At 41.4% G+C, this 144,179-nt stretch overlaps 2 protein-coding genes across 6 annotated transcripts; both read left to right on the top strand.

The window, feature by feature from the left end:
- The first annotated feature begins 83,268 nt into the window (after nucleotides 1-83,268).
- On the top strand, nucleotides 83,269-131,336 carry TUT7 (terminal uridylyl transferase 7). Of its 5 annotated transcripts, none has more exons than XM_062017970.1 (29): nucleotides 83,269-83,356; nucleotides 87,249-87,775; nucleotides 103,127-103,302; nucleotides 103,862-103,978; nucleotides 104,929-105,106; nucleotides 105,614-105,702; nucleotides 107,271-107,322; nucleotides 109,044-109,113; nucleotides 109,960-110,086; nucleotides 111,221-111,340; nucleotides 112,289-112,420; nucleotides 112,623-112,803; nucleotides 113,162-114,300; nucleotides 114,427-114,577; nucleotides 115,253-115,339; nucleotides 116,140-116,240; nucleotides 116,809-116,866; nucleotides 117,503-117,606; nucleotides 118,584-118,673; nucleotides 118,751-118,864; nucleotides 118,977-119,054; nucleotides 119,702-119,879; nucleotides 120,501-120,548; nucleotides 120,663-120,754; nucleotides 121,140-121,255; nucleotides 124,422-124,744; nucleotides 128,457-128,533; nucleotides 128,701-128,764; nucleotides 131,287-131,336. In XM_062017970.1, the coding sequence occupies exons 2-29, from the start codon at nucleotides 87,280-87,282 to the stop codon at nucleotides 131,292-131,294; spliced, it is 4,566 nt and encodes a 1,521-aa protein (XP_061873954.1). In that variant the 5' UTR covers nucleotides 83,269-83,356; nucleotides 87,249-87,279; the 3' UTR covers nucleotides 131,295-131,336. The 5 variants fall into 5 exon arrangements, with proteins under 5 accessions (XP_061873954.1, XP_061873951.1, XP_061873953.1 ...); XM_062017967.1 differs by lacking the exon at nucleotides 131,287-131,336 and adding an exon at nucleotides 129,797-130,786; XM_062017969.1 differs by lacking the exon at nucleotides 131,287-131,336 and adding an exon at nucleotides 129,749-129,814.
- Nucleotides 131,337-136,172: 4,836 nt separating this feature from the next.
- On the top strand, nucleotides 136,173-142,719 carry ISCA1 (iron-sulfur cluster assembly 1). The gene is made up of 4 exons (XM_062018934.1): nucleotides 136,173-136,332; nucleotides 137,779-137,832; nucleotides 139,438-139,543; nucleotides 142,290-142,719. Exons 1-4 carry the CDS (start codon nucleotides 136,252-136,254, stop codon nucleotides 142,436-142,438), a joined length of 390 nt encoding a protein of 129 aa, XP_061874918.1. The 5' UTR covers nucleotides 136,173-136,251; the 3' UTR covers nucleotides 142,439-142,719.
- Nucleotides 142,720-144,179: the final 1,460 nt, after the last annotated feature.

Here is a 144,179-nt window from a genome sequence, read left to right as displayed (position 1 = left end):
CTGTAAAAATCAACATTTATTAGAATAAGGAGACTGTTAAAGTGGATTTATCTGTGATTGTGATAATCTATGATTATCTTCTCCTGAGTAGTACAGTAGGCAAATACTAGGTAATAAAGATTTACTTGTGCAGTTTCAGTGAAGGATTGATATTTCTTTAAGACACTTGAATCCAAAAATCACGAGATTGGCTTAAAGAATATAAGGTTTAAAAAAGGCAATACCTTTTGGTGCGCTTTCACATTTTGGGTTTTTTTTTGAGAAGTGCTCAGGTAACATTTTTAATCTTTTCTCTGAAACTGTAAAGACTAGAAAGCTACACTCAAAAGAGTGAAATATGAGCTTCTTGCCTCTTAAAACTTCTCTGGTATTAGGATTTTAAGAAACACAGCAGTAGAGCACAAGACTGAGGACAAAACCATGAGATTTTGCCAGGCTGCATGTACTCAGCCAGCCTGTTTTTTGTAGAAGTCATCTGGCAGAGTAAGCACTGCTGAAAGTGCTAAATCGAATAGTATGAGAACACTGAAGGCATAAGGATGGAAACATGGGAATGTAGGAGGTGGGGTGTTTCTGACTTAAGCACTTGCTAGGAGAGACTAATGGGAAGTAATGAGAAGGAAAGTGGTAGAGTGGAGCAAAAGTTGTGGAATAAGTGAACCGATTCTTGTTAAGTTTATGGCCAATTAATGTTTGCCATACTTGGGAATCAAAAGTTTAGCAAGGGTTTCTCTATATTAAAGGCAGTTCTTTGAACAATAGACCCCTTTTTCTGCAATTCACAGCTGTCAGAGATCATTTCACTCCCTATATAATTCAAAAAAGTGATGCCTTTAATTGGCAGCATAAACACTGTTGGTCTAGTGTGTACTGAGCTTGATTTAGATGCTCGGTGTATGGCACAGTTTGCATCTGTCAGGATTTGTAAGGAAAAGCTGCATAAATCATTCTACACTCACATTTGAAAATGAGAAAAAAGAAAAAAAACAAAACAGGATTACAGCACATCACATACATTGGCTTTAAAATGTCATGAGCCGGGAAAGCAAGAGTTAAAGGTGAAACTCTATCCCAAAGATTTCCCAGGTGAGATGCCCCTATATATAGCAGGGCTAGCATAAGATGGAATGGCACCTTAGCCCCGCATTTCCTACTCTTTTTTAATTTTACCCCTAATATTTTCACACAGTCTAAATTTAATTTACTAATTGGGTTTATGGCTTTTTGTTTTTTCTGATTACACTGCTTCTCATCAAACATCTAGCAGGTAAGAAGCATAGGTCTCTGTGTAATGCCTCTGAGACTATTTTGCATTTGTATTTTTTTCATTGCTACCATAAAACCAGAGGTGCATCTGGATCATTGACTCGGAGAGGACTTCACAGTACAGACAGAAAAAAACAGTAAAAGAGGATGGAGTGGTTGAACATACTCTACCTGCAACTAGCCGTTACCCCAGGTTTGATATCCAAGTACAATCTGTAACTCTCAAAAATACCAAGATTGCCATGAAATCCCAGAGGGAGGAAACTAGAGTTTACACAGACTGAATTCTTTTCATAGAACAAGCTATATTTCAAATAGAAAGAGTTGTTCAAAATTAGCAATGGCATTTAGGGACAAAAGCTTGGGGGTTTTTTCTTCCTTTCTGTTACTATGGGACCATGTTACAAATACTCATCCTTCCTCTGGTACAGATCAATAGGGCAAGGTAAAAGTTCACCAAACAGAGAAAGTTTGCCTCACAGGAAAAAATCATTCATTAACCCAACAAGCCTGTAGCTACTTTTTTAAGCTATGGATACAGTCTATCAAAATTAATTTATTCAACAACATTTCAAGAACTTTTGGTATCACTAAATCCCCCAACTTTGCTCCTGAAATTGAATCTCTCAGCTGGTGGCATTCCCCTCAAACTCTGGCATCCCCATCATCATCACTTCTGCAAGGGATGATTCACTAAAGAATATATGAGAAATTAATTTTTAGCAAAATCTCCCCATTGCGGAGGTGGGAGGAGCAGGGGGAAGGGAATAACAACACATACATAACAGTGAAATTATAACAAAAATGTGGTAAAACAGAAATGTGAAAAATCTGAATCTCCTGACAAGGAATTCTGTCCATAGGAATTTATCAGTATTGAGTTTGTTATCCAAAACAAGCATTTAGAGCTGAAACACTGTATTTCTTTTTGAAACAGTGAGGCAAGGTGCTATACTAGCCTCTTTACTGATGAAAATTCAGTTCCTGCCCAATGAAGCCAGGATTCAGTGATAGACAGAGTTCATCAGTAAGCAGTAAAAGGATAGCCTGTAAAATCAATGAAGTTTTAGACAAGCATCAAAGGGTTTTAAGAGACATCAAAAAAATGAGTTAGTGGGGACTAGGTTTGGGAAGGTTGCATGATGCATGAGAACCATGGAGAAGAAAACATGGAGATTATTGTTAAACAGGTTTGCCTGTGCCACATGAGGGCACAGAATTATAGAACAGAGTACAAGGTGTTATGCGAAAGCATACTATGACAGAAGTTTGGAGGACAGAAAAACTCAAAACCTGCACTTCTCAACAAATAGAATCTTGCTAGTTTGGAAGAGCAGGGGGGAAAGTCAGCCTAATGATGAGGTTATTTTAAGCACTAGAAAGTATAAGATCAACATCTCAGGACAAGTCCTTTGTGTAGAGAACAGAATGGCTCAAAATGCTTGATACTTCTTGTGCTTCATTCTTGTTTCTCTTGTGTTCATTTAACCAGGATCCTACAAAACAGGCACACTGTCTATCACAGCATTGCTGTATACTAGTCTGGATCAGTATATAAACTCTCTCAGCCTAGAAAATCAAATTCTCAACATGTGGAAAAGCCCAAATTACGTCAGGCTAAGAGCTCTTATTGAAGCAGCACAAATAAAGCCAAAAATCCATTTGTTTCATTAAACAAATTGTTTGTGGAAAAAATGTAACTCAGAAATCTCATCCTGGAAAGACTGAATATCAAAAACTTCTAATCGTATTAATACCAAAAAAGAGTAATTTCAGTATTTAATTTTACTTGTCAGATTAAATGACAAGTTGGGATCTGCTACCACAATTTAAAGAACATTATCAACTGAAACAGTAATCTGACTCTAACCTGAAATTAGGAGTTAGAAAACAGAGTTCCTTTCTTTACTTACACTGATTTCACACTTATCTGTACAGGATCACATAAGCCTGTGATTTATATTGGCATGAAAGACCAGTCAGTAAGTGCTGAATCAAGCCTGGTGGTACCAGTTGTGTGAATCTTTCACGATCTTTTAAAACAGAACCTGTACAGCAAGGGCAGTAGAGAGGTATTACTTGTTTACAGGTACATTCTTGACATTAGGACATCAGGCTTTTTTTTACAGGGGGGAGTCATGAATGTTCTCTGTAACAATCCCGTATGATTATAGAATTTCTCTTTAAAGACAAAAACAAAACCAAAAAAACACATTAAAGTGAAATACACTGAAATTTCTGCAGGTTCATATGCAGCTCCAGCAATTTACTAGTTGGATAGAATTTTACTCTTTAAATCAATTGCTGTTTTTAAAGAGCAGATCACCTAAATGAAGTGCACCAAACACTGGAATTTTTGTCCACCCAGAAGTGCAGTGTACAGTTACCTGAACCACAAGCTTATTAACAAGGGTAAGAGATGCATGTCAACTCAGTCTGCCCAAAGTGCTAAACATGTTCTGACAGATGTTAAACAACATTTACACAATTCAAAAGAGGTGTTCAGCAGTTCACAAGAGCAAGCAACAAGAGCCCAGTCTTGATCCTCACAAAGTAAAATGGAAAGTTCCTACTGCTTTGAGTGGGACCAGAAGCTGGTGTAAAAATGAGGAAATACTGGTACTATTCTAAAGTCAGGTAATTTAGACCTAAAAATACGAAGCAAAGCAAAGCCAAGCCAACTGCATCTGCATAGTCCTCATATGAGGGAATTCAGAATAATGCTGTTCTTGCAGTTGATCAGCTTCACCACACCTCTATCCTGGTGTGAAATGTTAGAGAGCTTTATTATGCCTTACAGAGTCTGCTCTCAATTAAGGTGAGATCAGTCCATAATAGTCCATTGTTATCAATGATCTTAGTCCAGATTTGCAAGAGTGAGACTGGGCACAGAGTGGGACTTATGCCTGAGGAAGTTTTATGATCTTATTGTTTTGTACTTTCTAGTGTCAAGAGTGACAAAGGCAGATTCCTGGAATGATTGCACAGGTGGTGTTAAATAGCCATTAGCAGACTATAGGCATGGCTTAAAAGTGATTATTTGTTCAAAGGAGTGGTTTCAAAATAAATAACTGTCAAGGAAGTATTACACCTTGTGTGCAAAAGAGGAATGTGATGGAAAAAAATGCAGTCTTGCTATGTATCTCATCATAGTATCCATAAGGACAACTAGCAATACTGTCACAGCACAATTTTGCAGCTACAAGGGCTCCTGATTTTACCACCCTGATTAGTTATCAGTAATAAGTATAAAATGTTTCTCTACATATTTTTAAACTTTCTATCAAATAGATTCATGAACTTGCTGCCCCCTGTGCTAAAGGATTGCAGAAAAAGTCTAGAAAAGAGGAGACTGAGAGGGGTCTTATTAATATTTAGAAATATCTAAATGGTGGATGTCAGGAGGTTCGGGCATCCTTTTTTTCTGTTGTATCCAATGACAGGACTAGGGGTAATGAGATGAAGCTGAAGTACAATAAGTTCCATTTAAGCACAAGAAAAAACTATTTCAGTGTGAGGGTGATGGAGCCCTGGCACAGGCTGCCCAGGGAGGGTGTGGAGTTTCCTTTCTTGGAGGTCAAGACCCACATGGACATGTTCTTATGCAACCTGATCTAGGTGGACCTGTTTCTGCAGGGGCATTGGTCTACATGATCTCAAAAGTCTTACAGAGGCTTAATCTCACAACCACATCACAATGAAAAAAAGTCTTTTGAAAATGCCTGAGTCCCTGTCATGGTTTGACGTGACAGCCTTTTCTGGGAAGGGGGAAGGGGCTGTAAAGATGGCTCCTGTAAGTAGTTGCTTGCAACTCTCCCCAGCTCTGAGCCAGACCCACTTCTGGGGCTGAGACAATTAGATGTCTCCACGATCACTTTTTAAGAAGAAGCTGGAAGAGGAGGCTTCTTCCTCCTTCTTCCTGTTTCTTCCTTCTTCTGCCCTTCTTCTTCTTCTGGCTAGTGGTGGTGCAGGGAGTAGGAACAGTGAGAGAAACAACCATGTGGACTCCAAGGCCAATGATGAAAGAGAAGAGGAGGTGTGCTGGAGCAGAGACTCCCCTGCATTCTATGGAGAGAACTGTCGAAGCTGAGATTTATTTTCATTTCTTGAAAGACCCCACATCAGCCGTGGAGACTCATTTTGATAATGACCCCATATCAGGAGCAGAGACTCATTTTGCTAAAGCTGACCCCGGACCAGGGGCAGCGAATCACTTCATTAAAGGCCTCGAGCCAGAGACAGTGACTATGGCCAGAGGAGGCCGTGTCCTGTGGGAGGGACCCAACCACTTCACTGCAGACCCCGAGACAGGGGTAGTGATTTTCTTCATTAAAACTATGGCCAGAAGAGGCCATGTCCCAAAAGAGGGACCCTTTATCACTATGGCCGGAGCAGAAAGTGTCCCGAGGAAGGGACCAATATCCACAGTTGTAACTGTAGGGAGGAACCCATGACAAAGCAGCTCATTAAACTTATGCCCAGAAGAGGCCTTGTCCCAAGGGAGGGACACTGCAACTGCAGAAACTGCAACCATGGTGAAGAATCCACACCAGAGATATTCACTAAGGACTGCATTCCGTGTGAGGGACCCTGTATTGGCAGAAGCTGCAGCTGTTGGGAACAACCCACACCAGAGAAGCTCCATAAGGACTGTGTCCCGGAGGAGGAACCCCATATCGGAGCAGGGGAAGAATGCCAGGACTCGTCTTCATCTGCAAAGACAGAAGCGGCAGAGCCCATCTGTGAGAGACTGACCACATCTCCCATTCCCTGCCCCCCTGAGCCATTGAGGCGGGAGGACGTAGAGATATCCGAAGCAGTGAGCTGGGCCCGGGAAGAAAGGAGGGATGGGGGAGGGAGATCTTAAAGTGATGGTTGTAATTTTCTCAGCATCCTACTCCCTTTTTGCTTTTATTCCGTTCTGTTTCTTGTAGAATAAACTTTCCTACTTTCCTGTCTAAGTCGAGTACTGGAGTCTGTTTTGCCCAGAACCATAATTGGCAGTGAGCCCTCCCTGCCCTTGTCTCAATCCACAACAACCTTGCTTATCTTTTTACTCCCATTTTGCTGGGGCCTCTGCCATCCTCATAAGGGTGGGGGTGAATGGGGGCACCGAGTGAGAGACTGTCGTGGTGCTGCTGTTCTAGCAGGGCCAAACCATGTCAGTCCCTAACATTCCACTGTCTCTCATTTGGCAGCTCTTATTCCCACACCCACTGTACTAAACAGACGGAACCATGCTGAAGAACAGCTTTGTTTTGATGGAGCTAAAGAAACCTTTCTCAGGACAATGAAGGATTCCTAAGCAAAGATAAGGAACAAGTAGAAAGGAAATGAAATCTTGTGCTGCCACTCATCATTTTTGCCAGTGGAAAACAAGAGAGTTGGCTCACTTAGCTAAGCTTCTTGCTGCATGTAATTTTCTTAAATCTGATTAGGATCATTTAGGCTTTTCTAATAACAGCAGTCTCAGGAAACCATGCCCACTCCACTACCTGTTTTCCTAGGTTTCTTGTCTCCTGTTTTTCCCACACACAGTACAAATCTAAGTTCTTGTATGTCTACGAAAAGTGGAGACAAATGTTATATTCTTAAGAAATGTCAGTATAAGATTGTGTTGCATAGTTTTCAGACCACATGCTGCTAGTTTTCAGACCAGTCCCCTGAGATGTACCCTCAGAGAAGTCAGGACGCTCATTAATCCTAAGTCTCAGTCTCAGTGAATGTGGCTCCTAATGACAGTGATGCCACCAAAGCTAACCCAGGGTCTTTCGAATCATAGGATGCCTTAGGGTTTGCTCAAGCTTTAAAGAGTTGGGCTTTACATAGTTTTTGCCACTAGGCAAGATGATTCTTTTGACATTACTTTGTTTTTATAATTCATTCCTGAATCAGTAGTTTCCAAATGTAGCTTCATTTCACTTAATATACTCTGATTTGAGGAATATTATTTTTTGCTATTGTCAGGAAATGGACATGATGAAAACATGGAGCTCTCAAAATATTTTTCCTTCTTTAGGCATACAAGTGTTAAACATATATCTGCATCTTGGCTCATAAAGTAGGTGCATAATTCTGGTAGAAAATCACTGAGAAAAAATAAAATCCCATGTAAGACGGAGATACTGTACATCTTTGTTAATAAATCTGGCTTTAGTCAAAGGATGGCTTATCCTGTTAGAAAAAAGGATTGATTCTGTGTCATCCTCTTCTTCTAATACCTGTGTCCACAAGTCTTTTTGAATTTAACACTTAAGCATATATTTTTTAAGTTTAAAAACACAAAAACAAAAATAAAAACAAAACCAAAACTGTGATCTTTTATGGATCAGAAAGAGAATGTGATCTCTCAACCAAAACTGAGCTGATATCCCAGCATGGTATTATTTCCAGGAAATAGAATGTACTTTGGGGAACATTTTTCAAGCAGCAATTGACATCTAGGCTATTCATTACAGTTAAAATGCTATTAAAATAAAACCACAAAGTCCTCCTTTTAAAGTCCATGTTTAACAAAAAACATAAAGAATTATGTTAATTAAATATCAAAAGGCTCGTTTATTATTTTTAGAAACAATATGAAAATAAAAAACATCTGGAATATTAATAGCTGTTCTGCACACAATATGAGGTCCATCAGCCACAGCATGTCTGCCACACTTTATTGGACTGAGGTGACTGACCAAGGATAATCAGCTGTCTGAGGTGACCGACTGATAATGGTAACAATAAACTAGGTGCTGCAGGTGATTTAGTCTTATTACTCACACATCAGGTCACGTGTAGCAACTGGGCACAGTCACCTCTGCTTTTCAAGGTCAGTCATGTGGAAGCGCAAAGTCTCAAGAAATCAAAGGATTGTGATGGTTCTAGTCTGTACTGCTGTTTCAAAGACACTCTGGTGTGAAAAATGCAGAGCAGAGCTCAAGCATTGTAAAAGCTCTACTAGTGTTATCTGAGAACCTCAACAGGACAGGGGGATGACAGAGCTCAAGTGTTTTTGCAACTCACAACTGGGACCAGAGGAGGTAGATTTGGACACTTCAGGACCAGTCATATTATCTCTTCTTGCATGTATCAGGTAAAGATTATTTTGCAGACAGGATAAAAGAGGTTTTCAATTTCCAAATAACTGAAATTTGGTGAGATAATTGATAGATATATTGTCATTTGCTAAAAGTAAATCCGTTCTATTTCCAATGTTACAGTAAGCTCAGCAATATGTCATATCACAGCAGTCTACACGTAGACACACTTCTGAATGCACAAGGAAAGGCTGGAATCCCTACAACTGCTTTTTCATGTGTGGTAAGATAGTAACCAACTATCCCATCTCAACACTGCATGTCACATGGAAGCACAGTACGAGGTTTGTTTTCTCACTAGAAAGTTCAACCTATACTTCTTGCTGCAACGAAGTTTATAACTGTACTGGGTTTGTGTGGCAAGACTTTGATAGTAAGAGGCTACAGGGGTGACTTCTGTGAGAAACTACTGGAAGCTTTGCCTTTGTCCAATGGAGTCAGTGCCAGCCGGCTCCAAGATGGACCAGCTGCTAGTCAAGGCCAGGCTGATTAGTGATGGTGGTAACATCTATGATAACATCTTTTAGAAGAGGAAGAAAGTTACTGTACATGTGCAAACTGCAGCAGACAAGAGGAGTGTGAATGAGACCAACATTTCTGCAGACACCAAGGTCAATGCAGAGGGAGGGTGAGGAGGTGCTGCAGGCACCGAAGCAGAGGTTCCCCTACAGGCTGTGGTTCAGCCCATAGTAAGGCAGGCCCTACCCCTGCAGCCATGGAGGCCATGGGGGAGCAGAGACCAACCTGCAGCCCAGGGAGGGCCCAACTCTAGAGCAGGTTTACTGTCAGGACTTGTGACTGCATGGCAGGGACTCAAGCTGGAGCAACTTGTGAAAAATTAAAGCCCATGCAAAGGACTCACATTGGAGAAGATCATCTGTGATGCACTGACCGAAACTTTCATTCCTCTTCCTCCTGCACCACTGGGGCGAGGAAATAGAGACCCAAGAAGGGAGGTGTTTTAAAATATGGTTTTAGTTTCTCACCACGCTACTCTATTCTGATTGATAACAAATGAAATTAATTCCCCCCTAATTGACTCTGTTTTGTCCATGACGATAACTGCTGAGTCATGTCCTCATCCTGATCTGTGAGCCTTTTGGTACATTTTCTCTCTCCTCTGCCCAGCTGAAGAAGTGGAGTAATAGTGCAGTTTTAGTGGGCACTTGGCACCCAGTCAGGGTTAAACCTCCAGAGTAGCCCAGATTTGCAAGAGGTTTTGTAGCAGAAGTGTCTTCCCGAAGTTCTATCAATCTGGCTGCCTCTGTGTGGTCAAAGGGCTTGCGGCATAACAGCTAATAAATGTTTTTTTTCTTCTCTGCGTTTAGCATTCAGAATTTGCAGAAAAGCGTCTTTCCAGCAATATCAGGTATCTCTCAAGTTATTATTATTATCAGCATGGGTTTTAGCCTAACTTGCTGAGTATCCCTTTTGACATTTAATTGTCAAGATTTATTTAGAGCTCCTTTAGTCCCACCATGACCCTTACTGCAAGTTTTCAATTCCTGAATGTAATTTGCTTAAAAGGTTAAGTTACAGCACTTATTCTGTGATGACTCATTTTACTTTTCATGCTGCTTCCTGAAATTCAGAGGTCAATAAGGACAGGGGAGCTGTAAACACAAGTAACAGCAGTTTGAGAGTGAGTCAGATATTCCCTTTGTTAAAATAATCTAATGATAACAATATGTTCCTTCCTTAACCACAAGGCAGAAGATTCCAACCCTAAAATGAACTCCTTGGTATCTATCTGACCTCTTGCAGTGGATGAGTTCCCTAGCTAAGGAGCAACTATCAGTTGTTTGCAGGAGGGCATGAGAATGTATCCTCAAGGAGAAGAGGCGTCCCAAGATAAGATATCAATCTTTCACCCAGAGAAGAAGGAGAGTCAGAGCATGCCTTTGATGTTTTCAGCTTTGGCTTCATCCCTTCGATCACTCCTGAAGATGATCCAGCTTCCTCTGGATTGTGTTGGACGTAGGTTTTGGACCTAACATTTGCACACCAAACTTGTTATTTAATTTGGAAGATATTAGACACCAGTCTTTATGCAGCACTGGAGGAAAATAGAGTCCAAGAAAAGTTTTCCATATAGTTCTCAGTAACAAGGAATCCACAGAGGGAGGTCTGAGTGGGTTCCAGCACTTGTGTATAAAATTCCAGCTACTTTTCTGTAGTATCTGTCCAAGCTTCACCTTTTCTTAGAAAAACAAATCTACAGTTAGATACACTGACTGTACAATTCACCCTGTTGGTGTGTATTCACCTGAAACTCTCAGCACTCTCACCTTAGGCTATTTTGAATCCTAGACTTTCCTTCCCAAGCAGAGTGACAGATTGCTAACAACATGCCTAATATATCCTGTATTCTGTTAGAGAGCCCTGAACTTGCTGGAAGTCTTTCTAAGATCTGCACATATTTTGCAACCTTGTTGCAAGTGAAGTTTGGATCATGCTGGGACAGTTAAGATTATAACCAGATGAAATATGTTTTCAGTGGAATTTCAGTAAAATTGATAGGAATTTACAGGACCCAAAAGCAGTAAACAAGATCCAAAAAATATTGACAAACTGAACCCTTGTCAGTTTTGGGACTTTTCTAGTTATTTCGTCATAAAGAATTTCAAAATCATCAATTAACACAAATAAAACCCTGATCTGGGAAGAAGGTACAATTTGTGTATGTGGGGCTGGGCTAAATGAAGCACTTTCAGTGTTTTCAGTGGTACTATACTAATGTGCTACAGCTGAAATGTTAACACAGGCTTTGGAAAGTTCACTGATAAAACTGCATATTCAACAAAAATAAGTCCAAGCCACAAAGTTTGATCTCTCCTATTGTTGCAACCTTCTTAAAATAGAAACATGGTTAAACTTAATAACATGATATAACTGTGATCCAGCAGCAAAACTCTGTTTCTGGACCATTCAAAGTTTTAGTTCTAGAATCTGGCTTAATCTTTCAATTTCAATGCTTCTACATGTTCAGGTTGCATGGTATGCAGCATAGAATCATAGAATGATAGAATGGTAGGGGTTGGAAGGGACTTTTAGAGATCATCTAGTCTAACCTCCCTTCAGAAGCAGGTTCACCTAGATCAGGTCGCATAGGAACATGTCCAGGCGGGTCTTGAAGACCTCCAAAGAAGGAGACTCCACAACCCCTCTGGGCAGCCTGTGCCAGGGCTCCCTCACCCTCACAGTGAAATAGTTTTTTCTTATATTTAAGTGGAACTTTTTGTATTCCAGCTTCATCCCATTATCCCTTGTCCTGTTGCCAGTTACAACAAAAAAAAGGGATGCCCCAACCTTCTGACATCCACCATTTAGATATTCATAAATGTTAATAAGATCACCCCTCAGTCTCCTGTTCTCCAGACTAAACAGCCCCAGTTCCTGCAGCCTTTCCTTATAAGAAAGATGTTCCAGTCCCCTGATCATCTTGGTGGCACTGTGCTAGACTCTCTCCAGACGTTCTCTGTCCCTCTTGAGCTGAGGAGCCCAGAACTGGACACAGGACTCCAGATGAGGCCTCACCAGGGCAGAGGAGAGGGGGAGCAGAACCTCCCTTGACCTGCTGGACACACTCTTCTTGATGCCTCCCAGGATGCCATTGGCCTTCTTGGCCACGAGGGCACATTTCTGGCTCATGTTTAGTTTATTATCAATCAGGACTCCCAGGTCTCTCTCTGCACAGCTGCTCTTCAGCAGTTCTGGTGTGTAGGGTTGTTCCCCAGCCTGTACTGGTGTGTAGGGTTGTTCCTTCCCAGATGCAGGACTCTGCACGTGTCCTTGTTGAACCTCATGAGGTTCCTCTCTGCCCAACTCTCAAGCTGGTCCAGATCCCGCTGAATGGCAGCACAGCCTTCTGGGGAATCAGCCAGTCCTCCCAGTTTGGTGTCATCAGACAACTTGCTGAGGGTACACTCTGTCCCCTCATCCAGGTCATTGATGACAACATCAATGTGGGAGACAGTGTCAAAAGGCTTGCTGAAGTCAAGGTAGATGACATCCACTGCTCTCCCCTCAGCTAGCCAGCCAGTTATGCACTCATACAAGGCTGTCAGGTTAGTCAAACAGGATTTCCCCTTGGTGAAGCCATGATGACTCCCCCAATAACCATCTTATCCTTCATATGTTCAGTGATAACATTCACGATGAGTTGTTCCATCACCTTTTCGGGGATGGAGGTGAGACCAACCGGCCTGTAGTTTCTTGGACTGTCCTTCCTGTCCTTTTTGAAGACTGACGTGATATTGGCCTTTCTCCAGGTCTCAGGTATCTGATCTGTCCTCCAAAATTGTTAAAAAATGATGGAGAGAAGCTTAGCAACCACATCAGCCAGCTCCCTCAGCACTCTAGGATGCATCTCATCAGGACCCATTGACTTATGAGCCTTGAGTTTGGCCAACAAGTCTTCTGTTATCCTTGCCAGACTGGGCTTCCCGAGGGTCAGCCTTTGCCATAAAGACTGAAGCAAAGAAGGCATTCAGTACTTCGGCCTTCTCTGCGTCCTCAGACACCAGGGCACCCTCTGTGTTTGTCAGTGGGCCCACATTCCCCCTCATCATCCTTCTGCTGCTGATGTACTTGAAAAATGCCTTATTACTGTCCTTAACATCCCTTGCTAAACTTAATTCTAGAAGGTCTCTAGCCTTTCTAGTTGTGCCCCTGCATGCCCTGGCAATGTTCCTATACTCTTCCCAAGAAGCCAGCCCCTATTTCCACCTCTCATAGATGGCTGTTTTCTGCCTGAGTTGTCCCAGCAGATCCTTGCTCATCCATGGAGGCCTCCTACCTCCTTTTCCTCCTTTCTTGAGCATTGGGACACACTGATCCTGGGCTTGGAGGAAGTGGTGCTTGAAGATTGACCAGCTCTCATTGGCACTTCTGTCTTCTAGAATCATACCCCTGACATCCATCCAAGTAGATCTCTGAAGAGGCCAAAGTTGGCTCGCCTGAAATCCAGGGTCATGGTCCTGCTTTGTGTCCTGCCTCTTCCACACAGGATCTTGAACTCTACCATCTCATGGTCACTGCAGCCAAGGTTGCCTCCAACCTTCACATCCCCAACCAGGCCCTCTCTATTTGTCAGTACCAGGCCCAGCAGCACACCCCTCCTTGTTGGTTCCTCGATCATCTGCGACAGGAAGTTGTCATCAACAATCTGTAGGAACCTCCTGGACTGTGTGTACTTGGCTGTGTGGCTTTCCCAGCAAATATCAGGGTGGTTGAAGTCCCCCATGAGGACCAGGGACTGTGGTCGTGAGGCAGCTCTCAGCTGTTTGTAGAAGGCCTCATCCACATCATCCTCCTGATCAGGCGGCCTGTAGCAAACTCCTACAACAATATCACCTGCCTTGCCCTGCCCATTAATTTTTATCCATATAAAACAATGTGAAAAAGCCTGAGATCTTCAGGAGTAACTCCAATGTATTTAAAAGTAGATTTGGACTGATTTTTCTCTCCCTCATCCCGGTTTTTACACTGATGCTGTTCTCATTCATTGTGTATAGTCCTTTTGGGGCTGCATTAACATAAGTGAGAGGAGAATAAGCTAATTTACTTAGCTATATATCTTCCCAAAGGACGCTTTAAAGTTTTAGCATGTACTCTACTTTGTCTTTTTTTTCCTTTTAATCCTTCCTGAAGCTCAAAATATCCTAGAAGGATGAACAGAGAAATTTTGTGTTGTGAGTGATCTTTCTTTGGATAACTTATCACCAAGACAGTGGGAGTTTTTTATGCCTTCCACCCTGTCACTGGGAATTACCTCCAAAGATACAAGACATTATACAAGCTTTAATGACAAAGAAATACAAGCCAACAAGAATTGAAAGAAAATAAGAGCTTTTATCCACATCACGTTGATGCTGATTTTTCTTATTTCTTCATTTTTACTACAAACAAATCTTTTAAAAGCACATATCAAAGAGTTTGTTAAGTGAAGCCAAGCTGTTGTACAGTCAGTTGCTTTTCAATATTTGCTACTTTATCATTATCTTCTCAAAAATTATCAAAGAACTAGCTGGTTTCTTTGTAGCTGAAGTAAGATATCAGAGACAAGTTGTTGGTGTTTCCCTCTCCACCTGAGGTAATGGCAGAGAATTGCAAGCAGCCCTTTACAGGTCAGCAGAGGCTGCTTGTAAAGATATCTTGAGGTAAAATTGCAAATTATTTCTCAGTTAATCAAGCCATTGCTTTTGTACTCACAAAGTTCTGAGATAGTGTTTCTGAATACCCAGGTAGTGCTTCTGACTAATGCAAAATTTAAATGTACTGGAACACAGCAATTCTCACACCAAAACAATGCATCTTTAAACACAACAGCTCAGAGCAGCTGTCACATTAAACAGTCATTTTACAGAAAGCAGACAGATAGATCCTAGCACTCACCCTGGCAGGCAGTGGCAGTTCTGCATAGCCATAGGTCTTGAGCTCAAAGACCTTCAGAAACATTAACTGAAATTAGGCATCAGAATTCACCTTAGATTTTCAATACTTGCCTTGCTGTTTTATGGTCTTATGGTCTACTGAGCTGTCCCGGGAGAGTGCTGATGACTCCATCAATTCCTGTGTGAAAATTGGGAAATCCTAATGGACCTTGATTTGCACTAGTAAACACAAATGAGTCCATCAACTTAAAAACAGTTGTCCAACCAGGAAACAGAGACATGTTACATGACATGGATATGCATGATGACATGACCTCTTTCAAAAAAATCCCCCCAAAAATGCTGAAGAACACAGATTAGATTTTGAATATCAAAGAATCTCTAGAAGCAGTTTGTAAATCACAAGAAGGCAAAGAATTACTAGTAGCAGTAACTGGGAAAGTAGTACAAAATAATAAATATTTTTGAAGACTCAGAATGCAGATAAATAGTTTAAGTGTTCATTGGCCTGCTCAGTCTTTGTTGATTCCTGCTTACAGCACTCTTCCTGGCAAAAAATTCTTTCCTGATCATCCTCCATCTTAGAAAGGGCATAAAGGCCATATACCTTATATGGTAACATATAGAATCATAGAATAGAATCACAGAATTGTTTCGGGTGGAAGAGACCTTTAAGATCATCGAGTCCAGCCTTTGTCCTAACCCTATTAACTACTAGACCATTTCACTAACTACAACATCCAACTGTGTCTTAAACAGCTCCAGGGACAGTGATTCCACTACCTCCCTGGGCAGCCCCTTCCAATGCCTGGCAACCCTTTCAGGTAAGAAATTCTTCCTTATATCCAGACTTAACCTCCCCTGCTGCAACTTGAGACTATTTCCTCTTGTTCTATTGCTTGTTACTAGTGAGAACAGACTGACCCCGCGCCTCATTGAAACTTCCTTTCAAGTAGTTGCAGAGTTTGATAAGGTCTCCCCTAAGCCTTCTTTTCTTCAGGCTCAACAGCCCCAGATCCCTCAGGCACTCCCCATATGAGGTGTGCTCCAAATCCTTTACTAGCTTTGTAGCCCACCTCTGGATCCTCTCCAGCACCTCAGTGTCCTTCTTGTAGAGAAGTGGAGGATAGTGAGAACAGTGGAGGATAGCTCTGAAACAGCCTTTCTAGACAGAATAGTAGCCTTCCCAATCTCCTTGTGGAGGCAGGCTCTCCACAAAAAAGACCTAGCACCCAGAGTTTTTGCAGCATTTGCATAGATCCAAGACCAGTTCAGTCAAGTCATGATGTAAAATTCCAGACATTTCTGAAAAGGACTCCCTTTCACGTCTGACAAGAGCCAGCATTGCCTGCTTGAGTCATTTTAGAGTTAACTGAGGACTGATAAAACTTTGATTACCTGCCAAAACTTCTTAGAGATGGACAATCTGAGCAACATGTAGTGAAATGGCTTGGTGCTTGTCCCATGTCTTATCAGTCCACATCTGTGCCATTGCACTAATGGTCTTCTGGGGTCATGATCTCCCAGCAGGTCATCCCAAGTGGTGGGAAGGTTACCCATGGAGAGGTAAGGGCCCAAACAGGGTCTGTGGGGAAACTCCAAGGCCATAAGCCCAATCAGGCTAAACAGCCACTCTAGGAACTGTAGAAACCAGCCCTGTGGGTTGACCTGGTCCATGGTTTCCTGAAGGTGCAGCTTTTAGCAACAATGTTGACCCAACAGGGCCTTGCCATGGCTTTTGAAGGACAGGCTCCTACCAAAGCATGACTGAGAGTCTCACTTGTAACTGAGGCCACCATACCTGGCAAAGAACATCAGGATCAACCTTCTGAATCCAGGGAATAGCTACTCTGGACCTGAAAGGCAAAATTTTCTTTACAGATACTGCAGTAGAGAGCTTACTTACTTTCACTTACTTACCTACTTACTGAAACTTACTGCTGTTTTCTGAGTCTTTTATGGGATTAGGAAACAAGCACCAGAAACAAAATTATATAAAATTACATTCTGGAGCATTCAAAACCATAACAGCTTTGCTTACAAAGCCAAGAAATGCCTCTTTGTAATGGTGTGAGAGCATGGGCAGCTACCAGAAGGAAGGAGACCAGCATGGGAGCCTGTCCTCTTGCAGAGACAACCTGGCCCTGTCACTTTCAGGAGCTGACCAGACTCTCTGAGCTCAGCACCAGTAAGCCACAGGCAGAAAAACACCATGGCAGCCTTGAAGAACACAGCATTTCATTTCATGAACATGTTTAAACTTTTTTTCCCTGCTGTTATGGGTGTTCAGCTACCAAAGCAGTTTGGAGGTTAATCATCAGTGAAGGAAAGTACTATAATTGGATGCAAAGGTCTGAACACTCAAGGGATAAAAAACGCTGTTCATTCCAAGAACATTTTAGCAACTGTTGACTGGTAGAAAGTAAACAGATTTCAAAAAGTGTCAGCATGCCATACCACTGTATGTCGTTCCAAGATGAACATTGTTCCTAAATATATTTCCTGTGAGTGGAAGAAGAAAACAAATCTAATTTTAAAGAAATAAAACCAAACCAGATGTGCACAAGAGTATGGTTTTTTTTTTAAAAATAAAGAGTTTTCTTTACTTTAGATGTACCAAGCCAATAAGTGTAATGAGAGAGCTGGCATGGCATTCATTACCACCCTGTTTAGCATCCCTACTATTCTTTGTAGCTGCATGCATTTGCCAGTTTCTCAGGATATGTAACCGAGTGAGGGAACACAGCAAGTACTTAAAATTGATGAAAGTCTTTAAAATTTATCAAAACCACTTGTGCTTTCATGATTGTGCAAGGTGTGACATTGAGCTTTGGCAAACTATGGAAAATAGATGGGAGGACATGTAACTCTTTAGACTATTGCCAAGAAATATGATCTTTGCATTGAAGGCTGTCAGTCTGTTTAGCTCACTGTTAGTCGATGCTTCTGGAGAGTTTTTACCTGCAATTAAAAATCCTGATTGACAGAGATCTCCTGTGTGTAAATGGTCAATGCCATTATACATGCTACTCTATCATATCCAGTACTGGAATATGAGTGATTCTAAGTCAGAAAGTATTATTGCTGGTCTCAGATTGGAAAACAAAGACTTCTTTTAAACAGGAAAAAGCTTCAGGTAAGTGTGAATGTTTGCTCAAATATCTTTTTTTTTTTTTCTTTTCCACAGGTGTGAACAAACATGTCAGTTCTTGCAGGTTGTCTTCTTTCCTCACTACTTGTCTTCTGACTGAGACTTTGAGGGTAGGGAACAGGGATGCTGAGGGTACACGTCTCAGAGCAGATTTTAATTGACTTTCAGATGTTAAAAACTAGTCAAATCAAAAAATGTGACACAAAAAGAGAATTTCCAGATGCTAGCGAGCAAACAGATAAGGTGAGAAATTAAAGGCCAGCAGAGGGAAAAAAAGAAATGCAAAGTAATTCCCTGGCTGACCGCCTCATAACTGTCATGCAATCTTTGTTTGTGATTTTGACTTCCTTCCCACAAGATGGATCATACAATCTCAGTGGAGGTGTGTGCACACACACATACACACATAGAGAATTACTGTTACCATGCCTGTACGCCCCATCTTTGCAACTGCTCATATGAATGACTGTACTAAACAGGCAGCTGTGAAACACAATTTTGCATGCACTCACAGTGATTATGAGCAAATTACAGAAATGCACATTTATGGAGTTTTGACTCTCTGTATGTCTATTCTGTATAACCATTCAGGTTAGAGATCAGGCTGTGAGAGTGGAGTATAGAAGTTCCAACTTAAGATGTTCTTGTCTCTATTGACAGCTGGAGGACCACGATAAGGAAGAAATGTTTCAGATGGTGTTATATTGGCATTCTGGTTCATGTTATACTAGAAAGAAAGATAGGAATACTTTTACCATCATAGCACTGCAGCAAGCTGAGATGGGAATGCCAGAAAAGTAAATTCTGTTAGCACAAGCCTATAATTTCTTTAAAGTGAGAAAAGTACTCCCTAATAAAGCACATGGCAACCATAAAGCTGCTGATACCATAATCATTAACCAAAAGGTCAAGAATCCATTAACAACTGCCACTGCAGAAAGCCATAGGGCCAGTAGCTGCAGGACATAGCAGCCCTAGAGTCCTGCAGATGACACAGAGCATCTGATAAGAATCAAGCTTTGCAACTTCTAATCCTATGCCCCTTGATGAATAACATAACCTTGCTATTGATTAATGCTTCCCAGGGCTTGGCTCATGTCAAGTGGCAATGGATCAATCGCTTCCTAGCTTTTAACACAGCAGCTAAGCTCCTCATCAAGATTTGCACATATGGCCACAAGAAACAAGTTCCTATTTCTATACTGTTGTATTATCCTGTTTGACAGTTATGTTACCAAGTCCTGACCTCCATTGTGTTTTTAATTGCAGATGGCAGGATACAGTTCCTAACTGTTAGACAGGCAGTCCTCACACAAGCTTTTCTCACTAGAGTACAAGCAGTATCTACACTGAGCTAGAAGCTCATTTCTCTTCTCCTATCCCTTTCACTCTCCTCCCTCACCCAATTCAAGATAGTACAATTCAAGATGAGAAAGCAAGATGGCATCCCTTCCTGAACAAACACATAAAACTTAATTCAAGCCCACAACTACTGATGGTGGAAGGCGCTGGATGCTATCACCTGTCCAGCAAATAAACCTGAAAGCAAGTGGAGAAACGATACCTTCCTTAAAAGGAAAATTGTACAAAGTCCTAACAAAGAGTTAAGTAAATTTGCATTACTGTACTCATGTGCAAGCCCACTGTGACTGCAGTCCGCCCCAAGCTGTGCTTGGGTGGTCCTCTACAAATTCGTATGCAGCAATCTATTAGTGGTATCTAGTAGTGATTTATGCAGCTGTCAAGCTGCCTTCATCAGTACAAGTGAATTGTGGGCACCATCAACTAATGCTCCTTCATAGTGTCTAAAGTAAATGAGGGCCAAATTAAAAGAAAAACAGCCCAAGGTACCACCCACTCATCTTCTCAGTTCTTTAACAACAAGTTCCCTCTACAGAAAAAACATACAGCTTCTCATACGAGACCACACTTACAGAGACCTCACTGTCTAATCACAGACAGCCTGTGAAAGTCAGCTTTCAAGGGCTTGGTTGGAGCAAGGAGAACAGGAGAAGTTGGCAGCATTCCATTAAAAACTAAAACAGTATTGATGGCAAATAAAATTGACACAGGACCAAATCAGTTAGTTTTCATAATAAATAGTGATGCATTATTTTGTCAGGGAGTAATATGAACCATCTGATGATGATATAATATACCCTTGTAGTGTGCACTCATGTCTTTGTTTTGAGTTAGAACCAGTGCTGTCATGTACCCTGGTCCAGCTGCATATGCTAGTCCCAGCTGGTGGCTGGTCCAATCCAACAACCTTGGGTTTGCCTCTCTGGGTGCACAAACACACTAGTGCTCTGCAAAGGGTTAGAACAGCATCCCTGAGCCATGTGTGAGCCAAACGCCAGGCTTCACAGTCACTTTTGACTGCTTTTGTGAAAATGGAGTGAGAAATACTTTGCTTGCACAAAACACTACCAATGAACAAATGGATCAAGCATACACACATGTTCACTCTCATGCTCCCTTTGGAAAAGATGCTTATGTTTGCTTAATCATAGAATCATATAATGGTAGGGGTTGGAAGGGACTTTTAGAGATCATCTAGTCCAACCCCCCTGGACAAGTAGGTCAACCTAGAAAAGGTCACTTAAGCATTGGTCCTGGCAAGACCAAAAGCTTGGCTACTCTAAGGCATAATTAATCAACACTGATTTTAACACAACAAAAAATAACACTTTCTGCCTAAAATTACAACCTTTCTTAACAATTATACACGAACTTTCAAGAGCTTTGCACTCTCTTGAGCCAGCAAAACGAAGGGAGCGTATGATAATAGGGACTGACTGTGGTTCAGCTTTATAGAGAACTTTTTTAACATTGCACTTATTAAAAAGGCAGGAGGAAGGAATCTCTTGTGGATACTGTCTGAGAAGAGATCTGTGCACAAGCAAAATTTCTGTTAACAGCATCATTCTAGAGCAAAATGATTGAAATTTACACAACCTGGACAAAGACTAATCTGTGACTGGCCAAAATAAGTTTAACAATCTCTAGTGGCTCCAGTTGTTAACATCTCCCAGGTGACAGCCTCTTAAGAAGATGCAACTCAACTAAGACTCATACAGGTGCTGGCTTGATCTCGTCCTCAATTTTATTAACAATTTGCTCCAAAGCAGAGAGGAGGAGCTGTTCGTGGGGTGATTTGCAACTTTGCTTTGTGGTGTGTTGTGGTGCTCTGTGTCATTCCTCCTGAGGCAGTCAACATGGCAAGCACAGGATGCTGAAATGAGGAAAATTGGTGTTTGAGCCAAAGTCCAGTGCTAGGCAGATGAAGACAGTTGTCTTCACATTCATTTCACCAGCATTGAACTACTTGTGCTGTCAGAGGCAGTAGCAGACAGGAATTAAGAATTTCTGAATTAAAAAATCAAGAACTTCTTAATTGTCTTAATACCTACAACATAATTTTCTGAATTTTGTGACTATCACATTCAGACTCTGAGAACTCTTATGGCCAAGTACAAAGGTCCTTAAAGGTCTGTACCCTGTTCTAATACCCTGCTCTTTGGCATGTTTTCTTTATCTCTGGCACTGAACATGATGTGAACAGCTGCAAGGACTGTAATAGTGATTGTGGCCAGCTTTCTGTTTTGTGATTCCTCTCTCTTTTTTTTTTAATTATTGTTCAGTCCTGAATTACTGAGCTTTGTCCTAGTCTGAAAATTGCAAGTATTTCTCTTCTCTCTCTGACAGGCTTTAGACAGAACAGCACAAAATAAATCTCTAAGCCATCCTAATTTTAGAAGGCGCTCATTTGCTGGACAGTTCCCCAGTGACCTGACATAGAGAGAAAAACGGACCTGGAAAGGGACCTGCTGCTATATTGAAGCAGGCATAAGCACTGAAGGGTCCGGTCTCTTTGCATTTAATGTGTGGCTAGAGGGAGCGGGGAAGTGAGGCATACACAAACACCAACGGCCAAAGTACCCTGGAGTGCATCCCACAATTGCCTCGTCCTCATTACTGAGACTATGGGCAAAGCTGAGAAATTGAACTTAAACATCAAACAATTTCTTCCAGTAGAAGCAGTTCTGATGGACAGCCCCTTTGTTTTAGTGTTGGTTTTGCTGCATCTATTCTCAGATGTGTTCATTATGACTCATGAGCTGAAGATAGAGCTTATTATCCTACCATCATGAGGAAGCTCTCAGGATTGGCCAGATGTGGGTGTTTCCTATGCCAAAATAAAAAAGGGAGTATCTATCAGCTAGGTCTTGCAGAAGATAAGAGCTCTGCCTCCAGACTATAACTAAATACTTAGAAGCATAACCCTCTAAGAGTTATTGGCAGTAGTAGAGACTGTGTCTAGTCCATGGGAATAAGTTCTTGTTAAGACTAGTGTCTCATGTTTCCATCCATAAATCCAGAAAAAAAGAAATGAGACTCTCTGTGTCTATTATAAGCACATTGATAACACTGTTAAATGAAGGACAAAATAAACCAGAAAAATGTCCTTTCCCTTTGGCAAAAATCTGCTAACTTCATTCTTGATGCACCAGTAATACAATTACTTTCTAGCACATCATTTTCCCATTCTCCAATCATAGAATCATAGACTCATTACTGTATTTGTAAATACTTAGTAAATCAAACTTAAAGATGAGTTTGATGAGTTTTTGAGCCAGCAATGTGCCCTCGTGGCCAAGAAGGCTAATGGCATTATGGGATGCATCAAGAAGAGTGTGGCCAGCAGGTCAAGGCAGGTTCTGCTCCCCCTCTCCTCTGCCCTGGTGAGGCCTCATCTGGAGTCCTGTGCCCAGTTCTGGGCTCCTCAGCTCAAGAGAAACAGGGAACTGCTGGAGAGAGTCCAGCGCAGGGCCACCAAGATGATCAGGGGACTGGAACATCTTTCTTATGAGGAAAGGCTGCGGGAACTGGGGCTGTTTAGTCTGGAGAAGAGGAGACTGAGGGGGGATCTTATTAACATTTATAAATATCTAAAGGGTGAGTGTCAGGAGGTTGGGACATCCCTTTTTTCTGTAGTAGATAGTAACAGGACAAGGGCTAATGGGATGAAGCTGGAACACAAAAAGCTCCACTTAAACATAAGAAAAAACTTTTTCACTGTGAGGGTAAGGGAGCAGTGGCACAGGCTGCCCAGAGGGGTTGTGGAGTCTCCTTCCTTGGAGATCTTCAAGACCTGCCTGGACATGTTCCCATGCAACCTGATCTAGGTGACCCTGCTTCTGCAGGGGGGTTGGACTAGATGATCTCTAAAAGTCCCTTCCAACCCCTACCATTCTATAATTCTATGATTCTATGAGGATATCAGTCCTGTGCTCATACCTACCAGATACAGTAGAGATTTAAGAATGTTTACAAGTGTGACCCATGCTACAGAAAATGAAGCCATATACTAACTCCATTTTATACTTCTTGGAGGGCTATATCATTAGTCATGATTGTATTTATTCAGATGTTTGTTCTTCTCCACGAACAGAGAAATGGTTGCCATATGTGAATGCTGCAAGTGCTATAAATTTCAATTTGGTGAGTTTTAAACATCTTACCAGGTCAGGATTCTAAGAAACACGGATTCTTATTTTTATTACAAGGTCAATCTCTTTGTGAATGAAGAAAAGAGCATAGCTGTGCCCATATACAGATATGCTCAGACTACCTGGCAATGCTACAGTTTAAGACTATTTTGCCAGGATGTCCAGTTGACCTTAAGTAATACCATTGCCTGTAACACAGCACAAGGTTCAAGCTTATTTGGAAGAGGTTTGCTGTTCATAACCACAACTCTGCCCTGGCTGCTGTCATGACTTCGGTTAATTAGAGGATATTCACTGTAGTGTGAGTATGTCCTCACCAAGAGTGTCCATATTAGAACACAGAAAGAGGAGGTCAATTGGTAGAGACAGAGTGAAACTATGGCATTTCTTGAAATCTCTTCTGGAGCACTAAATGATACCAATAGTCCAGAGGCAGATATAATCAATGTTAATGTAGTCAAAAAAGCAGATGACCTTAAACAAGTGGATACACTAGAAGGACTTTAAACAGATGGAGATGTCCAAAAGAAAAGGTCTTCTAAGACATGTGTTAATTTTTTTTTTTAAAGAAAAATAATTTAGAGCACAGAAGGAAAAGTCTTACATAAAGAAGAGAAGACTTTGGTGACAAAAGCAGATATAACATCTGAAAGACTAATTCACCATGTTGAAGAAATCAAAATCAGCAGAAGCAAAAAGAAAACAGGAATAAAGAGGGCTGAATTCAGTATGAAGTATATTTTCAGGAGACAGAGAGATGCCTAATGAGAAAAGTAAGGCCAGAAAATTTTGTAAAAGTTTCCACACCAAACAATTTGTTCAGCCAGCAGAGCTGTAAATCAGAGACTATTTTATTTTTGGCACAGATATAAATGAAACCTTCTAGTCAGGAAAACATTTTTCACTGTGTGCTGTGTAACTTCCCATGTGTACAGACATGTCATATTCAGGACTAAAAAATTGTCTAGAATGTTTTGTAAATCAGTCTAACTTTACCCATAATCTCCTAGCAGCTCTACAGATATCTCCTCTTGTGCAGCTTCTCTTCCTTGTGTTTGTTTCCCACAACTCCATATTCAAATGAGACAAGAGTTTCTGGCAGCTTTTCAACAAAGTAGGTCCATTAAAAGATATTTTGCATGACTTCAAACTGGTTTGCAGCTTCCCACTAAAAGCAGGCATACAAATAGGTGATTAAATCCATTAGAAGGGCAAAAATAAGCTTGGACTTGTGAAGTTGTGCCTGAATACAGAACGCTTTCTTCTAATTGTACCTCAAAAGACATATAAAATGAAAAGAGGCTCCTCTGAAACTCTTTTATGAGTGGATTCCAGAGCAGCAGTAGGATGAGAATACCAAAAATAGTCAGAGCTCCAAGTACTTTGTTAAGAAGCATTTTAAGTCTTCAATATGTTTATTATTTGCACCACACCACACTCTCATGAAATAGACAACTCTTAATTTAAAACATTTTTCTTGTTGTAGCAGCTACAGTAGCTTTCATCCATGTAAATATATGTACATACTTTTCTCCAACAGCACTACCCACTAGAGATGCTGTCACATTTTAACAACCAAATTATGTTTAAGTTCAACTCCAAATTCCTTCCCATAGGCACAAAGTTATCTTGTGTCATTCGTGACCTCAACTCACAGGGACATAAGCCTGGACTTTGGGCTGTCACACTAAACACAAGGTAGGTACACTCAGACCATGCTTCACTGTCTCTTGTAACCCATCTCAGGCATTTTCACACAGGTTACAACACAACCCTTCACCTCAGATGTGCCACCCAGCAGAAGCTCAGACCCCTAGCAAGCCATAAAGATAAAGCAGCCAATGCTGCTTCCTCATCCCTTGGCACAGTGTGCCAGATGCAGTGTCACCCTCATTCTTCTATGCGAATCGTCTTATGCATTAGCAAATAGGAAACTTGAGAGGCTGGTGCTTATGGCAGTGAGGTTTCATTTCTGCTTCATCTCCTCACTGCTAATATCAGGACACAATTTCTGGGATGCCCTTCAGCTCTCTCAGGTAGTTGTTGTGGCACAGAACTACTTCATGCCAGAGCAATCTCAGTCACAGCCTAAAGGATTATCTGAAGTTATATTACTATAACTTATGCTATACAGTCACCATTGCAGGAAGGCCTCTCTGTTGCTTCATATTCTCACGACTGCAGCTACTTCTGCAATGCTGGCAAATACCAAAATGCCTGAAAAGATGCTGTAAGTTGGACAAAAAAACCAGTTCAAACATAAATCCAACATGAACACCTTTTCGTCAGCATAGTTTGCTCTTGTGGGAAGCCAGTCTAAGCAGTGAAAGAAAATGTCTGCTAGTACAATCAAATCTTATGCAGACCTGAGGTATTTAAAGTGAACTTTGCCTCAGCAGATGAGGAATGTCTTCTCATGCTGGAGAAGAATTGTCAGGAGGTTTCAGACAGTGGAAAATGACTGAGACCCTTCCCTGGACAAACAAATGTTTTTTGTTTAAATCTGGAGCAGCTCAGAGGAGTAACGCCATATACAAAGAGACACTGCTTTGCTTCCATTTGAGGGGAGTATTTTAGCACTACTGCTGTTTTCGGAATACCTGCTGTGCTTATCTTGCCCAAAAAACACCAAGTCCAACCTCTAAACTGCTAGGTGGTATTACAGTAGAGACAATATTTTCTTTTACATGGATGTGCTTTTTTGCCAGAGCGTGTACTCTCAATCTCAAAACAGAAGTTGAATGCTAAGCCTGAATAGTTGCAGGGATCGATTCACACAGCTACTAGCAGAACTTCCCTGGCCTCTTGTTGTGATTTAAGGACAAATTGTCTTAAAAATTGAACTTTTCAGTTCTTTTTAGCTCTTAGCAATGACAAAGCTTAAAAGAGCCTGGGGAATTGAAAAAAAAAAAAAGAAAATAAGAGAAGGACTGATTGAGTGCAACAATGCATTCAAATCCTGTCTAAAATCTTTATGAATGATCTGGATGATGGGATAGAGTGTACCCTTAGTAAGTTTGCTGATGACACCAAGCTGGGTGGAAGTGTCGACCTACTTGAGGGCAGGGAAGCTTTACAGAAAGACCCAGATAGATTGGATGGCTGGGCCAAGGCCGATGCCATGAGTTTCAATAAAGTCAAGTGCCAGGTCCTGCACTTGGGCCACAAAATCCTCCAGCAGCTTGGGGAGGAATGGCTGGAAAGCTGCCAGGCGGAGAGGGATCAGGCAGTCTTGATTCACAGTGACTGAGCTTGAGCCAGCATTGTGCCCAGGTGGCCAAGAAGGCCAATGACATCCCAGTATGGATCACGATCAGTGTTGTCAGCAGGAAAAGGGAGGAGATAATTCCCCTATACTTGGCTTTGGTGAGGCTGCAGCTTGAATACTGTGTTCAGTTTTGGGCTCCTCTCTACAAAAAGGACATTGAGGTGCTGAAGAGGATACAGAGGTGGGCTACCAAGCTAGGAAAGGGTTTGGAGTACGTCTCATATGAGGGATCTGGGGCTGTTCAGCCTGGAGAAAAGAAAGCTCAGGGGAGACCTGTCTACAACTATCTGAAAGGAAGTTGTAGCAAGGTGGACGTTGGTCTGCTCTCCCTGGAACAAGAAGAAATGGCCTCAAGTTGCAGCAGGGGAGGTTCAGGCTGAGTATGAGGAGAAATTTCTTTACTGAAAGGGTTACCAGACATTGGAACAGGCTGCCCAGGGAGGTGGTAGAGTCACTGTCCCTGGAGATGTTTAAGAGACAGTTGGACGTTGCACCTGGGAAGATGATCTAGTGGTTGATGGGGCTGAGATAAAGGATAGACTTGATGATCTTAAGAGTCTTTTCCAACTGAAACAATTCTATGATTTTATAATGCCTAACAACTCTTGACTGTCTCTTAGGTTAGACAAGGTGGGAAAAAGAATCATATTTACAGTTGCTGGTTCAGAAAGAATTGGTTTTATTATTTTCACCTTACCTCATTTGTCTTTTTAAAATCACTTTCATCACCAAAAGCTTGAGATAGAAACTTTCTACTAAAATTATAGCATAAGTAACTGTAAAAAGCTGAGTGACAGCAATTACAATAGGACTCCAGCTCTACGCTCTGGCAAGGTGATGCTCCTCTTCCCTAACAGGGTCTTGTGTCTGAGGATGAGTGCACACAGGCAGTTCATTCCTGCCAGCTGGACCTCACATCCCTCTGAGTAGGAGGTATAGAACTCTAGCAGGAAGAGGCAAACTTGAAATTCGGTAGATTCAAAGCCTTGTTTCACTATTGTGAGACAGAGGTGGGGATAAGTCCTGATGTTCTGTGAAGCTTGGAGTGAGGTGAGGACCAAAAATGTAAGTTAAAACACATAATCCAGATGATCTACTAAAGGCTTTTCAAATTCTGATGTTGTTTTTTGTCATTTGGAAACGGTGTGGTACTGAATTACCTAAGACTGTTTCTGTGGGATGCTACGGATAAGTTGAAGGTTGTTTCCTGTAAAAAACAAAGCAGTATTTACTGTTTACTACAGTTAATTAAAAACAAGAGTAAAAGTAGGATTTGTCATTGGTCCAGATGAGTATTTTACTTTCAGTTTTAGTTTTAATTTAACCGTCTAAACAAGGCACAGTATGTATCTTAAGCATTTATTGTACAAAGATAGACTGCATTATGAGGAAACAGAACATTGGAAAGACAATAGCACTGCAGTTAAAGCAACTGTATTACCTGGTCAGCCATGATGTATCATTTATTCTATTTCACTCTTATTTTGTCTCACCTCTCCTCCAATCTTTCAGTGCCAAAGATAATCTCCATTTTAATTCCCCTTGGTCTGTGTGACTCCTGACATGCAGTCATAGAGCTGCTTGGCACGTCACTGGAAAATAGAACCATGTCCACTCCACAGCTGAAAAGAATTAGTTGTGAAAGATTTCTTTGATACTGAAGACATTTTTCCAAATAATTTTATTTTGATTTTCTGTCTTGGTGGCAATAAAGAAGATTTAAACATTGCTGTGAGCATACATATCTCACAAATGTCATTAAGCCTTACAAAATCACAGATTCATGGCATGGCTGAGACAAAAAGTAACCTGTGCAGATCAACTAGTCCAGCTGCTGCCCAGAGTAGGATCATTTAGAATGGATTGTTCAGGGAAATGTCATATCAGGTTTTGAGTATCCTCAAGGACAGAGACACGACAACTGGGCAACTTGTGTCAGTGTTCATAGAATCATAGAATGGCAGGGGTTGGAAGGGACTTTTAGAGATCTAGTCCAATCCCCCTGCAGAAGCAGGGTCACCTAGATCAGGTCGCATAGGAACATGTCCAGGCAGGTCTTGAAGACCTCCAAGGAAGGAGACTCCACAACCCCTCTGGGCAGCCTGTTCCACTGCTCCATCACCCTCACAGTGAAATAGTTTTTCTTATGTTTAAGTGGAACTTTTTGTGTTCCAGCTTCATCCCATTACCCCTTGTCCTGTTACTATCTACTATAGAAAAAAGGGATGTCCCAACCTCCTGACATCCACCTTTTAGATATTTATAAATGTTAATAAAATCATCCCTCAATCTCCTCTTCTCCAGACTAAACAGCCCCAGTTCCCACAGACCTGCCTCATATGAAAGATGTTCCATACCCATGATCATCTTGGTGGCCCTGTGCTGGACTCTCTCCAGCAGTTCCCTGTTTCTCTTGAGCTGAGGAGCCCAGAACTGGACACAGGACTCCAGATGAGGCCTCACCAGGGCAGAGTAGAGGGGGAGAAGAACCTGCCTTGACCTGCTGGCCACACTCTTCTTGATGCATCTGTTCTAGTTTAGCAAGGAGCAACTTCTGCTTGGTAACAGGGGGAGCAGATTGCAGTGAAGACCCGGTAAAGAGTTTTTGGAATCTCCCCCGGCTCCTGGGTTCAGACCCACCTCCGGCCTGCCTGGGCCAGACTGATGCCTCTGCAATCATATTTAGGGGACGGAAATTTGAAGTGCTGGCAGGAGGTGTATGAGTGATACAAGATTGAGGTGACCACGCGGACCCTTCAGCCAGAGAAGGAGGAAGGAAGGAAAAGCAACAGACCAGAGACTCTTCTGCAAGCCGAGGCAAGAATGCAGCTGTGCCCCTGCAACCTATGGAGACCCATGGCAGGACCAAGAGTTACCAGCAGCTCTGTGTGAGTGAGCCCGGACGGGCGAGGGACTGTGTGGGGAGACGGCCATGGCCCAGGCCGTGCTGGAGAGCCTGTGTGCCGCAGAGCAGCCCCACACGAGAGGCAGAGAGGAGCTGCAGCCTTTGGAATGAGTGCGGGTCGGAGCAGCCTGTGCAGGGCTGCTGTCTGTGTGTGTGTGTGTGTGTGTGTGTGGCAAGAAGGTGTTCTTAAAAAGTCTGGTCGGACTCTTCATTGTTGTATTACTCTGTATTGTTTTAATTTGGTTATATTTTGGGGTTTTGGGGGTATGTTTTAGTTGATGTTGCATTAAATTATTTTCTGTTTTCTTCCCCAAACCGAGTAGCCTGGTCTGTTTTGTCCTGAACCTTAAGCGGCAACTAAGCTCTCCCTGCCCTTGAGCAATTCTCAGCCTCTTCGGTACTCGAGGCTAATCGTGGTCTTTTGTTCCCTGATGGGCCTAAACAAGGACAGCATCCCAGGATGCCATTAGGCCTTCTTGGCCACGAGGCCACATTGTTGGCTCATGGTTAGTTTATTATCAATCAGGACTCTCAGGTCTCTCTCTGCACAGCTGCTCTTCAGCAGTTCGACCCCCAGCCTGTACTGGTGCATGGGGTTATTCCTTCCCAGATGCAGGACTCTGTACTTGTCCTTGTTGAACCTCATGAGGTTCCTCTCTACCCAACTCTCAAGCCAGTCGAGATCCCGCTGAATGGCAGCACAGCCTTCTGGGGAATCAGTCAGTCCTCCCAGTTTGGTGTCATCAGCCAACTTGCTGAGGGTACACTCTGTCCTCTCATCCAGGTTGTTGATGAAGATGTTGAACAAGACTGGCCTTAGAATCAATCCCTGTGGAACTCCACTGGCCACAGGCCTCCAACTCGATTCTGTGCCATTGATCACCACTCTCTGGGCTCTGTCATTCAGCCAGTTCTCGATCACCTCACTGTCCACTCATCCAAGCCACACTGCCTGAGCTTTCTGATGAGGATGTTATGGGAGACAGTGTCAAAAGGCTTACTGAAGTCGAGGTAGATGACAGTCGCTGTTCTACCCTCATCTAGCCAGCCGGTTATGCACTCATAGAAGGCTATCAGGTTGGTCAAACAGGATTTCCCCTTGCTGAAGCCATGTTGACTCCCCCTGATAACCATCTTATCCTTCATATGTTCAGTGATAACATTCAGGATGAGTTGTTCCATCACTTTCCAGGGATGGAGGTGAGGCTGACCTGCCTGTGGTTTCCTGGGTCATTCTTCTTCAGCCAGACAAAAAGATTTTTCCTACATTTAAGGAGTTTGAATTTGTGCCCATCTCCTATTGTCCTGTGACTCAACACTGCTAAGCCTAGCTTTGTCATCTTTACCCTCTCACATCAAATATTTATGCATATTGATAAGATATGCATATATCTTATCCATGTAGCCTTTCCCAGGTTGAATAATCCCCACTCTCTCAGCCTCTCCTCATGTGAGAGGTACTCCAGTTCCTTAATCATCTTCATGCCCCTTCATTGGACCTTCTCCAGGAGTCTCATGTCTGTCTTGTACTGCATAGCCTAGAGCTGGACCTGGCACTCCAGGTATGTCTCAGCGGTGTTGAGTAGAGGAGAAGGATGACTTTATTCAGCCACCTAGCAACATTCTGCCAAGGAAAATGTTGGCCACCTTTGCTGCCAAGGCACTTTGCTGGCTTATGATCAGTTTGGTGTCTACCCCTAGGCTCTTCTGAGCAGAATTGCTTTCGATCTGGTAGGCTCTTAGTATGTGCTTGGAGTTATTCTTCTGCAGATGAAGGACCTTGCATTTCCCTTTACTGAGCTTCATGACATACTTTTGAGCCCGATTTTGTAGCCTGTCCAGGTCTCTCTGACTGGCAGCACTACCTTCTTGTTTGCCAATCACTCCTCACCAGTGTATATCACCTGCAGACATGGTGAAGGTGCACTCTATCCCAGTGTCTCAGTTATTAGGACAGATTTTAATCAGCACTGGTTTCAGTATTGATTCCTGGCATATACCACTACGGACTGGCCTCAGCTGGACTTCATGCCACTAGCCACAACCCTTTGAACTCATAAGTTCAGCTAGTGAACCTCAGTGTTCACTTATCTAGCCTATATTTTATCAATTTGTTTGTTAGTATGCTATGGAAGAGAGCATCAAAGGCCACTCCTTGCTGTTTATCAAGATAGACAACATCTACTATAATCCCCTTGTCCACTGAGCCAGTTATTTCATCACAGAAGGCTATGCGGTTGGTCAGGAGTGATTTCCTCGTTCTAAGTTTATGCTGACTAATCCCAGTCATCTTGTATGTAAATGGTTAGTAGTCACGTATCAGACTGTTGCGGAAAGTTAACAACAAACTTTACAAATCAACGAAATGTGTCAAAGAACTAAAATTATCTGGAAAGCGAATGCTAAAGTCCTTTGCTAGATTGCTCAGAGAATTCAGATGCTTCCTGTGCTTCATGATTTTTGCTATGTGGTATGTCAAGTCAATATAATATGGCAAGTTTCAATTTAGTTTCTGTAGTTGATTATGCACTTTGTTCTAGCCTCTATCCTCTGAGTTTCTCATGGGCTTTCTGTTCTGGAGCAATACATCTTGGTCTACTTTCTAACTGCTTCAGTTCAGCTAGAAGACCAGAGAGTGTTTCCACAGTATTCCAGACTTCAGTGGGGTAAGAAAAGCAATGTATACTTATTAATGTGCCTTGAAAACTCTCTGGAATAAAATGTACTTACTTCAAAGTTTCCCATCTCTTGCGGGAGTGATCCAAGATGGCTGTTACATAAAAGGCAATGGACACTATCCTCTACTTCCCAATTTAACACTTACATAAAATTACTTTCATATGAAAACATTTCTGCCATTCTTTCAAACTCCATTCTGGGTAGACAGGTCTCTACTGCAAATTCTTAACAAAATTTCTTGTACTTTTGGGAGCCTTAGGAGAGATTTCATAGATTAGGGATGGCCCCTGCTGTTTAGGCTGCAAGCTATTTAGCTCTGTCATATCTGAAGCACCCACAAATATACACCAGTACATGCTGTTATGAACCATGGGCATTACAACAACATCAAGGGCAAAGGATTTTTAGGTATCTGTAAGGCATGCTGTAGCTGCAGGAAGTTTCATGGTCACAGCTTTGGATTTAGTATCTTAGTTCTAAGCTAAGCACCAAAATCTATTTGGATATGGTCTGAGACATTCATGTCACCAGCATGAAAATACACTTGAGTGTCAATAAGAACATGAGCAGGCTGTCATTCTACATTTTATTTAGCACAAGGCTTTTTGCCTCTCACATATGATAACTAAGAAATGCACTGGTAATGCAGGGTCCAAATGACTAAAAAACTACAGTTGCAAAACACAAAGCCTTGTTTCTGAAGTAAAAAATAACGCATACCACTAGAGGTCCTTCCATATGCTTCAAAGGATCTGGCTCTACTGCCAAATACAGCACTAGTCATATCTTTCGTGCAGGAAAGTCATCCTTCTTGTGAGAGAGCAGATAAGGTAGTGATTGGTCTCTGACTGTAACCAGGACAAGTGAATGCTCTTTTTCTTATCAGAGTACTGCTATCTGTTCCTCCTTTCAGGGAGTTCATCCAGCTGGCTTATGGCTTCCACAACTCTGCCAAAAGGGTGGGGAGAAGGGGATCAGCCCAATAGTTTCAGTAAACTATGCACATTAATCAGCCCCTTGACTTCCACACTCAAGTTCTTGCCTTTTATGGCAGACCAAGGGAAAATGATATAATGGTATGCCATAGAGAATGTGTACATAGAGAACTGGGGGTATATTTCATATCCCTTTGCAAGTCTTGTTTTGTAAACTTTTCTAAGGGAATTTTAGAAAAGCAGAGCCACTAAAAAGGATAACTGGATCACTATTAGAAGCTACATGCTCTGTCAGGGCAAAAGAAGGAGAAGAAGGTGTGGGTTTCTGAATGAAGTTCTCATCCATATGCAAGCGTGCAAGTACAGTCCATAAAATTCTGCTCCTGCCATGAATAGTAAAATTCTTATTAAAGGTGGGATTTTACTCTGGGCCTGTGCTAGAACTGTTATTGTTTATGCAGCAAAAAAAAGAGTGATTTTGAATGAAATTATAGTAGAAAGACACTATTGTCTTCATGTGGAGTGGGCTATTGTGAAAGAAACTTGCTAAATTAAATCCTTAGCACTGCTTCCAGAGTTTAATGTGAATTTGGGGAGGGATTTGAAATTTCTTCTGATACATTCCACAAAGCGTTGAGCTTTCTTTTGTATTACAGAGCTCTGATCATCTGGCTTTCTCCACAGGACTTCAGTTGAACATCTCCAGTTTTTGCTAAACGTGGAGCTGGCCAAATAAAGTTGCACAAAACAGCAATGTGAGGATAATTGTGACTAAGTGTGTGGGCATTTGGGATCTCATCCAAATGAATACAAAGAGGAAACTGTATGGACCCGATTCTCACCTCACACTCTTTCTGTCACCAAGTTATACTGCTATAAATCAACAAGGGATGATTTATTTTCTTACAAGATTCTTTTCATAGATACTTGCAAGTGAATGCATCAAACATTGTCATTTTATCCTTCTTCTACCAAGGAAGCCATACCTCTCAGTACCACACCTTCAAAATTATTTTTCAGGAAAAGCAGAAGAAATGCTAGACTTATTCTTTGCTTTTGTTGTGCCCTAATTTGATATGTTAGTTGGCTTTGATCACCTACAGCAGTTCCAGTAAATGAAAAAGGTGTTTGGGTTGCTTGACTGTTAACAGTAAACACAAAAGTGCTAAACTATGTAACATAAGCAGCTTGAGAAGGCGCTAAGGATGTACAACTGGTGAGCTGTACCAACAGTTTTCATCACACCAATAATCCAAATGTAGTATGGGCAACTTAGCTTTCTGAAACTAATTAACAGGAATTTGGGACTGTGGTTCATGAAACTACACTATTCATTATGGGACATAACCTGTGAAAGATGGATCTACACAAATATCCATAGAGCTACCAATTCTGAACCTTGCCTTGAATTCAAAACAGGATTTGAGTGAGAGACAGATGGATTTGTCCAAATCTGTGCATTTCCAGACTTTAAAGACCTGTAAATCCAGGTAAACTGTTTCTGTCACAAAACCAGCAAACGTGTTCTGGATAAAAATAGGAATAGCTCACATAGCTCTATCATACAACCTTGCTTTTTCACTGCAGTAAATAAAATTTTCTTTGTCTCTTCTGTACTTTGCACAGTGACTGAAAACAAACTCATTTTAAGCTATGTTGGTTCAGAATGGTCATCCCTCATTAAAACTGGTTGCATTTTTCTGCTGATATATTTTTAGTCTGAGTTGATATACTTCTAGAAATGCTGGTTGGAAGAGATGTCTGGAGGTCATTGAGTCCAACCTCCACCTCATCCAGGATTATTTCCAGCACAAGACCATGTCAGCCCCCTCTCTACTTTGCTGTTATTTTTTTTTGGAAGTGAGATTATCCCACCATGGTGTCTTACAACCTTAAAATAAAATAGAAGAAAAGAATCATTGGAAGCATCCAAAGGCAGATGGGGAATAGTTTGGTCTGGATTTTATGGGATTTCTTAATGTTTGTCATCAAGACTCTCTGCATTCAGTGGTAAGCAATTAGGGAATGGACAGGTCAAATGTGCTTCATAAGACTCCTGAGAGAACAGCGGTAATCATCCACTGCAGAGAAGAAACATGAAAATAAAAACCAGTTAATATATGTAACAAGATTCAGTTACTGGGTAAGCAGAAAAACAGCCCTCCTCAAAGATTTATATCCTGAATGAATAGTTTACTGCTCTTTTGGAAGAAGTGACCTAACCCAGCACAGGACAGCAAGAATGAACAAGTTATTGCTCACAAACTCTGGCAGAAATACTTGGAATGAAAAATAGTAGAACACACCCTGGATCCCTTTTCCTTCAAATAAGCAGTTTTATCAGATTAAAGGGCAGGTGAAGAATGCTTTGTTTAGAAATCTGAAGTTTTGATGGGTAACATCTGAAGGACTGAGGCTTCCCTGTGAAAGATGTACCTGGACCTAGTTGACACTGCAGTGCAAGTCAGTGTGTGCTTGCCAGACTCTGGGATGCGTAATGCTGCAGCTAGGACCAACAACACTCTGAAGGGTCAAAAAAAAACAGGTATTTGCAAGTTCAATGTCAAAAAAAAAATCAGTCTTTCCAGAGAAAACATCAGAATGGTGATCAGGAGAGCTGCACTGGACTACCTAGGCCTCCAGCAGCCTGCCCCTTCACCCCAAGCAATTCCTCCTTCAGCAGCTGCTCCAGGAAGCTTTTGAGTGACTTCTTACACATCTAGATCAGCTGTTACTGTCCCACCTGTCTCTCCACAGCGAGTTGAGATGGTCTTGAATGAAGTCAATCTGCTCTTACCAGAAGGAGAGCAGTTCTGCAAGGGACCACTGCGGACAGCAGTGGAGTCTGGTGAGAAGGACAGGGCACCACCAATGGGGTCTTTGGGCTGAGCTAACTGCATGCAAAATTATTTGGATCTGAGTTATTCAACTGTAGCTTTGTGGGTTTTTTAGTGACAAATGATTGCTGTAAACCACCTGTCTACATAACATAGGAAATGCAAAACTGCAGGAAAGTTTAGAGATTTGCAGAGATCTGAGGATTGATTGTATTTTGACCATGAAATCATAGCTCTGAATCCACAAGCATGAAACTTCTACTCTATCACTCAGTGTATTTGTGCCTAATATATACACCTATCAATACATAGCCTTGCAGAGTACTTTCTCACCTACTTTCTCATCTATCACCAAAAAGTGCTCAGAGCACTTTAAATATGTATTTAACTTCTCAGGATTCACATTGGATTATATTGAGAAGTCTTGAATTCAAGGACATTAGAGATTTTTGGGTAGCACTTGTGAGTTCAGGATGTTAAAGTTCACGGTTCATGTGTGAAGCATGTGAATCCCAGTTTAGTCTGAGGAGAACAGCAGGACAAAGAGCTAGTCACACATGCTGAGTCGTTGGAAACACGATCATATGAGGTTAGAGTAGTTCTCATAACTGATGTTAGGGTCATATCTCATTTCTGATGAGTTTCAGCTGGTTGTGCTCTGGAAATACAAAGCAGCTGTTTTTCAAAGTTTCATAATGTGCTGTATAGGCAACATAGATGGAATTCTACAAAAAACTTTACCTAGAAGATCCTTTAAGCTTCACCATTAACTCTAGATCCTTATTTAGCTCTATTACTTCTATGTTCATTTGGCTGACAGAAAGAGACTGTCCAAAGGGAGCATTAGGAGCATATAGCCTTACCATTTGCAAGTCAGAGAAACCTAACTCAATAACTTCTGCAGCAAGATTATAGTTTTGTTGGGCTTTAAGAATGTCTTTTAGAATAAGTATTCATTTACAACTTAAAAGCATCAGGTGTGGGAAAATGCACTGCATCCATACCCAAATGGCTCCAAAGCTTAGGCAGTTTCCCTTTTAAAAATTTGCTATTCATTTTTCGTCTGCTTGTCTCATTCCAGCTTTCAACTACTTGAGCTCAATATGATTTTTTTTTTTTCTGTTAACATAAAGTGTGCCATGATCTGAAGTATTTTTCCATGTAAGCATTTCTAGCTTACATGAAAGCAATTCTGTCTGGAATTAATTAACTTCTAAATCTTCCCTAGGATAAATAAAATAGACTAAATTTCTTAAATCTTAATCTCTCAGGTATGTTTTATGGACCCTAAGTTGTGCAGATAAACCTTTTTGGAACATGCTCCAGTTTCTCAGTGTCCTTTTTGAAGTGAGGACAAGAGGTCCATACATTGGTAATGCTCTTATTCTTGCTAGAGACAAAGATAATACCCCTTTTCCTATTTGGATTGCCTCTTGCTTCTGCAATGAAAGATGGCATTTACAAACTTAGCTGCTGTGTTGCCATAAGACCCTATGCTTCGTTTGCTGGCTAATATGATTTTTATGTGTTTTTCAGATTGATCCAGAGAATAAAGTTCCATATATTCCAAGTTGATCTCATCCTTACTGTTTTTCTAGCATTATGGTTTAGCACTGACATATTGCTTTATTTACAAACTGACTATGATTGGTAACTTAAATATTCTACTTTTTGTATTCTTTCCCACTTTCACTGGCACTGGTTTCGTAAGTTCTCCTCATGCACTGAAAAATTAATTTAGCACCATTTTCCCAAAAACTGGTCTCTGAGAGGTATATGGGGAATGATGATCTAGCACACTGTTTCTCCATTTTCAGTTATTTTTCAAGCAGCTTTTATACCTGTCTATTATACTGTCTATTTTTAACAAAGTGCTAAGTCTGTAATGTGGAGGTTTTTTATCCTCACATTTAATGGGACTCAGTCAAATATTCTGTTGTTTCTCTTTGTTACCTATGCAACACTGATCATGAAAAGCTCATGTAGACTCTGCAGCATCCTAACTGTGCTTATTGACTATGGGTCACAATCATACCAGATCTTACTTCATAGCAGTTTGGTCAGCCTGATGGAAACCTGTGTTTTCTGCATTACAAAACAGTAGACTTTAGACTGGCTGATGTGCTTAAACTGTTATTGCCAATTCCCACACATTTCACTTCTAGATGTCATAGCAGGGCAGAGCAAACCCTAGGGCTCTTTGGGCAATAATGGTGAAACACAATCATCACGGTGATGATAAGCTAGCAGCACTGTTATCATTCTTAAACATCAAATTTCCTGAGAAACACCACCAAGGTTATGTTATGAGGCCTGTTATCAAAAAACTAGCTTAAATGATTTGCTGTAACAACCTTTCTGCAACTTCTCTCAACACCTAAGCCAGCCTACCCAGCTATACATACATACTGTGATTCTCCTATTTACTTTTTAAAATATTGGCATTAAATCAGAATTTCCAGTCCTCTGCTACTCTCTAAGAGTTAGTTTCTAAGAAAATCAACAGAGATATTGTTTTTGACTAATACTTGTCACCCTCTTTATCAACTGTCTTCATTTCTGAGTTCTGATTACCCATGAGCATCATGAGTTATTTCCATGCTATTTATTTGTTTACTGCTATTGTCCAACAGTTTGTTCATTTTAGCTGTTATTTGCCAGATAGCCCAAACAAGCAGACTCCTGTGATCTTCCTCAACACAAGACACTTGCTCATTACAAAAGCATGCTGTATGTGTTGAGGCATCTTCCACTTCACCAACCCTCTCACCACATCTGATACATTCCAGGATGGACAGAGGATGATGGGTCACCTCCTGTGCACGACAGTACTCCCGTGTCAAAGAAAGTGGATGCCTTGGTGAAGAGCTGCAGGTTTATCTTGTTGCTCAGTCACATCCCTTCCAGCAGGATCTGCTAGTGTCAGCTGATCTGATCTCTCACCTGCTATAATCTAACCTTCAGGGCTTCATTTGGTTTGGATAAAGTCTCTGTGATCCAGGTGTTTTATCTAACCCACTTCATATGAATCAGTATCCTCTGTATCATGCCAAAGGAACAATCCACACGTCCTCTGGCTGCATGAGAAATGCCATCAAAGCAGGATGTGCTGCCTCTGTGCCTGGGCAGAAATTACCAGCAGCAAAAGAAGAATCACAAAAAATAAGGTGGGAAGGCCTAAGGACAATTCCTGTGTGGCACGAATTAATTCTGTTCAGATAATTTTTCTTACTTCTACTTCCATATGTTCTCTCTGAGTTTTACTTAATCCATTGACAATTAAGCACCAGCTGTGCATTTAAACCATAGCTTCAGTTAAATCTTGGGAATTGATGTCTCCAGTAATCTTGAAATTGAGGGCCAAGGGCCATGTAACAAACCCGATGTGCAGTCCTAGTGAACCATCATGGAAAACTGGTATTCCTTCATATACAGAGACTGTCAAATCCCATCAAAGGTGGACTGTAGGTCAAACATGTGGTAAAGCGTTCAGCAAAATAGTTTTCTTTGGTATATTTGCTTCTATAATGCTTCATTTAGTAAATTAGTTGCTTTGTTTAGATATTATTGTAGAGATAGTTTAAGAAGCTACTTAAGAAGGTATAACAAAGTTTTGTGGCATTAGGTTATGTTTACTATAAATAGCATTTAAGAATATTTTTTTCAGCCAAAGGTACCAGATTAGCATATACAGTTGCGAAGACATATTTCAACTTTACTGTACAAGTGAATAAAATCATTCCTATAACTATACATCTTCTATGCAAACAAAATGGGAGCTGTTGATAAGCATCAATAAAGTTTTAAATTTTGCAGAGGATGTGAACCCTTTGCATATCCAGTCCTCAACCAGGACACAGCAGGAAGTCTGGATCAGGGTCTGGTCCACAGCCACACCACAGAACTGGAACAAGCATTGCCAGTGATATCTCGATGGGGATAAAGAGGCAATCTCTTGCCTCCAGCCTCCCCACAGTGCCTATTCCCAGTCAAAGAGCCTTAGCCTGTACAATGAGACACACTCAGACCCTGACCATGACCTCCACTCCGCAGGCATCTTCAATAGTCTTCAGAGACTTCCTCCGACCCAGGATTTTTGGCAGTGTGGTTGCACTGTGCATAGGTGCACCATCACAGCTCAACTTAGGGGTGATGTTCATTCCTGAGAGCTGCAAATTATGGGAGAACTTGAGTTCTGAGTATTTTATTTCATATGTGAGTATAGTAAGCAGTTAAGTAAATTCCTGCAGGGAGTATATGGTACACTGACTTGGTCACTACACCTAGTATTCGGTTTACTAAGATTGATCTTATGCTGTTCACTGGCTAGAAACTTAATCAGGATGATTAGGCACAGAGTCATCCTGCCAGACACAGATCCTGAAGTAGCTATGGTAAAAAAAAAAAAAAGCAGACTAATTCCCCTTGGAAGCAACTCAGAACAGCAGAGCAATACACTGGAAAATCATGTCTATCAATCACATGCACAAAATGTGCAGAGAGACTTTTTACTGTAGCAATCACTGAGCACTAAATTCATTAAAATCAAGGAGATTATTTTGTTCATTCTATCTCACATCTTTCTAAGACTTTTCTACAGCAAGGACTCAGCCGTCTGCCCCTAGAGGCAGCAGAAAATTTCTGACTGGCTTTAATGCAAGATGAATCAGAGTAAAGGGAACATTGCAGGAGCCACGTGATCATGATCCATACACAAGTGCACCAGACCATCACTCTGTTTTTCCCAAAGTAGGAATGAGAGATGTCAGAAGTAATTATCTTGCAGCACGTTAATCACTTATCTAGAGGGCATTGGTACAGTACAGGTAGTACTTCTTGTCTGTGTCTGTCTGGACATGGTCAAGCAGAATTACTGTCTGTCCTCTAAACCCTTAGGCTTTCTCAGATCTGGAAGTGAGCAGCCACATGGTTCTGAATCAAAATTATAGATCAAAGCAGAATCCTCAGCTTTCACATTTAGTTGTTTTTTCTGTTCCTTTCTGTACACAAAGACGTCTTGGGCCAAACTAAGTCCTCCAAGCAAGCACATGGGGAAACATGAGGTCTGTTTAGCTGCCAAAGCTTAAGATGTTTGAAACAACTAGAAATTCTTACTGGAATCAAAGGAGGAACCAGAAGCTTACCATCTTCTTGTAAAGTGTCATTAATTTTATTCATATAAAAGCAGAAAGAATGCAGATCTAGGGTCCTCTTCACTTATTGGAGTAAGCAAGCCTAGGTTTACGAAAAAGGAGATCAACAAGATCCTTACCCCAAAGTTCTACTGCAGTTCTATAATATCATGAAACGTGTGCTGTGGGAGGATGGGTACTTTATGCAAGACCCTCACTATCCTAGCGTGCACACTTTCCAAAGAGCTAAGGTATGTCTGCAGTGTTGCAGAGCAGCAGAGTGTGTGTGTGTGTGTCTCAAGAACGTGTGTGAACACCCATCCTACCACACAGTCCTTGTTGCAGAGCATAGCACAGTGTGTAGCTGTGGGACAGTGATGTCCATTCATGTTGCAGCTACTTCCGGTAAGGAAGTTAGACATTAATAAAATGCTCTGATATTCCAATTTAAATGACAGCATAGTACCAATAGGATCTATCAAAAAACTCCTTCCCTGACACACAGTGTTTGTTTGAAACAAGATATATACAAACTGTTTATTTTTACTGTAAGGGTGCACTGGCACAGGCTGCCCAGGGAGGATGTGAAGTCTTCATCTCTGGAGGCTTTCAGAACCAGTCTGGTTGTGTTCCTGTGTGGCCTGACCTAGGTGGACCTGCTTGAGCAGGGAGGTTGGACTAGATGTTCTCTAGAGGTCCCTTCCAACCTCTACCAGTCTATGATTCTGTGAAAGGGCTGAGGGAGAATTCAAAGTGCACTGTGTCAAGATAGAATACTACAAACTAAATGTTCCTAAAACATCTGCTTGTTAAGCTACCGTTTTTCAACATAAAACTTTGTGCCAGAATCTGTTCTGAGGCAAAGGCTTAAAGGGAAAGTCAAGACCACCTGAAATAGTGCTGCAAGTGATTCAAGCTTAGTGATAGCTGAGACGCCTCTGTGACAAGCAGATACACAAATTAGTGTGCAAGCTCTTCTGCTCAATAGAGCTGTTTTATGCCTGGAGTCTTTTTTTAGTGCAAAGACAGCAGATGTAGTTAAAGCATTTTGATAATTCCAAAAGAAGATCTCTCCATTTTAGTTCAGTTTGTTTTATCTAATGGCACTTAAATTTTTAAAAAGGAATTGAATGAAACACCATATTCTACAAAAACACATATATTCTGTGGGATCTCGACCAGCTTGAGAATTGGGCACAGAGGAATCTCATGAAGTTCAACAAGGATAAGTGCAGAGTCCTGCATCAGGGAAGGAACAACCCCATGCACCAGTACAGGCTGGGGGTCAAACTGCTGAAGAGCAGCTCTGCAGAGAGAGACCTGGAGGTCCTGATTGATAATAAGCTAAACATGAGCCAGAAATGTGCCCTCGTGGCCAAGAAGGACAATGGCATCCTGGGATGCATCAAGAACAGTGTGGCCAGTAGGTTCTTCTCCCTCTCTACTCTGCCCTGGTGAGGCCTCATCTGGAGTCCTGTGTCCAGTTCTGGGCTCCTCAGCTCAAGAGGGACAGGGAACTTCTGGAGAGAATCCAGCACAGGGCCACCAAAATGATCAGGGGACTGGAACATCTTTCATATGACAAAAGGCTGTGGGAAATGGGGCTGTTTAGTCTAAAAAAAAGACTGAGGGGGAATCTTATTAACATTTACAAATATCAAAATGGTGGATGTCAGGAGGCTGGGGCATCCCTTTTTTCTATAGTAGATAGTAACAGGACAAGGGGTAATGAGATGATGCTGGAACATAAAAAGTTCCACTTAAACATAAGAAAAAACTACTTCACTGTGAGGGTGAGGGAGCAGTGGAACAGGCTGCCCAGAGGGGTTGTGGAGTCTCCTTCCTTGGAGGTCTTCAAGACCCGCCTGGACATGTTCCTATGTGACTTGACCTAGGTTGACCTGCTTCTGCAGGGGAGTTGGACTAGATGATCTCTAAAGGTCCCTTCCAACCCCTACCATTCGATAAGTCTATGATTTTCACCTGCTCAGCTTCAGGACAATCTTTTAAAAATCTTTGGAGTTGACGGTCACACATCAGAGAGCAAACTGCATGGGAGTCATGCAATATTAAAGGGCACCACTGAACAAACAGAAAGGCCGTTCCTCCAGGCCTTAAGTGTGAAAACTATACATTTTTAGTGCAAAGCGTGGCATAATAAAGTGCCATGCAAAGACAACTGGCATAGTTGTGAAGGAAGCACAAATTCTGCCTGGGGTAAGTGAAACAGGGATGAGTAACAAGAGATGGCTCTGAACTGTTGTGATTGTATAGCTCCTGATGCCCAAACCATCTGGTTCAGAGCTAGCTTGGACCCTGTGAGGTACAGATATCATGTCAGACCTATGATGGCATGAAGGGAGGACCCACAGTGACTTACAGGAAGCCAGCAAAGACATTCAAGGCAGATATGGTGTGATAAGAACAGTAGACAAGGAGGACAGCCACAACATCGTCAAGAGCCTGTGCCTGGAATGGTCTATGTGGGTGAGATATCAGGAGCAGCTGGGAGCACAACAAAAGCCAAGGAAGGCCTTAACAACCACTTTGCCTGAGGAGAGAAAAAAAAAAGAAGATGCTTCTTCCTTGTGAAGGATGTACAAGTTCCAGGACCTGTAAGTCGAGCAGAAGATGGCATCAAGATACCATTCAAGTCATGGCCATGAGTGGCAAAGAAATGGTAATAACATCAGTAATGGCAAAGGAATAGGTGAGAGAGATCTCCGTGCAGGTGGTATGATTATTGGTGTCCTTAGTCCAGTGACAGCAAAACTGCAGTACTGTCCCAGTGGTTGAAAGCCAGTGAAAACATACCCTTTTCACAGTAGTCTGGGCAGGAACATGCATGCAGTCTTCTCCTAATAGCTGCTCACTGGTTAATCATGCAATTTATTACAGGGCCAGCAAAATTTTGCAAAAGTGCTAGCTATCTGGATGTAAAAGAACCTCTTGACATCTTTGTGAGAAACTCCTCAGTTTAAAAATACAAGCATTTCACCCCATTCTTTTCTCTACAACAATAGTGCTAATTTCAAGAGATTTAACTTCATGCAGAAGGAAAGATAAAATTAGTCTCAGTATTTACAGCTCATAACTAAGGCATTAACAAAATAGGCACATGGTTTGCTAGGACTGATGGGTGTCCAGTGTTCTGAGCAAGCACAGAAATCCACATTCAAGTAGGTGATGCTCAGACACGCGTGTTGCCCCAGTAACAAGTTACATAGGATTATTATGACGTGCTGGAGACTTGCCATGTTGAATATGTAAAAACTGAAAAGGTGTATTTTCTCAAAGTTTGAATTTGCATATTTTCACACTTAGGTAAATGTGCATGCCAGTCACTGTCTGTGTTAGGAGACTGAAAGGTTGCTGAATTGATAAATACATGTTCCTTTGTCCTCTTTCCAGTTTTTTATATCACTGTTTGTTTAATAGTCTCTTTCCATCAAAATACTGACAGAAAATTTCCCAAATATTTCAGTGTAAAATATCTTCACAGAAGTTATTTCGCATAGCTCCAGCCAAAATGCCTATTTCCCCATGAGAGTTTACACCTTTAAACCCCTGGCGAGTCATTGAATCATGAAAGAGTTAACTTCAGACCCATTTCTGTTTCTTAATTCCATTTCAAAGAAGATGTTAATCCTTTAATTATATAGCATGTTCAACTGACAAAATTACTTTCCTATTGTTGAAAAGCTCCTTGTTATACAGAAGGCTTTTGATAAAGCATGGCCACAGGGAAAAATGATAGGTTTGCTATTGAGATTATATTTTTATATAAAAATTCAGTGGAACATGCAATCATCTTTAAGAGGACTATTATGTAAGCCACAGTGGTTTCCCACTATGCAAAGTTAACTTTTTCTTTTCATAGAACTTTAAAGTCTCACGGTAAGCAAGCTCTGCTGTCAGAGCTACAATGTGAAATTTTCAATTACCCTCAAGCAATTTAGGTTTTTGTCCCTTGTGCATTTCTTGGAAAATGGCATCCTCCCCCCTATAGCAAGGTCACAGGGGGCTTCCAGCCAAGGAACACATCCCTCTAAGGACGGATGGCAGTGATACACGTGGCAGGCAGCATTGCATGTAACTTGCTGACATCCTGATTAAGACAACGATGGCACATAGTAAAAATCAGATCACGTGCAGCACTAAGCAACGGCAAAAAATTTGAATTACCATGCCAGGGTTTTGGGAATAATTAGATGAAGTCATTGACCATTTTTTTGTTCATTACAAAGGGCTACAAACAAGAACAGCTGGCAACATGAAATATTGTTTCCAGCAGAAACTGAAGTTACCTGCCCATTATTTCTTAATCCTGTATGCAGGGTAATCAGATCAGACTTCTCCTATCCCAGGATCTTACTGAGTCTGTTTGGTAATGTTCAATCATTCAAGCTTTATTATCCTCTTAAGGCTAAGAGCATAGATCTGGGTGGAGCAGCCCAAAAAGGAAAAGTACAAGAAATATTTATTTGCAGCTGGCCAATTTTCTGAAGAATAATTATGACTTTCCTACTGTTTCCTATGAACAAGTAGTCGGTTTCCAATCTACTAGCTCCCATCATATGTTTTAACTGGGAGAAAATTTATTAAAAATTAGTACTAGGTTAAGCTCCTACTGTCTAATCTTATTACATAGGGTTGATTGTGTTTCACTCTAATAAGCTAAGAGGTTAGGACATTAATCTACTGTAAACGAAATGCTCCTATGAAATGTGATGAAAGAGATGGTAAAGAACTTTACTGTTGTGCAGCTGACTTACAAACATACGCTGTGCTTGTTAATAAAGCCTCAGTTACAGATTGTGATATCTACACTTTAAAATTGCTCTTCTTGCTCTTGGAGCTTTCCTTCAATATTCAGGAACTTGTTGCTTAGAATACCAACAATGTCATTAAAAAATAATACAACTTGCAACATCTGTGTGTTATTTACAAGTTCATGACCTACCATAGGGCATGTCTTGACCAATGACAGAGACAGAAGAAAGGTGACAGGACAGAGAGAGCTGTGTGTGGTTTGAGGCTTGGTTTCTGACATCACATATATCTGATCACTGCTGAGTTATATATCAGAGCTGGTATTGCATTAGGCATGAATGCATTAGTTACACACAGATGTGGAATGTGCAAACACAAGTGTTGCTTTGCCCCTCAAAACCAGCATTTTTTATTTCAGGCTTTTTTTGGAATTTACTCATGAGTAAAGAGTGGAGGTAAACTGAGCAGGATCATTAGCGTTCAGTTCTTTGCAGGCTTGAAAACAACTTAAAAACTATGATTAACTCATCTAGGTGTTGCTTGGAATAGTGGTGCTGGGAGGCCAAAATAGTGCTGGCAAAGATCTTTCAGTGCTGTGGATTGACAATCACTCTGCAGGTGCATAATACTGCTATTGATTCTGTCTGAAACTATTTTAATAACTACAAATCTCTATAATACCACTTTGAAGAATAATCTTGGGATTTAAATGATAAGTGCAATGAAAATAATGTAATTTTCTAACTAAACAGAACAAGTAGTATTTATTGTCCTTAAACTTCTGGTGATGATTCACTTATCAGGAAGATTTTGTGATATTGACATATAGCTGACCAAAGCAACATGTGCTACCATTAAAAAACCCAGTTCCTTCATCCTTGTAAATCATGCAGCTGGACATATGTTGGACATGGTTCAAACTGAATGGAGTCACAGAAGAGCTAGACATTAGAATAGTGCCTCTTTTTCTTGAAAACAAGAATTCCCCATGTGGATGTTAAGTATGGTCCCAATAAATGGGCCAAAAATTAATCTCTAGATGTCACAGTAGTATCGTGTAACTCAGTCCACAGCAAACATCCACAGCCATGCCACAGCCCTTCTGAAATCTTCTTCATCATGTTCTGGGGAGAAAACAGAATTAAAGCTGATGCCAAAAGGGACTCTTTCTGAAAAAAAAACAAACCAAAACAAAACAAAAAACTAAAGCAGATAAAGCAGAGTTTCCCAGCAGCCAATAGCCTTCCACCATCTGCTTGTCATTTCCTGCAAAGACAGGATGTTGTGAGGAGAGCTCAGGTCGACACCATGTGCAGAGCACCCAGGGAAGAGAGCTCTCATGGGGAAGAAGCTGCTGGTGAATACAGAACAGAGAGTGGAAAAGAGTCCTGTATAACAGATGAGTTTGTGTCAGACTGTGCCCATGTGAGGATTAGTAGGGGTAGAAAGGCAGCCTTGCCACCCCTTCTGTCCACAGTGGCCAGACCAGACCACATTGATACACAATACAATTGCTTACACATCTCAAAAGTCTCCAAACTAAACTCCATCTTTGATGGACGTGTTCTGGTGCTCTTCGGTAATATGAATTGAGATAAAGAGAAATACAAAGGCCACAGATAGAGAAAAGAGAAAAATCCAGTTTTTTGACTTGTGCCTTAAAATCACTATCAGCACTTTTTTAGCATGACAGTGGAGTGAGCACCCAGATTTCAACTATTTTATGTGTTGTTCATTATATCTGCCTGCTACAGCCTGACTTTATTGCTTTGAAAATAAGTAAACCTCTTCTTTCTACATAGGTAAGCAAACCCTGGACAACATTACCCAGGGTAAAGGGGAAGGGAATGGCTTAGTGGCTAACCTTAACATGAAACCGAAAGCCTGTGGTACAGAGTAAACAAGTTTTGTGGTCGAGTCCCGTCACTCAGATTGCTGGACAAGTAACTGTTAAAATGTAATCCCCATTTCAGCAAAACCCTCACTTATACTCTTATGAGTTCATAAACTGCTGTAGCTGGGGAGCTGCGGTGAGCAGTGCAGCTGGCAGTGTTTGCAGTGGTGTCACCTCGGTCATGAGGTGTATGCTTCCTGCACCTCAAGGAGCCCCAGCAGGTTCCCCACAGCTGGAAAATCCCTGGCACCAGAATCTCTGCTCCAAATTCAACCACACGATTTCTTCCCCACAAAGGGCACCTCAGCGCAAAATACATCTGCTTCTGCCACTACCAGCCCTAGGCTCCATGCAGACAGGACTCAAACTGCAGAGCACAAGTTTTCCAGGCACCAAAGAATTTCTAACCTCAATAGCGTTGTCAGGAAATAGGCCCTAATCGCAGGCAATAAAGTTTACAAGAAATACGCAGCCCATGGGGGGACATTTAAGTGCAGCCAGCAAGGTTTGTGTGGAGATTCATTCATGCTCCTCCTGCCTAGCCCCTGAGAGGTTCTCAATGCAAAGTAAACTGCATAGTTTCTAAATCTGCATACCAGGTCAAACACACGTGCCCTTTTCCTGTGCACCACTAGACTAAATCAGCTGATCACAACAAGGACAAAAAACAGTGTCAGCTTCACAAGGCACCTAGATGGTTTTCTGGGGAGGAACCCAAGCTAATGGTTCGTGCTCAGCCAGCAGTTATGCCAGAAGCTGGATAGAGGATCTGAGGGGTAGATTTTCCATTAGTTAATAGGGCCATTAGCTCCAGGGCCTCCACAATGTTTTTCTAACTTGCACCCAGATCTACATGTAAATCTACCACGGTGAAAGACATGTCAGAGCCTCCTCCCTCCTAGCCAGAAGATGGTGACAAGAAGGATTTAAATCCATCAATCACTGCTTGCAGAACGGGCTTACTCATTTGCAATGAAAATGGCCAGCTGCAATCCATTGCTGCATATTATTAAAATTTGAGCTGAGTCCTGGCACATCAAATGCATGGGTGTTTCAGATGAGATAACAGGGTGGCAGCTGGCATTGACACTGAAAGACGGAGTGGAAGTGGGTGATATTTGGCCATGTGAGCTGCGACGTGACACAACCAGAGGCCTGAAACAGTGAGGGAACTCAGGAAGGCAGTGGGAGTTGAGCTAGAGCTATACAGGCATGGAGACTAGGCATAAGAATCTGGGGGCTAGTGGGCGTGAGGGCAGTGACTGAGATGAGCTGGATGGGCTACAAGGCTAGGGCAGGGTTGAGTTATGTGTTAAGAGATGAGAACAAAAAGAAAAAGACTGAGAAAAGAGAGCAGAAAATGAACTCATTGACAGGATAAAGGAAAGCTGCTGTCAGGTATCCTCCCTTCTCACAGCAGCAGGTCCCATTGGCCCTGGGGAGCTGCACTGTCTATTGCTGAACTTCCTCTATGAGGAAACCTGACGGTGATACCAGACACCAGAGACTCCCCATAGACCCCTCTTCATTTGACACTGTAAGGGATACTCATAAAATTTATTTCATACAAGCATTACTTGGGCTTTGTACTGAGTAACCACAGTAATGGGATGAATGATGTGGGAATCATGTGGAAGTGACCGTGCTCATTTATCTGCTATGCAGACTTGTGAGGTGGAGGCCTGCAAGATCAGGATGAGAAACAGCCAAGGCAGGAAGACTTAGATATGCAAAACGGTCCTGTTTTGGCCATAAATCATGAGATTAAGCAGACAAACAACTTCAAAACAGATTCAGCAAGGCCACAGTCCCCAGAGCAAGACCTTTGCCTTATTAACTATAAAATTAATATTAAAGTTAACGCCCATAGGTATAGTCTTGAGTTAAAAGAGGTACGCGCTAAACATATATGAGTACATTCTTCAGCTTTCCCACAAAATCATGTTAAAGATCACCCCATATTGCATATGTATTAGATAGGCAGGTAACTCTTAGAAATAAGATGATACTTATTTTCTTTGACGTATGTAAGCAGTGTTCTTTTGTTTATTGGTGTGCCTCTTAAGAGGAAAGATCTCCCATGCAACCAGCACTGTAATAAATTCATGTCAGCTGTCTAAACTATAAAAATTGGTTTAGAGAGCAATAGTTCATTACTCATTTCAGTGACACCAGGGAGATGGTAAGCAGCAATAAGGACAGTGTAAAGACAAAGGGAGACTGGCAGCTGCAAAGGCAGGGCATGTGCACGCTTGCTTTGGAGCCAGAAGAGCAACTCTATGTCTTCTTGTCCTACCACTACTTTCAGCTGGATTTCATATTCCTCCGGTGCTGGCTCCACGTGGGAAAGGACAACCTGACACTATTATCACTTATTTGTTTGCAAAATTGGCAATGATTTTTGAGCACATATAGGCGCAGGCCTTTTAACTATGAGGAAGTTTTCAGCTTCACAATAAAGTTCCATGGTCTGCTGTTAGTCTACCCAAATGGCCTCAAAGGTAGGTAGGCTCCTGATCTCTTAACACTCAAACTATACACAATTTGGAATTTTGAAGCAGAAGGAGAAGCTGGTTTTGACTTTATCTTAAGTAACATACAGGAACTAATTCACCTAAGATAACCTGTGACACTGACTAGCAGCAGCTGTCACAGTTAGGTTTGACACCCAGGAAAGGATGCAGAGAGGAGCAATGTTTTGTTAAGGGAAGACTTCACTAAAAAGTTGAGATTAGTTACAAAGGACCAGTAGTTTAAAATGAATAAAACCCCAAAAGGTACCTCGGATATAAAAGATGACTACTGAGACTCAGAAAATGTGTGCAAATAGGAAAGGAGACCAGAGAGGCAAGAGACTTATCAATGTAAATAGATCACAGTGGGGTTCTTTGAGAGAAAGAGAAAGTCTTCAGAATTTAGAAATTTGACACAGATTAAGTCAATAAAAAAGAACATAGATTAGAGTGGGATCTAGGAGAAAAAAAAAGGATTAAGCTGGCAAATATGGCAAACAGCAAATGGCTTAAAAATAAACACTAACAGATCACTGAGGTGTACCCGAATTAACAAACCTGGGAATGAAACGGGAGACATTTGATGTCTGGATAGGCTATAAGGAGCAATTAAGGGAGATGAAGAGATTGATGAGAAGATGTGTAATTTCTTTGCATTAATCTTCACTGTACAATCTTACTGGAACAGCTCTTAACTAGTAATAACAATGAAGTAACTTCAAAGATGAAGGTATCAGAAGAAAGCCTATGGAAGTAAATTCATCTGAACAGCTCTAGAGTACATCCATCTGAGGTTTATGATGAAGATCAAGAATATAGTAGTTAAACAGGTAACAGAAATAGCAGTTACCATCCAATAGATTGGAGAACAGAAAATGTATCTGTATTTAGGCCATAAATAGTAAAATAACTTAATCCTACCCTAAACATTTGCATTATATTCCTGCTAGTGCGCAGTTTGAGATGGTTTGCATCTTTCTGCCTGCATTTAGAAACCTGAGTCTGGAGTTCTTATCAGTGTAAGCACAACTTTTATTTATGAGTGTGATGTGGTGGCTTTATGGAGGCAGGCTTTTCCAGAGGGAGGAAAGATCCTCCTCAGGCTGAACATTCCTAGAGCCCATAATCCTCTTTGAGACACTGATGGAGGCTCAACTTTTGAGTTTCCTCTTCCTTTTACTGAAAGAAAAAAAAAAAAGTCATTCTACCTTAAAAGTCTCAGAGAGTCTCTTCTGCAGATTTGGATTCCATTATTTTTGTATTAAGCTTTTTCTCCCCTCTCACCACTCTCAGTTTTTCTCTAAGTCATAGAAGTTTTTTTTTTATTTGTTTAGTGGTTTCTTTTCAATTTTTGTATTACTTCATCTCCATTTTCCTCTTTCTGCCTTTCTTTCTTTCCTTTGCCAGCCTGGACAAAATGCAATGTGACCTGAAGTGTGGGAACTCTATGTTTATTTTCATATGTTTAAAACCATGGATATCAACACAATCATGTCTACCCTGGAATCATATGCTACAGCACAACTGTAAGATTAATAAAACTCTCAGGCATATGATTATATCATAACATTCAGTTTTCTTTCTATCTTTACAGCAATGTCGCTCTAAATTTTTGTTTCTTTCTTGTGTTTTATTTCAGGTTTTAAATATAAAGTACTTTATTTTTCATTGTAAAAGTTGTCTTTCCATAGGGCTAAAGAAGTGTTTAAAGAAAACAGATTCTAAACCCTTGCAGGCTTGTCCACTGCAACTGAATTCTACACTTTTTCTATGTACGGTCAACCGACATATTTTTTTTCTTCTCTCCTTTTGCAGACCTATAGTCTATCTAGCATTGACAGATAACAATCTCAGATGTGAAATTCCTCACTGGGCAAGTCTCATCCAAATCTCCTAGCTCACTTTTTGATGGTATTAAGGTCAACTGGAGCAGGAAATGTTTTCAATAACTTTTTTTTTCTCTTTGCAAAGTCTGATACAGTAATAAGTAGATCATTCATAAAATATCCTGTTTTCACTGTGCTTCCCTAGATTCATTAAGTGCTCCAGTGTGAACTCAGGTAGCGGTCTGTGGCATCATGCTTGCCCACATCTTTGCCTTCTGCTCCTCCTTGAGAAAATATTCCAAGACAGGTTCTCAGACTTACGATCCTCAAATCTCACTTCAATTCCTGGCATGCTATCTTCTCAGTTAAACTACTATGTGTCCATCTGGCCTTGCAATCTCTCTGCTTTCTCCAGCTCTCGAATTGTCCACAAAGCTGCATACATAGCTTAATACTGCGATTGGTAGGACTTGTTCAAAACAAATCCTCCTCGAGTGGCATTCCTAAGTGGTTTGAAGGCAATTTTCATTTATGCTATGTCTCAGTGAGAGACAGAAGAAACATGCTTTGTGACAATGGTAATGCAGTTGAACAGACACGAGCTGTGCTAACGTGCTTATCTATGTGTGCCCCAAGCATCCTGTGGGATGCTCACAGCTGGGCAGCAGCCAGCAATGGCAGCAGCGGTGGCAATCAAATGTAGGCAGTAGGACAGCACTGGAAGTCAACCAAAGTGCTTCCCCCTCTGCCTTTGCTTTAGGTACAACCAAGCTAGGGGAGCCTGGGCACAGTTTAATCCTCCCAGCACATACCAGGGCTTGCTCTCTGTTTCCCCACAGACCTATTTATGAGGAGCAATCCTCCTCTGGTAGGCTGCAATGGAACCCGTGACTTGATTCTGCAGGCTTTAGGGGGATTTGTCATCACACCCACATAAAATCCCAAAATGTCAGAGGAACAAAAGGACGCAAACAGCAAGAGCGTTCTCATGCCTCCGTTCCAAGCATGCAGTGCTCATTCGCAGCTCTGGATCTGAAAGCTCCCTGGCAAATGTCCTTTTCACATTTTACACCCACTGATTATGGGTGTGGGCGTGTGTGTGTGTGTGTTACTGCTAATAGTGAGAGCCCATTTTTGTTGGATGAGAGAAGCCTGCTGAACTGATATTTTGGAAGCCATCATGTGACGTTAGCCAAATGCTAACATTATTTTTCTTCACCCACATACTGCTGGGAGCCAGAAAATGAGGCAGCTGCCTCCTGCTGCTGCTGCTGCTGCTGCTGCTGTAAACTTGCCAGGCTGGCACCGCAGCGTTTGCAGCCTGCCATCAGCTCACAGGTAGAAACAAGCACACGTAATTCACGTCTATGTCTCAAGAACAAATTTAATGATTTTCAGACTTTCAACGAAATTCTCCCACAGCCTTCTATTTATTTTCTGAATTAGAACTATACTCAAAGAAACAGCATCAGCTTAATGTGAAACCTGCAAGAAACATCAAGGCCCTGGTGTGCATGGTTTTCAAGGTAAAAGCTTTTTGTCACAATTGAAATACCGCCAAATGATTCCCATGAGAGGACCTCACTTGTTGCCGACTAAATTTCTAATATATTTTTCTTTTCTACTTTTAGTTCAGCCAGGTATGTTTTGGGATGTCAAGGTTACATGAAATTTAGGTGTCTTTGACACATTAGTGTTTCCAAAGACCATCTAGAGAGTCCACCTTTTCTCTTGTGGTGTCACTTCTGGGCACGATATTTTCAGAAATTAGACAACAGGAAGCATTTAGCAAGTGTTCTCCCATGAGCTCAAAGATTGGAACACAGCTTTTTAAAGGCTGTAAAAAGATAATTTCTGTAGATCATTCATGCTGACATTTCTTTCTAGCAGAAAGTTTTAATAGTCCATAAGGTTCCAATTTATTGTTTGGGTTGTTGTGTTTTTTTTAATCCTTCTTTAGAAAACAAATGTAGTTAATTTGGAAATAGTTGTGGGTATTACTAAACAATATTTCTAAGAGAACATCTTACCTAAGACCTCCAACTGAAAATGTGAATGGAAGAAAAAATTATTTCCATATTCAGTTCCTTAGTAGCACTTTTTGGAAATCAGAAAAGCATGAGCCCCAGCTGCTGTCACTTATAATTGGGTTATGCTCTACAGCATATATTGGGACAGATTTTTCTGCACATTTTTGCAGTCTTGGGCCAAGCTCTGAGCACATACTGTCAGCCAGAGCCTTCACTCATATAACTCAGCCTGGTTACCTTCAAATCACCAGAGCAGTCCCATGACACCCAACAAAAGACTGAGTCTCATATAACTCAGCCTGGTTACCTTCAAATCACCAGAGCAGTCCCATGACACCCAACAAAAGACTGAGTACCTCATAAACATATATTTCAAGTGTGTTGTGCACTCTGAGTTCTGAAGAACAGGGAGGAACACTTAGGGGTTAAAAAAAAAAATAAGAATTTATTGTAGAATAGAACAGAAACATCACTTTTAAGATTCCTCCCTTCAGATTGGACTTCCACATTTTGCATGTCCCCTGCAACTGCGATAGAGGTGACTGTATAAGTGCTCTTTCCTTAGAAGGTTTCTGAGGCCAATTTGCTGCCTCTGCACAATGGATTATGAAAAGGGGCTAGCTGTTCCCTGCAGCACTGTCTTGTGTTGGCATCAACTTAATTCCACTGACTTCCAAAGAGCTACATCAGGCTTACATGAGCCTAGGATATCAGGGAGGGAAAGATTTAAAGGATTTAAATGGTGTCTTTTATTTAAGACATTTCTATACTGAGGGACTGCTCCAGGGAAAAGTATCTGCAGAAGTTCTGGAGCTTTTTATTCAAAAAGGGTTACATAGCACATGCAGGTTGAAAGCAGGAGGAGAAGCAAAGCAGGTCCTCAGACACATGCACAAAGACCCAAACCTGAGGACCATGTTTCCTTCCTGCACATTGCAGCCAGGAGCTGAAGGAGCACAGCAGCCTGCCAGATTTATTCCCAGGCATGTAGAAATCAAGGTGAAACATAGCAACCATGTTTCTTGGCCTAAGTGCCAAATGCTTTTTTTCATTGGTTTCCTTTAGCAAAATAAGCTTTTAAGTATTTTTCGCATTTCCATTTAGATATTGATTTATCACATGTTCAAGCCCTTTGAAAGGCTTCTGATGGCTTGGCTAAGGGTTGGATCATGCCTTTAACAATGCATCAGTGAGGAAAAATTTGGGGAAGAAAGAAAGTAGAGGCAGAGACTGGAAATCATTTTGTGTTTCATTAGGTTTTCCCTTACAGCTTTGAATTTAAAAAAAAAAAGAAAAATTATCTTCAAGAGCAGATAATTCTTCCATTTTTGAAGCTAGGGTTTTGACACAGGCCCAGAGAATGGAGTAGCAGGGGATGGTAATGGCAATGCTAATGCCAGGGGTCTCACAAATATGGTGCTACACTTCAAAATTCTTCTCCAGACAACAGAGCACCAAAGGACGCTCTTACATTTTGTCTTTGGTATTAGTAAAAATGGGATGTTGCAAAAGTACAGTGATGTTTCAAGACATAGAATCATTATGGTTGGAAAAGACCTTTAAGACCATCAAGTCTAACCACTAACCTGACACTGCCAAGCCCATCACCATGGCTCTCAGTACCACATCTACACATCTTTTAAATATCTCCAGGGACGGTGACTCCACCACCTCCCTGGGCAGCCTGTTCCAATGCCTGACAACCCTTTTCAGTGAAGTTTTTCCTGAAATCCAACCTTTCCTCACACAACTTGAAGCTGTATATATACAGATGGATAGATATATAGACACCAATGATATAGACATACAAATGACATAGCAAGAAATAAGAACTAGTAATGGTAGAGGAAGATGCTGTTTACCTACCTGCACTACTACTACACCACTTACATGTTCAGTAGGACACACTGTCCTTTGGTAACAAGTTTAACAGAAGTTTGAGGAAGGCCTGTTTACTTTTTCCAGCAACAAGGAAAATACATGGTTAAATATATCCTTTATTCCAGATCCCAGAGTATGGGATACTCCAGGGCAGGTTAGCTGCTTGATCTTCCCATTCTTTGGACAATGATGTTACCTCTGGAGCAGTGTGGGTCAGCTAACTAGAGTACCTTGATATGAATGCAGCATGAACTTTTAGATGGATGTGCATATCACATCCAGCCTTAACAGGGGAAACGTGAAAGGCAACCATATAGGCCTCAGACTCAGAGAAGCTATACTTACTATTTTACTATAATATTTGTCTTTGCAGAATTAATAGAATGACTAAGTGTCTGTGTGTGATTTACTGGTTACTGACCTGTTAAATATCTGTTTTCTAGGGTGTGTAGTCATTACAGCCTTCATAAAAGGTTCTAAAAAATGCCCTGGTTCTAAAAGCTGAAAAATAATCATCTTTGTACTTTCTATACAGTACAAGAAATGACAGCAATCCTAAATCCACTTAACCACCTAAGAAATATTCTTTAACTTAAAAATCCAATTCATTTTCCACTTTAATAGGTACATGCAGTGAAAATTTGAGACATAGCAGCAGGCATTGCATTCGTAGCTAATTAAGGAAAACTGGACTGAGCCCAGATCTGGATTATGCAAAGTGATTACTGGTGTTCTTTAGAAGCTGATAATTTTGAAAGCATTTCTTGTGTTTGTTCACTTTTTCCAGTAAACCAAGATTAAAAAAAAAAAGTTTCTGAGGGGATGAAAATGGTTTCTACAAAGAAAAACTGTCAATGGCGATTATTTCCATCATTTCAAATTGACATGTGCGGTAGTTAACGATTGGGTCACAGCCATTCTTTCAATCAAAACTTGCTGCTTAGTTGTAATCCAAAGTAAGCACTACAATATTTCATTTTTTCTGGAGAAAAACAGGCAATGTAATAAACACTAATTGTCAAAGGTAAGACTGTGGTGCATTTGATTCCACTGAGCTGCTGAAATGAATGAAGCTATTTGTCAAGTAAGGAGCCAGTTAACCTGAAGAAAGGAGACAAAATCAGGTTTCCTAGAAGCAAGAGGATGGCAGAGCTTTGCCAGGACTACAGGTAAAGTGTCAAAGAAAAATTATTTGAAGATTTTTTTTCATTCATTATCAAATTGCCATCAGAATATCAGGACTGTAACTGCCAAAAAAAAAAAAAAAAAAAAAAAAAGCGTGCCATTTGGAAAGATATTTATGCTGATTTTGTGTTGGGAAACTTGCCTGTGTGCTTGATTTTACAAAGCTGAGAAGTGGTTTGGCAGCATCCATAACAGCTTCTGCTTTGTCTCTTTTTCCTCTCTTTTTTTAAGGTCTGCTGATCTTATTGTTCAATACCAGCAATTCAGCATAAGTGAGCCTTAGAACTGAGTAAGAAATGTTCCAAACAGAAATATTGCCATTCTGCAAGGCAATATGCCCCTCCTGGGTTTTCTTTTAATCACTTATTATACTCTTCTCCATTTGTATAATCATGTTGACAAATACTGCAGTGTAAGTATGAAATAAGTTTTGGTGGTGAAACAGAACAGATGGAATTTTCCATTTCCACTCTGCCATCGTGAAGTAAATTGGATCCTCTTGCAGTTTCTGTTTCTACTCCTAAAGACATTTAAGATGATTACTGTCCAATGAACAAAAGAGTTTTCCCACTCTATGACTTTCTCAGGCTACCATCCGTGGTAGTAGAGCTCAGATTGGCATTTGCAATATTCATTCCCACCAATCACCTCCACCTCATGAAAGCCTCAGAGCACCACTCCAGCACATTCTATCTGTGTCTGGGTTGCACCTGGGATCTCATGTTAAGTGATGGTATAACCAGATATGTGCCTGGTGGGAGCCCAGCACAAAACCAGTCCCATGCACTGGGGTGTTGTGAAGACAATAAAGATGTTGGTGTGGGACATGAAGTGGTAGATGTCCCATTATTGCAGTGGGGGCACCACTGACCAAGCAGTCTCTTGCCAGAAAGAGTTTGTAACCAAGGGAAGAGATTAGAAGCAGATGCAGACAGACATAAGAGCTGAGCAGCAATAACATCTCAACATCCCCAAAGCTCTACTGTTATCTGCTTCTTGGAGACACCAGGAAAAAGGGCAGTGTTAAGAGAAAATAAGACTGTTTTGCAAGAGTGTGGCCACGAGCTCATTTTGAGCAAGAGAACAGCATTGTGATAATACGCACAAATGCACTTGTTTACCACTTAGGTAACCAGTGAAAACCCAGTCATCTGGGAGATTTTCAGCTACTTCTAAATAAGAGGAATGTATGGTCAGATTGGATCTTGGGAAAGCAGGTTGCTAAAGGGTGATTTCTTCCTTTATTATTTTTATTAAGAGGAGCAACAGCAGACAGGAATAAAAAAAATTGCACACTGTCGACATTTCTGAAGATTCAGAGGACAATTATTCTCTATTAAAAGATTTGTTAGCAAAAGAGATTTTATCATGTCATCTAAAGCCAAAACAAAGGCATTTGAAAAAAAAATAAATAAAAGAATGTGGATGAAGGAATTGAAACTCTGATGAACAATATTTCATTTGTGAGCATAACTATTGCCCTCACTCTCCTGAACTCACAGAAATGAAAATACTAAATGCCATTAGAGAAAACAGGGAAACTATACTCAGTATTCATTTACCTGATATTGAGGTCTTACCTTGTACACAGACATATGCTGGTTTTCCATGTACTCTTAAACTATCTGCTCTGTTCTTTGCTTCAAATTTGGCCTTAGAAAAGAATAGTTTTTATTTTCTCAATGAATTATTCTCAAACACGGCAATCCATGTCAGAGAATATATTGGTGTGTATGAGATCAAGAAACCAACCTGTCTACAAAGGTAGTGTTCCACACTATTTGTATCATGGGCTGATCAATGGCACTGAATCGAGCTGGAGGCCTGTGGTCAGTGGAGTTCAACAGGAATCGGTTTTGGTGAGGCCTCATCTGGAGTACTGTGTCCAATTCTAGTCTCCTCAGCTCAAGAGGGACAGAGAACTGGAGAGAGTCCAGCACAGGGCCACCAAGATGATCAGGGGACTGGAACCTCTTCCTTCTGAGGAAAGGCTGCAGGAACTGGGGCTGTTCAGTCTGGAGGAGACTGAGGAGGGATCTCATTAATATTTACAAATATCTAAATGGTGAATGTCAGGAGATTGGGGCATCCCTTTTTATTCTGTTGTATCCAGTGACAGGAAAGGGGATAATAGAAGCTGAAACACAGAAAGTTCCATTTAAATATAAGAAAAAACTATTTCACTGTGAGGGTGAGGGAGCAGTGGCACAGGCTGCCCAGGGAGAGTGTGGAGTCTGCTTCCTTGGAGGTCTTCAAGAGCCACTGGGGCACGTTCCTGTGCGACCTGATCTAGGTTGACCTGCTTCTGCAGGGGAGTTGGACTAGATGATCTCTAAAAGTCCCTCCCAACCCCTAACGTTCCGTAATTCTATGATCATTAAAACTTTGATTATAAGTTTTCTAGCCTATTTTCATTGACATCACATGTTTTCATTGCCTACAGTGACAGAAATTTAAAAGCAATTGGCAGCAGAAAAAGTTAAAGGTAAGGTTGATTTTTAAATCTTATTCTTTCAATAACTTCCAGTACTGTTAATAGGTCAGCTAAAGATGTTACTAGAAATACAAAAGAAAAAAATCTACTCCGATACCCTTCCTTGCAATACCAGAATATCACAGTTATTACTTTGATATCATCTCTAGAGACTGATGCTGCAGCATCAGCAACAGATAGTTTCTTACACACAGCTCTTAAAAAAGTGTGTGCCACCACTAATCTCTAGAGTGTTATTGCAGCACAATGAAGCAAATATTTTTAACTGGAATTAACTTTTTCAAAGATTTCTGTGTGCGTTATTTTTTTGTCACAGGTGCTAAGTAGTTCTTCACAGTTTTTCATTTCCTTAGTCAGAGAGATCTCTGTAGGTAAAATAAGACTGTTCTCCCTGTGGTTGCAGTGAGATCCACATAAATCCTACAAAATGCAATGTAGTGACAGTAACAGTACTGAAGTATTTGGCATCTCCTAACATTTATTCTCAGGCTTTTGCTGGGAGTACATGGAAAGGCATAAAAGGTGCCCTTTGAGAGGTATGCTGGAGCTCTCCAGGATCTCCCACAGTACCTATCATAGAATCATAGAATCATAGAATGGCAGGGGTTGGAAGGGACCTTTAGAGATCATCTAGTCCAATCCCCCTGCAGAAGCAGGGTCACCTAGATCAGGTCGCATAGGAACATGTCCAGGCAGGTCTTGAAGACCTCCAAGGAAGGAGACTCCACAACCCCTCTGGGCAGCCTGTGCCACTGCTCCCTCACCCTCACAGTGAAATAGTTTTTTCTTACATTTAAGTGGAACTTTTTGTGTTCCAGCTTCATCCCATTACCCCTTGTCCTGTTACTATTTACTATAGAAAAAAAGGATGTCCAAACCTCCTGACACCCACCCTTTAGATATTTATAAATGTTAATAAGGTCTCCCCTCAAACTCCTCTTCTCCAGACTAAACAACCCCAGTTCCCGCAGCCTTTCCTCATATGGAAGATGTTCCAGTCCCCTGATCATCTTGGTGGCCCTGTGCTGGATTCTCTTCAGAAGTTCCCCGTCTCTCTTGAGCTGAGGAGCCCAGAACTGGACACAGGACTCCAGATGAGGCCTCACCAGGGCAGAGTAAAGGGGGAGCAGAACCTGCCTTGACCTGCTGGCCACACTCTTCTTGATGCATCCCAGGATGCCATTGGCCTTCTTGGCCACGAGGGCACATTGCTGGCTTATATTTAGTTTATTATCAATCAGGACTCTCAGGTCTCTCTCTGCAGAGCTGCTCTTCAGCAGTTCGACCCCCAGCCTGTACTGGTGCATGGGGTTGTTCCTTCCCAGATGCAGGACTCTGCACTTGTCCTTACTGAACCTCATGAGGTTCGTCTCTGCCCAGCTCTCAAGCTGGTCGAGAACCCGCTGAATGGCAGCACAGCCTTCTGGGGAATCAGCCAGTCCTCCCAGTTTGGTGTCATCAGCCAACTTGCTGAGGGTACACTCTGTCCCCTCATCCAGGTCATTGATGAAGATGTTGAACAAGACTGGCCCCAGAACCCATCCCTGTGGAACTCCACTGGCCACAGGGCTCCAACTGGACTCAGTGCCATTGATCACAACCCTCTGGGCTCTGTCATTCAGACAGCTCTCGATCCACCTCACTGTCCACTCATCCAAGCCACACTGCCTGAGCTTTCTGATGAGGATGTTATGGGAGACAGTGTCAAAAGGCTTGCTAAAGTCAAGGTAGATGACATCCACTGCTCTCCCCTCATCTAGCCAGATGATTTTCACACAACTGTTCTTGGCTACAGTCCGCCAGATCAGGACACCCACCAACAGTGCTTGTTTTCACAGCACCAAAGCCCCAGTCAATGCCCTTGTCCTCATCCCACCAGCTGGGCACTGCAGCCCTGCTGCCCAGTCTGCCTTCTAGCAAGTCCCCCTCCAAGCATCAGCAGGGTCAGGCCACAAGACTTTTTCTCAGACCCTGGCAAACTGCAAATTTTGGATGGTTTCATCTCCTAATCAGGAATCTAATGAGATTTGCTTGAAAATGGGCCCAGTCCCATTCAAACTGTGTTACAAACTTCAACAGTGTCTGAGTTTTGACTTTCTTGTGAAACTTGAAACCACATATGTTCCACATGGTTTAGGTTTTTGTTGTGAATATCTTACACAGCTCTATGGGAATAGCCTTTCTTGTGGGCTCTTAGCATTTCCTATCCCAGCCAGAACCATAAAAAGAAAAGACTGGAAAATATGAAAACTGCAATTATGTGGAAAAAAGAGTGACTTAACTTTTTAAACCTCAGACAACGTTTGTGTTCTTTTAGAGCACAGAGTGAAGCTTTGATTTAATTTGTGTTTTATTTTAACTGTTAGCCTTAATTAGGTGCATTCAGGAGAAATCACTTCCCCTCTAACATAAAATCATGGAGCTCATGACACATGGAAATTATAAACACTTTGGAGTGACTTGGGAGATGAGTGTTGGCTTTGCAGCAGCAGAAGAGCAAATATTTACAGTACATTAGGCTTCGCTTCACTTCTAAATTATTATCTTCCCCTTTGGAATAATGTGTTTTCCAAAGACACATTGCTAACACTAGTGCCCTCCTCATTGTTTTGTTGCAGGCAATTATTTTTCCTTCATTTCTATATTCAAATTTCTTGCTCCAGCTCTCCACAGGGTCAAATGAAAACTGAGGAAATCCTTAATTTAATGTTTCTTTTGTCCCTGAATCACACTGTGGCCTCTGGCAAATTATTACACTTTTCTGAGTGTCAGTCTTCTTTCATTTTTTTTCAAAATAAAAATACCAATACTTACCTTCCCAACAGATGTGTTAATTAATTCATATCCAGAAGAAAATAGAAAGTGATATATAATGTTAATTAGTGGTATTATAATTGCTTATTCCAAAAGCCCAATGAAGCAGTTTCTTTACAGATTACTTAAATTAGTGCTAAAATATTCCCATCTTTGGTCTCATGGGAGCCTGGTTATGGGAAGTTAAACACAGCAAAAGCAACACTATGACATAAAGGTGAAGAAATAATTACATATGCCTTTTTTATTCCCTTGATATAACTTCTGCCATGCATGATGTGCTATTAGGTTTTGCAGTAAAAGTACAGCAACCTGGCTTTGTGCTTACAATAGCTAAAACCATCTGCGTACGTGTAAAACCTTTGCTGGCAGGTTTCCATGTGCGGTTCATGCATTCCTTCGCCTATGCAATTTGAAGCTGTCAAAAACTAATTAAATAATTATGTGGTTGTTACTGCAGCTGTGTGTATTCTTCATTACATTATAAGGCTGCGGTTTGAGGCACTCTCCTGCTCTAGGTTTCAAAATATTAGTAATGGAAGGTGTGTTGTCGGTGCATGTTCAGCTGCTGCCAGAAAAAGCAGAGAGGGAAGGGAACCATCTTTAATGCCAGTCTATCATTGCACTTTATACTGTACATTCCCCATATACAGCACAGAGGTGAAAATACAAATCGACTTGCAACCTTCTTGTGTTAGGCAGAATTCAGCATGGCCTGTCCTAAGTACAGGCAAGAGAAAACTCCCAGCAGTACCTCTGCGGTGGATGCATATCTGAAGCAGGCACGTGGCTCTGTCTTGTCTCTCAGCCTGGCAAAGTGACTTGCAGGGTGCCAGCAGAAGAAGACCAAGGCTGTGGAGAAGACTTAGCTCCTCTCCTCCCTGGCCAAGAAGGGGATGGCCCTTAGTCCTGCTCTTAACTCCCTCTCTGACCCCAAGGAAAGCATTCCCCGGCCCACCTGCTCTTTCAGTAAATCATGCATAAAGCTGTATTACCTCCTCCAAGAACACATCATGTGGGTTTGTTAGGGACACCAATTCAACTCAATCTCAAACTGAGAGTGCCACCCAGACGCAATGTGGTATGAAAATATTCTGTCTTTTGCAACAGTGCCAAATTACCACATCACGACTCACTAGCATTAGATGGCCAGTTAAGAACATGGAGTGGTCATTGCAGGAAAATACTCCCTAATCATGCCCACTACCTTCCTGGTGGAAATTTCCCTTGTAAACAGAAAAACAGAGCTATTGTTTACATATACTTTAAAGAGTATGTGTGGACATGAGAAGTCAGCCCTATGGATATGACCTTGCTTTGTGTCTCCTGACCACAGTGTAAGATAGGCAGTCCCAAAGGAGAAGGCACCTGAGATCTCTTTGCTGAGGAAGATACTTTTTCAGGACTACTTAATGAGGTCACAGAGGCAGCCTAAATCCAGGTAGTACTGCTCTTTCCAGACCAAACTAGTCCATGTCAAAGATGTTTTTCAAGGAGAAGATGCTCTGGTTGCATGTCCAATGTATATTTTAGAGAAAGCACAGTTGTTGAGGAAACAGTGAGTTACTGCAGCAGCAAAGTTGCATAATACAGAGTGTCTCCAATTTGTTATATTTATGGAGCAACTATACTTCCAGTAAAGTTTTCCTATGATTTATGGAACTGTCCCATAACATCAGCAGTTGTCTGCCTGGCTAAATGTTAAAAAATACTAATAAATGGAAAATTCCAGGTGCTATTTTTCTTTAATATTTTCCCTATATGCAGCCACAGTATACTACATGAGTGCAGATGCCCTCCTCCCGATGTCTTCATGTGATCCACGGCTATCAGCCTAGATGCCACACTGCCTTTTCTCAGTGTACTAGGCAGCCATGACAAAGGTGTTTAAAATCATCTAAAACTGTATAAAGCAGCCTTTTCTCAGACTCAGGTCAGAAAGCTTATAGCTTAGTTGTGGTAAAATTCCTGAAAACTAAAACTAAAAGAAAACTTTCGCTTTCTGAAAACTCAAGTTGGAAGCTGACGGTCCGTCCAGTTCACAGGGGCTGCTCGGAAGCAACGCGTGTCTTTGGGGCCCTCTCGTGGTCCTGCAACAGCGAGCTGCCGTCGCCAAAGTGCTCTTTCTTGCGTGATCCCAAACGCAACCAACACTCGGCGAGACACGTCTCACCACAGACGCAGCCAGATCCAGCAGAGCAAAAGGACGAGCAAAGGTGCTGGTAGTCTGCATGAGAGGTGGTCCAAGCCTGCTCCTTACTACAACTATTGAAATTCCAAGGAAATAACCACATAGGGCCAAAAAGTGTTACTCCATTTTCCTGTTGAAACACACTTTATTACATAGTGTCACACAAACATAACAAAACTACTTCAGGTTATCATCCAATACATATGAAGTGCACGTTTCACATAACTACCAAGTATATATTCAAAATTGCATGTTCAAGATTTTGAATATCACTCAGGATTTCATAAATTCCAAATTTGTGTATCAGATACTTGCATATTCAAGATGTTGAAGGCACTCTTGTTAAGCACGGCTTTTGAGCTTGCTACAAAACAAAGTTTGGTTTGGGCCATGTAAATCTGGGGGGAATCTTGTTAGTTGTTGAAATACGACGAATAACCTTATCTGGTTTCCCTGAGCTCCAGTTTGCTCAGAAGCTAACAACCTCAGGAACAACTTCAGACAATTAGGCAGTAGCAAATTTGGGGAAGACAAAAGGAAGATGAAGGAGTAAGAAACTACCCTTTCAAAAGAGTGGCCTTGACCAAAGCAACAAGCTCCTTTTGGTACCTGTCTCCATCCAAGCACGAAGAGATGACACAAGGTAGGCATGTGCTATCAGGTCAATGAGCAAGGTGTCTCAGAGGAGCATAAGCAATGCTTTCTCCTCCCTCCAGTTGCTCCCACCACTACTGCAGACCCTCAACAGAGGATCAAAGGCATATGAAACAACAGCTAGGCAAAGACATCAGTGGAACATCTGAAGCCATTAAGAACAGCAAAGTGTGGGTTTGAAGGAGTATTTGCTAATGAGGGAGGCCCATCACTGACAAAAAGTCTACCTGTTGCAGACCTGTTTTCAACATCACCCAGCTGACGATACTGGCCACAACCATGCTCACCTTTGCTAACTAAAGGGGAGCATGACATCATGTCCTTCCTAGTGCCTCAGTGCCTCTCATCACAGGGCCTCAGAGATCTCTTTCCCCCCCCAGACGTAACTCAGTTAACCTTTGGCCATGTTACTTAAAAAATTTTCCTGAAATGTCATTCATCACCCCTTCCTACTCTAACAGCTCCCCAAAACTGCCAGGAACTCATCTGAGCCTCTTTCTCCTACCTCCATCCAATCTAACTTTCTTCCCCTAGCCAAATCCTCCTCCCCAGTACCAGCTCTACCATTACCACAAACCCACAATTTTCTGTCTCTAAAGAACTGTCTCCCTATTACCCATAGGGAAGCAAAATTCAATTTTCCATATGCTACAGAGAAGCCTTAAACCACTCTGAGTTTGCTCATGATGTTGATTCACTGTTAATTGTCACAAAGGAACAGTTAAAGGCAAAACCAATTGGCTCCAAACAAAGGGCAAATGTACGTATATCAAACAATCCATCTGTGTTGTGTGTACCAACTTGAATCTCTGATTTTGGCAACCAAACTGCCTAGACACTTTCCTAGAAACTGTAAATAACAATATATATCAATAACTCCAGGAAAAAGACTCATTGTTTCAATCCAAATACAACTCTAATCCACATATCTAATGATCTAACATCAGAAAGACATTTGTAAAGCTTTTGGCTTAAGACTGTCCACTTTTCTAGTTTCCCCATTTGAGAAACGTTTATGTCTTCCTAACATTCCTTGTGTACTCAAGGGGAGTTTTACTCTTGCCTAGATACAAATAACTTGAGGCATTTGAGTAGATAATGCAACATATTTCCTACACTGGGTGTTCTGTGAGGTATATTATGACAGGAATACAAAAATAAAGAAAAAGAAGATTTTTTATTTGTCTTTTATGCTTAATTGTTGTCTCCCTTTAGGAGGAAGGCAGACCTCTTCCACATAGTGATAATGTGTCTCTACCGCTTGGAAACCACCTCATAACAATGCTAACAATTCTCTAAATGCCAGGACTATGTAGTTAAAGCTAACTAGAGCTAACCTCACATTTCATCATGTCAGTTGCCCTCTTAAGAATACACAAACTTTCAAGGGAAAACTAGTCCAAAAAAGTTACCGTATGGGCTGCTACGTGATAATCAAGATACTGTTCGGAGATTAATGACTTTCTGGGTCTTGTCCTGCTGTTTAATCATAGATCATTAGTGCTTTAAAAGTGGAGGTTTTGAGGAAAAACACAAGAAACTCCCACAAAAAAAGGAGCAATACTACAAAGACTTATTCCTCTTAACATTTGTCCGTAGCGTCTCACTTATAACAATCCATAGCACAAAAGCACAGCCATAAAAAGAGTCTAATAAAATATATGTCAACATTTTCAATTACAATACTTAAAGATAACACATAAACAGACTGATTTTTTTAAGATATGAGCACCACCATTGAATGCAGGAGGAACTGAATCAGAGGAAGATCCATACTTCTGACCACATGCAGTACACAACTTTGAATTTTACAACCAGTTCTTAAAGGCAGTCATCTTGAGAAAATCTTGGCATAAGAGCATCTTTGCTCCATGCTGTTTCCTGAATTGTGGTAATTTTCTATTTTTTAAGTCAATAGAAATACATCAGTTCAAATTAACTGACTGTCTGATCCTTCACCATTTCATATGCACATGTATATGTAAATCTATCTATACTGAATGAAAATATTTAATTACTTTTACAAAGTAATGCTTCTTATAAACAGTAAATTAGGGAAGTCAATACAATCTATACACTTTTTACAACGAGAAATTCTCACAATGAGCAACCTGTCATGTTCTGAACCTCTAATTTATGATAATATTTAAAAAATCCATTAGCCTGGAAACTAAAAAACATGTGGGGATTGTAAAACTATCCACTATAATAAAGGCTTACAACAGTTTTAGCTAGCTGAGAAACTGGGAATTAGGTTGATGGAACAGATTATTGCTTAATGTTTTCTGCAACATCAGCAATCTTGTCAAAATAGCCTGGTTGCTCTGAGAGTAGGACACATCTGGTCTATAGGGTGAGCACATAACCCAGAATGTCTGCCATGACACAGCATCACAACTGGGCTTCTTTACACCTTCACACATTAAGCCTGGTTTACACTTCACAGTGCTGTGGAAAAAATCATATATTCTGCTTATATCAGCAAAAGTCTTGTTGTAGGTACAGCCCTATGGATTAGAAAGTCCCCCTGCCAGTACGATTTAGTTTGTGTGGGGAATGACTGCAGGCTGTACCACCACATGACACATTTTGCTATCTGAAGACCAGCTCTGCAGAAAAGGGCCTGAGGATCTGGTGCACACCAAACTGGCCATGAGACAATAGTGTACCCTCATGGCAAACAATAGCAGCTTCCTGGGAAGAATAGTGCCAGAAGCTCAAGGAAGTGATCTTTCCCCTCTGCTCAGCACTGGTGAGACATATCTGTAGTGCTAGGCCAAGTTCTGAGCTCCCAAAACCAAAAGAAGACATGGGCATGTTGGAGCAAGTCCTACAAAGGGCCACAAGGTCATGAAGGGACTGGAGCATCCTTCACACAAGAAGAGGGTGAGAGAGCTGGGACTGTTCAGCTGGAGAAGGCTTAAGGGGATCTCGTGTGTGCTTAAATATTTGATAGGAGAGTGTAGAGAAGACAGAGACAGGAGGCCCTTTTCAGTGGTGCCCACTTACAGGATAAGTGACAGTGAGTACAAATTAAAACATATTGAATTCCAGCTGAACACAGGAAACACTTTTTTACTGCAAAGGTGGTCAAAGTCTGATAGAGGTTGGTACTAGGTAACTTGTTCCAGGTGACCCTGTGCCATGGCTTAACCCCAGCCAGCAACTAAGCATCACATAGCTCTTCATTCACTCCTCCTGTCCTGTTTTGTTACCACCACCAGTGGGATAAGGAGGAGAATGGGAAAGGAAAAAAAAACTTGTGAGTTAGGCTAAGAATAATTTGATAATTGAAATAAAAGACAATGTAATATAATGATAACAACAATACCAACAATTTTAAAGTAGTAGTAGTAGCAACAATGGCAAGGAATATAACAGGGAGAAATAAAATCCAAGAAAAAAACAGGTAATGCACAATGCAGCTGCTTGCCACCCACTGATCAATGCCCAGACAGTCCCCAAGCAACAGTCTGCCCCTCCCAGCCAACTGGGAGTATATAAACCTTATTTATACACTGGGCATGAAATCCTGTGGTATGGTAGCCCTTTGGCCAGTTCAGGTCAGCTGTCCTGGCCATGCTCCCTCCCATTTTCTTTTGTATGTCTAACCTACTCGCTGGCAGAGTCCAGGAAACTTAAAAATCCTTGACTTAGGATAAGCACTATTTAGCAACAATCAAAACATCAGTGTGCTATTAACATTATTCTCACCTTAAATCCAAAACATAACTCTATGTCACCTACTAGGAAGAAAATTTGGACAAAACCAGGACACCCTGCTTGAGAAAGGTGGGTAGACTACTGGTCTCAAGAAGTTCCTTTGAACATCAGCCATTCTTTGATTCCATGACAGTGGTATTGACAGACGTTTGTGAACTGGAATGAACTGTCAAGGCATCTCTTCTAACTCTGCCTATACCAGAAGAAGGTGTTATCCTTTCCATTTACAAACATTTTCCTCAGGCTGTTTATTTTCAAGTTATCAATTTTATAACAGGTATAGGCATATTGTACGTCTGAGGCAACTTAATCCTTTCTCAAGAAAAGATCTGATAAGGTGGTTATCTACAGCTTTCTAAGATACTTTGGTAAATATACTTCACTTGCCTCTCTTTTACAGACTCTGTGCTTCAAGGTTATGAAAGTATTCTGGTGAAATTAGGTGAGAATAATAAAGTCTTTCACACCATGGGAATCTATTCTAAAATATTCTACTGGATGCTATTGACAGAGAGAATAAATGCTTCAGTGTGGTACAGTGAGGCATAGACACACTAGCTTTAATCTAGTGAGCTTGGGGAATGGCAGAAACCCCAACCTGGGAGAAAAAGCAGAACACAAGTTGTATGGAAACTGACAGAAAACTCTACTTGCCAGATCAGGCTGAAGCTTCTGCTGCCAGCTTCTCCCCCTTCTACCACCATCCTTCCCCCCTCCCGCCCTCCCGCCCTCCCCCGTCCTTACCCATATTTGCTAGGTTTTTTTAAACACATTTTACTATCACGCCTTTATTTCACAGCCTAAGCATGTCTTCAAACCCTCTTTTCATGGGCGGGTTGAACAGTGCGGTTTTTTCAGCAAATTCTTTTGAATCTGCTGCCATCTAGCGAACAGAAATCAAGCTGAAATGTATGGGTTTTGAGTCCACAAAGGTTGTTTTAGCTTCTAAGACACGCAGGAGTCTGTCCCACTTTCCCTCAACGTCAAGGTGCAGTTTATGGTAGGGTTTGTATACATTTCCCCAGTAGGCTCCCAGATGTAAACATATAATTGACATAAGACCTCCTCTGCCTTATATCATATACATTCCCTGACTACTTCTAAGTCAATTTTAACACCTGGAGATTTTGATTAGGTTACTCTCCGCTAATAAACCCATTTTAACATGTCAATCAAAAAGTTGTGAACATCCAAGATTTTGACCAGTTTTGGCTATGAAGAGTTAATTTTCTTCATAGCAGTTGCTGTGGTGTTGTGTTTTGGGTTTGAACTGAAAATTGTGTGCATAATATAGGGTTGTTTTGATTATTTCTGAGCAGTACTTGCACAGCACCGAGGTGTTTTCTGCTTCTCACACTGCCTAGCCAGCAAGTGGGCTGGGGAGCACCAGGAACTGGGAGGGAACACAGATGAGACAGCTCACCCCACAAAGACCAAAGGGATATTCATACCACAGATTATGATGCTCAGCAATAAAACCACGGGGAAGGCGTGAGGCGGTGAGGCCACTGCTTGGTGACTGGCTGTGAATTTATTGGTTGGTGGTGAACAATTGTTTCTATTTGCATCATTTACCTGCTCTTGGGTTTTATTTTTCTCTTTCCCTTTGTTATTTTTTCCCTCTTTTTCTTATATAATCATTATAAAAAACTATTTCACTGTGAGGGTGAGGGAGCAGTGGAACAGGCTGCCCAGAGGGGTTGTGGAGTCTCCTTCCTTGGAGGTCTTCCAGACCCACCTGGACATGTTCCTATGCGACCTGATCTAGGTGACCCTGCTTCTGCAGAGGGGTTGGACTGGATGATCTCAAAAGGTCCCTTCCAACCCCTACCATTCTATGATTATTATTATTGTTGTTGCTGTTGTTGTTATCTCAAATTGGGAAGACATGGATTTGATGGCTGGATAAGGAATTTGCTGGATAGTTACACTCAAAGACTTGCAGTTAACAGCTCCATGTCCAACGAGAGCAATGACAAGTGATATTCTTCAGAGACCAGTGCTGTTTAACATCTTTGTTGGTGACATGGACAGTAGGATTTGACTGCAGCCTTAGAACATTTGGCAACAACACCAAACTCTGGTGTGATTGCCAGCTGATGGGAATGGATGCCACCCAGAATGACCTTGACAAGCTTAAGAGGTGGACCCATGCAAGCTTCATGGAGTTCAACAAAGCCAGAGGCAAGGTCCTGCACATGGGCTAGGGAAATCCCAAACATAAATACAGGCCAGAGAATGGATTGAGAGCAGCCCTGGAGACTTGGAGGGGAATATTGATTGATGAGAAGCTCCACATTATCCAGCAAAAAAAAGCCTACTGCATCCTGGGCTGCATCAAAAGCAGCATGGCTAGTAGATCAAGGGAGGTGATTTTTCCCCTCTACTCCACTCTGTTGAGACCCTATCAGCAGTATTGTGTCCAGCTGTGGGGCCCTCAACATAAAAAAGACATGGATCTGTTGGAGTGAGTCCAAAGGAGGTCCAAGAAGATCATCAGACAGCTAGAACACCTCTCCTATGAAGACAGGCTGAGAGCATTGGGGTTGTGCAGCCTGGAGAAGAGAAGGCTTTGAAGAGATCTTAGAGCAGTCTTCTACTACCTAAAGGGGCTGAGAAGAAACTTCGTGAGGGACTTTTTACAAGGATGTGTAGTGACAAGGGGTAATGACTCCAATCTGAAAAAAAGGGCAAATTTAAATTAGATATTAGGAAAAAGTTGTGGATATCCCATCCCTGGCACTGTTCAAGGCCAAGTGAGACGGGGCTTTCAGCAACCTGGTCTTGTGGAAAGTGTTCCTGTCCACAACAGAGTATTCAATTCCTTTCCCTAAGTGAGTTGCTAGATATGCAAAAAGCTTTTAGCCATCGAGGTGAGGAAATTCTCAGCTCATTATTCTGATGCTGGGATATCGGAGCTAGTAGTCAGGAACTAAGAGGATAAAGAACAGCAGCTGGGATTCCTTGCTAATGATAGGGCCATTGACAAAGGGATTAGAAAAGGTGCAGGAGTCCTCAGTCTTTGGTGGTAACTCCTGTCAAGTAAGCAGTCCAAGAAGGATAGCTCTTCCTCACTCACACCAACATATGCCTCAGTTATTAAGAGTCAGTCTTTTTCTTCAGGTGACTTGGTAGAGAGGAATCACAATCACACTGTAGTTGGGAATGTGCATCCTCCAAAAACCCACAATGCCTAAGAAAGCCTGGGTTTCTTCATTACTGCTTGGAGGAGATATTGCAATAATTTTGTTGATGATATCCATTGGGATATGCCGACAACCATCTTGTCATTTTATTCCTAAGACTTGGATCTCCTGTGCAGGCCCTTGACTTTGCTTCATTTAGTTGCAAAGCCAACGTTCAGGAGGATTTTGACTATTTTCTTTCCTTTCAACAACTTCTGTTACTGAGTTGCCACACACAATAATGTCATCAATATATTGTAGGTGTTCTGGGGTGTCACCCTTTTCCAGTGTAGCCTGGATTATTTTCATCCAGCATTAGGTCATCATTAGTTACACACATTGGATTTCCCCATCCATCTGCATTACATTAATAGGCTGAGGGTTGAACTGCTGGAGAGCAGCTCTGCAGAGAGAGATGTGGGAGTCCTGGTTGATAATAAGCTAACCATGAGCCAGCAATGTGCCCTCGTGGCCAAGAAGGCCAATGACATCCTGGGATGCATCAAGAAGAGTGTGGCCAGTAGGTCAAGGGAAGTTTTGCTCCCCCTCTACTCTGCCCTGGTGAGGCCTCATCTGGAGTCCTGTGTGCAACTCTGGGCTCCCCAGCTCATGAGGGACAGAGAGGTGGTGGAGAGAGTCCAGCACAGGGCCACCAAGATAATCAGGGGAACGGAACATCTTTCATATAAGGAAAGGCTGCAGGAACTGGGGCTGTTTATAGTCTACAGAAGAGGAGACTGAGGGAGGATCTTGTTAAAACTTACAAATATCTAAATGGTGGATGTCAGGAAGTCGGTGCATCCCTTTGTGCAATGGTATCTAGCAACAGGACAAGGGGTAATAGAAAGATGCTGAAACACATAAACTTCCATTTAAATATAAGAAAAAACTATTTCACTGTGAGGGTGAGGGAGCAGTGGCACAGGCTGCCCAGGGGGGTTGTGGAGTCTCCTTCCTTGGAGGTCTCCAAGAGCCGTGTGGACATGTTCCTATGTGACCTGATCTAGGTGAACTTGCTTCTGCAGAGTAGTTGGACTAGATGATCTCTAAAGGTCCATTCCAACCCCATGATTCTATGATTCTATGACTCACCAAGTGCATCCAGATCCTTGAGCAAAAACAACCACACAAATAGGTTTAACCTTTCCTGAAGAAAGCATAAACCTGTCTTTTTTTCCCAGACAGTTCCTTATATGCACTAGGAGGTATTATCTCCTTCCACCATGTGTAGGGCTTTTGACTGGTCAGGGCTGGGTCAGCTGGCATATCCTCTATGTTAACTAGCCAAGTGGATTTTGTTAAATCTGTATCCTAATGTTTGAAGGTCAGTGTAGTTTTTAACAGTCCATTATATCCTTCAGCTTTCCCCAAAGCTGATGCATAGTAGAAGGGTACAAGATATACTTAATCACTGCCATGCTCCTTGGCCCAGGGGTTTATGACATTATTTCATAAATGTGTCCTGTTGTCTAATTCAATTCTTTTAGGGATGCTCTGTCACTGTAAAACTTGCTTTTCGAGGCCCAAGACAGTATTCTGGGCACCGGCATGGGTCACAAGGTATGTTTCCAACCATCCAGTAGTCAATTCGACCATTGTAAGTACATGGTGTTTGCCATGGTAGTTTCATGATAGTGTGAAATAATCAGACAGGCTTCCCCACAATGATTTTTCAAGTATTGTCCTCTATACAAATAAAAGCTTCAGGTGCTTGGCTTGTTTGCTTATGACACATGCTTTACATTAATGAATAACCTGTGCAGTGGCACAAATGGTCAAGTCCATTTTTCAATCATGAACCCATTTGTGTGTTACATCCCTTCCTAGTTGTCCTGATGTGTCCGCACAGTAGCATTCCACCTTCGATGCTTTCCCACATGTCATGGTTTAGCAAGGAGCAGATTTTGCTTGGTAACAGGGGGAGCGGGTTGCATTGAAGAAGCGGTAAAGAGTTTTTGGACTCTCACCTGGGCTCCTGGGTTCACACCCACCTCCAACCCGGCTAGGCCAATCTGGTGCCTCTGCCATCACTATTTAGGGACAGGAATTTTAAGTGCTTGGCAGGAGGTGTAAGAGTGATACAAGATGGAGGTGACCACTTGAACCCCACAGTCAGAGAAGGAGGAAGGAAGGAGAAGCAATAGACCAGAGACCCCTCTGCAAGCCATGGCGAGAATGCAGCTGTACCCCTGCAACCCATGCAGGGCCATGGCAGGACTGAGAGTTACCAGCAGCTCTGTGTGAGTGCACCCAGACTGGCAAGAGAAGATGTTAGGAGGTGGCCATGGGGCAGGCCATGCTGGAGAGCCTGTGTGCCGCAGAGCAGCCCCACACAAGAGGCAGAAAGGAGCTGCAGCCGTTGGGATAAATGCACGTCGGAGCAGCCCGTGCAGGGCTGCCATGTGTGTGTTACCCCACAGACTTGCAGGGAGGACTGGTGTGGAGCCTATCTTCCCTGAGAAACAAACAGCAGAAGCCATCAGGAATAGACTGACTGAAACCCCCACTCCCTGCCCCCCTGGGCCATTCAGGCAGGGAGGAGGTAAAAACATTGAGATCAGGACTCAGAGACTGGGAAGAGGGGAGAGGTGGGGAGAAGGTGTCAGACTCTTCATTGTTGTACCACTCTGTGTTGTTTTATGTTTGTTATGTTTCGGGGTTTTATGGTTATGCTTTAGTTGGTGTTGCATTTTTTCTGTTTTCTTTCCCAAGCCCAGTAGCCTGGTCTGTTTTGTCCTGGACCTTAAGTGGCAATTAAGCTCTCCCTGCCCTTTGGCAATCCTCAGGTCTTTGGTACTTGAGGCTAATCGTGGCCTTTTCTTCCCTGATGGACCTAACCAGGACACCACAGTACAAAAGCACCCAAATGTAAAGAGGTCATATTGCTCTTAATTTTCTGGTAATTCATTATACAATGAATGGGCCTCTTCCACATGAGCCGCCTCCTGTGGCGGCACTCTGAAGTTTTATCTCTCTGCCCAGTTCATGACCACTTCCAGAATTCTTGGCTGGCTGGGGTTTCCCATTTGACCCCTTTATATTACCAGTGCAACCTACTTACTCCATGTAACATCAATTGTAGCATACATAAAAGCGACCCTCCCTTTGAACATCCATCCCAGCACAGGCAATGAAGGCACCTAAAATTGCTGTTCTTCAGTAACAACTACTTTTGAAGAAACTCAGACTCCTACATATGCTGCTAATACCTCTTTCCCAGTTGGAGCATAATGGACTTTAGATCCTATATATCACCATCTCCAAACCCTTGAGGTAGACCTCAAGTCTCTCCAGGCACTTCCTGTCAGATGCTCCAGGTGGGTCCAGGCCACTACTCTGGATGAAGTGTAATGTTTTTCACATCTTGTCTTGTCTGGGCTGTCCCAAGTGCTACTGCATGAACTACCTCCCATTTAATTTGTTTGAAGATTCTCTTCTGGTCAGGGCCTCATTCAAAGTCATTCTTCTTCCACGTTACTCAGCAGAGAAGGCTTATAACCTGAAGTACAGGTTAACCTGGAATACAGTCCAAAACTCCACAACTCCTAAGGGAGCTTATGTTTCTTTTTTTGTTAGCTGGTGGAGATATGTTATTTTATTGATAACATCCACTTGGACTTGACCATACCCATATTGCTATTGTATTCTTAAAAACTGTGTCTACTGTGCAGGTCATTTGACTACAGCAAAATGAAACAATGATGTCATCAATACACTGCAGGTGTTCACATTGACCTGGTGCAGTCTGTATTGATCCATGACAAAATGGTAGGCATGTGTTTCCACCCCTGGGGCAGATGATGCCAGGTGTGGTGTCAATGCCTCCACAGGAAAGCAAACTATGGTCTGCACTCTGCTGCCAAAGATATAATGAAAAATGTATTAGTAATATGAGTGGTTGTGTTCCATTTGGTAGCCTTTGACTCCAGTTTGTATTGGAGTTTTAGCATGTCTGGTAGGGCAGCATTTGGTGGCAGCGTGACTTTGTTCAGGACACAATAGTTCACTGTTAGCCTCCACTCTTTGTTAGATTTTTGCACTGGCCATAGGAGACTATTAAAGGATGAATGAGTCTTACTGATCACCCCCTGGCTTTCCAGTCACTGGATCGGCTTATGGATGGGAACCAGGGAGTGCCCATTGGTGTGATACTGACACTGGTGCACTGTCATGGTAGCAATTGGCACTTGCTGTACTTTAATCCCAGTAACACTGCCAACAGAAGGATCCTTTGAGAGACAATGCAAGCTATGGAATGGTTTAATCTCTGTACTCAATACAGCCATACCAGAAGCTCACCAGTACCCTTTTAGGCCCTTGAAGTACCCTCTCCCAAGGTAGTCTATGCCAAGGGTATATGGAAACTCTGGATCAGTCACAACAGGATGCTTTTGCCACTCATTCCTAGTTAGGCTTATCTCAGACTCGAATACAGATAGTCCTTGGGATCATCCTGTCACTCATGCAATACAGACAGATGCTGCGCCTTTATAATCTGACGGTACTACAGTACACTGTACACTGATGTCTCCTAGAATTTTATAGAATAATTCACAGAATTACAGAATCGTAGAATCATAAAATCCTAAGGGTTGGAAGGGACTTTGAAAGATCATCTAATCCAACCCCCTTGCCAGAGCAGGACCACCTAGAGTAGGTCACACAGGAACTCATCCAGGTGGATTTTGAATGTCCCCAGAGAAGAAGGCTCACCAATGCATCTAAGCAGCCTATTCCAGTGCTCCCTCACCCTCACAGTGAAGAAATTCTTTGTTGTGTTTCTTTGGAACCTCTTATGTTCCAACTCATACTCATTGCCCCTTGTCCTATTATTGGATATCATTGAGAACAGCCTGAGTCCATCTTCCTGACATCTGACCTTTACATATTTGTAAACACTAATGAGGTCACCCTTCAGTCTTCTCCAAGGAAAAGACTCCCAGCTCTCTCAGCCTTTCATCATAAGGGAGATGCTCCACTCCATCATCTGTGTGGCCCTGCACTGTACTCTCTCCAGCAGCTCTCCATCCTTCTTGAACTGGGGGGCCCAGAACAGGACACAATATTCCAGATGTGGTCTCATAAGGGCAGAGTAGAGGGGGAGGAGAACCTCTCTCGATCTACTGTGTGGGAATAAAGAACTGGTAACTGGTAAAAAATGTAAATTGACCTTCAGAATATGAGACTGATTGCTGGTGAATGAGGTGTTAGAGAATGCCTAGTTGTGAATGTGAGAGGCAGTAGTGTGAGAGTGGAACACAGGCAAAGCCTGAAAGTCAGCAGGATGTAAAAGCAAAACAAGGTATTATGTAAGTTTGACAATAAATTGGGGGCTTGCATATAGTAGAGCAGCTCTTGCTCATGGCAATGCTCCCCATTCAGCAATCCTGAGTGTTTTTAATGTGTTTCAGCACATCGCCCTGATCCTGGCTGGCCCGAGACCGGCACTACTGCCCACAGCCCTTCTAATACACCCCAGGATGCCATTGGCCTTCTTGGCCATGAGGGCACATTGCTGGATCACACTCACCGTGCTGTCCACCAGTACTCCCAGGTCTCTTTCCCCTACACTGCTCTCTAACAGTTCATTCCCCAACCTGTACTGGTAAATGACGTTATTCTTTCCCAGATACAAGACTCTCCACTTGCCCTTGTTATATTTCATTAGATTTCTCCCTACCCAACCCTCCAGCCTATCCTGGTCTCGTTGGATGGCAGCACAGCCTTCTGGTGTGTCAGCCACTAGCCCCAGTTTAGTATCATCAGCAAACTTGCTGACAGTGCCCTCTGTTCCCTCATCAAGGTCATTAATAAATATCTTGAACAGTATCAGTCTCAGCATTGACCCCTGACCCCTGCCTGTTTTCTAGTGGTACTCCACTAGATACAGGCCTCCAACTAGACCTTGCCCCATTGATCACAACTCTCTGCCTTCTTCCCTTCAACCAGTTAACAATCCATCTCACCGCCTGATCACTCAGCCCACACTTTCTCAGTTTTGCTGCAAAGATGCTATGGGAGACAGTGTCAAATGCTTTACTGAAATTGAGATAAACCACATCCACTGCACTACCACTATCTATCCACCTGGTTACATCTTCATAAAAGGCTATCAGGATGGTCATACATGACTTCCCCTTAGTAAAGCCATGTTGACTGCTTCTAATGACCCTCTTGTCCTTTAAATTACTTTCCAGGGATGGAGGTGAGGCTGATCAGTCTGTAGTTAGCTGGTCTGTAGTCACCCAGAGAGCCTGTTGATACCCCATCCTATCAGTGTTAAGGCAGGGTTGGATGGGGCTTTGAGTAACCTGGCCTAGTGGAAAGTATCCACGTGGAGTAACTGGGTTACATTGATTACACCAGCTCGTATAGGAAACCCCAGTTGCCCAGGCATCCTGGAACTGATCACCAATTGGCCAGAGGGAAAAGACTTTGGAATATTGCCTGAAAGTTGACATGTGCTGAAGAAGCCCCACCATACAATAAGCTGTCAGAAGATGACAAGCAATATACTTTGTTCACCGATGGGTACTGCTATATTGTGGGAAAACACTGAAAGTGGAAAGCAGCTGTGTGGAGTCCCCTATGACAGTTGTTGAAGCTGCAGAAGGAGAATGCGAATCAAGTCAGTTTGTAGAGGTGAAAGCCATCCAGTTCGCTTTGGACATCACCAAACTAGGAAAATGGCCAATACTTTAGCCCTGTACTGACTTACGAATAGTGGCAAATGCTTTGTGGGGGGTGGCTGTAACAACAGAAACAAAATAACTTGCCAGTTATTCTGTTTCCATTGTTACAGCCACCCCCACAAAGCATTTGTGGGGCAAACCCATCCGGGCTGCCTCACTGTGGCAAGACATCACTGCCCACCTGGAGAAGTTGGTTGTGAAGGCGACACACATAGATGCCCACATACCCAAGAACCAGGCCAACGAAGAACATCAGCACAATCAGGAGGTGGACTAAGCTACCAAGGTTGAAGTGGCTCAGGCGGATTTAGACTGGCAACATAAAAGTGAATTATTTGTAGCTCAGTGGGCCCATGATGCCTCAGGACATCAAGGAAGAGATGCCACCTATAGATAGGCTCATCATCAAGGAGTGGACTTGACCTTGGATGCTGTGGCACAGGTGAGAATGAATGTGAGATGTGTGCTGCTATCAAACATTCCAAGCAGTTGAAGCCTCTGTGGGATGAAGGATGGATGGCTCAAGTATAAATATGGAGAAGCCTGGCAGATTGATTACATTGCCACTGTCTCACCAAGGCAAGCACTACATTCTCATCATGGTGGAGGCAACCACTGAATGGCTAGAAACATATCCCATGCCTCATGCCACCACCCAGAATACAATCCTGGGCCTTGAAAGGCAAGTCCTATGGCAACACGGCACCCCAGAAATAATCAAGTCAGACAATGGGATGCATTTCAAAAACAACCTTATAGACATCTGGGCCAAAGAACATGGCATCGAGTGGTTCTGTCACATCCCCTATCACACACCAGCCTTGGGGAAATTTGAGTGACGTAATGGACCATATTAAGACCACTTTGAGAGTGATGGGGTGTGGGACCTTCAAACACTGGAACACATACCTAGCAGAGGCCACTTGGATAGTCATTAAGAGAGGATCTGTCAATCAAGCTGGCCCTGCCCAATCAGAACTCCTGCACACTGTGGAAGGGGATGAAGTCCCTGCAGTACATATGAAAAATCTGTCAGGAAAGAGTTTGAGTCAATCCTGCCTCAGGCAAAAAAAAACCATCCAGGGGATTGGTTTTGCCCAAGGACCTGGATGCACTTGGTGGGTGATGCAGAAGGATGGGGAAGTTCAATGCATACCTAAGGGCAATTTGATTTTGGGTGAGACTAGCCACTGAAGCAAATGATATTAATTACTAAGTAAACACCACTTTGTCATAAAGACCCAGGGCTTTATCACATTGCAAAGGCTGTATTCATGCATTAGAGAGCCAGTTTCAACACAGGCACTTCAAGTAACAGCCTGTGGATTTGTGGGTCTGATTCACGTTACTGTAAATCTGCTGTTCTGCCTCGTGTATTTTCTGGCAACCTTCTACCTTGAGCATGCTCTTCAGAAAGAGGTGATCTCCTACAGGACATGCAACCTGAGTTGAGACTAGAGAAGCTGAAGCAGCAGCTTGGTATCATCTGAGCAGGAAACTTGGGAGACTTCTATGACAGATAGGACCCTGAAGCCATGGACTAGATTAATGGCCCATGGACTAAGGGAATTATACCTGTATGTGCATATATGTATATATAGATCGATGACAGGAACGTGTTTAAGAATGTGTCTTATCTGGGCATGACGTAGATGGTACAGAATAAGGGGTGGGTAATATCCTGGGTTTGGCGGGGATGGGGTTAAGTTTCCGCAGCCGCCGCAAGGGGGAGTGGCCCGGCCGCGCGCTCCCGCTCAGCTGCCGGGGCGCGGGGACGCGCGCGCGGGCTGCGGGTCCTGCGCTGGGCTGGGCGCGGTGAGCGCGGGCACCGGGCACCGCTCGTTTGCCGTATCCCTCGGCTGTCACAGCAGCTCCTTATTCTCTATGCTGTTCTATTAAATTGTGCTTAACCCACAAAGCTCTGGAATTCCCTCATCCTGCTGAGGTGGGGAGGAGTGAGTAACTGTGCGGTTTGGTTATTGTCAGCCAGGGCTAAACCACCACAAACGTTTTAGTAACAGCTGAGCAGTCCTTACAAAGCATCAAGGACTTTTCGGTTTCTCATACTGATGTGGAGCTTTATAGTGACATGTATTAATAAACCTTACACTAACTTATCGCAATAGCATAAAGCTTATTTTTCAGACGGGACAAAATTCACATACAAGCTGTAAAAAGGTTGTGCTTATCCCCTTACTCAATACCTCCGGAGTCCTCAAACTTCCTTGAAGGCAGAAACTGGTTCTGCGAGAGGCCAAGTGCTATCTAAAGTTCCACAAAGATCAGGGGTGAGAAAGCCTCAGGACTTATCAGCTTTCATCTCCCAAGGCCTCAAAGACCATCACCGACTATCACCGGGAGACACCACGCAAATGAAAGGAAGAAAAGACCTAATTTACGTGCGAAATCGGGGACAGGTTGTGTCTTTGTCTAGGCCTATAATGTCATCATATGATTTTGTAACTTTGTAACAAACATAAGTCAAGCAAGTTGCCGAGTCGGGTGGGCACGTTCGCCTGGCGCCGGATAAACATACTTTCTTTATAACTCTTTTGAGTTATACAGTCTGTTTCCGCAAGTCAATACCATCCCACCTGTAAGCAGTCTGGGGGTGCAGAAGGACACTGGAATGAGTTCTTTTCAGGTATAAACGAGTCAGCTCCACACCTTCAGGAAAATCTTACTGTAAAATATCTGTCAGGCAGGTTTTCTGACTTATCTGCAAGTGGTGCAATATTCCACCACCGCAGAGCAGCAACATTTTCAGTACTGCTAAGTCGCACTTTTTCAAGCTTGAGAGTGTTGTAATGCTGAAGTGAGAAAGACCGAATGTAGGGTGAGGCTCCAAGAGGTGGCCGAGTCACAGTCAAAACAGGCACTCCACCTCTGCTTCTTACCACTCCTATGCCTGGGCAATCCCATCTACATTAGCACTGGTATGGCAAGTCCCAAATTAGCCTTATACATCTCACAAAACCACACAAAATCTCAACCTTTTTTTCCTTCAGGACAAATTTTCCTTAAAGGAAACAGTGTCACACAACAACAACCCCTACCCCCCCCCCCCAAAAAAAAGCTATTTAAAAGATGTACCAAACCCTGGCTTGACCTAAGTAAATGCACTAATGGAGAAATAGGAAATGTGAATACCTGCTTTAAACAGGAGCAAAAAGTCAGTGGCAGATTCAGGATCAGCACTGAAGAAATTCCTGATAGTATATATTAAGCTATCTTTGTGTGCCAGGCATCTACAGAGAGTGCCTTACCAGGAGACATTTCTTATCTTGGAGGGTCATACAGGGGAAGACAAAAGTCGCTTTCAAGTGCCAATACAAAGCACTAGGATATGAAGATGTAATGCCCTGTCTTTGAAAGGTACCGTAAGTAATTTTGGCAAGTCCCTGCTACTTATGTCCCTTCAAAGTCTGTATACTTGTATGCACTTTCCTAAGGAAGTCTGGATTGCAATGGGAAGGTGAATTCTGATGAGGATTATCTCATGAGGTAGATGAAGAGCATCTCTTTTCCACATATATATGGATGCCAAACAGTTGTAGGAAGACACTCTCCAGAACTAGGTCATAACTGGGTAACGAAAAGGGCTTGAAAGAAGCAGAGGAAGCTGTAGAAGGAAGAGGCTAAGCAACTGTAAGCAGTATTCACAAAATACACAGTGAATTAATTCACTGAGAGAAGGGTAATTCAATGGAATGGGAAGCAAAAGGTTTTCTAGAAGAAGAAACCAAGTACGTGTCTGTGTCTGCTTCCCCACCTGCCCCGGGTTTTCCCACTTCCTGTAATTCCTGTTTCTGTTTCCCGTCAGTAATTTGTTCTGAACATTATCTCCTTCGACTGGGGTGTTTAGTTTGACTACAAAGAGTTGGGAATGGTAGTCAGTGGCACGACTAGGTGTCCCTTTCTTCAGCGGACGACGGGACATTCAGGGTCTCTCCTGCAGCAGTTGCTAACACCGTACTGCTTTCGTGGCCGCCCACGCCAATCCATCGGTTCACCGCAGCGTTGCCAGCGCATGCCACGCACCTCTCTGAAGCGGTCCGCTTCCCTGAGACGCCCACTGCCGCCTTCTCCCCGCGCCGGGGAAGAGCCTTCCGCAGCCATCCACTGCTGCTGCGCTGCCCGAGCCCCCGCCGCCGTCCGGCACCGCTCACCGCGCACCCCTCGTGGGCGCCGCCAGCGCCGCGCCCCGTCAGCCCGAGTGGGGGCGGGGCCGCGCTGCCGGAAGAGCCGCGCGGAGCGGATCGGCTCGGAGCGGCCGCGCGGAGGGCTCGGCGCCGTTTAAGCCGCGGCACAACGTCGGCGCCGCGGTAGCGGGCGGTGAGTGCCCTTTTCGAGGCGAGCAGCGGCGGGAGGCTTTCCCCGGCAGCGGGCGGTGTTCTCCGGCGCCTTCTTTCTTTCCCCTGTGCCTCCCTGCCTTTTTTCCTCCACCTTCCCTCTCGGGCCTAGGCCGCGTGGGCTGAGGCGGCGGAGCAGGGGCGGGCGGCTGCCGCGCCACGGTCCTCGCCGCTCCCCTCTGCCTGTCGGTTTCCCAGGCCTTCGGCTTTTTGGGCTGGGGGCCGGGAGGTGCCGCTTGGGAGCAAGCGAGCCGCGGCTCACGGAGTGTGGCTTCTTTCCTGCGTGGTGGTAGCGAAGGCCAGTATCGTTACACCTCCGTCTGGGTCCCGTTGGCAATTTGGTCGGCGCTGCCGACTGCTTCTGGCCGCGCAGGGAACCGCGTCGTGCCCCGGCTGCGTTGCTGCTGGTCCTCAGGGGAAGGCACCCCGCGGCAGACCAGGATCTCGCGTCGTGATTGGAAGCCGGGGACGAGTATAAACTGCCGACTCTTTGCTCCCTTCCAGTGCAGAGAGTAGTGTCGTCATCCAGCTGGCAGCAGAGTGTAGGCGTTTCTTCTGGGGAGGACTCTAAAACGAGCTGATTTTAGGTCACTCTGAAATTCAGATTTGACAGCAGTTGCTTTCCTAAAATAGGAAGCAAGTTTGCTTAGTGCGTTTGAAACTTTTCTTTCAGCTCTTACCTGCAATAGCAGCGTCTCCACAGCCGTACAAAACTGGATATGAATTCAGGTCTTTAGGACAGAAATCCTACTTATTTCATCACTCATCGTCCTGGTTTTGGGTGGGACAGAGTTTATTTTCTTCCTAGTGTCTGGCACAGGCCTGTGCTTTGGATTTGGATTCAGAATAATAGTGGTAGCACACTGATGGTTTAATTGTTGCTAAGTAACTTACGGACTTTTAAGTTTCTTATGCTCTGCCAGCGCGCAGGTGCACAATAAGGTGAGAAGGAGCATGGCCAGGTTAGTTGACCTGACTAGCCAAAGGAATATTCCATACTCATCATGGCTAGTGTGGGCATTGGGAGTTTTGTCCAGAAGGAGCAAATGGCTGCTTAGGGACTGTTTGGACTTTGGTTAGTGCTACATTGTTCTTAACATATGGATTTTGTGTTTTTCTTCTGATTGTCCTCCCTGTCTTGCTGGGACCAGGAAGGAGTGAGCAAATGTCTGTGTGGTGCTTAGTTGCTGGCTCTCATTTAACTGTGACCCTCACATAAGAGCAAAAAAAAAATCACTTCTGCTTAACAGAGGAGTAAACAGTTAAGCCTCAGGCCTATAGAAAGCAGGCAGTGAGATACCTGAGGATGCCCTGGGGGCCTGCAGGTCTTATAAAAATGTTTTAAGTCAGATACCTTACCATCCTATTAAAGACAACAGAAAGGTATTTCCTGCCATTTAAGTGCTTGTAACTGCCCTACAGCCTTCAACTCATCCTCTAGCACATACATGTATTTTGCAAAAGAAAAGCAGTTTTGTTTGGATCTGTGTGGCTGTATTTGAATATAACAATCATAATAATAATGAGTTTTGATGTGACCACTTCTGTTCAGCTAGTAACTCCCTCTTCCAGGTGACTACCCCTTTCACAATCCATGTGGGCTTATAGCTTCCTGAAAATCTTTTGTAACAAGAACATGGATGTGACCAAATGAGGAAGAGATGGAGGGAGAGAGCAAATTGGTAGCCCAGATGTTTTGGAGAATTCTAAAATAATATTAAATATCAGTGCTCAATGAATACTGGTCTCCTGTCCTGGTTTTGTATGAGACAGAGTTCCTTTTTTTCCAAGCAGCTGGTACAGGGCTGTGTTTTGGAGTTACGGTGAGAATAACTGTGAGAACACATGTTTTGGTGATGGCTAATTTGCACTTGAGTTTTTTTCAGTTTCCTAGACTGCTGGCAAGCAGGCACACAAGAATCTGGGAAGGATCAAGGTCAAGACAGCTGACCTGAACTAGTCAAAGGGCTGTTCCATACCATAGGGCATCATATCCAGTATATAAACAGGGGGCAGTTGGCCAGGAGCGCAAATCGCTGCTCTGGTATTGGGTTTTTTTCTTCCTATTTACCTCCTTTTTGTTCCTTTCATTGCTACTATTATTATTATCATCATCATTATCATTATTATGTTTTATCATTGTTAATATGTGAGTTTTGTTTTTCTTTTCTCCCCTGGTTCTAATCCCCATCCCATTGGGAGCAGGAAGGAATGAGTTAGTGGCTACATGGTGCTTAGCTGCTGGCTGAGGTTGAACAGTGATATGTAGGTAAAATGTGCAGAGTGCACTGGGAGTACAGCATTCTTTCCTAATCATTGTCTCGTATTTGCCTGACAGACAGATTGTTGTGCAACTTCTGCATCTCTGTCTCTTCTGATCACAGTTTCCATTCTTAATAAGGTGAACTGCAGGGAAACACGTACCGTGAGATTAAGGAATTTACTGGTACTGTAGGAGAAGAGGAATAATCAGATTAAGTATAATGGCTTTGGGGCCATCCTTATTATTACATTCTATATAGAATCATAGAATGGTAGGGGTTGGAAGGGACATTTAGAGATCATTTAGTCCAACCCCCTTGCAGAAGCAGGTCCACCTAGATCAGGTCACACAGGAACATGTCCAGGCGAGTTCTACAGATCTCCAGAGAAGGAGACTCCACACCCTCACTGAGCAGCCTGTGCCAGGGCTCACTCACTCTCACAGTAAAATAGTTTTTTCTTATGTTTAAATGGAACTTTTTGTGTTCCAGCTTCATCCCATTACACCTTGTCCTGTTGCTAGATACCATTGCAAAAAGGGATGCACCGACTTCCTGACATCCACCATTTAGATATTTGTAAGTTTTAACAAGATCCTCCCTCAGTCTCCTCTTCTGTAGACTATAAACAGCCCCAGTTCCTGCAGCCTTTCCTTACATGAAAGATGTTCCAGTCCCCTGATCATCTTGATGGCCCTGTGCTGGACTCTCTCCACCACCTCTCTGTCCCTCATGAGCTGGAGAGCCCAGAACTGGACACAGGACTCTAGATGAGGCCTCACCAGGGCAGAGTAAAGGGGGAGCAGAACCTCCCTTGACCTACTGGCCACACTCTTCTTGATGCATCCCACGATGCCATTGGCCTTCTTGGCCACGAGGGCACATTGCTGGCTTATATTTAGCTTATTATCAATCAGGACTCCCAGGTCTCTCTCTGTCTGCTGAGCTGCTCTCCAGCAGGTCAGTCCCCAGCCTGTACTGGTGCATGGGGTTGTTCCTTCCCAGGTGCAGGACTCTGCACTTGTCCTTGTTGAACCTCATGAGGTTCCTCTTCACCTAACTCTCAAGCTGATCAAGATCCCGCTGAATGGCAGCACAGCCTTCTTGTGAATCAGCCAGTCCTCCCAGTTTGGTGTCATCAGCCAATTTGCTGAGGGTACTCTCAGTCCCCTCATCCAGGTCGTTGATGAAGACGTTGATGAAGACTGGCCCCAGAACCAATTGAACTCCAGTGGCCACATTATATACATGCTGTAAAGTTCCTTCAGTCTGTCAAAGATTTCCTATACCGAGCTGAGAATTTTATGTTGAGTCTTAAAAGTAGTTATCTGTCCTAAATGTGTCTAAACCTTAATGCCCAAAAGAGCTGTAGGCTGTTGCTAGATTTTGTGAACCATCCCTAGACATTAGACATTTTAAGGGAAGCAACCTGTCTGAGTTTTGAGCTGACCTTTGATTGGAACAAATTTTGCTTTGTGCCAACAGTTACTTGCCTTGATGCCAAGGTGCATGCCCTTGCCAGGGCTTTGATTGTTGATATTTCCATAACAAATAATAACTAGTGTTTATCACTGTATTTATTTTAAAGTACAACTTTTAACTTTTAATTTCTAGGTGAGGATCATTAAATTGAACAGCAATAACCATGGGAGATGCTGCAAAACCTTGCTCTGCCAAACAAAATATGGAACAGGAAATTCTGTGTCAAGAAGAATTAAAAGGGAGTCCCTTAGAGAGAGACTACCAAGTCATGGATGAATATGGAAGTGGCCACAGCAATAAAATGGATACCAGCCTGCAAAAGAAAAAAGGAACACCAGGTCATTATGGAAGCAGTCCCAGGCGAGGGCCACGAACTGTTCTGAGTAGCCCAAATTCACTTAAAAACGCAGCTTACAGTCAAGGGTCAAAGTTAAATGATACTCAGAGAGACCAGATGAAGAAGTGTGTATCTGATGACCACTGTGGTGCTTCTGACAGCTGGAGACAGCCCAAATCTGTTGCCTGGATTCCTGTGCATAACAGGACGAGAAAAGACTCTTTTCGTGACACTGAAGGTGCTGGAAACAAAAGTGTAAGACGACAACTTCAGGAAGACTTAATGAGTGAAGATATGCAAGACACACATAAGGGAAGCTCTGGTAATCAACATGTGTGTTCATTCTTACAAAGCTGCCCAGTAAAGTAGCTTTCTAAATGTGTGTCCCTGTTTTGTCTGGGACAGTTTGTTTTCCTCCTAGTTGCTGGCACAGGGCTGTGTTTTGGATTTACTATTAGAATAATGTTCAGAAGACACTGACATTTTAGTTGTTGCTAAGTAATCATAAGTCAAGGATTTTTCAGTTTGCCGTACTCTGATGGTAGTGTACAGGAAGTTAGGAAGGAGCATGGCATAAATGATGACCATGTGTTACTGAAAAGTAAAATTTCAAGGCTCACTGTTAAAGGAAAAAAAAAAATTCTTGTCATGTGTTCCAAACTATTGATTGTACTGCAGCACTTTAAATTGTTACAGTGAATGATACAGAACTTGTTTTTATATTGGATTGTGTTTGTAGGTTAGTTTATAAGTGGTAGGAGGAAAGAGATTGCAACGTGGTGATGTCCCTGTTAGCAGTTTTCCAGGTACAATTTGATTGAACCTATCAAGGCTAATAAAGGATGTTTGGTTGATACAGGGTAAGATTTCGGAGCCGGAGCCGTTGCTGAGGTCTGTACCACCATACCTCAATGAAGGTTGAAAACAATGGCTTGTAGGTGTTGCAAGAACTTAATACTATCAGCAGCAACACGAAACTAGTTCTCCATGCATATTGAACTTCTGTGTGAGCAGTTGGTACTGATAATGAGAGTACATGCCCTAGGTATTGAAGTGGAAGGAAGAGGAGGCTAAGAGAGGATAAAATTATCAATGTTGTAAGATCATTGAACGTGAGTACTAGAAACATGTGTAAGTAGATCAAAGAGGAAGCTTTAAAGAAGTGAATATAATTAGATAAAATAAGAAAGACCAAGGAACAAATGAGGTGCTGCTAGCATGGAACATTTGCCTGTTAAGAAGAAATGTGTCTTGTTTTAGTTAAGACTGTAGGCCAGAGACGGTATTGGTTTCCAGCTACAGTCCCTTGCTGAGAAGGAAAGCTATTGTGGGTTGATACCAGGAAGTCCAGGAGCTAAATGTTCTTTCCCTTGATATCAAGTGTCACAAAAAAAAAAAATGAGCAAGTGCCTAGGATCTTTCATTGTTACAAGTAAATTGCACACTTAAGATCAACCTCAAATGAGAAGAGAGCATAGCAGGATACTTTTAGAAGTTTGTTCTCGAATTTGCTGGGTCTAATGAACTTTTTTTCTGGTAAATTTCATTAACTCACTTAAGTAAGTTTTTGGAACCACCCTTAATCATACCCGATAAGTTACTCAGGAGAGGTCAGCTAATAGTATAAAGGAAAAAGCAAGCATCACTTAGAAGTGGAATTTTAAAAATAGTATGCAACTTTAGTCTTAGGAATCCATTGTGGAACAAATAAAGTAACTCATTGTAAGTATCTGAAAGGTTAAGAAATGAATAGCAGTAAACGTGGATTTGTCAAGAAAAGAAGTATGCCACTTTATTTCTTTAAAATAGTGGTCAGTCACCTGTGGACATGGCAGTTGATAGGCACTGCTAGTGCTTGCACTGTAGTATTTAGACACTTGTACATGACAATTCTGTAAGCAGACTAGAGGAAAATTCTGTAGTTTAAATTAATGCAGGCAACTTGCAGAACTAGTTAGATAACTATACTCAGAAAATAGTATAGTAGTAGTCAGAAAATAGTATAAATAACTATACTTGGAAAATACCAAAGATTTTGTCAAACTGATAGGGAGCATTGAGCAAGCATCTACAAGGATTCTGTTCTGTTCAGTGTTTGTTATATTATTCTGACAATGAAGACGGCGTGCTTACTAATTATGTGCTTTTAGGCTTGAGCATGTTGTGGAGCTGGTAGGAACTAAATGCAGAAAAGCAGGAAGATCAATTAAAATAACTTTGTACAGTTGAAGAAATGACCTACATATAAGAAATAAAAAAGAAATGTGCAAATATTGTTTAAGTAGGGATGTCATCGGCACAAAGGAGGAAAAGCTATTGTAAAGTAGTGGTTTTTTCAAGGAAGAATCTGAAATCATAGTGAATCAGAAAATGATAATGAGTAATTAGTGTAATGGTGTTGACGCATGAAAACAGACTTGCAGCCTGAAGTACTCCTTTTTCTGTATGTCTTTGGTAAAATCCGTTGCAGCGTGTTGTCCAGCTTTGGTACATCTCTTGAATAGCTAAAATGGAAACAGTTCAAAGAATAGCAAGAGAAATGCCCGCACACATAGAAAATAAAAACTACACAAACTAAAGAATCCTCAGTCTTGCTGCAAAAGAAATGGATAGGGAGGCATGATAATAGTCTTCAGCTGTCTAGAAAAGTATTAAAAAGCTCACGTTATAATCTGGTTAGAATCTTTCCAATAGATGGGATACAAAGTAATGGGCCTAAAATTGAGCAAGAAAGGTTCTGATGAGGAATAAAAGGAGTGTTTCTAATGGAAAAGTTGAAGACGTACTGGAGAGGTTGTCTGGGAAGCTCATGGAATATGTATCTGAAGGCTTTGAAGAACAGGTTAGGTGACCTTGGGACTGTCAAAGTTCATTTCTTGCTGCTGCAAAGCACAGACATGGCATAGCTCACCTCTTGAGGTCTCTTCAAAGGCTCTAATTTTTTGTCAAGTAGCAAACAATTACTTGTTTCTTTTAGCACTTCTTTTTACTTGAAATCTTTCATGGAGTTGTCCCTTTACCTTTGTTGAGGGATCCACAATTGCAAAAAACTTACTACACAGGAATGCAGATAAGCAGGCACTTCTTTATTATGCAGTGCTGGGAAAACATGGGGGATAGCTTGTTAGTTACCATTTTCAGGGTTTTTATACAGCTCAAACAAAAGAATCACATTTGCCAACACAAACATGCATAAAATGTCCATCTATCAGTTTAGCCTTTCACCTTGATTGGTTCCCAACAAAATTTCCAAAATCACAGTGATTGGTCAAAAAAGATATGAGTCTCTTTGTTTTAGTAACAACTAAGGTAACAGCCAAGGTAACCGAAGGAATACATTTACCAGGGTCTTGTAGTTAAGGTAACAGCTAAGGTAACCTAACAAATAGATTCACAGGTTCCTATCAGATCTGGTATGTAACTCTTGCAATTTGATCTTTATGTGATTCAAATGAATACTTACTTAATCAATAGGTGTTTGAGTTATTTGCAAGTGCTTAGCTAATGGATTGAACTGTTACTAGGTGATTAACAAGTGCTTAACAAGTGCTTGACTACTTAATGTGATGATAAGTTGTTAACTAAAATAATTGTGTATCTGCAACATTTCCTCTCTTTGAAAGTATTGATAATCACATTCCAATACTTTCACTCTTGTATTTCTGTTGTCTCCATAACAAAACCATGATTGTCATGTGGTGGTGGATCTATGGCTTCATCGTGTTCTTTGTATTATTTCTCTTTTGATGCAACAATATGCCAAATAGATTGCCAGAAACATTATAATCAATAGCAGAAGTGTTTTAATCGGTGACTTTATCCAGGATTTTAGGTCCAGGCCCAGTCTCTCAAAAACTTTATCCAGTCTGTGTTCATGTCTTAACTAATTTCCTGGTATTGGACTTACCTGTTCCGAGTCTATTTCTGTTTGGACTGGAATCTGGACCTGAACATTCAATACAAATCTATTTGACCATGCAATTTTGATCCATGTTTCCTCAACCGTAGACTCAAAAAGCAACAAAACCAAAAACTTAGTCATGTTTCAGAGTTAACTTCAATATCTCAAGATCTCCTACAACTCTCCCACTTCCATGGGCTTGATGGTGCCTTCTTCACACGAGTGTAATGGATGCAGGCATCTGCTTTGGCAATCTTGATTGCAGTGAAGGTGGTCAGCAACACCTGGTATGGTCCCTTCCACCTTCCTTGCAGAGGTTCTTCATTCAAGGTCTTTATGTAAACATAATCTCCAGGCAGGATGTTGTCTACTAGATTTTTCCAAAGTGAGAGGTTGATTCCACACTACTGCACTTCAGAGCCTGTTCAGAGTTTTTCCAAGAGGAAGCAAATAGTTATACACATCTTGTTTTCCCATCACATGCATGTTTGGATTTGGTTCAGGAACCTCAAAGTTTTCCATACATTATCTCATAAGGACTTACTGACATTCCACTTCGAAGTTTCACTCTTATTTTGTAGCAATGCAAGTGGAAGTGCCTGAGGCCATTTTAATTTAGCCTCCTGACAATTTTTTTCTAATTTGTCTTTTTAGGGTCTGATTCATTCTTTCCACTTTTCCACTTGATTGCTGTCTCCAAGGGGCATGTAAATCTCAGGAAATTCCTAGGACTTTGCTTACCTCTTGTACCACATTGGCCACGAAATGTGGTCCTCTGTCTGAAGGTATTCCAAATGGTATTCCAAACCTTCGAATAATTTCTTGCAGGAGCCATTTAACTGTTTCCTTAGCCTGATTGGTGCGACAGGGAAAGACTTCTGGCCATCCTGAAAAGGTGTCAACCCCAACCAACACATATTTATATCCATTGCATTTGGGTAATTCTGTAAAATCAATTTGCGAATAATCTCGTTCCACTCCAGTTTTTATTTTGCCCATCTGTACCCTTTTTTGTACTATTGGATTGTTCTTTAAACAAATTTCACATTTCGCCGTTACTGATTTGGCTATTTCCAACATTTGTATTGATATTACACTTCTTTTCAGAAGCTGAGTCATAGCTTCTGCACGCCAGTGACACTCCCTATGCTTTGTTTGCAAAATCTCCCTCATGATTAAAGGAGGCAATACTACCTGACCTATACTTGTTGTCCACCATCCTTCTGAATTTTTGTCTGCATTTAGTAACTTAGCCAATTTCTCATCCTCCCCTGAATATTTTGGTGGCTCCTTAGGAAGCACTACTGTTCTGGTGGGGATGATGGCCATTTGTGAGACTGTGTGTTGTGCTATTTTCCTAGCAGTCTGATCTGCTAATCTGTTTCCATCAATTGTCTTTTGAGTTCCCTGTCTGATGTGCTTTACAGTGCATGATTGCCACTTGAACTGGTTCCTGCGCTGCCACTAGCAGTTGCAAGATTTCCTTTTGATGCTTAATGTTTGTTCCCTGGGAGGAAAGTAGTCCTCTTTCTTTCCACAGAGTGCCATGGACATGGACTAGTTCAAAAGCAGATTTTTGAATCAGTCCAGATACTAACTCATTTTCCTTTACTTAATTCCAAAGCACTTGTCAATGCAATCAGTTTTGTCTTCTGTGCAGAAGTTGTACTTGGCAACGCATTTGCTTCTGTTACTGTGTTTTCGGTTGTTACTGCATATCCTGGTGGCAAGTTCCATTCACAACAAAGCTGCTGCCATCTGTGAACAGTTCCCATTCAGGGTTTTCAAGAGGATCATCCTTCAGGTCCTCTCTGCTGGAATAAGTATGTTCAATGGTTGCAAGGCAGTCGTGTTCCAGTTGTTGCTCTTCCTGTGAAGTACTCAGAAACACTGCAGGACTTAGAAGGTTAGTTATTTTCAACACTGCATCATCCTGCTCAGTGAGAATTACCTGGTATCTCATCATTCGGCCACTGGTCTCTTCCAGCTTCCTAGTTTCTGTGTCAGAACTCCTAGAGCCAAATGCTGTCGTTCGTGAACAAATAACTGAAAGTCTTTGGTTAAATCTGGCAAGTCTGAGGTTGAGGCCGTCATCAGAGCTATTTTAAGCTTCCGGAAAGCTTCCTACTGTTCTTTGCCCATGTAAAAGGGGTAGATTTTTGGGCTTCATATAATGGTTTGGCTATAAGACCATCATTCATGATCCAGAGCCTGCACCATCCCGTCATTCCCAAAAATGCCCACAACTCATGCACAGTGTGTGGTTCCAGAATAGCGCAAATCACTTCCTTTCCATTTGTGCCCAGCCTCCATTCTCCTTTTGAAATTTCAAGGCCCAAATATTTCACTGTTTGTCTGCTATTTGAGCTTTTGATACCTTGTACCTGTTTAATCCCAAAAAGTTTAAAAGTTTAATGGTTACCTGTATGCAGGCTGACCTTTCTGTTGTGGCAATGAAGTTGTCATCCACATGCTGGAGAAGCAGATGCTCTGGTCTCAGTGTCACTGTCTTTTCATTAGTCCAAAGTTCCAGTTCTTCTGCTAGTTGTCTTCCAAAGATAGTCGAGCTGTACTTGAATCCTCGGGGTAGCTGTGTCCATGTTAACTGTACCTTGCATCCTGTTTGAGGGCTTTCCCACTCAAAAGCAAATAGTTTACAACTTTCCTTTTCCAAAGGGATACAAAATAAAGCAAGCACTCACAAGCACTGTAAACTACTGATAATTTTCTCTCAGAGCTGTGAGTAAGGTATATGGATTTGCTACAACTGGATGTATATCTTTCACAATCAGATTTATGGGTCTTAAGTCCTGAACTAACCTGTACTCTCCATTCAGTTTCCATACTGGTAAAATAGGTGTATTATACTCTGACTCACATTCTTCTAGAATTTGATATTTCATAAATTTGTCAAATTAGTACTTTCAATTCTTGCTTTGCCTCAGGTTTTATTGCGTATTGTCTCACTCTGACCGATTTTGCTTTTTCTTTTTTTGCTTTTTCAATTTTTACTGGTTGTGCCAATTTTGATTTTCCTGGAATCTCAGTTTCCCACACTGTTGGGATCACTGCATTCTCCGCTTCTGGAGGTAATTATAGCACCTTTTGTTTTTCTTTCATCATCTGTATTTGTCCTGTCTTTGATTCAGATATTTTAGTAACAAGTCTCTGTTTTCAAAGACAATTTGTGCATTTAATTTAGACAACAAGTCCCTCCCCATCAGGGGTATGGGACATTCTGAAACATACAAAAATTCATATGTTATCACTTTATTGCCAAATTTTAAATTTAAGGGTTGCAAAAATGGCCGATTTTCCTCTTTCCCGGTGGCTCCCACAATATTTGCAGTTTTAGTTCCTGTTGCTCCTCTACATGTATTTAAACTGAATGCATTACTCCCATGTTTATATTGGGTTCTGTTCTCTGGGGTTTTTTCTTTTCTTTTTTCTTTTTTTTTTCCTCTTTCTCACTTTATCTGGATGCTCCTTATAGGAGTCAGTTGATTTTTTTTTTTCCTCAGAGAATTAAATCAGAAGGTGAAAAAGGCACTTTCATGTGTACTGGTTCACTCTGCCCAACCCCTTGCCTTAATGGGGCAATTATATGCTGTTTGAGTTTAGATTTTAAGGGAATCTTTAAGGTGGTTATTAAATGAGTACAGCATTGAGTTCTCTTGGACACCAATGAGGAAGGTTCTGTGTCAGAGTCCTCATTTTTCCACGTTACTACTATCTGGACAGGGCTGGGAGTCCTCCTTTGAATCAGCACTCCGGGATGTATCCTTGTCAGGTTGCTGACATTTTAAACGGCGGTAAACAAAACTGAGGCAAGCCTCTTTTATTCGCGGCTGTGCGGCCGATTGAGGTAATCGCGGGGGGGCGTTCCTGGAGCACGGGGAGCGGAGGATAAGCAAGGAGAGCCGCCAGGACCAGGCAGCTCTCGTGAGGGGGACGGTCTTGCCGGGAGGCGGAGCCGCAGCAACCGCGGGGGATTTAATCGTCCCACAGGGAGCACGAGCGACCAGGAGCGCTGCGAACAGGGCCAGCAAACAGGGAGTGACGCGGCACCCAGGAGTGGCACAGCAGCTTGCGCAAGCAGGGCGAGCAGGGAGGAAGGGCAGGGAACAACCTCGCGGCCCGTTTAGAGAAGCAGAAGTCAGAGAAGTGCCCCAGCTTCAGCTTCAGCATAGCAAAATGGTGAGCACTCACCTAAGGACTAAAGCCAGGGCTCAGGTGGACAAAACCCAGGTGAAGGTCAATGCATCCACCCAGACAGAGCTGGTTACTAGAGAAGCTTTGGTCCAAGTGGAGTGCTACAGGTAGTGTTTAGACTGCTTAGGGACCTATGCCTCTGAGGCAACAAAGTGTCATAGGTGCCCTCAAGAACTGCAGCACCTGGTGAAAGAGCTGCAGGCAACTGTGAGTAGGCTCTGTAGTATTAGAGGGGAAGAAGTGGAGATAGATGGGGACTTCCACAATCAGGTGCAAGCCTCCAGTGAATCCAATAAGTCATGGACCTCACTTACAAAAAAAAGAAAGGCAAAGGCTCATCTTCAGAGCCCTCCTTCCAGAGTGCCCACTACAAATAAGTATGAGGCACTGGCGACAAGGGACTTCGACGAGCAAGCTCCAAGAGGGGAAAACCCACTAAACAACCCATCAGCTGCTCCACCTGCAGTAGGTAATGGACATTGCAGGAAGAGGTGACAGGTGTTTGTCATGGGTGACTCGCTGCTAAGGGTCACTGAGAGACCCATCTGTGGGGCAGGTAGGGAGTCAAGAGAGGTGTGTTGCTTGCCTGGGGCCAAGATCAGGGATGTGGCCGAGAGAGTGCCACGGCTCATCAGGGATGCAGGCTACTACCCCCTGCTTGTGTTCCATGTAGGTATGAATGATGTCATGAGGCATGACATCTCCAGGATCCAGATGGATTTTAAATACTTGGGGTAACAGGTAAAAGGTAGAGGGACTCAGGTTATTTTCTCCTCCATCCTGTTCACTGGTGATAAAGGAGGAGTTTGTAATGGAAAATTCAGCCAAGTGAACTCCTGGCTGAGAGGCTGGTGCCGGTGGGAAGGCTTTGGGTACTTTGACAGTGGATCCTTCCTTGGGGACTACAGCTTCATAGGACGGGATGGGATTCATCTCTCCCGTAAATGCACTGGATTATTTGGGAGTAGACTAGCAAATTTAATAAAGAGGTCTTTAAACTAAGGGACTTGGGGAGTGGGGGGAGAAGCAAAACAGAACAATCTGTCCCCTCTAGCTGGGAAACAGGGCAGGACAGGGAATGCAATGATAAGTGCCCTTCATCTGCACACTGGGCTGAGATGTGGAAGGCTGACCACCCTGAGAAAGAGCCAAACCGGGGAGGAACCTCCTGCACCCGCCCAGGGAAACCTGTGTGTTTGAGTAAGCCCCTGCACTGCCTCTACACCAATGCACACAGCCTGGGGAATAAGCAGGAGGAACTGGAGATGTGGGTGCAGATGCGGGGCTACGACCTCATTGCGGTCACAGAGACGTGGTGGGACAGCTGCCATGACTGGAGCACAGACATGGAGGGCTATGGATTGTTCAGGAAAGACAGAGTGACAAGGCGTGGAGGTGGAGTTGCTCTCTATGTGAGGGAGCAATTAATGTGTACCAAACTCTGCCTGGGTGGGGATGAGGAGAGAGTAGAGTGCTTATGGTGAAAATTTATGGGCAGGGTAAGGCAGGTGATACTGTTGTAGGAGTTTGCTACAGGCCACCTGATCAGGAGGAGGATGTGGATGAGGCCTTCTACAAACAGCTGAGAGCTGCCTCATGAACACAGTCCCTGGTCCTCATGGGGGACTTTAACCACCCTGATATTTGCTGGGATAGCCACACAGCCAAGCACACGCAGTCCAGGAGGTTCCTGCAGACTGTTGATAACAACTTTGTGTCACAGATGATCGAGGAACCAACGAGGAGGGGTGTGCTGCTGGGCCTGGTACTGACAAATAGAGAGGGCCTGGTTGGGGATGTGAAGGTTGGAGGCAACCTCGGCTGCAGTGACCATGAGATGGTAGAGTTCAAGATCCTGTGTGGAAGGGGTAGAACACAAAGCAGGATCATGACCCCGGATTTCAGGCGAGCCAACTTTGGCCTCTTCAGAGAAATACTTGGATGGATCTCATGGGATATGATTCTAGAAGACAGAAGTGCCAATGAGAGCTGGTCAGTCTTCAAGCACCGCTTCTTCCAAGTCCAGGATCAGTATGTCCCAATGCTCAAGAAAGGAGGAAAAGGAGGTAGGAGGCCTCCATGGATGAGCAAGGATCTGCTGGGACAACTCAGGCAGAAAACAGCCACCTATGAGAGGTGGAAACAGGAGCTGGCTTCTTGGCAAGAGTATAGGAACATTGCCAGGGCATGCAGGGGTGCAACTAGGAAGGCTAGAGCCCTTCTAGAATTACATTTAGCCAGGGAAGTTAAGAACAGCAATAAGGCATTTTTCAAGTACATCAGCAGCAGAAGGATGGTGAGGGGGAATGTGGGACTGCTGATAAATGCTGAGGGTCCCCCTGGGGTCTGAGGATGCAGAGAAGGCTGAAGTACTGAATGCCTTCTTTGATTCAGTCTTTACGGCCAAGGCTGGCCCTCGGGAAGCCCAGTCCAGCAAAGATAACAGGATGACCAGGACAGCAGAGAACTTGCCCTGGGTGGAAGAGGAAGAGGTTAAAGACTTGTTGGCCAAGCTTAAAGCTCATAAGTCCTCAATGGGTCCTGATGGGATGCATGCAAGAGTACCGAGGGAGCTGGCTGATGTGATTGCTAAGCCTCTCTCTATCATTTTTGAACAATCAGGGAGGACAGGTGAGGTGCTTGAGGACTGGAGAAAGGCCAATGTCACACTCATCCTGAATGTTATCACTGAACATATGAAGGATAAGATGGTTATCAGGGGGAGTCAACATGGCTTCACAAAGAGAAAATCCTTTTTGACTAACCTGATATCCTTCTATGAGTGCATAATGGGCTGGCTAGATGAGGGGAGAGCAGCAGATGTCATGTACCTTGACTTCAGCAAGGCTTTTGACACTGTCTCCCACAGTATCCTCATCAGAAAGCTCAGGCTGTGTGGCTTGGATGAGTGGCAGTGAGGTAGATCGAGAGCTGGCGGAATAACAGAGCCCAGAGGGTGGTGATCAATGGCACAGAATCGAGTTGGAGGCCTGTGGCCAGTGGAGTTCCCCAGGGATGGGTTCAGGGGCCAGTCTTGTTCAACATCTTCATCACAACCTGGATGAGGGGACAGAGTGTACACCAAATTGGGAGGACTGGCTGATTCCCCAGAAGGCTGTGCTGCCATTCAGCAGGATCTTGACTGGCTTGAGATTTGGGCAGAGAGGAACCTCATGAGGTTCAGTAAGGACAAGTGCAGAGTCCTGCATTTAGGGAGGAAGAACCCCATGCACCAGTACAGGCTGGGTTTCAAACTGCTGGAGAGCAGCTGTGCAGAGAGAGACCTCAGAGTCCTGATTGATAATAAGCTAAATATGAGCCAGCAATGTGCCCTCATGGCCAAGAAGGCCAATGGCAGCCTGGGATGCATCAAGAAGAATATGGCCAGCAGGTCAAGGGAGGTTCTTCTCCCCCTCTTCTCTGCCCTGGTGAGGCCTCATCTGCAGTCCTGTGTCCAGTTCTGGGCTCCTCAGCTCAAGAGGTCAGGCAATTGCTGGAGAGAGTCCAGCACAGGGCCACCAAGATGATCAGGGGAATGGAACATCTTTCATATGAGGAAAGACTGTGGGAGCTGGGGCTGTTTAGTCTGGAGAAGAGGAGATTGAGGGGTGATCTTACTAACATTTATAAATATCTAAAGGGTGAGTGTCAGGAGGTTGGGACATCCCTCTTTTCTACAGTAGATAGTAACAGGACAAGGGTTAATGGGATGAAGCTGGAACACAAAAAGTTCTACTTAAACATAAGAAAAAACTATTTCACCATGAGAGTGACTGAGCAGTGGAACAGGCTGCCCAGGGGGGTTGTAGAGTCTCCTTCCTTGGAGGTCTTCCAAGACCCGCCTGGACCTGATCTAGGTGACCCTACTTCTGCAGGGGGTTTGGACTAGATGGTCTCTAAAGGTCCGAACCCCTACCAATTTTATGATTCTATACCTGTTCCCTGTTCAGGTTCATGTTGGGGAGCCGGTAAGTGAGAGAGGGTGTATGTATAGGAACAACTCTTCCCCCTTAAGGGTCAAATGTTTAAGACACATTTTTGCTGCAGTGCATGGGGAGCAATGGCTTTGAACTTTTTTTTATACTGAAAGTGACATTACCCAATTTGTTCATTCAGATTCTTTCTGCCATTCAGATTTTTCTCTTAAACAAAAGAGCAGATCTACATATGGGACTTTATCTCACTTTTCCTCGCTCTTGTAAAACAATATTAATTGCAAGATAGTATTATAACTTAGTATTCCATTCAGAGACCACAATTCCTCATCATCCAGAGCATACATTGGCCACATATGATTGCAATATTCCATAAGCTGCTTTTTACACAAATCATTACGTAATTCTCTCCAGTGAGCCAAAAGGCAGCCCAAAGGAGAGGTTTTTGGCACAGGGCCCTTATTGTTATAATTTCCTCCCCTAAACAGATTTGACCACTTAGATGCCATAGCCAAAAATTATGGTGTCCTTCAAACACAGAGACTTAAAGGCACAGTTCAATATTTCTACACATGTTTACAGTACTCTATAGGCTGATCATTATGAAAAATAACCCTTAAATTCCTTCCAGTGTGCCAACAGACACCCAAGGGGTGAATTCTCAGGTACTTTGTTTGCCATTTCAAAATCCTTTTAGTTACAAATACTTTCTCAACAATAGTTTTGTTCTTTCGCTTCACTTCTGTCCGGCTGCACCCCTCACGGGATAACAGAACCGCGGAGCAACGCTCTGCACTCGCTTTGTGCGCAATTGCACGTCTCAGTCACACACACACAGACAATTCACAACACAATATACAATAATATGCATTTATATACAAAGCAGTATACAAACCAATGTACAAACCAAAACCAGTAGGTACCTTACCATATACTTATGTGGGCCCACTTATACCAATTACCAATACCAATTACCAATACCCATGTCAGCCCTGCGATCACTTCGTCCGACTTACGGGCTGCAATACCAATGCCAACCCCGTGATCGCTTTCCCGTTCGCCTTACGGGCGGCGCCCAGGCTCCCAATACCAGCCCAACCAAGTGGGACTTTCACTCCGTCTTAATGGCAGGCTCCTTTGGGCTTTCCCTGGGACCAACCAAGCGGGGTCTCCGTCACTGCGACTTACAGGCTAGTTCACCAGGTTCCACCCCCAACCAATTAGAAGTGCCTTACCACTCCAGGGAGCGCTGCAAGGAGCTGTAAGGGTAGCAGGCAATGGTCCTCCCTGAGAATTCCTTGGTGCTGGCTGGAGTTCGATCAGCATGTGATCCCGTCCAGTCTCAAGTAGATAAGACAACTTATCTACACAGGAATGCAGATAAGCAGGCACTTCTTTATTATGCAGTGCTGGGAGAACATGGGGATAGCTCCTCCATATGTGTTTCATTGTTAGTTACCATTTTCAGGGTTTTTATACAGCTCAAACAAAAGAATCACATTTGCCAACACAAACATGCATAAAATGTCCATCTATCAATTTAGCCTTTCACCTTGATTGGTTCCCAACAAAATTTCCAAAATCACAGTGATTGGTCAAAAAAGATACGAGTCCCTTTGTTTTAGTAACAACTAAGGTAACAGCCAAGGTAACCTAAGGAATACATTTACCAAGGTCTTGTAGTTAAGGTAACAGCTAAGGTAACCTAACAAATAGATTCACCAGGGTCTCCTAGCTAAGGTAACAGGTCCCTATCAGGTGTGGTATATAACTCTTGCAATTTGATCTTTATGTGATTCAAATGAATACTTATTTAATCAATAGGTGTTTGAGTTATTTGCAAGTGCTTAGCTACCATTGAACTATTACTAGGTGCTTAACAAGTGCTTAACAAGTGCTTGACTACTTAATGTGATGACAAGTTGTTAACTAAAATAATTGTGTATCTGCAACACCTTCATACTTTCTGTATGGTAACTTATGAAGAAGTTTACCAAATCTATGAGACACTCATTTTTCTGTATTTTTGTTACTCTATTTAGTCATTAACCTGTAACTACACTGTAACAACTGTAGCTACCATATGTTAGACGATTCTGTTTACTTTGTAGTATTTCTTTTAAGTTACTTAGCGGCTGCAAAAATTAAGTTGATAGTTTTCATTTTTCTGCAAAGATGTTCATTTAATACACATTTTTCTCACAGGTTCTGCCTATACTGTTCAGTAAAAATATAGTCAGCTGTGGCAGGTATTAGGAAAATGGAAGGAATGCATAAAGTTCAGAGACTCAGAATTCTATTTCTGTTTTTTGGATCTTCCTTTGGAGTACAGTCCATGCAACCTATTAAAACTTACCTCTGTTCCAGCATAAAATCGTGCTTCTGCTGAAAGAAATTATTATTACTATTTTTGTCCTGGCACAGTTTGCAACAGTAGTACATACGTGCTGCTTAGTGAACTGAATCAAACAACTGTTTCCCTTTTACCAATTGTTAGAGACAAAAATTGTGGTCATAGAAAAGAAGCTTCGTGATTGTATTTTGTAGAGTAGTTGTGTTGTATCAATTTTTTAAAATTAAGACAAATGAAAACTTAATGCTATGATGAAGGTTTTGCAGTCTTAGTTGCATAAACTTTCTCAGAAGTAGGGAACTTGAGAAATTCTGTGCATCTGGATATCCTGTTTAGGTGTTCAAGTGAAAGGTAAGATGTGGTCTAAAGTTATATCTGTGGAAATTTGGCCTGTATGTGTTGATTCCTGAGGTGACTTTTACAGGTATTCTTTGGACAAGTAGAAATTCCTGCTTCAAAATTATTACAGGCTTGCTAAAAAGGTGAAGCGGTCTTTTTGTTAATTTGATCCAGAACTTTTGCTATAAACATAACAAGCTTTCTAAGCATGTTTATTCTGCCAGTTTTCTTGTATACAATGTGTGCAAATACTTAACAAGTTTGTTATTGACTTAGGGAGCCAATAGGCTTGGTGTTTTTTTCACTTGCTTATTTAGTAATGTGAAGACAATACTAATCCATTTGCTGCTTTAATTGAAAGTCAAGTCATAGTAACAAGCAGTTAGTACTGGTGATAATAAATTGTTGAATGGCTACTAAGCCAGGGCAGTGCTATGTCATAGTGCTGTTAGCTCTTACAAATAGTTCAGATTGGCCTGCACTAATTCTTTGATATTCTTAGGGTTCTGTGTGTCATTTCACTTTCCAATTCATCTACCTATACCTGGGCAGGTCTTTCAATATTTTTTGCCTTTTCATTGTAATGACATATGGGTTTGTCTCAAATAAGACAGGGAAATCTAAAACACTTATTTTTAAAATGTTTTTTTACCAGTTTTTGCAAAGCTATCTAAATAATGTTGGTGACTTCAGTGGGACAAATTAGTGGGTTTTGGTAGTTCAAAACAAAGGCACTGTAGGTTAGGACATAAATGTACATTTTTGGTATTATCATACTTGCACAGAACAGATTATGAAACCGTACAGAACAAGTGATTTGGATCTTCTTTGACTTGCACGTAAGCAGAATGGTAATTAAAGAAAAAAAACCAAATAATGCTTTGTGATACTCTGAAATTATTTAATATATTTGCTGTTTTAACTCTTTATAAGATGTGAAGCAGCTTAAGAAACCAAGAAGGTCAAGGAGAACTAGAAAAGATGAGTATGATCAAGATGAAATGGACGGTCCAGTCATAGATGAATCTGTGTTGTCAGCAAAAGAACTTCTAGGATTGCAGCAAGCTGAAGAACGATTGAAGCGAGACTACATTTATAGACTGAAGAAGGTGCCACTGTCTTTATTCATATAATCCTTTTGGGTTTTTTCATCTGTAAATACAATACAGAGGGTACACTTTAAGCAATTTCTCTGACTGTAGCCAGAAAGTCTAGTTATAGAATTGATATAACATTCAAAATGGGTGCTATTAATGACTTGACAAGAAAAGGCCACTTATCCTTTGGTTTTTTACTATAATGCATCTTGTTTTGGCAGCAATTTAAACACAAAAAAGATTGTTCCTTTAGTTTGTGAATTAACATCAGATCACTACCTTCTGAGGGAGTGAACTGGAATAATGTTGTGTTTGTTTAGTTAATATATTCTTCCATGGGCATCGGGTATTTTCCACTGTAAAAGACAAGGTGTTGCACTTGTCTGTACCACCATTCTTCCAGCATGAGATTTGATATGCAGACTTTTTGACTGTAAAGATCGGAAGTTAGGAAAGCTGAAAAGAGTATTTTTGTGTTTCAGAGTAAAAGTCACTCAGCAAGGGTATTTATTGAATGAAATGAAAGTCATATATTTCTGTGGTTTAGGGATTTTTACTATCTTTGTTTTAGCAACCTCGAACCTACCCATCAGCAAAATATACCTGCAAATTGTGTGATGTTTTGATTGAGTCAGTCGCTTTTGCTCACAAGCATATTAAAGAGAAAAGACACAAGAGAAGCCTAAAGGTGAGTTAAGGACAAGAAAAGGTATAAAATGTTGGATTATGAAACTGTTCTCACCCTACTAATGACAATTAAACTACACTGCTTTTAAAATAATTCAGCTTTTTTTTTTCTTTTTTTTTTTTACCCCGTTTGATTTTTCTTAAAAACTGTTACTTAGTGATACTAGTAAAAAGTCTAAACTTTTCATCTACCCTCAGCTCTGGAATTTAAATTGTACTTCCTTGTTCTTATTATTAGTAAATCAAGTCCACATTTAAAGTATAACTCTGTAATATTTGTTACTGGTGATTGAAATATAGTAAAAAAGCTGCACCAACTGACTCAGAATTCTGCTCTGCTCTTCTTATAGACTAGTTATGTATATTCTTCTTGGTGCATATTTTATTGATGTATTTCAAATATAAAGTGTTTTGATCAAGTCCAAAGCAATAAGGCATAACAGTATGGAAATGTAGTTGGTGTGGTAGAAGTGGAAATTACAGCCAAAACATCAGGGTGAAGATTTCAATTCAGAAATACGGTAAAAATTAAGAACTCATGGAATACTGCAGACTTTTTTTTTGTATAAAGAGAATAGGTTTGTTTGGATGATAAAGGTCAAAATAACTCCCAGCATAATATCAGTTTTACTTTCCTGGTTTTTTTTTTTTTTTAATTAAATATCTTCCTTCTACTTTCTCAGTTTGAAGTAGATAGTAGTATTTGTCTTCTTTAGTTTTTCTGTTTTTCCCTCTTTAACTCCTACCCTTTCCCAGGTGATGAAAGAACTGGTGACTTTTTCTGTTTCAAATACATATATATATATATACACCTCTGTGCATTACTGAGGCCTCCTGGAATATCTAATTCCTTATACCCATCTCATGAATTTCTCTTGATAATCTTGATTCCAGTTATCTGGAAAAAACATGATGAAAATCATTAAGACACTGGTCTTACTGTCTTTAAAGGAAAAGCAAGAAGAACAACTGTTGAATGCTCTGCCTCCTCCAACACCTTGGCAGATACAAGCTATTGGTGTTGCTATTGAAAATGTAGTGCAGCAGTTTGGCTTAAATAATGAAGATCTAGAAGAAAGGCTCAACATTAAAACAGTGATGGAAAACTTGCTACATCAAAAATTGCCAGGTAGTATTTGCAATTTGTTTTAAATGCTACATAGACCAATTAAAAAAAAGAAAAGAAAAGAAAAGGAAAAAAACCCAAAACTAAACCCAAACCCAAAAAAACCCAGAAAATTCTCCAAACAAACAGCAGCACATAAAGTAAGGACCTAATTAAAATCCTTGGCTAACTAAATTCTAGAACATTATATTTAGTTACTGTCTGTTCAACATCATGATTTGGCACTGTGTCTCTGTACCAGTATTAAGTAACAATGATGCTCATGACCCAAACAGACTCATAGTAAAAAGTAAAAATGAATGGCACATGGGGGCATTTGACCTTCATGATAAGCCTTTACTAGCAACAGCATGGAAAGCAGGATTCACCGACAGTTCTGTCCTTTAGTTTTCTTTATTTCTGTGGTGACCAAACTAGATGTAGATTTGAGATCTACTGACAATGCCATGAAGTAGCTGCAAACTCAGAATTAGGTATAGAGTAAATGTAGTATCGTTCTTCTTGTTGCAGAGTGCTCATTACGATTGTATGGCTCATCTTACAGCAGATTTGGTTTCAAAACTTCAGACATAAACATAGATATCCAGTTTCCTGCCAGTGTAAGTAAGACCATTTTATTAATTATGTCTGAAGTGGTTTTTGAATGTTTGCACCTTTATGTGGATTATAGCTTAAATATAACTTACAGTGTGATAGTATCACTTGTTATGAAAATACATTGCATAAAACAGAGCCATCACTTCAAAATGGTCTTAAAATAACATTCTTTGATTTATACACCAGTAATGGTCAGGCATACAACACAGTCTTGTGTTTGAATCTTCCTTCTGAAGGACTGGAAACACCTCAAATATCTGTATTGCTAGCCCTCCTATGAGATGACAGATCACTATTTATCTTCTCTTACAGCTTGATTAAATGATGTTTTCATGATCTTCTGTCTGATGTCATACGCACATCAGAGTTTTTGACTGCTAGGTTATTTTGAGCCATGAAACCGTCTTATGTCATTTGTATTTGAACTTCAAGTCTTAATTTGTCATGCTAATTGTTTCCTTGCATCTTTGTACTTGGAGATTTAAAAGAAATCAAGAAGAGTGTGTCCAACAGGTTGAGAGAGGTTTTCTTCCCCCTCTACTCTGCCCTGTTGAGGCCTCATCTGGAGTCCTTTGTCCAGTTCTGTGGTCCCCAGCTCAAGAGGGACAGGGACCTTCCCGAGAGAGTCCAGTACAGGGCCACCAAGATGATCAGGGGACTGCAGCATTTTCCTTGTGAAGAAAGGCTATGGGAACTGGGACTATTTAGTCTGGAGAAGAAGAATATTTACAAATATCTAAATGGTGGATGTCAGGAGATTGGGGCATCCATTTTTCCTACTGTACCTAGCAACAAGACAAGGGATAATGGGGTGAAGCTGGAACACAAAAGGTTCCATTTAAACATAAGGAAAAACTGTTTTAACATAAGGATGAGGGAGCCCTGGCACAGGCTGCCCAGGGAGAGTGTGGAGTCTCCTTCTCTGGAGGTTTTCAAAGCACGCTTGGATGTGTTCCTGTGTGACCTGATGTAGGTGGACCTGGCTTGAGCAGGGAGATTGGGCTAGATGATCTTTAGATGTCCCTTCCAGCCCCTACCATTCTGTGATTCTGTGTGACTTTGTATTTTGATTCTGTATTTAAATCTATTTCTGCTGTAGTTTATTCGGCAGTCCCATAGTTAAAATTTAGCATTTCTTCTAGGAAAAACTGTTGTAGGGAAAAGGAATGATCCAAATTCTTAAAATTCATATAATCTTTAAAAAGTTATGGTTTCAGTCTGTGAAGTAAATCCACTGTGTTAGAAAGCAATCACATTTAAGCACACTGAAGTACTACTTCTGTTGGTGGGGTTTTTCCTGTAACTAAGCCTTTGTTAGAGATAAAAATAGCTTTACTTAGTTATTCCAAGTTAATTTTTTTTCATAAAAATAAAAATCTTATGCCTTTTGATATAGTTTTGTGATACCTATGAACTAAGAGGTTTTTTTGTCAGTTGGTGTTATTTCCTTCTTGCTGCCTTCTCTGGAAGAAAAACAGAAGCAGCCTAAGGACAATGTGTTTTAAAAAACTTTGAATTGTGAGAAATCACCTTGACATCAGTGAAAACAATTTATTACTTTTATTGACAGATGACTCAACCAGATGTTCTCTTACTTGTGCAAGAAAGTCTCCAGAACAGTGGTAAGAAAAAAATTGCTGCCTTATCAATTCCTTAAATATTGCTTAGTATTGGTGGATTCTATCTCTGTTGAACAGGTAAACCACATGCTGGATTTTTTTTTTAAGAAGGATGTGAGACTAAAAACTACTGCAGAAAATAATATATTGACAGTTTTGGTTTGACATTCAGTCTTACAACTATTAAAGGTCCATTATTTACATTGATTTGACAAATTCCTAGTGTGGGAGGTATTCTTCTATATTATATTTCAAGATGTCATTATACTTAAAATAGCCTGTGCAGCCTTTCTTTCTCCAGACTGTTCACTTAGACATGTATGGTACAGAGAGTAGTCTAAGGTCTCCTAATGTGATCACAAAGTTGGTAATGTACTTTCAGAATGTGGTCTCTTTTCCTATAATTTTGTGCACATGCCTGTTCATGCAGTAAGATGATGTACAAATGGCTGCATGGAGACACATGGGTTTTTGTCAGGTGATGAACACAACCCTGTACACTAATGTAGGCAGGTGAAGTTTGAGATGTTTTTAAAATGCACGTACTGAAACTAGTTCCAGCATATGCAGGCAAAACATGAAAAATGGGAAAGAAACTCTTCTCTTTTTAAATGCAGATTGCAAAAAGTAACTTTCCTACTTTCTTGCCTTACTTTATGCCCACAGTTGGGAAATCAGACCATATGGTTCCAAACATGTTTATTAAACATGCATGTGTTTACTGAGCTAGATTTTTCTCATTGCCACCCTCAGCACCATTGTATGTGCATCCTCTTGTCTAGTCAAATGACCATTGTAGTCTTTGAGAATTAGGTTATTGTTCAACCAGATTGGAGGAATGAAGACCCAGATCTTGTAAAAAGTTGGGATATGTAATGTGTTTTGAAAGCAAGCAAACTTGTGGTAACATCTTGAGCAAAGCCTTTTTCTGTGAGTCACAGGATACAGAAACAGGGCATTAAGTATTTGAGTTACGCCAGTAACAAAACCAAGGTGTGTTTCAGAGAAAATGGCTAGGTAACATCAAGAAAATATTGTCATTTCGGAATTTTTTAGTTGGCTATCTAAAATTATTTCATAGTTTCTTCTCTACTTGGCCCATTGAAACAGTAAGGCATCAATAAATAAGCTGAGTTTGGATCAACAGGCTTCACTTAGAGAACAGACTGCGGTGGCATCTGTACTTATTTAGTGTTAAGATAAAAATGTAGCTGAATTGTATTTCAAAATCTATATAAAGGACAAGAAGGAAAATATAAAAAAAAAGTAGAGCAAGAAAACAATCCATCATGTTTTGTCAACTTTTGATATGTTTTGTCTCATACTGACATAACACTCTGTTTTTTTTTCATGTTTCACACCAACATTGTTTTACAGTTGTCATTGGTCTCTCTGTGCCTAGACTGCTGAAGCCAACACTTAACCAAAATATACCTATGTAATTTTGAGACGTTCCTTTTAAGTATTTTCTTAACAGTGCCTATCATATAGACCATACTCTTCCCATCACATATGAAAAACTTGCTTTAAAAGAGGGACAGGATTCATCTGTCACATATACTGAGTTATTTGTTTCTGAATTAGTATTTTTATTAAGAACTTGAGGTTCTTGCTGTCTTGCTGTGCTCTAATTGCATCCAGTTCAGGTTATTTTTGTCAACACTGTGATTAATGTGGCTGCTTCTTTTTTTTTTTTTTTTTTTTTTTTCTCTTCTCCTGCCTAGAATCTTTTACGGAAGTTGATGCAGATTTCCATGCTAGAATACCAGTGGTGGTGTGCAGAGAAAACCAAAGGTCTCGATTGTCACTTTGTGTGTTCTAATAGTATATAGCAATGTAAATTATATGTACCAACATCTGAAAAATGACGTTTCTGTACTAAATTATTACAGTTCCATGGATCTTGAAAAACAAACTAACACTCATGGGCAAGTCATTCCTAGCCTAGCATAAGAGGGTAAGGGTTGTTCTGTCCTTAGCTGTGTATTTCCCAATCCCTTCAACCATTATGGCTTCCAGCATGTACCCTTACCCTTCCATTTGGGATAGCTGCTTAAGCAGAAACTTTGCTTCCTTATAGGCAATGTAGATACCATGCCAAAATATGAATTTCTGTAAGGGCAAGATTAACTTGCTTAGCTTCACTAGTATATTGAGAACAAGTGAAAGACATTGTTTTGCCCATTTAATGGCTATGAATTAAGATTCATGAAACGTTCTACAAACCATTACTGATACAGAAATATTGCCAGTTATTTGCTGCTACCTTGATCTTTCAGTGCTTGAAAATATTTCTTGCATTATGGAAACAGCAGAGAAACTGTTTTCTGATGCGTGTGGTATGGTTTAGATTCATAAAGGGAATCAGTACTGTAATTACATTAATTCACCGAACTAAAAAAATTAGAAACAAATAGTTAAATTTTAATTGCATTGAAAACACTTTTAAATAAAATTATAATACTTATCTTTTCAACCTAAATATAAGTTGGTTTTCCACGTTTGTTTTAATGTAGATAAGGTGTCTTTGAGACACCTTTCCTTATAGCCTGCTATACTATTTTGTGAGATACTATCTAACCTGTGGCTGTTCTTACAAAACCTCCAAGGTCTTTTACTTTGTTTCTTTTTGGGTTTTAGTGGCCTTATTTGTAAAGTGAGTGCAGGGAATGAGAATGCTTGTCTGACAACGAACCATTTGGGTACACTTGGAAAACTGGAACCTACTCTAGTACCTTTAGTGATTGCTTTCAGGTACTGGGCAAAGGTAAGAGTCGTTTGTATTCTCCCATCTGTGAATAAATATTAGATGAACATTGATATTATGCTAAAATTGTAGGTATTGTTTAAAAGTGTAATTTTGAGCTTAAGCCACCAGTAGTCAAAACTGTAAATATCCTGCTTTGTTACCAAACAGGTCAGAGGAATATGTACGAAATGGAATTACCAGTTTCCCATGAACTTAACCCATCATGAAAAAAAGTAAAGAGCTGATTTATTCCATATGCAGACGAAAACTTTCTTGTGAATTAAAATAACTTGTTCCAAAACTTTAATAGAATCTTAAAATTGTTTTGTTAGAAAAGATCTTTAAGATCATCAGGTCCAACCACTAATGTAACACCACGAAGCCCTCCGCTAAACCATGTCCTTCAGCACCTCATCTGCACATCTTTTAAAAACCTCCAGGGATAATGACTCTATCACCTCCCTGGGTAGCCTGTGCCAGTGTCTGTCAACCCTTTCAGTGAAACAGTTCTTCCTAATATCCAATCTAAACCTCCCCTGGTGCAATTTGTGGCCAGTTCCTCTGGTTCTATCATTTATTATGGGAGAGAAGAGGCCGACCTCCACCTCACTACAGCCTCTTTTCAAGTAATTGTAGAGAGTGATCACGTCTTCCCTCAGCCTTCTCTTCTCTAGGCTAAGCATCCCTAGCTCTCTCAGCCTCTCCTCATCAGACTCATTCCCAGCCACTTCCCAGCCACTCTCTCCCAAGCCTGTGGTTCTGCATGGGGTTGTTGTGACACAAGTGCAGGACCTGGCACTTGGTCTTGTCAAACCTCATACGGTTGGCCTTGGCCCATTGATCCAGCCTGTCCAATTAAAATAGGATTTAAGAAGAAGATTGAAAAACTTTTCACTTGTATTGTGTATACATAAAATGAGTGATCATATGTGCTGTATGCTGTCTGGTTTGCCAGTCTGCTCTTACACGGAAAATGTTACAGTAATGACTACAATAAATATACAAGCCTTGTGAACAAAGTGCATCTCATAAAAGCTCAGAGATTTCTGAGTTTGTCATTTTTTAATGTGATAGACTTCTGAACAGTAATTAAATTAGTATTTTTCACAGTATCACTTGAAACCTTAATGACTACACAATTGATTTTTACAGTTGTGCTGTGTTGATCGTCCTGAAGAAGGAGGCTTGTCACCCTATGTGTTCGCTTTAATGGTTATTTTCTTTCTACAACAGAGGAAAGAGCCTTTCCTGCCTGTCTATTTGGGATCATGGGTATGTGTATTAACACAGTAAATAGTATAAATGAGAAGGCCAGTCACTGTGACAGTGTCTAACCTGTCAGCTTCTTGGTATTCTGAGCCAGCCATTTCTGCAGGAATTCAGAAAGAATGTGAATTCAGGCAGACTACACCTGACCTTTGCATACTTGGTAATGAGGATGCAATTCACAGTCCTTGTAATTGAATTAAGTGCTCTGTTGCTCCATTTGTGAGTAAGGAGAGCTTGGGCATTGAACAGTGCACTCCTAACAATCTACTTAATTATTTCTTCAGCCTTTCCTCCAGACTTGAGAACTATGAATTCACTTAGCTATGTAGCTACATCCCAAAACAGTGTCTTGGATTTTGACATCTAATTCTTGAAAATGTAGACCATAGTTGGGAAGCACACTGGTATGATACAGCCCAACAGATCAGACTAGGTGTTCAGAGCATATATTTCTTGGCTTTAGAAGCTGAAATGCATCTTAACGTCACAAATTGTATTATGAACACAAATCCAGACTCCAGCCCTCCAAGACGTCATTAAGGTGTTACATTCATGGCACCCATCTGTTATATTTAATATGCACGTTCCAGTTTCCATAACCAACTACATGGGCCTTGCAGTTAACAATTTCCTTTGGTAGGTGACTGACTCACTCCCAAAGCTTCTACATTCTCTGCACAGAGTGAGATAAATGTCCTATAGTATATGGTCATATAATTAAAAAATGTACAAAGACAAAGTTTCATGACATACAAATACCCTTCTAAAAGCTCTGAACTCTTGAGAGGTTTTTTTAGAGAAGTGTAGAGAGAAACTGACTGGGGCATATTTTAGGCCTGGAACAGCTCTTTTCAGTCTTTTTTCTGTTTTAATCTGGCTTGCTGCCATGAGGGGGCTAAGATTTGAAGTTCACATAATATTTAGCTATGTTTCTTTTTCTATTTCCTTTAGGTTGGAGGATTCTCATTAAATAAATTAACTAATTTTCATTTGAAAGAAGTCAAGAATGATGCTGTGGTTTGGGAGCATAACCCCACTGATGATTCTGAATTACCAGAAGAAACATCTCCTAGAAGGGGCAAGGTGTGAATGGTTTAATTTACCTCTGTAGTAGTCTAGCAGCCATTTATCTTCTCCAAAAAAAACCCACTATCTTCTATGTTTGTGTTGTGTTTATGTTGCAAAACCACAAGTTAAACAAACATTGAGATGAAATACAAGAAAGTGCAACAGCTAAATAGCTGTGCATTTAATATTATTTCCACTTTTCTTCTGTAATTGACAGGCTCCCTTAGTATTCGATTCAGGACAACAGTGTTCAGCACCTGTGGGTCAGCTCTGGGTAGAACTGCTTCGTTTCTATGCCTTGGAGTTCAATATGGCTGATTTGGTTATCAGCATACGACTCAAAGAAGCAGTGTCTCGTGAGTCAAAGGACTGGCCTAAAAAGCGCATTGCTGTCGAAGGTATATACATCCACTAACATCAAAGAACTGTTAGTTTAATTTTTTGGGCGCACTGACATTGTATGTAGTGACTTAGATTTTTACAATATTGGCATGTGATCCTAAATAATATAGTAGAATATGTTTTGAAACAAAAGTCAGTTTAAGGTAATATTTATTTTGGGTTTTTTTTAACATTATCAAAAGTAAGTAAATGGACTTTGAATTGTGCTGAAGACGATTTTAGAGATCTTTTTTTCTTAAATAATGCTTTAGGGTAACTAACAGTAATATATTCAAGTTTTATAAGGATGTAAGTGTTTTATTTTTTAAAACAGTTAACTCCTGAACTGCTGACTCACTTTCTTATTTCTACTAGATCCGTATTCGGTCAAAAGGAATGTGGCAAGAACTCTGAACAGCCAGTTAGTGTATGAGTATATTCTTCACTGCCTGAGAGCAACTTACAAATATTTCGCTCTACCTAACAAAAAAAGTGCAAAACTGAGCAAAAAATCCCCTCCAGATGCCAATGAGGAGAAATCCCAAATGCCAGAACATGGCAAAGATGCTATAAAGCATGAAAACTTTGAGCTGCAAAACTTGGATGGTAAAACAAACACCGCCTTAGTGGAAGAATGCATAACGCAGGCTACAGATATGCCACAGGCACGTAGAATTGATCCTTCAAAAATGTGTGATGGCTCAGAAAGCTTCACAGAAGAAGAACTGGCTGATGATATAAGTCATTTGGCAGTTGCCCACGAAGATTCAGACTGTATAATTGAGGAGATTATTTCTGGAGATAATGAGGATTTTAAACCAAGTTGTGAAGAGACAGAGAGTGGAAATGAAGAGGAAGAAGAGGAGGAAGAGGAGGAACATGAACAACAAAAAAGAAGATGGAATAATTTCTTCACTACTGATCAGGGAATAGATGAAGACAGTGATAGTGGAGATCTCCCTGTAAGAGTGAATGAGCATGATATGGAGACATTTAGTACTTCAGACCTAGAAGGTTTTCAAAATGCTGCACTTACAGAGAGTGATGAGTTTGTTTTAGAGTGCAGTGGTATAATGGATGATAGGATTGACATTGATGAGGAAAGCACTGAAGGTACTGATGAACTGGATGAGTCTCCCCAGAAATTCTTATGTTCAGCACAGAGTCAAATATCTCAAATGATTAACTCAGATGATGAGGAAGAAGATGAAGAAGAACCAAGTCTCTCAAACCAGAGAGAATGCAGTGTTACAAGAGCTGGAGATGAACTAGACAACACATACACTGGATCTGGAGATGATGATGCCCCATCAGAGGAAGAAGATCTTTCTATTTCCAGTAAATATGAGAAGAAACATTTAGAAGAAAACCTGGATGGACCTTTGATGAACAGTTTTAGTCAAGAGGATCTTAAGGAGAAGGGAGGTCTTTTTGAAGAGAATGCAGCAATAGAACAGTGTTTAGAATCTGAACTTTTTTATGAGTTCAGTAAAACAGCTTTTACAAAGGGCAAGGTAAGCAAGCTATATCAGAACAAAATATAATCCTTATGGTCTGTTATCAGTTAGATGAAAATGTTGCTCAGATTCATGGACGTATTATAGTTTCTAAAACCAGTCATGCTTTTTTTGTTCGTGCAGTCTCCCACAGTAGTATGTAGCTTGTGCAAACGAGAAGGCCACTTAAAGAGGGATTGTCCAGAAGATTTCAAGAAAATTGAGCTTGACCCACTGCCAGCGTTGACACCCAAATTTTCAGTTATTCTAGATCAAGTTTGTGTCCAATGTTATCGTAAGTTTTTTTCCTTTCAATATTGTTGTGCAGTAGAAAAGAATTGCAAGTAGTTATGAAATAACCAGAGGCTAATGGTGTTATAAAGGGGAACAGTTATTTGTTACGCTGCATCCAATTCTTAGATACCATTCTAAGATTTATAAGGGCTTTAATAAAACTACTGACTTATCTAGAGAAATACACGATGTTTAGGCTTGTCTTCATGCAGTGGCTATTGGATTCCTCATTTAGGCACCTTAGTATCATTTCTAAGGGTTTACTTTTGGATGGGTTTTTTGACTGCTGCTTTTATATTTCTGTCTACTTTAAATTTCATTACTGTTCCTTGTGTGTTTTTAGAAACAATGACTTCAGTGTTCTAGCAAAATGGGAGTCAAAATACTGTTTTGTAACACTTATCCACTTCTATTCTTTTCAGAGTGGCCCAACTTTCCTCCTTTCTCTCTCGCTGTTTCTGACCAGACAAAATGCATTATTTATCTAATTAAGTAGTGTTTTTTTTAAACAGGTATTTCTATTCTACTTCATCCTTGCTTTCTTATCATCACATGAATCTTCTGCTGCTTTTTCTCTCCTCTCCCCTTGCTGTAAACATCTCACTTTTTTCATTTGAATCTTAGCTGTTTACTCTTTCTACAGATCTCTTTGCCTAAATTTCTTTTTTTTTTTAAGATGATTTTGCTCCAAATATTGTAGAGGATCAGGCTCGGGAACATATAAGACAAAACTTGGAAAACTTCATTAGGCAGGACTTCCCAGGTAATTAGACAATTGTAGCTTTATGTTTATCTAGCGTGTTCACACTTTAGTGTTTCCTAAGAAAATATGTCATATCAAGCATCGTAAACACTTCCATTTTGAACATTTAAGCTATATTGTTGTTTAGCATTGCTATATTTGATTACATTAATTTCTTTAAAAAGTGTTTAAGGCTTTAGTTTAAGTCTTTCTTGACTTAGTGCTATGTACAGCGCATTAGTAGGGAGGAACAATGTCAAGCTAGAGAGAAAAAAACCAAAGCAGTAGTAGAACAGTTTTATAATTGTTATTTTGGCGTTATTTGTTAGCCAGACATCTTCTTGATCTGCTTTTAGAAACAAGCTTTTTGTAGTCCTTTCTCCTGAAACTCACCGGCTTTGGAATATTTTAGAATACAGGCACAATTTTTTATTTGTTTTATCATTGCTGTAACACCTGAACTTCAGTTCATAGTCTTCTAAACTTAGCAAGTGGTATTTTTTTACTAGAGCCTGGTATGTGGTCAGCTGTGTCAGTAGAGAGCAGTCTTTTAATCAGATTTTGTGTTCAACCTGCATGCTCATGATTCAATTATTGGAAAATCTGATGTGCTTCTGGATCTGTCAGGCTGCTCATTTGAACAAATAAAAGCAGTGATTCTTTCGTTATCAGCAAAGTTGGTAAGAAAATAAATTTTGGCGTACCATAGAAAGACAGTAATGTTTTCATGCCTGTATTAGAAGACATGCAGTGGTTTAAAGCTATACACAGCTTGAGATTCTGTGTCAATACGTGATTATAACTCATCACATCTGTTACAGGAACCAAACTGAATTTATTTGGCTCTTCAAAAAATGGCTTTGGCTTCAAACAAAGTGACCTCGATATCTGTATGACGATGGCTGGGCAGGAAACCACTGAGGTTGTTTGAAAAAAATTTTTGTGAAAATAAATGCAAAATTTTGTCGTTATATTGTGTCTCTAGTGTAACATATTTATTACTTTATAAAAGCTTTTCTGTTTAGAAGAAAACACAAATAGGTGCACCAAAGGCAGATTCTTTTGGGGGGTTTTCCTGTTGGTCTAGGCATGAGTTTAAGAACTACTCTGGGTAGTCCGTTTTTTTTGTAAATTCCATTTTTTCCTGAATTCTGCACTGCCGTTACTCTTGACATTAGCAGAAATATATTATTAGCACGTAAATACTGTGCTTTGTAGCATAAACAATTAGGAATGGAAGACAGTGGCAAAGGATATCAATGTCCTTTCATGTCTAACGTAAACTTTTTTAAGGCCTGTGTTAAGATACTAATTAATGTTGGTTTTAGAATTGCTATATTGAAACTATTTTCTATTGAAACTATTCTCATAATTCTATGTATTATGAAACTCAATTATACAGCTTTAAGCTTAATGGCAAGTAGGTAAAAAGTTTTGCCTAAAATACTTATAGCAGATACAACTTTCAACCTTTTTTCTTAATGTCTTAGGGACTTGATTGCATCAAAATCATTGAAGATTTAGCAAAAGTTCTCAAGAAACAGACAGGTAATTTTATTGCAAATTAAAATGCACGGTTTGTGTGAGTTTGGTTGCTGTAGTGAAAACATTCTGTAGATGAAAATCGATGAGATAAAGCCATATTGAAGAGCTTAATGTTAGTAAGCCTGAGGTTATATGTTAACATTTGCTTGTGGGGTTTTTTTGCGTGTGTTAGTCTGTGAGCTTATAGACCTACATCTGGATTAGATAGATAGTATACTTGTAACGCAATTAAGAACAAAGCTTAAGTTAAAGCTTGAGGGTTCATATTTGTATGTTCAGTGCCTAGTAAGTTAATCGTTAAATAGTTAATAGTTAAACTGATCCACATTTGCAATGTGAATTCTTGTTTTTATACAAGAAATTAGACTTTATATTTCTGCTTTGGTGTATCTCACATGAATTTAATACAATTGGAGCAAATCAGTGATCTCTTAAGCTTATGTATACTTGTATATGTCATGTTTAGCAGGTTCACCATGTTTGATGAGTTGGTAAAATAAATATTGACTGTAACTGAAATGAAATTATATTATCAAATAAGATTTTCTTTTAGCCTTTTTACTACAGTTTAGAATTATTTGTAGAGCATTTGATAGAACTGTCATTCAGTCAGTTTGTAATTTTAATATTTCATCCTAGGTTTAAGAAATGTCTTGCCTATAACAACTGCTAAAGTCCCAATTGTCAAATTTTTCCATATCAGAAGTGGTCTTGAGGTAGACATCAGTTTATATAATACTCTGGTAAGTTTATCCTTTTTTTTTAAATTTTTGTAACAGAAAAATATGGATCTTCTTCTTGAGATTAGTGATTGTTTTGTTCAAATTCAACAGTCAATGACCTATTGCAGCTTCAGATTTCTGAACAATTGTTTTTTATTTATTTGACTGAGTGGAGTCAGTTGTGACAATTGCAAATTGTCAGTTACCTAAGAAATGCAAGTTGTCACTTCCCTAAGAAAATACATGAGTTTATCAGTGGTAGTAAGAAATAGTGGTTTTGGTGTTTTAAGTCTTTCTATTAAGACAAAATAATGTAACTTCAGCTTTCTTACACTTGACTTCCTGTCAGGGCTTATGCTTAGCCTTGAGATCTGGAATATAGTGCTTTTTGAACCCAGCTTGCCTGAACTGGAACGTGTGTTGGAATTTACAAAAAACAAGAAGTTCTTGGCAAAATATTTTAAAAACAAGTTTTGGAGTTTTATTTCAACATCTCTGAACTTCAAAAGCCCGTTCCGTGAAACATCAAAGGCCAGTAAGTTTTAGAAGAAAGTATTAAACTTCCTGAAGTTTTTTGTATGAGGTCCAGGAGAATCTTGAGGAAGATTCATCAATCACTAAACCTACAAATTGTTTTTCTTGAAGTTATCCATCCATATGGCTGAGTTCATAGCTGTCACATTTCTGGGCTGTAATCTATTAGTTCAGAAACTTCCCTTCTACCTAATATTTTGAAAACGCGGTAGTAGATGAAAGCTTCCTTTTCTGAAGTACTGTTCTATCACTCCTGCTCATAATGTGTAGATTAAGGATGCTGATGATCTTTTTAACAGAGCAGATGGTTACCTCATGGTTGAATGCTTCCTTTCTCAAGACACTTTCCACTATGCGAGGCTTCATATCTGCATTTCCTGAGCACATAACTTGCTGGTTTTGGTTCTCAGATTATTTCTTCAGCACTCTCCTGTATTTTCTATATACCTTTCTCATTTTTGTAGGCTTTGCATAACACAAGACTCCTGTCATCATATGCAGCCATTGATCCTAGAGTGAAACATCTGTGTTACACAATGAAAGTATTTACAAAGGTAAGTATATTTCAGACGTTCTAGAAGCAGTAGCACCTGCACCAAGAGGTGATAACCATACATGATTCTTTTTCTAGGTCTGTGACATTGGAGATGCATCTCGAGGCAGCCTTTCTTCTTACGCATACACTCTTATGGTGCTGTATTTTCTTCAGCAAAGAAATCCACCTGTCATCCCTGTCCTTCAAGAGGTACGTTGTATCAAGAAAGAAATACATATCTGTGACATGCTCTTGACCAGAAGAACAATGTCAGTGCTGAATCTGAAGGGCTCTTCTAATGAATTTAATATTATGATTTCAGATCTACAAAGAGCCAAAAAAGCCTGAAATTTTAGTTGATGGCTGGAACGTTTATTTCTTTGATAAGATAGAGGAGTTGGTGAGTAAATCAGGTTAATAACACCAGAAATGGTGTTACCTATAGCCTTGCAAATGAAAAAGAATTCCTTTCAAGAAACAGACTGGAATACACTGATTGAATATGGAAGTGGAGTTATCTATTGCTTTGAAAATCCTAATCACATCCTGTAAACCTTGAAGAATATATTTGGTTGTAATTCATCTGAGAACAAAAATAAAATCTGAAAAATCTGAAAAAAATAGATTAAAAATATTATTTGAAGGTATTCACGATGATTAGTTGCTCTGTGTGTCACAATACTATGTAGAGGTAACTCCTGCAAATACCAACTGCATATCTAGTCATAGATGATTAATACTGTCAAATAATTTTGTGTTAAATAGGCACATCAAGTGAACTCATAAATTCTTTTTGATAGCAGACAAAACCTAGTGTTAGAACCTTTATCAATTCTCTGCTTTTTTTGGTTAATGTTTTTTAAAATATACCATTTTAAAATCAGTATTGGATTCTTAGTACCAATTACGGAAGGAATGGAAGTATTCTGGTGTAACTCATTGGTATTTCTTTATAAAATAAGGCTTAGACTGTTTCAGTTTCCAAGTTATTAATATTATTCTGTATAATATAAGTACTGGAAGCAAATATATTTCTGTCATTTTCAGCCAGTTGTTTGGCCAGACTGTGGCAAAAACACTGAATCTGTTGGGCAGCTGTGGCTGGGACTTCTCCGTTTCTACACAGAAGAATTTGATTTTAAAGAGCATGTCATCTGTATTAGGAGAAAAAATCTGCTTACAACTTTCAAGAAGCAGTGGACCTCCAAATACATTGTAATTGAAGGTAAAAGCCCATGAAGTGCATGACTATGTGGAATTTCTTGAGTGGCCACATGAAAAACTTGATCTTTCCCCAAGGCTTATTTATGGGTTTTTTACTAGCGTGTTGTTGTTTGCTCATGTTTTGAAATCCATCTAAAAATTCCCACTGAGATTCAGAAGTGGTAAAAATTATTCTTAAGTTTTCTCTACAGAGAAGAAGATGCAAATACTTTTGATGATGACAGTAATACTAGGTTTAGCAGAGTCCATGTTTACGTGACCCATTTAACCTTTGTGTAATTACTCTTCTAAATAATACCATGGTGTTTAGCAAGAAAATGCAGTGACATGTTTTAGAAATGTTCCCTAAAGCACTTTCTGAGGCAGCCATGACTTTCCTGGAAAGAATTTCCATAACCTTGCCCGCGTGTTCAGCTTATTCTTCTACAATACTTCAGAGTCAGAAGTAGACAGCTGGTATCTTTGCCCTTGGAGCTAATTTCTTTTTAATAAATTTGCAAATAGTTCAATTTCAGTATATTAGTTCTGCATTCAGAGTAGCTGCTTTGGATTGTTCATGTGTACATATGCACTGCTGATCTTGCCCTGGAGTTGAGTAATACCTGTAATACTTTTTGTACAGACCCCTTTGATTTGAACCACAATCTTGGAGCTGGATTGTCAAGAAAAAGTAAGTCTCCTGTTAACAAATTTGGGTGCAGATGTGAAGGTCTTGTCTTAGGTCTTATTTTACTGGCTTCTTTGTTTAAATGATGTTTTCTCTTTTTCTTTTTTTTTCCCCCAGTGACAAATTTTATAATGAAGGCTTTTATCAATGGCAGAAGGGTATTTGGTACCCCTGTAAAAACCTTTCCTAAAGAATATCCCTCAAAAATGGTGAGTTGGTTCTGAAAGCAGTATGTATATGTTCGTAAATTTCAACAGTACTCTAAAAATTTTTATGGGAGTTATTCAGGAGTACTATTTTTGTGTTATTTGCATGTAAAATATGTTGGCATGCAGAATACTAATCAAGTCAGAACTTCATTGTACAGACTTAAATATTTTAGTCCTTACCAAAACCATCTTACAAGTTGGTTTAAAAAAGAGATTACAGACCTGATGGTCAGCAGGCTGCCTGTAAAGAAGAAACTAATCTCATCAGGTCATTCAGGAGTTCAGCAACACACAGCAGGTTTATTCTTCTCTGTAACTCTTTTTGCTGTTGAAGATTTGCTTCTCTATCTTGATTTTAATTTTAAATGCGTGGTTTCTTCTTCAGGAGTACTTTTTTGATCCAGAGGTACTAACAGAAGGAGAATTGGTACCAAATGATAGATGCTGCAGAATTTGTGGTAAAATCGGACATTTCATGAAAGATTGTCCCATGAGAAGAAAGTGAGTAAAGTTTTGCCATCTGTGTGGAACTTTCCCTTAGATATATTTAGATGGAAGATGAGGATAGTAACACTAAAGCAAAATTTTTAAATGCTGCAGATTATTTTCTTCTCTGATGAAATGAAAAAGTATCAATACTAGTTTTGACAGTAGTGGACAGTGTTGATTTTAAAAAAAATTTTGGTCTGTGAGTCATTACTTTTGCCAACACAATCTGTAGTGGTTTTTAGCAGTCTTTTCAGAGAAGGCTTCAAAGCTATTTAGCTTAAGGTAGTAATGCTGATTCTGCACTTCATTATATAGGAAAGCAGTAGTCAAAGAGAAAGTAAATGCAGAGCTGAGTAGCTGTGCACTGTGAAAAGCACTCATGAAAGCATTTTATGTATTTTCATTGTTAATAGCTTCTACTTCTATAATCCTTTTGGTTCCAAGCCACAATTTTCTCATGTTCACAGAATCATGCTATTCATGTCAAAAGCAAGACAGTGTCACAGCACAAACATATGAGAACAATGTCCCGGTTTACATCCAGATAATCCAAAATTCTGCATCTCTCTTCTTGTGATGAATGCTAAACTGATCTTCATGGTCTTCATATTACGAGCTCTCTAAACTTAAAACCGATCCTTTGATTTTATTTCTTCCTAGTTAAGACAAAGCTCTTCAAAAACTTCATGTCTTTAAGATAGTAGAAATTGACAAATAAATAAAAAAAGGATAAAATTTTGAAAGCCTTTTTACTTGCTTGTAAGGTGAATATAAAAATCTAATCTGTTTACAGTCTGTGTTAAAAACTGTAATTAAAATCCAAATGCACTTTTTATATAAGTAGATTTTTAGCTATGTACATCAGGTGGATGAAGTAGCCCTTCTGCTACACAGTAGGGAATTGTGAACTTATATTGCTGAGACTTGATTTGTGACTTTACTGAACTTCACCAAATGCGCATATGGTAGCAGGTTATGGTTTGAAAATAAAGAACACTGAAGGTGGTGTGAAAATTACTTGATGTCTAAACTGCTGTCTCCAGTGCAGTGCGTTTTTTATTTTGCATTCTGGAGTAAACCCCCAGTTCATTGCACATAACACAGCTATAGTCTATGCAACATTAATTTGAAAGTCCATGGGGTGTTGCATCTAAGAACATAAATCGGGTAAGATCACTGATACATTTGAGTCCTCTGTCCAACCATTGCAATAGGAGTTGCTGTCTGTATGGATGGTATGCTAGTTGGCTGCTTTCTGTAACATCTCCTTATGCATTCCCCTAACATCTACAGTTGCAGTGTAAGAGATGAAGCACATACCTGCCTTTGTCTGGCAGTGCTCATTTGTGGACTGGACTTGTTCATAGATTCAGCCCTTTTTGTTTGGATTTCTTCTGACATGTAAAGTAGTACTTTCTTTCGAATGTTTAAAGCCTACCTCATTTTAGTTTCTTAAGCATTCCATAGTCATAGGCTGTGGAATTCAGTTAGTAATGATACTGCTGTGATGATTTTGTAAGCCATGATTGTATCCATCCTCCAGGCTCTCCCCAGGTTGGAATGTCTTGACCTTTTTAGTTTCTCTTCCTTAAACACTTGCTGTCTTCATCATTTTAGCTGCCTTTCTCTGTACTTTCTCTAACTCTACTACTTCCTACTTAAAATACTGAGCTTAGACCAACATGCAGTACTCAGATATAGGCCCACCATATCTAGCAAAAAAACCCCAACATATTCTGTCCTGTTCTTAGGATGGATAAAACACTACACTTCTGATAAAGAGTGCCTCCCCATCTTTTCTGTAGGCTTCTTTTAGGTTCTGGAAGGCTCCTGTAAGGTCTGCCCAAAGTCTTCTGTAGGCTGAGCAACTCCCAACTCTCTCAGCTTGTCTCCATAGGAGAGGTGCTACAGCTCTCTGATCACCTTCCTGGTCCTCCTCTGGACTTGCTTCAACAGGACCATGTCCTTTTTTATGGTGGAGGCTCCAGAGCTGGATGCAGTACTGCACATGGGGTCACACCAGAGGGAAGTAGAGGGAGAGAATCACCTCTTTCAGCCTGCTGGCCACAGTTTTTGTGATGCAGTCCAGGATATGTTTGGCTTTCTGAGCTGCAGGCACACATTACGATCTCATATTTAGTTTTTAATCCATCAGTACCCCCAAGTCTTTCTCCACAGTGCTGCTCTCAATCTATTCATGTAGGCATGTTTGAGACTTGTCCTGACCCTTGTACACGAACTTCCCCTTGGCCTTGTTGAATTTCATGAGGTTCACAAGAGCTCATCTCTCAAGCGCGTTTAGGTCTTTCTGCATGGCACCCCTTCCCACTTGCATCTCAATCACATCACACACCTTATTTTCCATGTGCCTTAGTATAGTTCCCAGGAGGATCTGCTTCGTGAGCTTGCCAGGAAGAGGTGAGACTGACCAGCATGTAGCTCCCTGGATCTTCCTTTTTCCCCCCCTTTCTAAAAAAAAGAAAAGCTCACCTTGGAGCTCATCTGCCATTCTGTTGTCTATTCTTTCTGTTTGGGAGGTATTTTCAAGCTGCTTGCCATTAGTACTGCATCTGACTGACTAAAGGAGTCTAGTATCATCTTCAGACTTAGAAGTTTCATTGATGTCTCCTTCTACAGGTCATGTATAGAGAGGTTAGATAAAACCAGTCCATCAGTGGTAGCTGTTGCCCCACTGCTGGGTCTTCAAGTCACATAGAATGTTAAAAGCTTTTCCCAGTAGAGGAGACTTCCAGAGCTACTGTGAATATACAGTTTCAGAAGGAAGGAAGGGAGTTCTGACTGAATAGTACAAGTAGGAAAAAAAAAATAGCTCTATTTTTTTTTACACTTTGTTAGCGTTTTACTCTGTGTTTCATTGCTTCATCTGTCATTGCAACTCTTAAAACCCACATTTTCTCTTATGTTTGTATTTCTTGAGTCATTATGGACTTGAGGGCTTTATTGTAATCTTAATTGTAGAGTTAAATTATTAAATATGTTACATGAGCATAGCACTGGTAGGAGAGTCAATGTAAAGGAGTACCTTAATTCACTCTATTGAACCCACTGAAGAAATACATGAAATATACATCTGTTGTCTGCATGCAGTACTTGGTTCTGGTTTGGTTTTTTTTACTCTAAGGCCTATGAACTTAGCAGTATTTTTCTGCTCCTGCAGACTGAGGCGGCGGCGTGATTACGAAGATGCCAAAAAACAGAGGTATCCAGAAATCAAGGAGCAAAGAAACAAAGAGGATAAAGAAACTCTGATTAAAACATCAGAAAATGAAAGTTCGATCAATGAGGGAAAGTTTCACCTATGTACACCTCAGAAGAGGAAATTAGCAAGGGTAGTAGTGGAAACTGGAAAAGAAAAAACTAGGCAATCAGCAGAGAAGTGGAAGCATCTGGATGACAGAGACTTAAGAGAAAAACGTTGTTTTATCTGTGGAAGAGAAGGTCATATTAAAAAGGAGTGCCCACAGTATAAAGGAGCTGCAGGTATGAAACTGATCGTGCTGAGTTTAAACAGATCTTATGACTTTTTTGGTATTTTTAACAGGATGGAGCAAAAGGTAAGGTTCTTACTTTGAGTGGCATCACATAACTTTTGTCTTTTGAAATTATTTCAGTCCAGTCTTATTTAGTCAGTTTTCCTTTCATCCTCACCTGCCTTCTAGAACTTTGCTGTATCCCAGGAGATTTGCCATGATTTCTCTTAGCAGATAAGACACTTGTAACAGAAAAGTTGTATCTAATATGTTGAATTCACTTCCAGTGTCTTCACTCTGTAAGAGTTTGCTAACATTGCGAGTTACAGCTGCTTATTCAGTACATCGTAATTGCAACAAAAAGTAGCCCTACAGCTCTTGCCATCACATAAACCAGAATTATTCTATGACAACCTAAAGTCACCGTGAAAGTGTACAGATAGTTCAGATAGAATCTGCAAATGAAATAATGAATGTTCCCACCAACTCAACAGCTGGATGGATTATTTTTCATGGAGACACTTTGGAATTTTGACTTAAAGAAAAAAACAAAACAACAACAGAAAAACCCCACAACTGGATTTGGGGACATTTTTGTAGATCCCAGCTGACAGTCTGAACAAACTCATAAAATACTTGCTTAGCAGTATCTAAGTCATCCTTCATATAAGACAATTCTCTCATCATCTGTGTTATAAAGTAAAATGATTCTGAGGTAAAACTGAGACTGCCTAAGACAGTAAATGGTACTTCTAGGTAGCTTCCAAAGGAACATAGTACTGTTGTTTCCTTGTAGGTAAAGCTAGGAGCATTTAAATTCATACTGGAAAAAATTGCTCTACAAATTGCTCATGACTTGACCTATTAAAGTAACTAATAAGGAATCCTTTGTATAAACTTAATTTCAAACCAGTTCTGCTCAACTAGCAAAAATGTGCTGTCTGGGTTAAATTGGAAGACTTTCATTAATCAGATAAAATTGGTGGAAGCAGGAATAAGACTGTGCTAACAAAGTACGTGAAAGAGAGAGGAAAATGGTGCAAATGTATTCAGAACTGTCAAGGTATTTAGAAGTGTACTTAGTTCAGTAGGCTACTAGAAGTGCTGAGTGGACAGAAAAGATGTCTAAAAACTCGAGCTACATTTTATTCAGCTTCTGACTTTTTGAAGGCACATGTCAAGCTTTAATTCAGCTTTTGAGTTTCTTTATGTTTGGCCTTGTCTCATTGACCTTTTCTTTCTGCCATTCTATTTTCTGTGATACTGAGTTTGCTAACATGCCTGAGTGTTTTGTAGTCAGTGATGTTGTACATTATAACATTCATTAAATGAGAATTATGCTGAGGCTGTTGCTAAGCCAGCAACAAAGCACTATGCAGCCACTTAACTCACCTCCTCCCCACTCTATAGTGGGATGGAGAAAAGATAAGCAAGGGCTCATGAACTGAGACAAGGACAGGGAGAGATTACTCACCAATTATGTTCATGGGCAAAACAGATTTAACTTGAGGAAAACAAAATCAGTTTAATCCACCACCAATCAAAAACAGAGTAGGATGATGATAAATATAGCATCTTCCCCCATCCATTTTCCCAGACTCATCTCCCCGCTCCCTGTATCTCCACCTCCTCCCACCTCAGAGGCACAGGGAGCAGGGGATGGGGCTTGTGGGCAGTCCTCAGGAGAAAAGCATTCCTCACATTCCTGCCCTGCTCCAAGGTGGGGTCCCTCCAATGGGAGACAGCCCTGCACTGACCTCTGTGAGTCCTTCCCACAGATGGCAGCTCCTCACAAACTGCTCCGATGCAAGTCCCTTCTGTGGGCTGCAGCCTTTCAGCAGACTGCTCCATCAAGGACTTCCCACAGAGTCAAGGCCTCCTTTGGGTGCTGCTGCCTGCTCTGCAGTGTGATCCTCCACAGGCTGCAGGCAAATCTCAGCTCTACCATTGCCCTCCGTGGATTGCAGGGGAACAGCCCCTGTCTCACCACAGAATGCAGGAAAGTCTCTGTCCCAGCACATATCCCCTACTGACCTTGCCATCTGCAGGGTTGTTGCTCTCGCCTTTCTGCTGCAGACTTTCCTTTCTTAAATAGTTACTGCAGAGGTATCTGATTGGTCCAACCTTGGCCAGAGGTAGGTCCAACTTAGATCTGATGGGGCTTCACACAGCTTCTTACAGGAGCCATCACTGCAGCCCCTCTTTCACTACCAAAACTTGCCATGCAAACCCAACACAGGCTGTACAGTACACGTCTAAAATCATGAATTCTGAAATAGGTGTTTATTTTTAGAATTACTGTTTTTTATAGAATCACAGAATGGTTTGGGTTGGCAGAGTCCTTAAAGAACACTTAGTTCCAACTCTCCTAGACCTAGTTCCAACACCTTCCCCTAGACCAGGTTGCTCAAAGCCCCATCCAGCCTGCACTTGAATGGGGACAGGGATGGGGCAGCCACAGCTTCTCTGGGCAACCTATGCTAGTGCCTCACCACCCCTACATGGAAGAGCTTACTCCTAATAGCTAATCTAAACCTGCCCTCTGTCATTTTGGAGCCATTACACTTAGTCCTATCATTATGTGCCTTTGTAAAAAGTCCCTCTGTAACTTTCTGGTAGTTCCCTTTAGGTACTGGAAGGCTGCTCTAAGGTCTTCTCAAAGCCTTCTCTTCTCCGGGCTGAACAACTCCAAGTCTCTCAGCCTGTCTGCCTAGGAGAGGTGCTCCAGCCCTCAGGTCATCTTTGTGGCCTTCCTCTGGACTTGCTCTAACAGCTCCATGTCCTTTTTACATTGAGGGCCCCAGAGCTGGATGTGGTACCGCAGGTGGAATCTCATGAGAGTGGAGTTAGAATTAACTCCCTCAACCTGCTGGCCACAGTTTCTTTTGATGCAGCCCAGGATTCGGTTGGCTTTCTGGGCTGTGAGCACAATGACAGGTCATGCTGAGCTTTTTGTCAACCATTCCCCTCAAGTTCTTGTCTGCAGTGCTGCTCTCAGTCCACTTATTGTCCAGCCTGTGTTTGTGTTTTGGATTTCCACAGCCCATGTACAGGACTTGGCCATGTTGAACTTCATGAGGTTTGCACAGGCCCACCTCTCAAACTTGTCAAGGTCACTCTGGGTGGCCTCCCTTCACACCAGCATGGTCAACAACAACACGCAGTTTGGTGTCATCAGCAGACTTGCTGAGGGTGCACTCAGTCACACTATCCATGTTGCCAACAAAGATGTTAACCAGTTGAAGGGAAATGATGTAGCTTGAGCTTTGTCTTTTTTGATTACATAGTGCCTGAAGTGTTCTCTCTAGCTGAAAAGCTGGACCTAACAGACTTTGTTTTTTGCTAGGCTACATTGTGTGAGACTGTGGACAATTCACTTAACACCATTTATTCTTCCCCGTGTCCCTCTGATTCTGAAGGAAGATACAGAGCTTAATTTATTGTACATTCCTGTCTTGGTTTTGCCCAGCTAGAAAAAGGAAAAAAAATACCCACAACTCTTCCCTGTTCCGCCAGGAGGGGAGCCCAAACCAGGACAGTTCCTAACTTGGATGCTTAACTATAGACACATCTCACCTTAATGTGCCAGTTTATGTTACAAAATTAAGAAAAATTAAAATGTCAATCTGAAGGTAGATTACAAATATTTTTGTGTTTTTATATCTTAAAAATAGAAACTATTTTCAAATTAGCAAATCTTTGTAATAGTATAATCTTTTCAGGTGCTTCAAAACCAGAAGTGTTGTGTGGATCTTCCTCTTTACCCAGCGCTGCCAAACATGCTGGTAGAATAAATCAGGTAAGCACCAAGTGTCCTTTTCTTCGCTCTTCTTCTCTTTAAATGTTATAAAGCCCATGTAAAGTAATTAAGAGTAGCTTTACTTAAGTTTCAAAGGAGAACCTTTTTTTTATTGTGGAGTAACATCATTCGGTTTTGGTTCAACAATGTGTATATGTTGTTTATAGGGAGTGCTTGTACATGAAGAAAAAAAGAAACAAAAAGGAAAAGTATTTTTGAGCCCCCAGTCAGGTTTGTATATCTTCATTTCAATTAAATTCTGTGTAGAAGTATGGGTTTTTAACTTGGTTTCTCCATCAGTCCTTATGGTGACTGTCTCACTTGTTGCACACAGCAGCTGTCTGGACAGGATGATAGATAATTCTGAAGTGAAGGCACGTCACTTTTTTAGCAGAAAAGTTTTTTTTTGGAAGCAAAGCATAGGCATGTCAGTTCTGTACATTTTTTCTTTAACTCTAGATGTATTTTGCAGAAGGATATGGGCTTTTTAAAAAAAATCACTCTCCTGCTTTGGTATACATGGGGTTGTTTCTGCAGGGAGGACATGTGGATCACTTTATTGTGAAGCTTCCTCAGAGTAATTGTCTAGAATTCCACATGGTCAACTAACTTAGGAGATACTATGAAAGCACATCCTTGGTCCGAGCTGCCAAAATGCAAGGTTGTTAAAATTACAACAAAATGACATCTGAGTAGCATTGAGATGATGATATAAAGGTCTTCACATACTCTCTAGATCAGAGATGTTTTATGTTCGATGCATGGTTACAATTGCAGCTTCTTTACAATTATTTCACACACTTACTAACAGGTAATGATTTTTAATGCAAGTGCTCTTTTAAATTACTTTTAATTTCTAATGCAACTCTGCAGACCTTTTAGCAGTTTTTACTGTAAAATGCGTCTCTCCTGAGGCACCCGAAGGGAAATGTAAATTGTCTTTACAAACTTTGGAAAACTAAACTGCAATTAAGTATCTCAAATTAAATTCTCCATTTTGTTGGGAAAACATTTATTTTCTGTTTTCACTGCAAGGCTTTTTAAAATATGAGCTTGAGGATTTTTAACACAAAGTGACTTGTCTTTTTCTAGTTTTCAGTTTTGTATTTTAGTATTTCCTACTGTCCTTCAGCAGGTAATGATCTCGAGTTGATCCATGTATGCTTTCATTGTAGTTTGACTTAACAGTACTTTTCTCATGTCTGATTGTTTCAGTTGTTTTATGTCTTTAAAAAAGTGATGGATTCTTCCTCCCAATCTTAGGCAGCCTTTCCAGTAAATACATGACTCAGGGAAAAGCCTCACAGAAGAGGACCCAACAAGAATCATGAGGGATATTATGCACTGTCAAATTGCAATACAGGCCCTTCATTTGATTAAAAAATTTTCTTTGGCTAATGCATCTGGATTCACGGGACAGCAGCATAGACAACCTTTGTCTTAAGTTAAATGAAATATGGATGTTTTATTTTAGACTGCTATTATTAGCAACTGTGGATTATAACACACACCCCTGCTTTTCAATAGATCGTTTGAGTATTGGACTAGAAAGCCATGATGTTCTGTAATTGTTTACTAGGTGAATCATATAGGAAAGGGACAAGTACTAAAAATGGACTTTTCAAGGTTTTGTTGCTCCACTTGACCATTGTAAAATGTACTAAAATAATGTGCAAGCCAAATACATTATATTTTCTTCAAAAATTGATTTTTTGAAGGAGTAAATAATATTTATTAATGTCGATTGTTTATTGAATCCTTGTGTAAAAGTGTTTGAAATATTTGTAGACTGCTACTTTTGGGATTTGTTTTTCTGTAGAGAACTGAAAATATAGACACTAGTAAACACATATAAAACAATCTCCGGACAAGCAGTGCCATTGAGATTTCTTGTGGTTTTTTTTTCATTCTGTGATTTTTATGGGAGTTCTTTTGCTGCTGTGCTTGTGTACAAGAAAGACGAAAGACTAGGAAACAGTTCAGTCCTGTTTGATGCTGCTAAGAATCTTTTTTTCAAGGCCTTGGGGATATAGACAAAAATGCTTTAAGAAACAGAGGTATTATATTTGGCAACTAGGAAAGACACGTGTCCATTTTAATAAAATGTGAAGAGGATCCTTGTACCAGCCAAGAATTTAATTATGACTATGAACTTGAGCTTTACTTGAAGTCCTTCCAGAACTCGTAATGTAACGTCTTATCATGTTAAGGAAAGAATTAGTTACATGGTAAAATTGAAACCACTGTTATTTATGACTTTGAATAAATCTAAAAAAAAACCTTAAAATCAGACTTTATGTTTTCGTATTTCTTCTTAGCTTGTAGTTTTCAGTATTCCTGACTTATGTTATCGTTTGCTATGTTTATTAGAATTATCTGGTTTTACAAATGTATATTAATTTTTTTTCCTTACCCATCTACTTGTTGAAGTCATCTTAGAGGGCTGAGATCCTAACTCCTGTTTTGGTTTTCATCCATTATTAGCTATCTATAAACCTTTACACATGCAAGTTTTACATTTGCAAAGCTGCTCTTCAGCAGTTCGACCCCTAGCCTGTCCTGGTGTGTGGGGTTCCCAGATGCAGGACTCTGCACTTACCCTTGTTGAACCTCATGAGGTTCCTCCCTGCCCAACTCTAAAGCCAGCTGAGATCCCGCCGAATGGCAGCACAGCCTTCTGGGGAATCAGCCAGTCCTCCCAGTTTGGTGTCATCAGCCAACTTGCTGAGGGTACACTCTGTCCCCTCATCCAGGCCATTGATGAAGATGTTGAACAAGACTGGCCCCAGAATCGGTCCCTATGGAACTCCACTGGCCACAGGCCTCCAACTCGACTCTGTGCCATTGATCACCACCCTCTGGGCTCTGTTATTCCGCCAGCTCTCGATCCACCTCACTGTCCACTCATCCAAGCCACGCTACCTGAGCTTTCTGATGAGGATGTTCTGGAAGACAGTGTCAAAAGGCTTGCTGAAGTCAAGGTAGATGACATCCGCTGCTCTCCCCTCATCTAGCCAGCTGGTTATGCCCTCATAGAAGAATATCAGGTTGGTCAAACAGAATTTCCCCTTGGTGAAGCCATGTTGACTCCCCCTGATAACCATCTTATCCTTCGTATGTTCAGTGATAACATTCAGGATGAGTTGTTCCATCAGCTTTCCAGGGGTGGAGGTGAGGCTGACCAGCCTGTAGTTTCCTGGGTCATCCTTCCTGCCCTTTTTGAAGACTGGCATGACACTGACCTTTCTCCAGTCCTCAGGCACCTCACCTGTCCTCCATGATTGTTCAAAAATTATGGAGAGAGTCTTAGCAACCACATCAGCCAGCTCCCTCAGCACTCTAGGATGCATCTCATCAGGACCCATTGACTTATGAGCCTTAAGTTTGGCCAACAAGTCTTTAACCTTTGCCTCTTCCACCCAGGGCAAGTCCTCTGCTGTCCTGGCCATCCTGTTATCCTTGCCAGACTGGGCTTCCCAAGGGCCAGCCTTTGCCATAAAGACTGAAGCAAAGAAGGCATTCAGTACTTCAGCCTTCTCTGCATCCTCAAACACCAGGGCACGCTCAGCATTTATCAGCGGGCCCACATTACCCCTCTCCATCCTTTTGCTGCTGATGTACGTGAAAAATGCCTTATTGCTGCTCTTAAGATCCCTGGCTAAATTTAATTCTAGAAGGGCAGAGAGAGACCTGGGAGTCCTGATTGATAATAAACTAAATGTGAGCCAGCAATGTGCCCTCGTGGCCAAGGCAGCCAATGGCATCCTGGGATGCATCAAGAAGAGTGTGGCCAGCAGGTCAAGGGAGGTTCTGCTCCCCTTCTACTCTGCCCTGGTGAGGCCTCATCTGCTGTAATGTGCCCAGTTCTGGGCTCCTCAGCTCAAGAGGGACAGGGAACTGCTGGAGAGAGTCCAGCGCAGGGCCACCAAGATGATCAAGGGTATGGAACATCTTTCATACGAGGAAAGGCTGCGGGAACTGGGGCTGTTTGGTCTGGAGAAGAGGAGATTGAGGAGTGATCTTATTAACATTTATAAATATCTAAAGGGTGGGTGTCAGGAGGCTGGGACATCCCTTTCTTCTATAGTAGCTAGCAACAGGACAAGGGGTAATGGGATGAAGTTGGAACACAAAAAGTTCCACTTAAACATAAGAAAAAACTATTTCACCATGAAGGTGCCAGAGCAGTGGCACAGGCTGCCCAGAGGGGTTGTGGAGTCTCCTTCCTTGGAGGTCTTCAAGACCTGCCTGGACATGTTCCTATGCGACCTGATCTAGGTGACCTTGCTTCTGCAGGGGGTTTGGACTAGATGATCTCTAAAGGTCCCTACCATTCTGTGAAGTTTTGCAATTAATTTCTTTTCTATTCTCTCTTCAACATAGTTTCAAGCAAAATATTAGCCAGCAACAAGCACAAAATAATTCCAGCTTTGTCTTTTGTAGCACATTTCATCATAGGAAACTAAGTTTTCCCCAAAAATAAGTTGATTTTCATTCCTATCTGCCCAAGAAAGAGGTGACGTGGAGAAAAAATGAGGGGGCATGGACATGGATCCCGGGGTATAATGCTAGGCCCATTGGGGCAAGGCAGCCTGGGCTCTAGTTATGTGGATTTGATGCACAATCAAGACCAGAGTCAGAGCCATGGTTAAAGCAGTTGCTGTCACGTAGACAGCAGGCCGCTTTCTGTTCCCTCAAGGTCAGACTGTTTTCGGCTAAAAGTGGTAAACAGCTTCTAGGAAAAACAAGATGGGAAAATGTGAGGGAGCTTGCTTATCACAGAAACCGCAAGTAGGATGAACATGAAAATGTAATCCATTAGCTGCTGTTGCTGAGCTAGCTTTGAAGCTGCTGTGTATGTAAGTTAGAGCCTGCTTTCAATCAAGGGAAGAAGATTTCTGCTATCACTCACACTGAGTAGGACTGGATTTCTTCCCCCCTAGCTGAGAATCGGACCCGAGGTTGAGAGCCACATGAAGTAGGCTTAGAGCTGGTTTTTTTTTTTTTTTTTAGGCTTCAAGCTGTTTTTTCAGGCTACGAGCTGGTTTTTTAGGCTTCGAGCTGGTTTTATAGGCTTTGAGCTGGTTTTTTAGGGTTCAAGCTGTTTTTTTAGGCCAAGAGCCGAAAACTTTGCGGCAGTGACGTGCCTTCTTGTATGCCTTATTTAGCCCTCTATTCAGAGTTACTTTCAGTTCTGCTGATGGGAATTGTGGAAACCTCTAAGGGACTACGTATATGATTTCAAAGACATAAATTATTAAAAAAATAAAATCAGATCTACGGATACTCATCCTCTTCCATTTGTGTTACCTTGTAGTTTATCAGTGAAATTTTGAGCTGTGAAATTTCTAAACTTCCATGTGAATGAAAGAATAATTCTGCAGATCCACCAGTCTCCTCTTACTTAGAACCTGTTGCTTCCATATGCAGCTGCAAATCCTATATAGTTACTAATCTCATAGCCCTAAAACAAAACCCCTGAACTCGGGTTATATATTACATCCCTTAATAAAGCCTGTGATTGCTTTAAAAGCACAGTCGTGACTTGGAGAATAATAGGTGACACAGAATAAATACACGATATGGGATGAGGCAGCATACATATCTGCTGGATTAAGTTGTAAAATTTAGGAAGTTGATTGAAAATTAAAATTGAAGAAAATTAAGTCCTTTGTACTTCAGAGTTCTTCATATGGAAGATCCTGCTTGCCTTGCGGGTGTATTTTCTCAAGGGAGGAACTTTCCACATACAAAGACTGAAAGGATATACTGCATTAGTAAGTTTATAGAAAAAGAATTATATCAAAAGCAATAGTGGTAAACTAGTAGTTTACAACTCAATTCATACAAATAAAATGTAAGTATTAATAACCTAATAGTTTAAAATACGTGTTCTGAACCATCTGCCTGCTCAGTCCATCTAAGGCTGTGGAGGGACACAGAGTTGTTAGTGGTTTATTTGTGCTGCATTCTCATTATTTTTTGAAGTGTGATTGTTGTGGTTCACAGGAATTTCACACGCTTTTCATGTCGCAATTTCCAGTTGGAAAAGGCCTTGTGCTATGAATAGTTATCAGTGCTGAAAAAAGCAGGATGAAATTCTGTTTCAGGTGTGCAGCACAGTCAGCTGTCTTAAACAGGTGATTTTATCTCAGTATTTATACAATTAAATGTTTACACAATTAACATGCTATTATATCTTTTATAAGCCACATCACATTTTTATAAGAACTGCAGAAGCTACATCAAAAATTATCTTTACTAGTAATTTCTGCCAGCCTGAAATAGGTGCTAAGGCTGGGAGTTTGCTAGCAAAGAATGTATTTTTTTCACTGTGCTGATAAAGCTGTCAATAATATTTATTGTTAGTCACTTGAACTATTTAGATTTTAATACTGACTGTTGCTTTTATATTTTTTTGGTAATGTACTTAAGATAAAAAGCGTCTTAGAAAAAGCCTCTTACTCCTGCCCACACTCAGTTTTTGATGCTGAAGTCAGCAGACAGGTGACTGAAGAGGAATGATTGGAACTATTCTAAGGAAGTGCAGGAAGGTAAGGCTCTTCATGTCTGCATGGTAGACTGTGAATGATGAAGAAGGTATTGGTTGCATTCATTCACAAGCTTCTCCCCCACAAGCATACATAATTACTGACTACAGCTCCAGGCTCATAATGTATTTAAGTCCCCACACCCTTAAGTGTGTTTTAATTGGGGATGGTCACCCAAGTCACAGCAATGTGTGTGAAAAGACACGTAGCTATATTTTAAGTGAAAGCATTGTGCCTCATTGAAGGGAGTATATCTGCACCTATACTGTCAAACTTATCAAAACGGGGACGCCCAGAGCCAGGTACCCAAAGCAAGTACGGGGATGACATATGGGTATGGTCTTTGTTCTTGGACTTTTTTAATACAGGTTTGAAGTATTATCCAGCCCATTTAAAGATGCTGTCAAGACAAAATGAAAAATAGGCACTCGTGTTCCTTCTACCATGGCTACTGTTCAATTTAAATTAACGTGATGAGTGTTCACGGGCCGAGGCTGTCAGGCTTCCTCAGGCGCGCTCGCAAGTCTCCCCAGCCTCCCTGCCCCAGCTGCCACAAGCAGGTCCGCACAGGCCGTGAGCTTCTTCCAGCAACTTTCCAGCTGTCGCACCGGGCAGCCGCCGAGCGGTGAAGCCGCGCTGCCCGCGGCTCCCGGCCCTCCGCCCGGCAGACACCCGCGGCGGGGTGGGGGCAAGCTAGCGGGTACAGGGCTCACACGGGCCGTTATCCGCGACAGATGGCACCGCGCACGCTCTATCGGCTCCGCGCACGTCGCTGAGGGATTGTTTGTTCCTCCTGAACAGCCGTATGCACGGTTGTTTTGAAACGCTTGTCCGTGTGACCGTCAATGAACGCTTATATTCTTGGCCTGTACTCTTCGTAGATTGGTATTAGGCACTCACGGGCCCCCCCACGGCTGCGTCCTTCGCTGCCGTTCCCCCACCAGGCAGCTGGCGGGGCCTCCCGAGAAGGGCCTCGGGCTGCCGCAGCCCGGCCCACAGCCGCCGCTTATCGCCGCCGCCACTCCGCCGGGGCGGGGCGGTGCCGCGGCCGCCTGCCCGTCAACCGCCCGCTGCCCAATGGGGGCGGGCGCCGGAAGTGCGCGGAGAGGCGCGGCGTGACGTCGGCGGTGCCCATGGCAGAGGGCAGCGGCCGGGGCGCCGGGGGGAATGGCTTCGTCGGTGGTGCGCGCCACGGTGCGCGCCGTCAGCAAGCGGAAGATCCAGGCTACGCGCGCCGCCCTCACCCTGGTCAGTGCCGCGCCGCCGCGGGCCCCTCCGCGCCCCGCCGCAGGGACTGCGCCACGGGCCGCGGCGGAGTGACGGGCCTCTCCCGGCCGGCCCTCTCCCGGCCGGTCCGCCCGCCCCGCGGCAGGTGGGGCGCGGCCGCCCCGGGCTGCCGGTGACAGCGGGGCGGGACGAGGGCGAGCCCGCCCGGGTTGTCCACACGGTCGGTGATGCTGCGCGCCAGGCCCTGCAGCGGGGCTGGGCTGCGGGCAGACGCCCGGGGCAAGGCTGGCCGCCGCGGGCCAGCGCCGTTACACTGCGGAGGCTGGCCGCCAGCCGGGCGCCGCGGCCGGGTACTGCTCTGCGGGGTAGGGCTGCGGGAAGGCCCAAGGGGTCCTTTTCCCGTCGTAGGTTTTACTGAGGGAGGAGTGCCGTTGCTTGTCAGAACGCTGCGAGGAGGCCCCGGGCCCCGCCGCTGCCTGGTGCGGCGGCCTTCGCGGCCAGCAGCGCCGCGGGAGGAGGGCAGTGTCAGCGCCGGGGCCGCTGCGCGGTCACCCGGAGAAGCGTGTCTGCTGGAAAAAACAAACAACGCAGGCTACAGAGAATCCGCGTTGTTCACAAGGAGGCTTTGTGCCCTGTTACTGGGGAGAAAGCGCGTTTACTGCTAGTGGCAGTGTCTGCGGGCTGCAGTGCCGAGCGGAGTTACTGCGGGGGAGAGTACAGCCCGTTCCCTGCGGGAGCAGGGGCAGATTAAGCGCTTATAGTTCAGTCAGGGCAGGTAATTCCTGCTCAACAGTGTTTCTGTCGCAAATAAAGATTAATAGCGGTAACTAGAAAAGGTTTATACTGCAAGTCAACCTGTAGTTCGATTTGTGTGTTTTAACTCTGCTCGTGGTGAGAACTTCATGTTACTAATTTTTTTTTCCTTTTCTCGGTGTCTTAGAAACTTGTAATCACATAATGGACATTTTTAAGCTTGTATTGTGTTCTTGCATTTCTGCAACAACTATGTCTCCTGCTAGATTAGTGGCAAGTGAGAAGTAGGCCGTAAAAGCTTTCATGCCTAATTGACTTTTGTCTCTGATCTGTATGTGACAAAACAAAACAACAAACACCCTAATATTAAGGACTGCAGCTCTTGAACTGTCTTTCTGCTGGCAGTGTAAGTGAGGAGGGGAGTGAGAAGGTGGTGTGTTCTCGATGGATTAGATTCACCAATGATCTGGTTTACAGCAGAATGCTTGTCTTCATATCTGACGTGACTTTCAAGTAGGCTAGTCAATGCTGACAGGTGGACTTCACAGATAAGACAAATGTAAAGTAGGAAAATGTGAGTGCACAGAGTTGGAACAAAAATGTTTTTATAGTAAAACTAAGTACGCCACGGACCTTAATATCTGTAAGTACTCAATGCAAACAAACAAAAAATAAAACCTGTTTCAAGTTGATGTACATGGTTTTGTTTTTCAGACACCATCAGCTGTCCAGAAGATAAAACAGCTTCTTAGAGATAAACCTGAGCATGTAAGTATAGACAGGGCCAACCTGTAAGTTGTGCTGACATATTAGCACAGCTCACGATCACAAACCATTTCTGGATAACTTAGAAGTTTGACGTAAACACTGAGGTGTTTACTGGAGATATTGGCATCTTATTTTTGGAAGGGTATACATCAAGCTTTGTTTCTTCATGAAATTAAATTCAGAGGATAACTGACTAATGATATTTCACTATGCAGTTACTTTTGAGATGGATAAAGTTGAAAAAAAAAAAATCAAAATGCTTTCAAGCTTTGTTTTCATGCAGCCTTTTAGTGTGACATAGTAGTGACTTCTGATAGGGAAAGAGATCTTCAGGTATTCATGTTCTTAATTACCATGTTATTAGATACGTTTTTGTAAGAACTCTCACTGTGAAGTATATAATAATGGAGTTAATACCCATTGGAAAACATCTAGTTCTTTAAATCAGCATTTGTCCAAGTAATTTATTGAGCTTGTCAACTTCTTTTTTCTTGGGAAAGAGCACAGAAACTCTTGCTCTGTAACCATTACAAAAAGAAACGTTAGCTTTTATTGTTTACAGGAAGTATTATTTCAAGAAGAATATTTCTATTTTAATCTTCATATGAGGCCCATTGTTTATTTTGCTTCCTGTGCATCTGCCACCAACTAGACTCTTTGTTCTGTTTTAAACTAGTATAAGGAAGACCATAGCCTACATCTTGACTGCTCAGTCATCCCTGTGCTATAAATGGTGTGTGTGTTTTGCAGCCCATTAATAGTAGTTCCTGCAGAGAAAGATATTTAGTCTGAATAGATTAAATGCTGTTTGCCTGACATCCTACTTGATTATGATATGTTTTGGTACATTTATACCACGTTCATGTCTGGACAGTGGTACAGATACTTTTGAAAGACTTGTGCACAAATGATTTTCAGGTTCTGTAAAACCTTTTCTGAGTTCTTTACTTGCGCAGGTGCTCTTTTTGTCAGACTTGCTGGATACTTTGAGTGTTACTAACGTATTGACTAAATTAATTTTTAATGTTGATTAAAATAGTAAATAAAAATAAGGAGGAGATTGTTTTTTAAGTGAGGCTCATGATAGAAGTAATGAAATGAAAGTATGCTACTGAAGGCTTTGGTTAGAAGTAAGTTTTCTGACACTGTTATTACAAGAGTTCTGTGAAATTCTAGTAACTGTCCTGGTTTCAGCCTCACAGCTTTGTAATTATGCTACTGTCAGTAGTCTTAACATAGCACCAGAATTAGCATCTGAGTAAGGTGTTATTTGAAACCATGAAAATATCCATCTTTGAAATCTGACTGTCTTTATGAGACCAATTTGTTACTTCAAAACTTTACCACACTTCAATGCTTGATCTGCAGTAGCAAACATCTGATGTTTGATATTTGCTTTTAACTTTGACAGTCAATTCTGTAAAAGGAAAAAAAATCTTCCCTCTTAATCCATTAAGGGAATTCATCTCTGCTTTGAGGCAGTGCAGAATAATAAATGTCGTTGGTTTTTTTTCGATTTGCATACTTTTTGTCTTGGCATTCCAGATTAGGTTTTAAAAAAATCGTGAACGTGATGATGGTTTTGTTTCGGGTTTTGTTTTTTAGGTAGGCGTGAAAGTAGGTGTTCGCACAAGAGGATGCAATGGACTTTCTTACACGTTAGAATATACAAAATCTAAAGGAGACTCTGATGAAGAAGTAGTTCAAGATGGTGAGTTCTGATGCAACAGAGCAAACTTCTGTGTTGGTGGGGAAAAATAACGTGCTACAGCTTTACCAAAGTGCAGGTTAGAACTTACTTGAAGTAATGAGTTGTAGCACGAGGTCCTGCTGTTCTGTTTTGGGAATTGTTGTTGCTTCAGTTGCTGTTCTGAAGTAACCAGTTAACTAAAATCTGCAGCTTTATAGCCTCTGTATCAGAGATTGCAACACCTGAATAGTGTAATCCATCATTCATCTCTTTGGAGATGGCTAATAGCAGATACTCCAAGAATAATACAGACTAATACATATATAAAGGAATACTTTATCAGCATACCAAATTCAAGGCTTAGCAAAAAAAAGATTTTATTTGCAAGATGTTTTCACAGTTATCTAACTAGTCTTATTCTTCATTGATTTGTAATTTGTTTTTAACCTTTTTATTCTTTTGACATTTACGTTGCTTTGTAACAGCAGCTTCAATTGTTTTAATTTCAGGATATTTTAAAAATTGTTTTCATATGCTGGTGTTTAAGCTTTCTATGTGGTAATTTTGTTGAGCATCCCATGACAGGGTCTATTGCTAAATTTTCTGTCATGGATTAACCCTAGCTGGCCACTGAGCTCCACACATCTGCTCACTCATTACCTACTTACTGGCTTGGGGAGAGAATCTGAAGGGTTAAAGTTAGAAAACTTGTGAGTTGAGGTGAAGATAGTTAGAGCAAAAAGATAGGTAAAGACAGGTAGAGCAAGAGCTGTGCACAAGCAAAGCAAAACAAGGAATTCATTCCCCACCTCCCAGCATCAGGCATGTGTTCAGCCATCTCCAGGAAAGGAGGGCTTCATTACTGTCCATTGTTTGATCAGTTGGGGTAAGTTGTCCTGGTCATGCTCCCTCCCAGCTCCTGCTGCCCCCTGAGCCCACTGGCTAACCAGGCAGTGTGGGAAGCAGAGAAGGCCCTGAGACCTTGTGAGCACTGCTCAACAGTGACCAAATATCCTTGTGTTATCAGCAGTCCCTCCAGCATAAACCCAAAACACAGCCGCACAGTAGCTATTGTGAAGAGTTAACTCTGTCCTAGCCAAAGCCAGCACAGTTGTATACATTTTTTTACAGTTTTTACAAAACTTTGTTGGTAATCTTTTTGTCAAATACAGATTTTTATGGAAGCATCATACTGTTGGGTTTGGTTTCTGTTCTTTTCCTAAACATTTCTAAAATTGATTTTTTTTAGGGGAATGGTTTTGGTTTTTAAGACATTACTGAACTCTATTGTGTTCAGGAATATTTAATTTAACTTTTAATTTGGTAGCAACATAAGAGATTTAAATGTAAATGGCATATCACAGTTATTTTCTTATGGAAGCCATGCTGAAAGGCAGAGACCATCTTCCAACTGTCTTCAGAGTACCTGTGATCCACTCAAATTGTGTTCTTTTAAATAGAGAATTAGTTGGAACTTCAGCAAGTCATTAAATTTGAAGGAGGGCATGTGCAATAGGGACTGCCACTTAATTCTGCACATGCTTGTTGGTTTCAAATTCAACTGGCTTTTGGAGTTGCGTCTTCAGCTTGACTCAGAGCTGCTCTAGCTTTACAGGGCTGAAAACACAGTTTTCAGAAAGCATTTCCCGCTTTGAATCTTAAGGAAAACAAAAGCAGTTTCCCTCCCACTTACAGTGGGAGACTGTAAGTTCTAATGCCAGACAGCATTTCAGGTGGTGCTTGTATGCTTTCTGTTTTGTTTTGTTTGCTTCTAGACAGATTACTGGTGAGGGCTCTGACTTTTATATACCTCAGTGCTCAGTGAGCTGTTGGCTTTGTATCTCAGAACAAATTTTATGGCTTTTAGGTAGTGAATGCTTCACAGATCATGTCCATAAACTCTTTCATTAGCCTTAGCCTTCACTGTTAGTTACTGTCCAAACTGACCCCCAAAATGTGTAGATTTGACTCAATTGCTGACAGATGTGTGTTAGTAACATGTTTTGACTCAATGCCTATTTGTCATTAAACAGCTTTCCAGCTGTCTCCTGTAATTAATGAGTTCTTGTTGCTGTGTTCTGCTACAAATTCCTATTTTTAATTTATTTCAGTCTATGGACAGCTAAAGCAGTCTCCTTACATCTTTCTATCAGATCTGCAGTTTTAAAGCTTAGCAGCTTTCCAGAGAGGCAGATACTTGGTATACCTCAGAAAAGGAAGCTCTTTGTTGTTCCTGAGGTTCCTACTGGCTCTTAATGTGTAAAGGTTATGATGTCTTTGAAACATCATGCAATTTGCCTAATTGTAGGATTCTATATTGTTGATACAGACCTAATATTTTTGGCAGAAGAAAAAATAACCATTTTGAGAGAGGAACTTTTTTTTTTTTCCAAGTTTTTTTGGCACCTTGTTGGAAGCACAGACTTTAAGAATGATAGGAAACAGATTGTTGACTGTAATGCATGGGAGTTAAGTACTGAAACTGAGATGTGTTCCCAGGTTCTACAGCTCATATCTGTGGGTTTCCTGGTTTTAAGTCCCCCATCAATAAATGTGTACATCCATGTGCACAGAAAAATAAGTTCTAGGCTGTTGCTAGACTTTTATAGGTAGAGAAAAAACCAACAATGACAGTGCTCCTTGTAAGGCCAGGGAAACCAAGCTATACCAGTAGTCTTCATGTTTACCTTTATCAGCAGCTGAAAGAGAATTTCCAAGTGAATTATGATTTTGCTGTATGTAACTTTTTTTCTTTGTTATCTTCAAGGGGTTAGAGTGTTTATTGAGAAGAAGGCACAGCTGACTCTTCTAGGAACTGAAATGGACTATGTAGAAGACAAACTGTCCAGTGAATTTGTCTTCAATAATCCGAACATCAAAGGAACATGTGGCTGTGGAGAAAGCTTTAACATCTGAAATCTCAGGACTACTTCTTTGAACACCCCAAAACACTTACTGTTGTGGCTTTTGGAAACAAATGCATTTTCTTCAGGTTTGTAGCCTGCATAAAATGGGGATATTATTAAGAAAATAAAGTTAAATAATTTTGAAAATGTAAATTGTGTTAAATTCCACCACTGATATAGTTATGTTGTAACTTGTGATGCCTTGTGTTCAAAAAGGTAAGAACAGTAAGTAGTGTGGTAATGTCTCTGTACTTTCACATGCCAAGGAAATAAAATCTCACTGTTCTTTTACTTTGTCTTTTTCTTTACCCACTTCCTCATCCAAAACTCATTTGAAGAATATATTGTCTGTGTGTTCTCCTCTGATTTGGGGTAATTAAACAAAAAAAACCTTCAAAAAAACAAACTCCAGTCATTTCAGTATGTACATTTCTGAAGATTTATATACACAGGCACACAGTCCTCAGCTTCAGAGTTTGCTACGGCTATGTAGATGTATGCTTTCTTCTTGTAGTTTCCTGATACTTTCATCCTTCTACATGTGGGTTTTCTGGTGGTTTAGTGTGCCGTACATCCAGGAAAGACTAGAATGAAGTTATTATATTTATGTAGTTCTAGGCTACCATAGAACTGCTTGTAGATATACTTGCAAATGGACTAAACCAAATTTAATTTTGTTCCCTTCCTTTTTAAGGCACAGTCTCTGCTGTACTTACAAAGTCATTTCCAAGACCATGAAACAGTTTCAGATACTGGAGTACTAAAGCAGGATGCAAACAGGCCTTGTTTCTCACATTTCTGCCATTTATCTTTTTTCATTTAAACTGTAAAGTTTAAATGAAAAACTGCCTCCAGACTCTGGTATGCCATGTTCATAGAATATGCTGTCTGTGCACCAAAAGCTGTGGACAGTCTTTTTGAGAGAGAAATCTCACGCTTCTCCTTAGGTATTTTTTTCCTTTTAGTCATGTCTGCTACTAATTTTAACAGCTTGAACTCTGTGTTGTAACTCTGTAAGCACTACAGTTTTTCACCAAAGCTTATGATAACTTCTATTTAATTCATGTCTTTAAGTTAACTTGGTAACAGGATAAAAGGCATTTATAATTTAAAAAACTTTAATATTTCATAGTTACTTTCAATTAATCTAGACAGTAATAAAAATATTACCTTCGTAGGAAACTGTTCTTCTTTACCATTTGAACTTCTCCTAATTTTTGGTTTTGTAAACCGGTGTTTTTCAAGCTTGTAAAATCTTCAGCACTTCTCTACTGGTGCTCAGGCAGAAGAGTGAAGTGTATGAGTAGGAGAGAAGAACACATCCACCCTTTTATCTCTTATGTTTCACCAGTTGTCCAAGATGACATTGTGCAGCCAGGCTGCTCACTTGTGCAGAAGAGAAGGTAACGTGTCTACCTGGGCAACAGAGCGGAACAGCCGATGAAAAGGGTGCAGGTGAAAATTAGGGGAGAACGTGGATGGAGATCTTGCAGTTGAGGATGAGGAGACATTGAGATAGGAGTGAACTGAGACCGTTTAGGCAGCATGTTGAAAGTCCACGTCGGTTTGGACGGCTGGACCCTCAAGCCTGTCAACAACTTTGGGATCATAATGTGCTAAAGATGTAGGCTTGCAGTTCTGTTTTTACTCTTTCCTGTACATTTTTCCAGGTGCAGAGGGAAGAATTAAAACAATTCTCGATCTGTCTGGGTAGTGTAGAGGAACAGAAGGTCAGAATTTACATGCCTGTA

Source organism: Colius striatus, chromosome Z (genome assembly GCF_028858725.1).
Source record: "Colius striatus isolate bColStr4 chromosome Z, bColStr4.1.hap1, whole genome shotgun sequence".
In the NCBI taxonomy this organism is placed as follows: Eukaryota; Metazoa; Chordata; class Aves; order Coliiformes; family Coliidae; genus Colius; species Colius striatus.
Note: the sequence above shows the minus strand (reverse complement) of the source record. Positions and strands in the feature narration are given on the sequence as shown.

Coding starts and splice junctions, on each gene's coding strand:
- TUT7 (XM_062017967.1), top strand. CDS start 87,280: ATGGGAGATGCTGCAAAACCTTGCTCTGCCAAACAAAATATGGAACAG. Junction 105,703..107,270: donor ATATCCAGTTTCCTGCCAGT/GTAAGTAAGACC, acceptor TTTTATTGACAG/ATGACTCAACCAGATGTTCT. Junction 120,755..121,139: donor AAGAATATCCCTCAAAAATG/GTGAGTTGGTTC, acceptor TTTCTTCTTCAG/GAGTACTTTTTTGATCCAGA.
- ISCA1 (XM_062018934.1), top strand. CDS start 136,252: ATGGCTTCGTCGGTGGTGCGCGCCACGGTGCGCGCCGTCAGCAAGCGG. Junction 136,333..137,778: donor CGCGCGCCGCCCTCACCCTG/GTCAGTGCCGCG, acceptor TTTGTTTTTCAG/ACACCATCAGCTGTCCAGAA. Junction 137,833..139,437: donor TTAGAGATAAACCTGAGCAT/GTAAGTATAGAC, acceptor TTTGTTTTTTAG/GTAGGCGTGAAAGTAGGTGT.